General features: G+C 46.4%; 1 protein-coding gene across 1 annotated transcript; it reads right to left on the bottom strand.

Annotated features, from left to right (window-relative positions):
* Positions 1-25,473: 25,473 nt before the first annotated feature.
* On the bottom strand, positions 25,474-129,752 carry LOC132567557 (opsin-5-like). Its single transcript, XM_060233237.1, has 6 exons — positions 129,525-129,752; positions 62,275-62,362; positions 52,747-52,909; positions 49,060-49,187; positions 29,365-29,693; positions 25,474-26,276 (listed from the first exon to the last, which is right to left on the bottom strand). The coding sequence occupies exons 2-6, from the start codon at positions 62,360-62,362 to the stop codon at positions 25,689-25,691; spliced, it is 1,296 nt and encodes a 431-aa protein (XP_060089220.1). The 5' UTR covers positions 129,525-129,752; the 3' UTR covers positions 25,474-25,688.
* Positions 129,753-144,179: the final 14,427 nt, after the last annotated feature.

Below are 144,179 nucleotides of genomic sequence, written 5' to 3'. Positions count from 1 at the left end.
GCCAATGTGCAATGGCTGCATCCAATTTGTGCATCAGACAAAAATGGGCTATGGCTCAGGAAAGTTTATGTCAAAACTTTCTTAAACTATGAGGGACTGATTCACCAGTCAGAATGTGGTGGACACATGGACTGTCAACACTGTTGACTTATCATAGTGTGAAACTTATCACTGTCAACAGATGTGCTCAGGGTTCTGTACTGGAATGTAATTCCAAGACATGCAGGTCCCATTCAGAGCAAAACTGTAGCATATGAGGAGACAGGGGGCGGGAAGGTTGTAGGCATGGGTATGGGGGGCTGCAACACTGGCCGCAATGCTATGTCACTTCCAAGTTTGTACTGCAAATAGCATAGCACTGCATGTGATGCCACTAATTAAGAAAAATTTGTTGCTGCCATTCAGAGCAGTGGCAGGTAAGAGGAGCTGGGAGGGGGTGGTTGGGGATGGGTTCCAGCACTTCTGGTTCTTTTTAGCCTTCCAGCCACTGTATACCATACAGAGCTTAAATAGATAATCAGAAAATTAGCATTCCCACACAGCTTGGTGTTTTTGTTTTGGACTAATTTAAGGAGTATACTCAGGGCTTTTTTTGTAGCAGAAACTCTTTGCATATTAGGCCACATCCCTCTGATGTGGCCAATCCTCCCGGAGCTTACAGTAGACCCTGTACTAGCAGCACTGTAAGCTCTTGGAGGATTGGCTACATCAGGGGTGTGAGGCCTAATATGCAAAGGAGTTCCTGCTACAAAAAAACTCCTGAGTACACTTAAGACGATTTAGGCATGCATGTAAAAATGTACACTCAGAGCAGAACCATCATATATTTTCAAACATGGGTGTTATATACCGGTAAGTGCTTGTCAGCAATGTTCCCTCTAAGCTGCGGAGTCTTGTGAGTTAAAATTCTACTTAGTGAGCTACTGGCATTAAAGCTGTGAGCTACTGCATACATTAGTTTGCTCTGGTGCAATTTTTTCTGAGCTAAGAGAGAAATATGTGAGCCAGAGGCTAAAAAACTGTGAGCTAACTCACTCTAACTTAGCTTAGAGGGAACACTGCTTGTCAATGATATATTCTGCGACTGGCTACAGATTTTCGTTGAGTTTGCCTTTGTATAATGGATGAACATGGCTGTTTGGGAGGGCCGAGAATACTCCTTGCTACACTTGAATTTTTTGTTTTTGCTTATGTGTGTGTGGGGGGGGGGAGGGGGGGGTTAAAATTCTGAATCAATGGCTCAAGACACTCTGGAGAGGAATTCTTGGCCGCATACCTCTCTGCCAACCTCAAGTCCAGAGCAGACTGAACAACTGCCAAGTAACAATTTCTGAGTCAAATAAGTGTCCAAGCAGTCAGGGTTATAAATTTCTGCAGCAGTTTTACAAGAGTTAGATCTTCTCCCCACCCCCAAAAGCTATAAGCTACTTGAATCAGAAGTTAAAAGGACCCCATCTCATGTGCCATACCTGACAGGCTGAGTCACTGATGGACCCATTAAAGGCTCCAAACCTGATTGGCTTGTTGATCATAAATGAGCTCCTTTAATACACTCAGGCGATTTACTGCTTCTCTGTCTCCTGGTCCAGGAACATGACTTCCCAGAACTTAGTTTACCTTGATGTGAGACAGCTGGAAGACCAGATCAATTGCTTCCTCCACCGTGGAAATCTTGCCCTGTAGACTAATACAATCCAAAGTGACAATGCATTTGGGGAGATGAGCTTTTGTGACTGGTGCTTGGGGGCGGGCGGAGTGCAGGGTGAGTGAGACACAGATAATCGAAATGGGAAAGCCAGACAAAGAACTGTGCGCAAAGACTGCTAATGCCATCCAAGAGCACCCAGGTGCAAAGTTATCACATTTATTCTGGAACTGAAGTTTTGCCAGGGACAGCCTCCACCAGTGGACATGAGGGACAGCTGCCCTGGGCCCTGTACTGCAGGGGTCCCTTATCACACACGGACCCCCTCTCTACGGAAGGGAGGAAAACAGAGCCGGGTTAACAATTAGGCCAAGTAGGCACTGGCCTAAGGGACCCCCTATCTTTAGGGGTTCCCAGGCTGGCTTTTCCTCTTGTTTCTCACCTGCTTGCAGCCCTCCCAGCTTGCACGAGCAACCAACAACTGAGCTGCTCTTTGCCTGACTTGCCTGTGGCTGCTGCTGGTGTCGCCAAGTTTGCCTCTCTCTGCCTCTCCCCTGCAGCTTAGCAAAAGGGGCTTTTAAGAAGGTGCCTGCAGGTTGCAGCGGGGGCTGTGGTGGGTGGGGCAGGCACTCAGACTCTGACATGATTTGTGAGGGTGCCCCCGAGATTTCAACTGCCTAGAGGCTTCCTCAGGGTTCAATCTGGCACTGGAGGAAAAGGAAAAGAGTAGGCTCCCACCACCATCATTCACACCCATCCAGTCTGGAACTCAGTGTTCCCACTCACAGTGATAGCTACTTACAGGGCTGTGGGGGTGGGGGGACAGGGAGCTCCAGCCACTTTTGATTTTGCCAACTTACACGTGGAACTCAGACAGCTGGCTCAGCTGCTCAGTGGCTGCTTGTATGTACCTAGGATTGCCGAGTCCAATTCAAGAAATATCTGGGAACTTTGGGGGTGGAGCCAGGAGACACTGGGGTGGAGCCAGAAGCAAGGTTGTGACAAGCATAATTGAACTCCAAAGGGAGTTCTGGCTATAACATTTTAAGAGACAGCACACCATTTAAATGCCTTCCCACCACTGGAAATAATGAAGGATAGGAACACCTTCTTTGGGGGCTCATAGAATTGAATGCCCTGGTCCAATCCTTCTGAAACTTGGAAGGTGTTTTGAGGAGAGGTGCCAGATGCTATGCTGTAAATGTAGTGCATCTACCTTAAAAACAGCCCCCCCCCCCCCCGAGCCTCACAAACCCACAGATCAATTCATTATTCCCTATGGGAATCAGTCTGCATAGGGAACAATGGAGTGCCCAACAGACATTCCCGCCTGCCCCCCGCTTTCTGATGACCCTGAAGCGGGGGGAGAGCCTCCAAACCAGGGGATCTCCTGCCCCCACCTGGGGATTGGCAGCCCTGTATGTACCACATCAATGGTTCAGGCAGCTGGTTTCTGTCTATGGCTCTCACCTGCCTCACACGGGGGGTGGGCTGCTCTTCCTTGGTCTTGGCAGGGAGGCTCGGGGGGGGGGGTGTGTGGCAGTAGGATTGCCAGCTCTGTTTTGGGAAATACCTGGAAATTTGGGGGGGGGGGTGGAGCTTGGGAACTGAAGGGTTTGGGGAGGGGAGGGATCTCAGTAAGGTATAACACCATGCAGTCTACCTTCCAAAGCAGCCATTTTCTTCTGGAGAACTGATCTTGGTCACCTGGAGAGCAATGGTAATAGCGGGGGGTCTCCAGGGGCTACCTGGAGGTTGCAACCCCTAGGTGGCAGCGATTCTGGGGCCAATAGCAAAACCAACCATGAATGACCTGTGAATTATAAACGTGTGCTATTGAATAGCCCTCAATATGTGGATGATGTATTAAGTTCATTCTGTGACTGTATATGATTCGGCGAGTCCAACACTGGTATATTTCAGCTTACTAGAATTGTATTGTAGAAACTAGAGAACTGGCTGAAAGGTAAAAAAAAAAAAAGAATTTATGCAGTAAGGCATTGCCACTGTTAAGCATATTGGCACGGTTGTTTTCGCTACTGGTTGGACTTTTGTCCAAGGCCTTAGTATCACTAAGACCACTCCTGAGTCTTGTGCTGTTACCTCTTGTATATAGCAGGCGGCAATGTTGTATCCTCTGGCTATGCACCAGCCTTTCACATGTTAAGACTTCTGAATTTTGGGTGGAAGGAGCAATCTCTGATAAGTCAAGGGCTCAGTCACCATGTCAGGGGACACCCCAAAGAAAGAGTAAATGTAATATTTAGAGCAATACTCTGTCCTGCTGCTTCCCATCATGCTTCTGAAAAAGGTCATCTGTCAACCTGACCGAGCAGGTATGTTCTTAGGTTTTGAAAGGTTGAAAGTTTTAATTAATTGACTTGTCACAAACAATCTCTAATTCATATTGTTGTTAAAATAGTATTGATTGAAGGGTTTGCTACTTGTTAATTAGCATGTTACCAATTTATTATTCATTCACCAATCAAATTGCTGTTAATTATTGAACAGAAAAAAGAATATATAAAGTTTACTTAGCTAATGGTGCAACTTGACGGCCAGTTTGGTGTAGTGGTTAAGAGCATAGACTCTAGTCTGGGAGAACTGGGTTTGATTCCCCACTCCTCCACAAGCAGCTCCTGGGTGACCTTGGGTCAGTCACAATTTCTCTCAGAGCTCTCAAAGAGCACTTCTTGAAAGAGCTCTCTCAGCCTACCTCACAGGCAGTGCCGACCCTAGACTGTCCTAGGCAAGGCTAAATTCTGCCCCCACCGCACTGATAGCATCACTGAATCACATGGGGGGCACCCAATCACCCCCTGAAGGCCAACACCCTAGGCAATCACCTAGTTTGGCTACTGGCAGGGCCAACCCTGCTCACAGGGTGTCTGTGTGGGAAGGAGAAGGGAAAGGAGATTGGAAGCCATTTTGAGACTCCTTTGGGTAGTGAAGGGTGGGGTATAAATCCAATCTTCTCCTCCTCCTCCTCTCCATCATCAACCAAAGGGAAATGGCAACTAAGAAATCAGAAGGAGACTGAGACTAGAAAGAGAAGCTAAGGAAGATTCTTAGGATATGTTGCTGGAGTGGTGACCAAAATCCAAGTAATTCATACCAAAGTATTCTCCATTATTGTGCATGGATATGAAAGTGGGACAATGACAAAAAATGACAGGAAGAAAGTTGATTCCTTTGAAATGTGGTGTTGGTGGAGAGTTTTACAAGTACTGTGGACTGTCTAAAAGATAAACCAGAGGTTCTGGATCTAATCAAGCCGGAACTCTCCCTAGAAGCTAAAATGATTAAACTAGGGCTATCATACTTTGATCACATGATGAGAGAACAAGAGTCACGGGAAAAGCCAATAATGCTAGGAAAAGTTGAAGGCAGCAGGAAAAGAGGAAGACCCAACACGAGACTGATTGACTGGAGGAAATGGCAGCTTGGAGATGGCATCTGAAAGAGCCAGTTTGGTGCAGTGGTTAAGAGCAGTGGGTTCTAATGTGGGGAACGAGGTTTGATTCCCCATTCCTCCATAAGCAGCCAGCTGGGTGGCTTTGGATCAGTCACAGTTCTCTCAGAGCTGTTCTCTCAAGAGCAGTTCTCTCAGAACTCTCTTAGCCTTGCCTACCTCACAGGGTGTCTGTTGTGGGGAGAGGAAGGGAAAGAGATTGTAAGCTGCTCTGAGTGACGAGTGGGGTATAAATCCAGCCCTTCTTCTTAGCCCCCTCCCCTCCCCAAATTTTACCCACTCTTGGTGTCACTCCGAAATTTCCAGGAATATCCCAAACTGGAGGTGGCAGCCCTAGTACTGGAGCCCTGCCCAATTTTATGCACATACTGAAATGCCATCAAGTTGCAACCAGCAAGGGGCTTTCAAAGCAAATGAGAAGCAGAGGTGGTTTGCCACTGCCTTCTTCTGCAGAGTCTTCCTTGGTGGTCTCCCATCCAAGTACCAGCCCTGCTTTAGCTTCTGAGATCTGACAGGACTGGGCTATGCCGTGATGCCTTCCTTTCCCTGCCCCGCTTCACAGCCTCTCTTTTCCAAAGACTTACTAACTGGTGGGATAAGGAAATTGAATCCATGTATGTGGTTGAGTGGATTAATAAAACAGGACATAGAACTGCTCTTTCAGAGTGTGAGGGAAAAGATTGTCCTCGGGCCCTTTGTTAATCACTCCTCGATTATGGACACAGAGCTAGTTGAAGTATGGTCTGTGATAAATGGCTCAGAGAATTTCCCTTAAAGTGCAGATTGGTGATTTTAACCCAGATTAATGGCACTGTGATAGGACGTGGGCATGGTATTTTTAAAAAGTAATTAATGTTGAATAAAAATATTTGGAACAGAGATGACCAACCTTTCAACAGTATTTATGGTTTCTTGTACCTTTAACATTGTGTTCCTGAGGGCACTATTGCCAGTAATGGCTTTCAGACCCCTAATAGGATATTTACTCAATAAAAATGGGTAGCCACCCCTGCTCTGAAGCTCATGTGCCATGGTTACAGAAATGTTAAACTGCAGAAATTACATATATTCATTTTTAAGACTGTAGTCATTTCTGAGTAGGACGTGTACAATGAATATGCTTGAACAAACCCAGACTTGTTCTGCTGTATATCCTAAACAAGGGAACCTTCCAAAATTAGCCATTCTTCACAGCAGTTTTCTATTCAATCTTATAATAAATACAGAGTCCAAGTATCACTTCTTTTCTTCTGATATGACTTGTCACACAGTCCCCTCCATGCAACCACTGTCCCATCCCCAAAACATACAAGCTTATGATTTATGAGAGAAAAAGATCTTCTATTTCTGAAATCAGCTTGCAGGAGGGTTAGTGAGGGTGGCTTTTCATGCCCTAATGTGGATGGCAGGTAGGTAACTACATCCTGCTCAATCCCTATTGAAGGGACAGGGCATGTATCTCCAGGCCTGTTAGCTAGGGTTGCCAACTCCAGTTTAGGAAATTCCTAGAGATTTTGGGGGTGAGGAGGGAAGGGCAGAGATTGGGGAGGGGCAGAGGCAATAGCCCAATAGTTAAAGGGGAGCTAGTTGAAGCTGAATCCATCTGAAGGACTGAGACTCTAGTGCAGGGCCAATCCCAAGACTTGATACTGTGCAGTCAGCAGCTGCAGACTCTGAAAAAGTCTCAGGGTGTGGTTGGATTCTGTTTTATCATTGGATAAACAAGTGTCTCTGGTAGCATGGTCAGCACTTTTCCCCCTATGCCAGACTTGCCAGCTGGCTTCTTATTTGTCTGGGTCAGCAGGGCCAGATTAACAATTAGGCCAAGTAGGCACTGACCTATGGGCCCCCATGCCATCTAGGAACCTCTTGCAGGTGTCTGGGCCCAGGATGCCTCAATTAGCTGTCACCAAGGGAAGGGCCTTCTCAGTTGTGGCTACTACCTTGTGGACATTCATGCCCAGCCAGGTTTGTTTAGTGTCTACTGGTTAGGCAAGGCTGAATTGTTTAGGCTGACCTTTGGAAGGTAACCATACATTTGGGCTGTTTTAATAGTGGTATGGTGATGGTTACATATTTTAATAATTTAATATGTTAATGTTATTATTTTATATTTGTCATTTGTTCTTATGTGTTTTTTACCTTATTGGTTTTAATGTTGTAAATTGGCATAAGACCCCTTGGGTGAGGGGCAACCTATTAGGTGAGGTGTCTACTTGCACCATCCTTATGTCACTTTCTGGTGGCTGTGTCCCTTCCCACCTCCTTCCTGCTTGTTGCATCAGCACAGGAATGCCTAGCGGAAATGAATCTTGCCAGGCATACCTGTAACCCCACCTCTGTAGCCCTGCAAGCTGGCAATCCTCCTTAGTTGATAAAAAGCCCTGTTAAAAAGCTGGGTGTGAGGCTGAACCTCACTGTCACCATTTTGAAAGTGGCCTGGAGTTCCACTCCCCTCCACAGATTGGTTGCAGGAAGAACTTTCACATGGAGTTTCTCCCTGCAGCTACCATGCTGTTTCCTTTTGCTGTCAAGACACAGCTGATTTATTTATGGCAACCAAACAGGCAATGCAAGAGATGTTCAGAGGTGGTTTACCATTGCCTGCCTCTGCGTCATAACCCTGATATTCCTTGGCAGTCTCTCATCTAAACAGTGACCAGGGATGACCCTGCTTAGCTTCCAAAATCTGATGAGATTGGGCAAGTCTTGTCAGGGCATTTCCTCTTCGAGTCGGAGCAAAGGAAGGTCTTTTTTGCTCCTGCTTAAAGCAAGCTTCAGGAGGCACAAAGTCTTGTGGGAGCAATCTAGGGTTGCCAACATCCAGGTGGTGCCTGTGATCTCTTGGTATGACAATTAATCTCCAGATAGGGTTGCCAATCCCCAGGCAGGGGATTCCCTGGTTTGGAAGCCCACTCCCCACTTCAGGGTCATCAGAAAGCGGGGGGGGGGAGGGAAAAGTCTTCTGGGCACTCCATTATTCCCTATGAAGACCAATTCCCATAGGGTATAATGGAGAATTGATCTATGAGTATCTGAGGCTCTGGGGAGGCCTATGTTTTGAGGTAGATGCACCAAATTTGTAGCATAGCATCCAATGCCTTTCCTCAAAACTCCCTCCAAGTTGTAAAAGGATTAGACCAGGGGGTCTAATTTTATGAGCCTGAAAAGAAGGTGCCCCTATCCTTCATTATTTCTAATGAAGGAAAGGCATTTAAAAGGTTTGCAATCTCTTTAAATGTGATTAGAAAAAATCCCTTTGGAGTTCAATTGTGCTTGTCACAATCTTACTCCTGGCTCCACCCCCAAATCTCCTGGCTCCACCACCAAAGTCCCCAGATATTTCTAGAATTGGACATGGCAACCCTATCTCCAGATGACAGAGATCTGTGCCTTTGGAGAAATGGCTGCTTTGGAGAGTGGTCTCTATGGCCACTGAGGTCCACTCCCTTCCCAAGCCCTGTCCTCTCACAGGCTTTATTCCAAAGCTCCAGGAATTTCCAAGCCAGAGTTGGCAACCTGAAAGCCATCCTGAAAAGCTGGGCTATCCTGTTTTCTACCTGGGATGGTGGTGTCATCTTGCATGCTTCACCTGCCCATTTTCAAACAGTAAGCTTCTTTTAAATGGACAGGACATTTTTCTCTAAGCCTGATGGAATCCCTCTCTGTAAAAAGCCTCAGTGTCTCAATGGCACAGATTTCAGCACAATTTAGTGTGTGTGTGTCTGAGAGAAAAGGTTGCCAGACTTGAGTTTTATACCTCACAGGTTCAGGTTCAAACAATAATTCCCACTTGATTCCCCCTCCCCACAATGTTTGGGAAAGTGAACGTTTGGTGACACACAGACGTGCGCCGGAGTCTTCCAAAACCTGGCCAAGTGTGCAGCACGGCACTGGCTCCAGGGGCAAGAGCAGCAGATGATCTCCTATTAAGGTCTGTCAGACCAGATGGCCTGTTCTGCTGACTGATTCTAGAGAAAATCAGGAGACGCTTGTGTGTCTTGCCCCAAAGCAAACATGAGTTGTCAGCTCAGGAGTTTGCTCCCCTGCCTGATATTCAAGTGGGTTCATTTTATCACGGCTCATTGACTAAGGGTAATTATGATGGCCCGGCAGCTGCAGAAGGGTCCATGGTCTCAGGCTTGGAGCTGTTAAGGAAGCCCAAAGTACAGACAGTGACGGCAGAGGGGGGGAAACAAACCCGTGCATCTCTCATGTTTTAGTCTGTGAACAAAGCAAGGATTTCATGCAACTGTTTTGATATGCTGGTGGGGTGGGAAAGCCAGCTGCTGTGCAAAATCTTACCAAGGCATTTTGGAAAATCTGATAAGGATTGCCCTAAAAGTCATGCTAAGTGGAGAGGCGTGATTTTGACAGAAGCCAGACTATTCATAAAGCTGGTCAGCATGCCAAAAAAGCCATCTTGCAATAAAACAGGCATGAAAATCAGCTATGGTGACCAGCTGCAAAGGAAGGTAGGTTGGTACCTTTTAAAGCCATACTGGCCAAGGAATTGTGGCAGGCACAGCCTGTCAATGTATCTTTTTCTACACAGCCAGTCATCCCTGAATCGGTATTTACAGATGCCCCAATAAACACTTAAATGTACAGCTAAACAACTGATTCTGTGTCTTCTCTAGAAAATGGTAATGGAGTGGTGCACACTCCATGGGTCTGCATGTGTCAAGGCACACTGCATGTGTCAAGGCACACTGCATGTGTCAAGGTCTGCATATGTCAAGGCTGGATGTCAGAAATATCCCCCTTATCCAGATGGGGAGGTCTATATCAGTGGTGGGAATGGTGCAAGCTCTTGGAATGTGCTGGGAATCACTTTGTAAACATAGAACTTTGCACCTGAGACCAAGGATTCCATGTCTGAATACATATCCTTACCTTTCCAGATTAGGGTTGCCAGCCCTGGGATGCCGTCACACGTCACATTAAAAGCGGATGTGTAGCGCTCAAATTTGAACTGCTGAATATTGATTCGATGCAGGGTTGTTCAGACGAGCATCCAAGAATGCGACTCATTCTGTTGTTGAGCAATCAGACATCCAATACTATCACGCTCTTTTCTTGGAGCATGCGTGATCAGATGGTGATTTCTGGGAGGGGGGGGGTCCATTGAACATGCACCCAACTGTTTGGAGGTGAGAAATCAAACATTGCTTCAGAGGCAGGGGGGAAGGGGGAAAGTTTCCGGAATTAATGTTGCCGATTCAAACCAAGGAACTGCCAGGAATTACTTTCCTAGAAATTGGCAGTGACAATGATATCCGGAAATCCTCCACATTGAAAAAAAAAAAGATTTTTTTCCTGTTCTGAATAGTGGGATAACGCCCCCCCCCCCGATCCTGTGTTGATTGGAGAAGCAGAAGCGTCACCTCAGATTCCCGGATGATCTGAAATGCGCATGTCTGCTGAGGCTTTTTTTTTTTTAAAGGTGGGAGGGGCGGTAAACATTCCAAGGGGCAGTGAGCTGTCCAAACAGGAAAAAGCCAATCTTGTGCTGCTTTTTTGAAAAAGGGCCGGACTTTCTGCGCTGTCAAATTCATGTGGCACTGATCCACAGCAAGTCGGAATGACCCTGGATGACGCTTGATTGCCAGATGTGGATGTCTGGACGAACATATTTAATCCGTCAGCGAGACGGAGCTGTGTCGCCACTAATGCTACATGTGACCGCACCCCTGTACTGGCAAATAAAGTCCAGAAGTGACTGCAGTTAGAGAATAAGACAAAAATCAACTGTGCCAGAAAAAAACAAAAACCAAGTCTTTAGAAAATTTTACAAATTTATCAGAAGTTCTCAATTCATGCGATAAAAATCCATTACAAAGGAAACCCCACACATATACAGTCCACAAAAATCTATTCTGATATGTCGACTCTTGAAGAAATTTGCAACTCCCAATGGGTCAAAAAACCTCTTTCTCCCTTACAACACACAAAGAGTCCAACCAATGACGTCATTTGTAATGGATTTTTATCGCATGAATTGAGAACTTCTGATAAATTTGTAAATTTTTCTAAAGACTTGGTTTTTGTTTTTTTCTGGCACAGCTGATTTTTGTCTTATACTGTACTGGCAAATGGAAAGAGATTTTTGGAGTGATGTTTGGGAAGGGTGGAGTTTCAGGGGTTGTGATGTCTCCTGTGATGCACTGGAAATTTCCCCAGTCTCTATGGTAAAGACGATAGAGATCGGGAAAATTCCTAGAGTGCAACAAAGGATGTGACATCACTTTTGGGTGAAGGTTTGGAGAATGCAGCATCACTTCCTATGGATGTTCTAGGAATTTCCCCAATCTCTCTGGTAAAAACCATAAAGAAATTCTTAGAGTGCCACAAAGGATGTGACATCACTTCGGGGTGAAGGTTTGGAGAATGTGACATCATTTTCAAGGAATCTTTACAGTTTCTATGGTCCATCACATAGGCTGGGGATATTTCTGCTTTGGTGCTCTTTCCCTATCACCTTTTCTCCTGCTTCTTAGATCATTGAGGGTGTGGGATTGGGGCAAAGGGCAGGAGTTTGGTACCCACAGGTGGGCAAATGACAAGTCTATTTCAAATGCTTGTATGTATGCAGCATCCTGTGAATAATCTGATGCTCAAATGTGCATGGCATTGCTGAGTAGGCTGCTCCTGTTAACAGAGGGTTTATGCAGAAATCCAAAGGCAAAGCTTTGTACATCAGGGACCTTAACCTGTTGACTGATGCAGATAAAACTACTCTTATAGAGACAGTGGAAGGTTCCAAAGCTGGAATCCCAAATTGAGTTTCCTGATAACAGCAGTATTCACTCAGAAAGCTCAAATTTCTAACATTTTTGGACACAGGAAAAGAGCTGGAAAATGTGGGTGGGATCTATTGATGACTCAGAGTATGAACAGCCTGCTGAAATTCCCTCTCCTGTACCTCCATTAAAGGAACAATAGCAATGTCCTCCTTTGCATCCGGTCACCCTAGCTCTGAATTGATTATGCACATTAAATTATGCAAATTCAAAAGCAAATTAATTAATTGAATAAATTACTGAGAGGCAGAAATAAGTATACAATGACAGTTGCCAAAGGTGCGAAGAGAGCCAGTGTTTGTACTGGCTTGAGCATCGAACTAGGATCTGGGAAGCCCAGGTTCGAATCCCTGTTCTGCCATGGAAACTGGCGGGGTGACCTTGGATGGGTTGCAGACACTCTCAGCCTGACCACAGGGTTGCTGTAAGGATAAAGCGGAGGAGAGGACAACGATTTCAGCCACTTTGGGTCTCTGCTGGGGAGAAAGGAAGAATCTAAATGAAAGAAATAAATGCACAATAAAAAGGCCACCATGGTGCATGGGAGACCTTGGCTAAAATCTCCACTCTGCTATGGAGGCTGCACGGGTGATCTTAGAACAAATTACAGCCTAACCTACCTCACAGGGTTGTTGTGAGGATAAAATGGAGGAGGAGAATGATTTTAAGCCACTTGGAGTCCCCACTGAGGAGAAAAGGGGTATATACAAAATAAATAAACAAAGGGGAAAGGTACCAAGATGGGTGGCACTATTGAAAGCACACCCTGCTCGCCACACAGTATGCAAATGTGTTTGAACAGCTTTGTGGCAGATAAGATCATAGTGAGATGGGTTTCATAAGGAACATTGTCAGAACAAGGAAACAATGGAAGGAAGACGAATGGAGGATGATGTCCTCTGGAAGCTGCCTGCCATCTGAGGAACCTCCATGTGGAATCAAGGTAAATTTCATCCCTTGGGTTTTTTCCTTGACCTCGTTCACTCATGATATGATAGGGACACAGGATCTGGTGACAAGAAATTATCTGATCAGAGAAGCTACATGAATCTGAAATGTCTTCAAACATTACGTCAAAGCAGGGCTTTTTTTTTTTTTTTGAGCAAGAACACACAGGAACACAGTTCCAGCTGGCTTGGCATCTGGGGGTGTGGCCTAATATGCAAATGAGCTCATGTTGGACTTTTGCTACAAAAAAAGCCCTGCTTCAAAGTGTATATGGCAGAGTGGGGTCACATGCACCATTCATGTTCCATGTTCTGAATGCATTGATTTGAAAGTCTGGACAGAGCACACATGTAGAACTATTTGCATGTGAAGACCTCTGCATATGAGCCATATATGGAAAATAGTGTCCTGAGCATGTGGTCAGCCCCATAATCAGGGCCATAGCCAGCAGTGGGGACACAGGGGTGGTGCTCCCATAGAATCTGCAGCCCCCCCCCTCAATGTTCCCCAATCTTCCACCCTGCAAATTCTATAGGGGGTACAGTGCCAGATTAAACCCTGTGGAGGCCTCTAAGCAGTCAAAAGGCCATGGAATTTATACAGGGTGGTCAGGAACAGGGATAGCCTGCACAACCCTCTCCCCACACTGGAATAACTCACTAAAAAAGCTTTATATGTTCATGGAGTAGGTTCTGTCCCAGTTAGGGCTGCCACCTTCTTTCACTGGCCCCCGTTTACTGGCCTTTGGAAACATCCCACCACCAAGAAATGTAGCAAGCAAAGCCTTCCCCTCTTGCTTATTTTCATGCCTGCCAGGCTTCATCTGCCACATTTCTGGAGGTCTGGGTGCTGTTGAAAGCATGGGAGGGAAGCCAGTGGGGAATGGGCAGACCCTGCAATCCAAGATGAGCCATTCTCACGTTTACCAGCCTCTTTCCCCCTAGGAGTAATCTCAAGCATTCAGCGCCTGTTAAGCCCCCTCCCATAGAGCAGAGAACACCCCCAGGCCCATTTTGAGTTAGAAAAACAGCATTGTGAACCCAATCTGAATTGGGCCCCTGTGGCCCTTCTGAATTCAATCCCCAGAGGATGCTCACAGCTGCTGTAGGGCTGCAAATCCCCATGGCAACCACATGCTGGGTGTAAGGTGTTGCTTGAAGCTTGACCTTACTACCCCGCTGCACTTTCAGAATAAAAATACTCAGGGCTTTTTAATCAGGAACGCATAGGAATGCAGTTCCAGCTGGCTTGGCATCAGGGGGTGTGGCCCAGGGCTCATTTTGTAGCAGGAACTCATTTGCATATTAGGCCACACCTTCCTGATGCAGCCAATTCTTCAAGAGCTTACAGGGCTCTTCTTACTGGGCCTACTGTCAGCTCCAGGAGGATTGACTCTATCAGGGGTGTGTGGCCTAATGTGCAAAGGAGTTCCTGCTACAAAAAAGCTCTGGTTTAGCCTAATATGCAAACGAATTCCTGCCACTTTTTCTACAAAAAAAGCCCTGAGGATACTAACCTATCATACAGGGCTGTGAGAAGGACAAAAGTCATGGCTGTGAAGTGCTCCTTTAAACATCTGAAAGAGCCACACAAATGCCAAGTGCTGTTATTTCCTTCCCTCCCCACCCCTTTCCTCTTGTTCAGTATGCACCCCTTCTTAGATTTTAAACCTGAAAATCTGTTCAGTCAGCAGGACTCAATCTATTCAGTCAGCAGAGCACTTGTGCCCCAGACTGGGATTAGCTGGTATCTCCATTTGGTCAGGAGTATATAACTTGCTGAGTGCTAGCTAGCTGCCTGGATACTGGATAACCCTTGCAATCTCCCATGCAAAGCTTCAAATAAGACAGCAGCTGCTGCCCCCTCCCAGCCCCTCTTGTTTCCAGGTTAAAAGGTAGCAAACCTATTGCGAGATCCAAAGAAGGTTGCCAGCTGATCAGAGGAACAAAACTGCTTGGCTCACTCCTGTGTCTTTTGCAGCAGACTGGTATGCAGCAGTCAGAAGCCTGGAGATAAAACAGTGCTGCTTGCTAATGGCCACATTTCAAGCAACAGTTAAAGGCCCAGAGACAGTGGCAGGTTGACAGCTTTAGAGCCAAGCTTCATTGGCCATTTGTTTGTATTTAAAGATGCAGGAATGATCCCCATATCAGCTGAAATGGAAATTGGACTGGTATCACAGAGGGGAGGGGGCCACTGGTTGAGGCAGCACATTTCTTTCCCAGTTTCAAGCATGGTCCCCGAGCCACTGACAAATGAGCTGTCCTCCCCTTTCCTTGATATGGTGTCATTAACGGAGGAGATTGAAACCTTTCCATATTCTTGTGCCCTGAAGGGACTCACATTAGCACCTATATTAGTTCAGCAGAAGGTGAAGCGCAGTGAACAGACTCACACTTAATTGAACCAGTGCTTTAATAGGAGTTTTGCATGAGCAAATTTATTTGGGGGGGGGGGAAGGACCATTTCTGCACAACGACGGAGTTCTTAAGCAGAGAAATAGTAGGGTTTGGTATTGTTATGTGGCAGGGGTGGTGCTGTGGGAGTCACAGCTGTAGCCCTTGGTAGTTCATTGGCAGCCACTGGGTAGTCTGGAGTGAGGTATTCAGGTTTGGGGTGGGATTTCCAGCTTTTTAAGGGTATAGAAAACGCTTGTTCTTGTTCGCTACCCTGATCGAAGAGGTTGTCTTTGCATAGCACCAATAAGAATGGAAGCCCAGAATGTCATGTCTAACCTGGCCTCCTATAGGCAGGAATCTCATAGACGTTGTGAGTGGTTAGATGTCTAAGGCCCAAGTTGTGCAAAGATTTGAGTGTCTGCATAAAAATGGACCCGGCAAAGGAAAATCACGGTCCTAAGCTCAACCATAATATGAAGTACCCCATCTTTTTTTTCCCTACCTGCCCACCCATTTCCTCATTTGAGGAGGAAACAGCCACCCTGGTCCCACCCTGGAGAGATTTAAAGAACCAGGGAGAAAATTCGCATATGCTGCAGATAGGGTTACCAGACTGCAATCCAGAGACTGCCTGTACATCTCTTAATTTGTCACAGAATTAAAAAATGTGCCACCTTCTATATATTTCCCTTTCCTTTCGGTCCTTTGGTCTGTTTTCCTTGACCTGCATTGTAGCACTCCAGGAATCTGACCTGGCTGTAGCAAGCAGAGCAAGGGGACAACCAAAAGATCGGGGAGGAAATTGGGTGGAAAATAGCACAGCTGTTCTAGTCTCTTGATCCAGCAATAGATCGACCCCCACAAGGTAAAGATCTTTGGGTTGCAGCCTGCCAACCCATTCCATACAGAGTAGGGTTGCTACCTATTTGGCCCTGTTTCAGCCTGACACACACAAATAGGAGGTAAAGCTGTTTTCTCCAGCAATCTTTGTGCCAGGAAAAACTGTTGTGTCAGGCTACCTTTCAAGCAAACAGGAAGCACAGCCTTTCTAGAAAGGGAAGTGGCATTCATACAGAGGCACTTTCGGGTGATGATGCCACTGTAATGGGCTTCCTTTGTGCCAGGTCTCTGTTCTATGGCATAGTAAGGCTAATGGTTACTACAGCCTTGAATATGACTGTGGACCCCAATAAGACACATCATGGTAGTTCAGTTGGCAAGGTGCATGTCACTTTGCAAAATCTGGGCTCAGTTAACCATGTGCGTGTGCTCCTGCTTTTGTCTGGGTGCTTTCATTTGCATTGTAGTTCTGGAAATCTGGGACGCATTGGAAGTCCCATCCCATTCTTGTTCACTGTCCCACTCACATCATAGACAGTTAAGCTTGTTACAGCAGCTTCGCTGAGACCACCAAGGCATCTGCCACATATTGCATGACTCATGCTTTGCCATGCTAGCTAGAGCTACTACCAGTATTGTCTTGGCTTAACGCGTATACATATAGAAAGCTCCTTCCATCTTGATGGATCCCAAAGTGCTTTACAAGCCTCTGAGCGACTGGCTGTTAAGAAAAGCCATAGCGATCGCTTTATGAACACTGCGGAAGTGCAGTCACTCCTGCAGCGACTGTCCAACAACCCACAACAATGCTACATGCTAGTTTTAAGGACAGCAAGCGAGGGAGAAGAACACTTTACCCAATGGAGACTGCGAGAGGGGTTTCGGGTACAAAGCATCTACACGGGAGCTTGGAATTCAATGAAGACGCCAGCACAAATACACAAAGTGTCTGCATTGTTGGTCTTTCTCTTTCAGTTTAGAACGATACTAAAGCTCTTGAGAGATACTATGTGAAGAATAGCTCAGAAGGGAGAGATACCAAGCAACTATCGCTAGGCAGCTTTTCTGCTCTCTGATTCCATTTCCTTCTGGGGTGGACAAGTTTCATGTCCTCCCTGGAGATTGGCTTTCATAGGCCACAAGGGGCAAAGGTCTATGGGTCTTCAAACTGGGGACACTGGCTGGGTTGCCAGTTGCCCTGAGGCAAGGGCCTGCCTTGCCCTTGTGTCTTCAACAGCACCTTCACCTGTAGAAGTCAGCAGATAAAACTCTCCAAGGAACAGGAGAGAAACATTTTCATCTGCTAGTAGGGGCAGACTAGGATGTTACAATAGCCCTGGAACAAGCTGAGCCAAGTGGCCTTGCAGGTACCACTCAGATCTGGCCTGGACCTTGAATACAGATGGATGCAAGTCTACATCATGGCTGTGGTCTGGGCCAAGTTGAGAGGCCCCTGCAGAGGCACTTACCAGGGCTTTTTTTGTAGCAGGATCTTCTTTGCATATTAGGCCACATCCCCGACGTAGCCAATCCTCCTGGAGCTTACAGTAGGCCCTGTAAGAAGAGCCCTGTAAGCTCTTGGAGGATTGGCTACATCAGGGTTGTGTGGCCTAATATGCAAAGGAATTCCTGCTACAAAAAAGCCCTGCACTTAGCTCAGCTTGCTCCTAGTTGCCAGCAGCCTTCCAAGGCAGTAACCCACTAGTAAATTTCCCAGCCCGTTAAAAGCCAGTCCACCCATGTCTTCTCATATCTGTTCTACAAGGTGCAGTTGCAGACACAAAAGAAGTGTCTGATTGGAAACCTGGCAACCCAAGCCACTAACCTTATTTTAATCAGACCTGAAGACCCCAGCTCGCTTAGATTGCAACTGCGCATGCAAATCCTGTTTGCACTCAACAATGCAGCCCTTCACCCAACCCCCCTGGTTGATAGGGTTGCCAGGTCTGTGTTGGAAAATACCTGGAGACTTTTGGAGGGTGAATCTGGGGGAGGGCGGGGTTTGGAGAGGGGAGGGGCCTCGGCAGGGTACAATGCCCCAGTCCACCCTTCAAGGCAGGTATTTTCTCCAGGGGAGCTGATCTCTGCCAGCTGGAGATCAGTTGTAAAAGCAGGAGATCTCTAGGCCCCACATAGAGATCGGCAACCCTACTTGGTTGATATTGAGGCTGCAACCAACTTCACAGTTGCCGCTTAAGGGGCTGCAATCCATGGGCCAACTGGAGTTGGTCTTTCATTTCCAACCCTATGTTGCAGCCAGCCAGGGGGAACTGAGAACACCACATACAGAAAACCAGAACAAGATCTGGGTTTGCAGTGCAGTGTGAGCAAGCTCAGAGAGAAGGGCTCTCCGTTGCCCATGTGGTATTAAGCAGAGCTGCATCTGACTTAAAGTGCATGAAAGCTCACTCCAGATCATTTCCAGGGTCCAAAGCCCTGAGTCTGAAACTTTCCTTCCTAGTCAAGAGCATCTAGTTGATGCCTCAGTAACGACATCATTCTGTTTTTTTGTTTCCTTTTGCATACACCAGCTGTGTGTTTGCATACTACCTTTGCAAAGAGGGTGCAAGTGGGCAAGTTAGCCTAGCTAAGAACTGAAGCAGTTAGCGAAACGCTCAATTAATATATTGCACGAGGCTGGCCCTCAGTTGGCCCTCCTTTGAAACGTGGGTAGCATTGAGGAACAGGAACCCCCCAGTGTGGTCTTCCTCTGAACTATGACCCTCTGCTACAGAGGGCAAAAGAGAAGGCTCCTGTCTGCGTCTTCATAGGTGTACCCATGTCGCTTTGTCTGATAGACGCATTCCCAATAGCAAAAGCCATTGGGGGTTTTTGTGTGTGTGTGTGCGTGTGCGTGTTTCCTTTGTATCCCTTCATCTTGTCTTCCTTGGATGTAGCGATTCCTCTGACATTATCTCCCCTGTGTAAAGAAAGGCTTCGGTGAAGCAGAGGAGATTACTTGCCAGCAATGACGTGCTTACAGATTTCTTGCTCTGTGCCCCAGTTAAACAAGAGGAAAGCATTTCAGGTCTTGTCTGGGTTTTCTTTTGCAGGTTTTATTTTTTTTCCTCTGGCCCAACTCCCACGGAATAGTTTTTTTGCTTTGTTTTTAAAACTTGGCTTTCTCTTCTTAGCCTTACTCATCACCGAATAAACACAATGAATGTGATCAAGTGGAAGCAAAGGTAGGTAGTTTTGAGGGCTCAGAGCTCAATGGTAGAGCACATGCTTTGCATGCAGAAGTTCCCAGGTTCAATTCTGGGCATTTCCAGCTCAAAGAATCTCAGGGCTAGGGAAGATCTTTTCCTGAGACCTTGCGGAGCTACTGCTGCTGCCCGGTGAAGAGGACAGTACTGGGTTGGTTGGACCGATGGTCTAACTCAGTAGAAGACAGCTTCTTCATATGTACACCATGACATCCCAAGTCGGTAGGCTGCCTGGCTTCTCTTTGGGCTCCTCTGCCCACAGTTTAGCACAAAATCGTTGTGCGAGTTGTTGTCTCTGCTGCCCCAGTGTCAAAAGGGGCACACAGGTGATGTCCTCCTCCAAAGTGTCCAGAGTAGAGGGCAAAGCAATCTTCAGAGTACCCTCCAAGATTCTGTTGGGTGGCCTGCAAGAAGATAACTATTCCGCCTCCCCCCTACAGGAAATCACATTCAGAATAACAATGCCTGCAACTGGAGAGAAAGCATCCAGGAGAAGGAGATGAGAATCAGATTACAGGATACAGGGAGAGACAAGTCATTTATCCTACGTTGTGGAAAGAATATAGAGCAAGGCAGCAGCGGAGCAGACGGTGGCCGATCTTCTGTTCTTCTGATGGCTCGCTAGAGAGCAAATAGTTCAGCCGTTCCTTCATCAAGCACTTAATGTGTTTCTTTCACACTCTTCTCCGGGGCTCTTGGGTGAGCTGCACATTCTGGGGTGGAGCAGCATGACTGCTAATGATACTGAACGGCTGACAGACTGTACGGTGGCAATGAGCATCTCATTAAACATTATGAGGGTAGGGTAGGGGGGAGGCGAGCATTGTCTAAGCACTGCTGGCTCTGGATTGCCATTCCACCCTCCAGCTTAGCTCCCAGCTTCCTTTGCAGTGACAACTGAGCGAGTGGCTTGATCGCCTGGCCATTTCAGCTGGCCTGCCTTGCCAAAATAGGTGGGATAATGGCTCCCCTCCCTTGCGGGCAATGATGTCGGAACAAGGTGATGGGTGGATGACCGGGAAAGTGATTTTGAGAGGATCCTAAGAGTGAAATGGGAAGTGAAGGATCTGCAGAGGGGACTTGTTACAACTATAATGATACTAGCAGTAGGAAGATGAAAAAGTTCATTAACAACATTAGGAGCTGCTAATCCCAAAGCATTAGGAGCTGCTCTCAGACACTTCAACCGGGATCTAAACCATGCTCAACTGGGATCTAAACTGGGATCTAAGCAGTTAATTTCCTTGGGAGGTGGTGGGGTCTCCTTCCCTGGAGGTTTTTAAAACAGAGGCTAAATGACCATCTGACAGCAATGAGGATCCTGTGAATTTAGGGGGAGGTGTTTGTGAGTTTCCTGCATTGTGCAGGGGGTTGGACTAGATGACCCTGGAGGTCCCTTCCAACTCTATGATTCTAAATCCACTGGTCACTCTGATACTATGATGGAATCCTCCTTCACCATGAAGGTATTGGTTCTGGGCTATTACATAATGAACCAATGCTTTGTATTTTGGTGTTGGCCTTCAAAAGTCCAACTATATATCATTTTTTAAGGTGACCATCTATTTCAGAATCCAGAAATACCCATGAACCAAAGCATCAGTCCATATATTCTTGTCAGTCCATAGCTCAAAAGGACCACATAGTCTGTACAATTGCATCTAACCAATCCTGGAGTCCCATGTATGCTGTCTCCAGTTCCATGACAGAAGAAAGGCAAACTATACATGTAATAAGCAAATATTTTAGATGGAAAAATCACAACACATTTAAAAGATTTAAATGAAATTACTACAGTAGAAAAGAGTAAGAATCCAGTAGCACCTTAGAGGCTAACAAAATTTGTGGTAGGGTGTGAGTTTTTGTGCTCACTTCTTCAGATACTGCTAGGATGTGAGTCCATCTGATCCAATCCTAATCCAATCACACCTGGTATTGTCATTTGCCTGCTAATGTCATTCAGCATCTGAAATCACTCCACTTTCCTATATATAGGATAGATGGACTCACACTCTAGCTGTATCTGAAGAAGTGAGAAGTGACTCATGAAAGCTCATAGCCTGCCACACCAATTTTGTTAGTCTCTAAGGGGGACTCTTTTCTGCTGCTACAGACAGATTAATATGGCTACCCATTCTGATCTGTCTCCATGAAATTACTGATATAAATTGATAAGGAGACTGGAACCACGCCGGGCTCATGGGATTTCATTTCACAGACTCCCTAGGGATCAGTCAGCTAGCATGTTGTCACAATATAGTAGTCCATTCCTTTTGCTGTGGAAAAACTGAGGCCTAATCTCGACATGAAGCAGAATGAGGTGGTAATATTCAGAGATGTTCGTACAACTTCAGATTGTATGTGGCAAGAGCCATATTTTTAAAACTCCCTGCAAATTAAGAAAACAAGCAGCACATCAGAATGAAAGGTACTACCCTAATGCTTTGCATCCTACCCTAGTTTTCAGCTTACAGAAAATAATTTATGTATGAAAACTCTAAAAACTCTAAAATTTATGCATGAAAACTCTAAAAAAATAGCCTGAAGTGGTACAGTCCATCCTTGCTCCCCCCCTCCCGCCCCAGCTTTTGACCTCCTCATGACCACCTCATTCTGCTGCGGGTTTAGACCAAGCCCATGTTTCCTCCAGCAAAAGGAGATGCCATGGCCTGTTGGAGTAAACAATGGCCATCTCAGCTGAATATCATATATAGCCATAAAGATTTGCTAGGTTACTTGGGCAACTCCTAGAGGAAATATTGATGGACCACTTCACAGGATTATTATGGGGATGTAGGGATAGGCATGAATCAGCTAATGGACTAAAGTTCAGTGCAAATTTTAGCCAGTTCATGGAACAATGTTCACAAACTGAAGAACCACCAGAAACTTTTTAAAATTTTGATGCAGTTCATGGCAGTTTGTGAAAACTGTTCAGCTGTTCGGTTTAAATGGCTCAGAGCCATTTAAACCCCTGCTTTCTGCTCATTGCAAAAAGCAGTGGGGAGCAGAAAGTAGGGGTTTAAACTTTAAATGGCTCACTAAACTACATGAACCAAATCAGTCTGAGAACCAACCTCCCCATTTATATGGTTCATGGTTCAGTCACAAACTGAACTGCAAGAATATGGTTTGTGCCCATCCCTAGTAGTAATTGAGCATACAGTCCAACAACAATTCTCCTGCATAAGCCCCATGGAAATGAGCTAGGCCAAGCATACACCAGTGCTTTTCTTCCGCAAGTCCTGTTCACTTCATTGAGACTCACGCAGAAGAAATCTCTGCTGGATTTCCCCAAGATTTTGAACACAGGGTGGCATCCTTTCTGGTCCTTTAGCTAACTCCTCATGTACAGAATCATTCTCTGAGGCAAGTGTCTTTACAGCTGGCTCTTGGGTCGGAGGACATGAGGAAGATGTTGCCGTGAGTGGAGTGGTATATGAGGCACAGCAAATCTTTTGCTATGTTAAGGGATGCCCTGGCCTGGCTAGCCCAATCTTGTCAGATCTCCGAAACTAAGTAGGCTTGGCCTTCTTCATACTTTGATAGGAAAAAGAAGACTGCAGATTTATACCCCTCCCTTCTCTCTGAATCAGATTCAGAGCAGCTTACAATCTCCTATATCTTCTCCCTCCACAACAGACACCCTATGAGGTGGGTGGGGCTGAGAGGGCTCTAACAGCAGCTGCCCTTTCAAGGACAGTTTCTGTGATAGCTATGGCTAACCCAAGGCCATTCCAGCAGCTGCGAGTGGGGAATCAAACCGGTTCTCCCAGATTAGAGTCTGCACACTTAACCACTACACCAACTGGCTCTCAAAGGAAACCACTAAGGAAGACCAGGGTTGCAGAGGCAGGCAATGGCAAACCACCTCTGAATGTTTCTTGCCTTGAAAACCCAATGGGGGTCACCATATGATGGCCATGACTTGACAACACTTTCCGCCACCATATATTAAGGGATACCTTTTTAATTTCTAAATGATCTTCTATGAAAGTCCTCAAGCGGTTTTGCCATTCTAATCACGGTGACAGCATTTTCTATTTTAAGAGTTCTGTGTGTGATCTCTCTCTGTAGGAGAACATGGCTAAGCTTGATGGCTCATTTTCCAAACTGGGGAGCTGAGCTGCAGGGCAATCAGTGTTCCTTACCCCCAGTTGCATGCTAAAATGAAGACAAAGTCAGGAAAATGATTCCTAAGCAGAGGTTCCTAGACCCACAATCACCATGCAAGACAGAAGATCTGAAGAACATTCACCTTGAGTTTTAGTTCTGTTTCTCTAGCATTTTCAACTCAGTCACGTCTTCTCACTCCTTGTGCACTGTGCCTTTCGACTCAGCCATAATGCGGGTGTTCCATTCATTTAGGTAGCCTGCAGTTTTCTTGCTATTGTTCCATATACTGTTCCAATTTTTCTGGAGGGCACTGAATTCAATTTCTTTTTTGGACCCCCCATTTGGATCACATAATTCCAATTGCCAACTGAATGGCTAAGTGCATGCCATACTCCCCTATTTCTCTTCCAATTTATTGCAGAAAGTGAACATTCTTTTCCAAACTGTCTCCCCTGTAGTCTGAAAACCTGTATTTTATCTCCTCATATATGCATAATCTTTGAAGATCATTCTGTGTGTGTGTGTGTGTACACACACACATACACACACTCAAATGATATATCTTTTTCAACAACATTGTCAATTCAGGCAAAGTTGTAATGAAATTTATCTCCTGGATGTTCTAGCCAGCTTAGAGTAGCTATTCCGTGGTGATACGGTTCTTCTTTGAGAACAGAGTTGTTCATTAGAATGCTAGTGAAATCTCATTGGCTTCAGGGCCCTTGTAATCCATCTCTTCAATAAATTCTCTGTTGTCTTCCAGCACTGGCCCCTTTGTATTAGGGAATGTCTTGCCTTCTGTTAATGTGAAAATGATGACAAAATACTGAGTGAGCTGGTAGTATAAGAACCAGATGTATATAACTACACTCCAACTGTAAACGATGCTGTGCCTTGGAGTCTAGTATCTTCTGTGCCTTTGGGTGGCAATAAAATACATTCTGGTGTAGAGTGACCTTTGGCTGTCACTCCTCCCTCTAGAACTGTGGGTTCTAGGCCATGGATTGTTGGTTTCCAAAGTGCTGATGGATGCAGTAATGCTGAAGACCATGAAACCTCCAAGTGCTCTAGACATTAAGGTGTTCTGCCTCCATGAGCCTATTGTGTGAGGTAGACTGGTGACATTATCCCCAGGTATAGATGGGGAACCTGTATGATTTCAATATTGTGACACAACTGTTGGAGGCTGGTTAGTTTAGCACCTTGGTTTAGCACCTTGGTTGGTTTTAGCACCATGATTAGCACCATGATTTCTGTTACGTATTAACAAAAAAGAGAACATGGGGGATTTCTGTTAAGTATTAACAAAAAGAGAACATGGAGGGAACCAACAAGTAGTTCAAAGAACATAAACTGTGTCTGTACCTGTCAGAGCTGGCACAGGAGGGAACTATACGGTGTCATTTTCAAGGATGATGGGGCAAAGGAGAATCCACCAGTGACACAGCTTCAGACACCAGTACAATGACTGCATGAGCAATTGTACCCACCTGCTGTGCTGATTGCATGGGCTGACCCAACAGTGGTTGTAGTGCAGTTCAGTTGTACTCACCTGATAAGCCACCATGTGCACTATTGCTCACACAGTCTGACTGAATTCAGAACATAGCCCTGTGAGCAATGGCACCTTGCAACTGCCATGTGTTGCCTGCCCATTAGTTGTGCAACCAACACAAAAGCAAGGCAGTCTGCATAGGACAGCAGGGCATCAGTGGTGAGGAACCAATCTCACCAGGGCTTTTTTGTATCAAGAACTCCTTTGCATATTAGGCCACACACCCCTGATGTAGGCAGTCTTCCTGGAGCTTACACTAGGCCCTGTACTAAGAGCCCTGTAAGCTCCAAAAGAATTGGCTACATCAGGGGCGTGGCCTAATATGCAAAGGAGTTCCTGCTACCAAAAAAGCCCTGAATCTCACCATTTGTGCCATGCAATCTGATTAGCCACTGGGAGACTGACTGCAATAACTGGGGGTAGGGGAAAGCTGACAATCCAGAATTGTTTTTACTCTAATATTCTTAAAAAAAAAAAACAGGTGTGAAATTGTTGGTGCAAAATGACAACTGTTTTTTTTTTAAAGAAATAGTCTGATAAATGCTGGTGTCAGATTTGCAGTATCCTATAACCTGCAAAGCACACTTTGGGAGCCACCATACATATGGGGAAAAGATGGATTTTGATGCTGTAGTCAAACATTCCCATTGGACTAGGCAGATAGGGGTCAACCCCTGCCTTGAAACCCTTGCCTCTCGCCATGCTTACATAAGGTCTTTCACAATATTGGCAGGCAGAACATCCCCTGCCACATTCACAGTCCCCATCCCCGACTTCTTCCGTGTCACAAGCACCATGACCTGCATGGTTCTCTTCAGACTCGGCCTGCAAGCTCTTCCGTTGGACAGAATTGCCAGGGGGCTAGTCTTGGATGTCGTGTCGGCCTTTGGAGGCAGCCTGTAGCACCGAGGATAGTTACGGAAACATTCAAAGGTGTCAGAGCAGTTCCTGCAGGACCCACGGTGTTCAGCAAAAGGAGTTGAGAGCCTCATGGAAGCCCTGCCATCTTGGGTATGGAAGGAACGCAGGGTGATGACCCTCGGCCTGCTGCAGCAGAAGACTGTGCAGATGGCGTGCAACAGTGACAGGTCTTTGGAAATGAACTTCTGGAAGTTGGGCTTGAACAGCAGATACACCAGAGGGTTGTAGGTTGCCGAGGACTTGGCAAAGATGGAGGAGAGGGCGAACGCCAAGACTGGCACCTGGTGGATATCTCCAAAGGTTGCCCACATGGCAACAATGGCATAAGGGGTCCAAGCAGCCAGAAACCCAATGCAGACAGAAATGCTGAGCTGGAAGACAAAGAGCGAGGGGAGAAAACAAGCAGCATGAAAATGGTAGTTCCTGCCAGCCTTGCAGCCCGTGCCAACTCTTCAAAAGCAAGCACTATCAATTTGGACTCCCATTAGATGCTTGGCTCATCTTACCCGCCATTTGCAGCATATGTATAAAGTCTGGAAGCAGGCTCAGGTTGTTGGCACATCTTTGCAGCACTCTGGAAACAGAGCCGATGAGCTCTGCAGTGCGTGTCAGGGGAACAGCTACACTACAGATAACTGGTTTTCACCCACTGTAGCCGTTAAGGCTTCCTCCAGAGAATCCTGGGAATTTCAATTTGGTGAGGTCGCTGCAGAGGAATCTTTTTTAGATCCACAGCCTGCCTAACTAAGCCAAAGTTTCTGGTTTCTGGGTATGACTAGGAAAGCAGTAGGAAACCAGGTTGTGCACACATGCCCCCAAATGTGCTGGCACTACGCTAATCTGCCGCAGTTCATAGTAGAGAAGGGGACCTGCTCAGTACCAGCATTGTTGTTTTTATTCTGATGGCTATAAGAAGAAAAGACTGTCCCTACTAAGGTTGCCAGTCCTCAATTGGAGGTAGGGGATCCCCTGCTTTGGAGCCCTCCCCTCTTCAGGGTTAGCAGAAAGTGGGGGGAGGTGTAGAGGACTGGTCCCCAAAGGGTATAATGGAGAATTGATCTGTGGGTATCTGGGGCTCTGGGGGGCTGTTTTTTGAGGTAGAGGTAGAGGCACTGGGTTTTCAGCATAGCATCTGGTGCCTCTCATCAAAAAAACCCAAGATTCAAAAAGATTGGGCAAGGGGGCCCAATTCTATGAGCCCCATCCTCCATTATTTCCAATGAAGGGAAGGCATTTAGAAGGAATGTGATCCTTTCAAATGTGGTGGCCAGTACTCCCTTTGGAGTTCAATTGTGCTTGTCACAACCTTGCGCCTGACTCCACCCCAAAGTCCCCAGATATTTCCTGAGTCGGACCTGGCAACCCTAGTCCCTTCCAGTATGTTTTTCTGTGCATTCCAATTTGCAGTGCAGTGTGGGAGAGCTATTGAAGTGGCCTCATATCAAAAGAAATGCATCTAATGTGGAAAACAACTCCCTTGCATGCCATGAGCCTATAGGTCCTATGTGTGGGAAATGGCTTGCTTTTACATAGTCTGTCCCTAAAGCCAGCAAGCCATCTTTCTTAAGTCCCCAGGAAATAGCTTCACCATGGCATTATTACAGACATTATGTTGGTATACATGCAGAGAGGAAACTTGTCAGCTCTGGGTTACATTAGAGCAATTCATACAATCGCCTTATTGTGTGAATAGAGCCTTGTGTCAGTTTTCCATTAATGAAAAGCTGCACCCACAAGGAAAATCCACACATGGCCCTATTCAGATGATACAGTGATCATGCACCCTGTGCTACTGTAACATGATTAAAATGTGGAATTTGCTGCCAAATAATGTAGTGATAGCCACAAACACAGACAGTTTTAAAAGATCAGATAGATTCACGGAGGGGAGGTCTATCAGTGACTACTAGCCATGGTGACTAAAGGCAAGCTCCATGTTCAGAGATAGTCAGTCTCTGAATTCTAGTGTCAGAAGGCAACATCAGGAGAATGCCTCTACACCTTGTTGTTGGGCAACCAGAGGAACTGGTTGGCCATTGTGTGAGACAGGATGCTGGACTAGATGGACCATTGGCCCGATCCAGCAGGACTCTTCTTATGTTCTTATGTGGTTACCAAGCTCCTGATCTGCGTGAAGGGAATGCCAGCGTAATATCTGCAGAGGACTATAGTTGAGAAATCTAGATACCAACCCCCTCTTCCATCCTCACTTTGGAAGGTTATATACACAGCTCAAATTGCATTTCGTCTGCATGCGCATTAATGGCACTAGTCTTTAATTAATGCTAATTGTTTGACCTTATGAACTGGTAAGTGCACCCAGTTGGATGGCAAAAAAAACCTATGCAGCTCCTCTTGCCTTTAGATAAGCAATTCTAAAGTACTAAAGATAAAATTCTCAAGAATCTGGAGGGGGAGAGGAATGCACAGTTAAATTAAGTTGTCAAATCATGACAGACAGCGGTGCAACATGAGTGAGCAAACCATCTTGGTGTGCTGATTATATTTTACCTTTGCCTGCTTCAATGCATGTATCATATTATTATTTTTCCCTCTACATGGCACATAGAAACTTGTGTGACAGAAGCATTTTTTTAAAAAATAATCTGTAGTAGGGGCTTTTTTTGTACTTTGTTCCCTAGGAGTTCTGAAGGAACAAAATAGAAAAATATTTTAGGGTCAGGGGATACTGTTGTATTTCCCACAGGCAGAGGGGAAGACTTACTGGTGTGTGTATAAAGGTCTAACTATAGAGTTTTGGGTGAATGCTAGAGCATTTCCACTATGTGGTGATGTCACTTCCTGGTTGCACCAGAAGTGACACCATCATATCGCTGATGATTGCCCAATATGTGCCCCCTGCCAACCCACCAAAATGGGTAAAAGGGCTGCTGGGCAGAGGTCTCCTGTTAGTCTGGGAGATCTGGTAGCATAATATGAGCATAGTGCTGGAAACAGCCACTCCTTGGTAGCTGTAACATTGAGAATACCTTACCAGCAAGAGGATGGCCCCTGTCACATGTGTTATCTCATTTACATTCTCATGCGGAAGTCAGGGCCAGCGCGTGGGGATCAGTGGGGTAGGCAGCTGCCTGGGGCCGCCACAGGTGCCCCCTTACCCACATAGAGTGCTCCTCCGAGCCTGCCTTGAAGGCAGACTGAGCAAGTTAAGCCAGCTCCAGACTGAACAAATTAAGCCACCTTTGCTTGAGGTTACTCCTTTAAACATGTTGCCATGTTTACAATCATAGTAGCTGGAAGAGAATTTGGTTTGTTGTACCTGAAACCTTTTCCCATTCTACACTCTCCATCTCCCCTTGTGCCATCTTTAAATGTCACATTTTTAAAGCCTGTTTTTAAAAGATAGTGGTTTGAAGCAGTGCTCAGTTTGGGGAGGTACACCCACTGGCCCAGCCCTAGGTACAATCCTAGTGACCACTTGTATAACTATTCCCTTACCTTGACAATCAGACTGTGGACAGTGTTGGTCTTGCTCCGAGGTGACATGTGCTGCTTTACTGCTCTTCTGGACACTTTGACAGTCCAAAGGATGAGTGAGTAGGAGATGATGATCAGGACACAAGGGATGATATAGCAGAAGACAAAGAGAGCCATGATGTAGAACTTTGCCTCTCTGGTTGACACTTTCCACTTGATGCAGCAAGCGGTCCCATAGGGCTCCGGTCCATAACTGCCCCAGTCAGCTAAAGGAGCCACTGCAAAGATGAGAGCATAAGCCCAGACACATGCTAGCAGTGCCCTGGCATAAGCGGAAGAGAATTTATTACCTGTGAGAGGGAGGGAGTGGGGGGGGGAGAGAGAGATTATGTTCTATTTATTTTTTTTTAAACCTGACTTACAAAAATGATGTTATCGCTTGGTTTAAGCATCATACAAGACCATGGTTTCATTAAATTCACCTACAAAAAATGTGCAGCAGCACAAAAGGAGGTGAAACTACCTACTGCCAATGGAAAATATATAAAAGAGCTATTCTGAAAAAAAAATGTATAAAATTACATAGAAAAATATGTATGGTTACACAGAAAAGTGTATACCTTGGAAACAGAAAAATCCAGTAGCTACTCGCAAGCAAACATGAATAAGAAAGTTGCACAAGAGCTGAGTAATAGCATTGTACAGTCAGCTGCAAATCAAAAAGCTGAAAGCTTCATGAATAATATATACATATACAAACATAAATAGGACTCACTTTTTCCTTATCTTAATTAAACTCACTACAGATTGTATAATCGAACCAAACAGGAGCCACTCCAATATTTTTTTTTAATTTGGAAAATTATTGAGGCAGCTCACCAAGTAAAAACAAGACAATAGCATAACAAAAACAACCATCAAAATGGTCAATATTAAAACAAGCCATAAAAACAAGCCAACAGCCTGTCAAATGCATAACAACAGCATGAAAACAACATTAATCAGCCTAATGATCTCCATTTGATGTAGTGGTTAAGTGTGTGGACTCTTATCTGGGAGAACTGGGTTTGATTCCTCACTGCTCCACTTGCAGCTGCTGAAATGGCCTTGGGTTAGCCATAGCTCTCGCAGAGTTGTCCTTGAAAGGGCAGCTTCTGGGAGAGCTCTCTCAGCCCCACCCACCTCACAGGGTGTCTGTTGTAGGGGAGGAAGATAAAGGAGATTGTGAGACTCTGAGATTCAGAGTAGAGGGTGGGATATGAATCCAATATCATCATCATCATCACACCTTCACGTTACTAGCAGAGCGTCAAAAAACCAGAACCCTTCATCTAAAAGTCTGGGCAAAGAGAAATGATATGTTTGGGTATGTCAAATCATATTGTAAAATTATGAGTTGAAGATAATTTAGTTTGTGTTAACTATAGTTTCACTCTGGATTAAATTTCAATTTGTTTTCCTTTGATGCCCTTGCAGCAATGCATTCTGGGATCCCAACCAGGTCTCTCCAGAGGAAAGACGAAAACAGCGTTTGTCAAGGCAAACTAAGACCAGATCGTCTATAAAGCAAATTCTGGTTTCACACTCCAGCTGTAGTTAAATCATCCATGAGTCTAAGACTATGGAGTACAGAAGAAGGGAAATCAGAGCTCTCAGTCTAAAACGATGGACAACCTATCAGCATAGGATATTTAGATCTTCAACACATATCTAGCCTGATCCTTAAGGGTGTTTACTGAGAAGCAGAGCGAATAAAAATTAATGATATTTATCATTGAGAATCTGCAATATAAAGTACTACCATATGTAGGGTTCCCAAATCCAAGTTGGGAAACTCCTGGCCATTTGAGGATGGAGCCTGAAGAGGACAGGGACCTCAGTAGGCTATAACACCATAGAGGTCCACCTTCCAAATCATCCATTTTTCTCCGGGGGAACTGATCTCTGTACTGTGGAGATGAGTTGTAATTCCAGGGGATTCCCAGGTCCCAATTGGAGTTTGACACCCCTATGCCAACAAACAGAATCAAGATTTTTTAATATCCTTAAAAGCGTTGGCAGAGTGCCTATGCAGCCCATAGGCCACTGAACAGGTTAACAGTAAAGAAAGTGTTATTTAGGAACTAATAAACTGGATAGAAGAGAGGAGAGATAAACTTTGCTGTCGTGCTGAGAGAGAGAGAGAGAGAGAGAGACTGTTCTAAGAAAAGCCTAAAATAGTAAAATAGCATTCTGCAGATGGACAAGAAGAAGCCCTTTTAGAAAGAAGGTACTCCCCCTAGGGTCTTGCCTAACTTGAGGCTGCTGCCCTCTGCTGACCCCTTTGTACATAAAGACAATAAGTTCTGATGAATGGGTTCGGATATGGTCTCAGTCACCTCTAAGATTAATTTCAGCAGCTCTGACTTCAGTGGTGCCCTACACCTCATAGGCTATTCTATATACTGAAAAACATGCAGTTATGCTGTAGGTTTCAAGCTCCTGTGTAGGGTGGCCATAATGTCTGAAGGCCAGCCAGGGACACCTTGGGGGGGGGGAAGGCAGGAGTGCGCGCGCGCGAAGCGCGCGCGCCGCCGGAAACAGGAAGTGACGTCACTTCCGGCGACGTCACTTCCGGCGACGTCATACCACCGCCGGAAACAGGAAGTGACATCACTTCCTGTGACATCATTTCCCCCGCGCCACCTGCCGGAAACGGGAAGTGACATCACTTCCTGTGACATCATTTCCCCCGCGCCACCTGCCGGAAGCAGGAAGTGACATCACTTCCTGTGACATCATTTCCCCCAAATGGCATCATTTCCCCCAAATGCCACTGCCGGAAACAGGAAGTGACTTCACAGCACTTCCTGTGACGTCCCCAAAAATCCCCCAAATATCACCGCCGGAAACAATTTTGTTCTCAAATCCTGTATATACTTCATCAGTATATGGGATAAGGCACTTTCTCAACTGTGCTGCATAATGCAGCCTATTTATTTTGTCCTGTTGGCTCTGTTGGCTCTATCTGCGCCACCTTCATCACTTTCGGGGTGTGGATCCCCCAGTGGGGTGGGCTCCCGACTCCCTCCGCCGGCTGTTTCTGATAGCCCTGCGCCCCCTCTTTCATTTGATATGTGTCCCGTGCGGGTGCCACCCTCCTGCCGGGAGATGCCGCAAAATGAGCCCCCTTGAGGCTTATGGCGGCAGGGCTCGGGGGAAGCAAGCTAGACTGCTGTTCTTTTGAGGGGTTATAGAGTGTTTCGAGCCCCTCCCTGTGGCATTGGTCCCATCGTCGTGGGACCCAGGGGGCCGGCGCAGCAGCCTGCCGAAGCAGCCTGTCACTAATAACACAGGTCGAGATGCGGAAGTGACTGACAGGCTGCTTCAGCGGGCCGCTGCGCCGGCCCCCTGGGTCCCACAACGATGGGACCGATGCCACAGGGAGGGGCTCGAAACACTCTATAACCCCTCAAAAGAACAGCAGTCTAGCTTGCTTCCCCCGAGCCCTGCCGCCATAAGCCTCAAGGGGGCTCATTTTGCGGCATCTCCCGGCAGGAGGGTGGCACCCGCACGGGACACATATCAAATGAAAGAGGGGGCGCAGGGCTATCAGAAACAGCCGGCAGAGGGAGTCGGGAGCCCACCCCACTGGGGGATCCACACCCCGAAAGTGATGAAGGTGGCGCAGATAGAGCCAACAGAGCCAACAGGACAAAATAAATAGGCTGCATTATGCAGCACAGTTGAGAAAGTGCCTTATCCCATATACTGATGAAGTAAATACAGGATCTGAGAACAAAATTGCACCAGAAGACACAAACACAAAGCTCCCTTACACTGAATCAGTGCTTGGGTCCACCAAAGTCAGTATTGTCCACTCCAGTCACAAACACAAAGCTCCCTTACACTGAATCAGTGCTTGGGTCCACCAAAGTCAGTATTGTCACATAAGAACATAAGAGAAGCCCTGTTGGATCAGGCCAGTGGCCCATCCAGTCCAACACTCTGCGTCACATAAGAACATAAGAGAAGCCCTGTTGGATCAGGCCAGTGGCCCATCCAGTCCAACACTCTGCGTCACATAAGAACATAAGAGAAGCCCTGTTGGATCAGGCCAGTGGCCCATCCAGTCCAACACTCTGCGTCACATAAGAACATAACAGAAGCCCTGTTGGATCAGGCCAGTGGCCCATCCAGTCCAACACTCTGCGTCACATAAGAACATAACAGAAGCCCTGTTGGATCAGGCCAGTGGCCCATCCAGTCCAACACTCTGCGTCACATAAGAACATAAGAGAAGCCCTGTTGGATCAGGCCAGTGGCCCATCCAGTCCAACACTCTGCGTCACATAAGAACATAACAGAAGCCCTGTTGGATCAGGCCAGTGGCCCATCCAGTCCAACACTCTGCGTCACATAAGAACATAACAGAAGACCTGTTGGATCAGGCCAGTCCAACACTCTGCGCCCATCCAGTCCAACACTCTGCGTCACATAAGAACATAACAGAAGCCCTGTTGGATCAGGCCAGTGGCCCATCCAGTCCAACACTCTGTGTCACATAAGAGAAGCCCTGTTGCATCAGGCCAGTGGCCCCTCCAGTCCAACACTCTGCGCCACATAAGAACATAAGGAGGGAAGGAAGGGAGGAGGGAAGGGGAGGAGGGAAGGGAAGGGAAGGGAGAAGGGAAGGGAAGGGAAGGGAAGGGAAGGGAAGGGAAGGGAAGGAAGGAAGGAAGGAAGGAAGGAAGGAAGGAAGGAAGGAAGGAAGGAAGGAAGGAAGGAAGGAAGGAAGGAAGGTAGGAAGGAAGGAAGGGAAGGGAGGGAAGGAAGAAAGAAAGGAAGGGAGGGAGGAGGGGAGGGGAGGAGGGAGGGAAGGAAGGGAGGAGGGAAGGGAGGAGGGAAGGGAGGAGGGAAGGGAGGAGGGAAGGGAAGGGAAGGGAGGAAGGAAGGAAGGAAGGAAGGAAGGAAGGAAGGAAGGAAGGAAGGGAGGGAGGGAAGGAAGAAAGAAAGGAAGGAAGGGAGGAGGGAGGGAGGGAAGGAAGGAAGGGAAGGGAGGGAGGGAAGGAAGGGAGGGAAGGAAGGGAGGAAGAAAGGAAAGAAGGGAAGAGGGAGGGAAGAAAGGAAGGCCGCCCCCCCCCCCCGCTTTCGGCCCCCTTACCTGCGGTGGCGGTCGGCGGCGAGTCGGGCGGCGGCGGCGGGTCGGGCGGCGGCGGCGGGTCCGGCGGCGGCGAGTCCAGCGGCGGGGGCGGGGGCGGCGGCAGAGGCCAGGGAGGCGTCGGAGAGGCCTTCCTTGGCCGGCGCTGGCCCGGGAAGGCCTTCCAGAGCCTCTGGAAGGCCTTCCCGGACCAGCGCCGGGTGCTCCGCGGCCTCCCCGCGGCCTCCGCTGGTCGCTGGGGGCCTTCCAGACACTCTGGAAGGCCCCCAGCGACCAGCGGAGGCCGCGGGGAGGCCTTCGCTGGCCGGCGCTGGCCCGGGAAGGCCTTCCAGAGGCTCTGGAAGGCCTTCCCGGACCAGCGCCGGGTGCTCCGCGGCCTCCCCGCGGCCTCCGCTGGTCGCTGGGGGCCTTCCAGACACTCTGGAAGGCCCCCAGCGACCAGCGGAGGCCGCGGGGAGGCCTTCGCTGGCCGGCGCTGGCCCGGGAAGGCCTTCCAGAGGCTCTGGAAGGCCTTCCCGGACCAGCGCCGGGTGCTCCGCGGCCTCCCCGCGGCCTCCGCTGGTCGCTGGGGGCCTTCCAGACACTCTGGAAGGCCCCCAGCGACCAGCGGAGGCCGCGGGGAGGCCTTCGCTGGCCGGCGCTGGTCCGGGAAGGCCTTCCAGAGGCTCTGGAAGGCCTTCCCGGACCAGCGCCGGGTGCTCCGCGGCCTCCCCGCGGCCTCCGCTGGTCGCTGGGGGCCTTCCAGACACTCTGGAAGGCCCCCAGCGACCAGCGGAGGCCGCGGGGAGGCCTTCGCTGGCCGGCGCTGGTCCGGGACGGCCTTCCAGAGGCTCTGGAAGGCCTTCCCGGACCAGCGCCGGGTGCTCCGCGGCCTCCCCGCGGCCTCCGCTGGTCGCTGGGGGCCTTCCAGACACTCTGGAAGGCCCCCAGCGACCAGCGGAGGCCGCGGGGAGGCCTTCGCTGGCCGGCGCTGGCCCGGGAAGGCCTTCCAGAGGCTCTGGAAGGCCTTCCCGGACCAGCGCCGGGTGCTCCGCGGCCTCCCCGCGGCCTCCGCTGGTCGCTGGGGGCCTTCCAGACACTCTGGAAGGCCCCCAGCGACCAGCGGAGGCCGCGGGGAGGCCTTCGCTGGCCGGCGCTGGCCCGGGAAGGCCTTCCAGAGGCTCTGGAAGGCCTTCCCGGACCAGCGCCGGGTGCTCCGCGGCCTCCCCGCGGCCTCCGCTGGTCGCTGGGGGCCTTCCAGACACTCTGGAAGGCCCCCAGCGACCAGCGGAGGCCGCGGGGGAGGCCTTCGCTGGCCGGCGCTGGCCCGGGAAGGCCTTCCAGAGGCTCTGGAAGGCCTTCCCGGACCAGCGCCGGGTGCTCCGCGGCCTCCCCGCGGCCTCCGCTGGTCGCTGGGGGCCTTCCAGACACTCTGGAAGGCCCCCAGCGACCAGCGGAGGCCGCGGGGAGGCCTTCGCTGGCCGGCGCTGGTCCGGGAAGGCCTTCCAGAGCCTCTGGAAGGCCTTCCCGGACCAGCGCCGGGTGCTCCGCGGCCTCCCCGCGGCCTCCGCTGGTCGCTGGGGGCCTTCCAGACACTCTGGAAGGCCCCCAGCGACCAGCGGAGGCCGCGGGGAGGCCTTCGCTGGCCGGCGCTGGTCCGGGAAGGCCTTCCAGAGGCTCTGGAAGGCCTTCCCGGACCAGCGCCGGGTGCTCCGCGGCCTCCCCGCGGCCTCCGCTGGTCGCTGGGGGCCTTCCAGACACTCTGGAAGGCCCCCAGCGACCAGCGGAGGCCGCGGGGAGGCCTTCGCTGGCCGGCGCTGGCCCGGGAAGGCCTTCCAGAGGCTCTGGAAGGCCTTCCCGGACCAGCGCCGGGTGCTCCGCGGCCTCCCCGCGGCCTCCGCTGGTCGCTGGGGGCCTTCCAGACACTCTGGAAGGCCCCCAGCGACCAGCGGAGGCCGCGGGGAGGCCTTCGCTGGCCGGCGCTGGCCCGGGAAGGCCTTCCAGAGGCTCTGGAAGGCCTTCCCGGACCAGCGCCGGGTGCTCCGCGGCCTCCCCGCGGCCTCCGCTGGTCGCTGGGGGCCTTCCAGACACTCTGGAAGGCCCCCAGCGACCAGCGGAGGCCGCGGAGAGGCCTCCCCCACCGCTGCCGGCCCCGCGCGCGGGCGGGGAAGGCGGGGAGTGAGGGAGGGAGCGTCCCTGCGCGTGCGCAGGGGCCCTGCGCAGGCGCAGGGACGCTCCCTCCCTCACTCCCCGCCTTCCCCGCCCGCGCCCGCGGCCCACCGGCTCCTGGGCTGCCTAAACCGGGACCTTTAATGGTCCCGGTATAGGGAGCCCGGGATCCGGGATTGGGTGGCCAGATCCGGGAATGTCCCGGGAGACCGGGACGGTCTGGCCACCCTACTCCTGTGATAAGCATATTGTATATTTTCTGGACTTGTGCCAAACTAAACTTTTTTTGGATTCAAGTACTGACAATACCACCCTAAACGGGTCTATTCAGAACCCTACTCAAAATGGGACTTTCTCCCAGGAAAGTGGGTTTAGGATGGCACTATTAATGTACTGAATAAAATTCAGGGAAAAATAACAACAAAAATCCCTTGTAATTCTATTTTCATTTTGCATGCTTTCTAAGGTGGATAGTGAAACAAGTGTATCTGGAACTAGCTCTGATTCTGTTAATTGCTCCTAGAATGTCTAGAAAGAAACAAGTTTGTTTGACTGGCTTAACTAAAAATGGGAAATGCGTTTTTTTAACCAAGTAAAAATATTTCCATAGAAGTCAAAGTAACTCAGAGAGCCCTGTGGCGCAGAGTGTTAAAGCTGCAGTACTGCAGTCCTAAGCTCTGCTCATGACCTGAGTTCGATCCCCAGTGGAAGCTGGGTTTTCAGGTAGCCAGCTCGAGGTTGACTCAGCCTTCCATCCTTCCGAGGTTGGTAAAAGGAGTACCCAGCTTGCTGGGGGGAAAGCTTAGATGACTGGGGAAAGCAATGGCAAACCACCCCGTAAAAAGTCTGCCGTGATTCGTGAAAATGTGAAAGCAATGTCACCCCAGAGTCGGAAACGACTGGTGCTTGCACATGGGACCTTTCCTTTCCTTCCAAAGTAACTCAGATGAGTCTGTAGACAAATTTGTTTAAAGGTCAAAACCACCAGAGTGGTAAAGCTGCAGTACTGCAGTCCTAAGCTCTGCTCACGACCTGAGTTCGATCCTGGCGGAAGCTGGTTTCAGGAAGCTGGATCCAGGTTGACTCAGCCTTCCATCCTTCCAAGGTCGGTAAAATGAGTACCCAGCTTGCTGGGGGGAAAGTGTAGACAACTGGGGATGGCAATGGCAAACCACCCCATAAAAAGTCTGCCGTGAAAACGTTGTGAAAGCAACGTCACCCCAGAGTCGGAAACGACTGGTGCTTGCACAGGGAACTACCTTTACCTTTTTTTTATTTACATACTTGGAGTGAAAAAATAACACCTTATATCTATATGTATTCTATTATACATTGCAATATAACATCTTTAATACATGACTTTTCATGAAAGTTTTTTTTAAAAAAAAAGGATTTTCAAAATTTAAATCTCATCTTATTTTTTAAGTTTGGCTATAATAACCTGGTTTAAAAAGAAGTCTAAACTTAACCCAAGCACATATATCTCTTAAAACTGAATGTATGATCCTCTTAAGGCTGCTTTTTCTTCATTAAGGAAAAACCAGTTTTGTCGGTCATCATATAGCCCAAGAATACAAGGACTTGGTGAGAGAGCAGACTTGCAAGCCCTGCCTTGTGTCTTCTGGTTGACCCCCAAGTGGTTGGGAAAAGCCACTGTGTCTGTCCCAAGTCTCTGCCTAGCAATGCTACCCCTGCCCCCCATGCCCAGGAAATGCCAAAAACAAACTGAGTAAAGACCTGCTGCCACCAAGGACTCTGACAGTATCTCTCCTGCCAGAAGAGTCATACTCTGTCTCTGCTGTTTAAAGGCTCTGACTATTTGCTGCTTTCATAGATTAGAACAGGGGTGGCGAAACTGTGGCTCGGGGGCCACATCTGGCTCTTTCATACATATTGTGTGGCTCTCAAAGCCCCCACTGCCCTGTCAGCCAGCTTGGAAAATACATTTGTTTCTTTAAACCACTTCTCCAGTCCAAGCTAGATGGTGGCTGGGAGAATGCATTTAAAGTCGCTCTCTTTCCACCTTTCTCTCTCCCATCTATTTGCCTGTCTTCCTTCCTTCCTGCAACTCTCAAACATCTGAGGTTTATTTTATGTGGCTCTTATATTAAGCAAGTTGGCCACCCCTGGGCTAGAATCTATTTTGTCAGTGATTGTGGTTGTTGTTCCTCACTGGGATTTGTTTGTGCATGCCTACATTTTGCAGATCTGATCCTCTTAGGAGCTGTTTCCACCCTCTCATTCTCAGTCAGTGTCATTATCCAGAATAACTACTATTTTCAGTTTTCGTTTCTTAGAAAATTGATCTTAGGCAGCAATAACTAACACGCTGTTGTGGGTAAAGATTTACATTTTAAGTCTACAGATTTATGTTGTCTACAAATGACCTTTTTTTCCAAAGAGTGGCTGGGAAAAGCACTATTTGCATGCATGGCCTCCTTCCTCACCTTTTGTGGAAAGCTGCTGCAAACACCCTGACAAATAGCCCTTTGAGCACGAAACTGCATATTTACCCGCGCCCACCAAGCAGCACTGGCAAATATTTTCAGAAGCCTTTTCAACACATTACCTTTAATGTCAGGTCTGATAGAAAGCTTCAGATGTGAGGCTTGCATTATCCTCTCAGTATGCAAGAGTAACTCCCGTTTGCTTTGGGAGGAGGGACTGCACGGAGGTCTTGCAAAGCAGCGTATTGGAGCTGCTTGTAACAGAAGGACTGTTGCCTCCTTTCTGCCTGGCTCTTATCAGGACAATGATCAGAAGCAGTAATTGGAGCACTTGGAGTCAGACAGCACGGAGAGTGGTTTCTATACCTTGGTCAAATTCTCCTTTGGTTTCCTCATGGGGATTTTTCTCACATGGACAGCAGGAAGCCCCTGATTTCAAGGGAAATAGTTGTCAGTCCTGGGCTTTTTTTGTGGCAGGAATTCCTTTGCATATTAGGCCGCACCCCTCTTATGTAGCCAATCCTCCAAGAGCTTACAGGGCTTTTAGTACAGGGCCTACTGTAAGCTCCAGGAGGACTGGGTATATCAGGGGTGTGTGGCCTAATATGCAAAGGAGTTCCTGCTACAAAAAAAGCCCTGGTTGTCACTATTGTCACATGTCATTGCGCTCATTCTGAGCATGACTAGGGTTGCCAAGTCTAACTCAGATGATATCTGGGGACTTTGGGAGTGGAGCCAGGAGACTTTCCCTAAAGTAAATAAATAAAAACACAGCGGTGCAGTTCCCCTGAATACAGTCGTAATTTCCTCACCTAAGCAGCTGCAAATCATCTCTCTCTCTCATTCACACACACACACACACACACACACACACACACAAGCAAAAATAAAACAGTTTGCAATCCCTCACTGCGGCAATTTACTCATGAGTTGCTGAACTTCCAATAACACAGGAAAACCAAAGGTTCAAGTCTACCTTTACTATGCAAACGACCTCTGAAAAGCTTGGACAACAAATGGAGGGTCTGGGCTGCTTTCACAGCTACTGGGAGCAGCCACATTGTCTGCCTGCTCAGCCCACCCCCATTCAACCTTAAAGACACAGACACACCATCCAAAAAGTAAGCCTTTGCAAGCTTTCTCCTAGCGTTCTGAAGGGGAAACACCAGGGCTTTTTCTGTAGAAAAAGCTCAGCAGGAACTCATTTGCATATCAAGCCACATCCCCTGACATCACCATTGTTTCACATAGGGCTTCTCTGTAGAAAAAAAACAACAGGAACTTATTTGCATATTAGGTCACAATTCCTGACGCCAAGCCAACCGGAACTGTGTTCCTGCTCAAAAAAGACCTGGGAAAGGCATATGGTAGCTGTGGGGCCTGAGCTTCCCCCTGCCGGCCAGCTGACTGGGGGCAGGAAGGTGCCTGGAAAGTGGGAGAGCCCCTGCTGGAACCTGGGGATTGGCAAGCCTAAGCATGACTCATGGTGTTCTTGGGGCCTTCTCCTTTAGGAGGAAAACAAAATCTGTTTTTCTCTGGTTTAAAGGGGGGGGGACTGGGAGGTGATTACAGGCGGAGCATCCATCTGCAATCACTAAATTCTGCTTTCAAAAAGCTATAGAGTTGTGACCCACCTCTCTCCCCCTTTTAGCCCTCTAAAGAGCTTTCTTCTTCTTTCTCTGATGATCATGAGCTGCACTGTGGGGCTGCATAAGGAGGGGTTCTGGAGCCCAGAGATTCTGGTCAAACCACCACTGAATCTGCACATTTGTGCAGGAGGGGTGGAGAAAAGAGGGAAGGACAGAAGCGCAAGGGTAGGGGTAGCAGCAGCTGCAAATAGTGCAAGACCAGGAGTGGGTCTTGCATGCTCCTATGTTGCTTGCTGTGGTGTGGGACACAGTTTTGCACCTCCATGAGGAAACAGCCTGATACTAAAACAGTAGCAGTATGTCTTTAATAAAGGAGGCTGCTTCGGTAAGGAATCTCTTCCAGTTTAAGAGTTGGTGTTTCACAGTGTATTAGTTATCATGCCATTAGATGGCATGGGACTCTACAGAGTACAGGGCTCCTGTCCCAAGAAGCTTGTAACCTAAAATGCAGGCCAGCAGGAACTCATTTGCATGTTAGGCCACCCCCCCGGATGTCACTATTTTTTGACACTGGGCTTTTTTGTAGAAAAAGCCCAGCAGGAACTTATTTGCATATTAGGCCACACCTCCTGACACTGGTGCAGCTGGAACTGCGTTTCTATGTGTTCTTGCTCAAAAAAAGCCCTGCTAAAATGTAATTGGGGAAAGACAAGGGTAGATGAGAGAGATGGTGCTTCCATCCCTCTTCCAAGTACAAAGATTCCATGTAGCTGTGTAGTGGCCCAAGGCTAAATCTGAAAACAAAAGCCATGGAAAATTTATCCTCACAAACAGCATAGTTTTTTTTTTAACTTTAAAGAAAATCTGCTTCAATAAAACACCCTCTCTGTTTGCAATTTTCTTTTAGTTGCTTTATTTTCACCCTAATCAATTAATTCCTGCTTTGTGTCATTTGGTTCTGTCCCTGTAAACAATCCTTGTTTCCTGGGAGTAGGGCATTGCATGGCTGCTTTTCATGTTGTAGCATGCCAAAGTCACTATTCATTTTTAAAATATATATGTAGTTGTATGATTATAATAGTGTGACTGCAAATAGAAAAAAAATCGCTCTCCTCCTTCAGAAGGGGGAAACTCCCCCCCCCCTGGCAATTTAGAATTGATTCATGAATGGCCTGAGTTAACCAGCTGAAGACACCTGGCTTGGGAGAGCAGGAAGCAATTAGTTGAAAGAGAGAGATTTTTAAAGGGACAACAGTTCTTGGAAGCCTCAATAGTGCTTTCAATAGTATTCAAAGGAGAGTATGGTGCTGCAGCTGTGTTTTGAATGTTTACAGATCACCCCACATCTGATCTGAAAAATGCCTAGAAAGCACTGGGATACAACAGGTTAATTATGACTGGATTATCCCTAACAAGCACGCACCGAGGCAATTCCAGAGTAAGACTCTAGTGAAGAAGCAAAGATGCTAAAGATAATGAAGGAATTCATTGAAAATGTTATTGTAGCCAGGGGACCTGCAGCTGGACTAGCAGCTTCTTTTTCATTATTCAATCATGTTTGGTCCTTGAAGACTTTTGATTGGCATTTAGCATCTATTTACAAGGGCTGGTAACTTCTTTTTAAAATAAGGGAGGAGATAACTGTATAAAAAAATGTACAGTGGCAGAAGAGCTGACCTTTTATGCAAACTGAAATCCAATTTTTTTTATTAAAACCAGAGAATATTCCATGTGTGCCATGCAAGTGTGAGTTTCTTTGTGTCCCACTCCTCCCCTGCTTAACTCCTAAAGACTGTCATCTTCTAAAAGCTTAATTTAAAAAAACACCCTAAGTCTTCAGACGTCTGTAGGGATAACATTTCTTTGAAACTAAAGCAATTAAAGATATGCTGAGATTATTTGTGTGCTAGCAGAGAAAATGCACAAGTGCATTGCTGAAAAGATAAGGTAGCGAGCGGGTGTTTCGCAGTCACTGGGGAAACAGAGACTAAAATGGTAAGAGAAGGAGAGACGGCTTTCCAAAAGATGTTTAAAGTGGAACGATGAAGGGGGGAACACGATGGAGAACTATTTCAGGGCCTTGTGTTGGTATACGACAATAAATTCAGTGGTCCAAGGATGCTTTATGGCACCTCCTTTGAAAACACACAGATCCTGGGCTCAACAGAATTCCTTGTGTTGACTCTTTGGGAAAGGGTGCTCAGGGTACCTGTTTCCTAGCTCATGTTCCCATCATAGTAACATTCCAAGGTACATTGGAAAAGTCCGTCTTTCCCCTTTTTGCTCCTTCTGAATTGGTTCTGATCCTTGTCCAAGCCACATTTTGCAACCCAGCCATGAGTCTTCTCGGGGACTTATTTTACAAGTGTACCAAGGCAGTTGCTTGTCACTTGGATCGGATTCTCTATAATGAACACAATATCATCTGCAAATGCTTTATATTTGTAAGAGAATCCTCTAATTTTTAATCCTTCTATTTCTTTATCATTTTGTACTTGTTGTAATAAAATTTCAAGCGTCATTATAAACAACAATGGTGAAAGCGGGCATCCTTGTCTTGTACTTTTGCTCACCTTCAACTCTTTTGTAAGATCTGCATTTACACACAGTTTTGCATGTTGTTCCGTGTATATTGCTTTCATCATTCTTACAAAATGTTCCCCTAAATTTATTTTTTCCATTACTGCAAACATGAAGTCCCAGTTCAAATTATCAAAGGCTTTTTCTGCATCCACAAAAAATAAAGCCGCTTCTTTTTCTGGATGTTTCTCATAATATTCCACAGTATTAATAACAGCTCTTACATTGTCTCTTATTTGCCTTTTAGGAAGAAATCCAGCTTGATCTTCTTTTATAAAATTAATCAGATATTGCTTCAGTCGTTCTGCCAAAATTCTTGTATAAATCTTATAATCATTATTTAGTAGTGAAATTGGTCTATAATTCTTTACATTTGTGACGTCTTTATCTTCTTTAGGAATCAATGAAATTACAGCCTCCTTCCAAGTATTTGGAATTTTCCCTTTTTTTCTTATCGTGTTCAACAATTTTTGCAGTTTGGGTACTATCTTATCTTTAAGGATTTTATAAAATTTAGTTGTAAACCCATCTGGCCCAGGAGCTTTACCTTCTTTCATTGCTTTTATAGCTGCTTCAATTTCAATTTTTTCTATTGGATCATTTAAAGTCTTTTTCATGTATTCTGTCAGGGGTGCTATTTGAATATTTCGTAGATACTCTTCCATTTTGTCTTTTCTGGTTTTCACACCTTTGAATAAATTTGCATAATATTTAAAAAATTCTCTTTTAATTCCATCTTGATCAACTATCTCTTTTTGATTTACCATGATTTTGTTAATCTATTTTCTTTCTTTTTCTTCAATTGCCAGGCTAGATACTTCCCAGGTTTATTCGTGCCTTCAAACGATTTTTGTTGCAAACTTTTTAAATTCCATCAAGGCAGTTCCTTGTAAGCCAGTCTATAAAAGCTTTTTTCAGAATATAAGCCCAATCACATCTGCAGAACAAGAGATCAAATGAATGAATGTAACATCATGTTGCAATTCACTCGTGGCAACCCCAACTATGGGGCATGAGACAAGCAGGGGTGTGTTCCCATTGACTTCCTCTGCCTAGCAACCTCAGTCTTTCTTGGCCATCTCTCATCCAAGTACTAACCATGGCTGACTCTGCTTAGCTTCCCAGCTCTGAAGAGCTCACACTTAGTTGAACTATTCAGGCTGCTACAAAAGACATAAAACTCAGCCAAGGATATTTGCTAGGTTTTTTCATCCTTGTAATTCACAGGTCGCTGCTGGGTTGTGCCTCTGGACCTCAGTGATCTGATCCCATCCACTGTGGTCTTCATGGGGTGACACTTGAGACAGAAAAGTCTGTAAAGGATTTTCCTCACCCATTGCTCCACACTGTGGTTGATCTCCCTCTGGATCACACAAGTTCCATTTTTTTTCTCCTGCGTTTTCTGGTACATTGTGCCTATTGGATGAAAAGGGCTACAAGTTCCATTTCCATGTGGGGTTGCCAGCCTCCAAGTGGGGCCAAGAGATCTCCCACTTTTACAACTGATCTCCAGCTGGCAGGGATCAGCTCCTCTGGAGAAAATGGCTGCTTTGAAGGGTGGACTCCATGGCATTCCACAATGCTGAGACCCCTCCCCTCCCCTCCCCAAACCCTTTCCCAGATCCATCCCAAAAGTCTCCAGGTATTTCCCCACACAGACCTGGCTACCATATCGCCCAGTCTGGGCATGCACAAAACATCAGTTGCAGTGTGCTGCACTGTTATGACAGAATACAGTGAAACAACCTGCTGAACAGCTATGAACGAGTTAGCAAACAGTTAAAATGATCGTAAAAAAACCCAAACAGCTCTTTGTTTACAAGCAACCAAGATATGAGCCAAGTGCTGAGTGTTCCAGTACCACTACTGCTGACGGGCTGGACAGATGAGGTCTCTTCTTTCTCAGCTACTGACTAGAGCAAAGAGGCACTCATCCAAGTGAGCAATTTCATTTGTTCATTCACTCACTCACTCACTCACTCACTCACTCACTCACTCACTCACTCACTCACGCATTCATCAAAACTGCAGGGAGGGTGTGCCCCAAAACACTTCACCTTCAGTCATTTTACAGCAGTCTCTTACTCTCCCTTACAAGACCAAAATTATTTGTTTCTCCACACACACTTAGAATTTAAAAAAAAACCCATGAAACTCCTTGACCTGTATAGCCCAAGCAAGCCAGATCTTCTCAGATCTTGGAAGCTAAAGTACTTGGAAGGGAGACCTCCAAGAAATACCAAGACTGGGACACAGAGCCAAAAAATATCAAGCCACCTCTCTGAAATGTCCTAGCCCCACTAAGGGTCACTGGAAGTGACTTCCAGGCATGCAAGTCCCCCAAAATATATATGGATGGATGGATGGATGGATGGATGGATGGATGGATGGATGGATGGATGGATGGATGGACGGACGGATGGACAGACAGACAGACAGACAGATAGATAGAGGGACGGTGGCTCAGTGGTAGAGCATCTGCTTGGTAAGCAGAAGGTCCCAGGTTCAATCCCTGGCATCTCCCAAAAAGGGTCCAGGCAAATAGGTGTGAAAAGCCTCAGCTTGAGACCCTGGAGAGCTGCTGCCAGTCTGAGAAGACAATACTGACTTTGATGGACCAAGGGTCTGATTCAGTATAAGGCAGCTTCATATGTTCATATGTTCATAGATAGATGATGGATGGAAGGAAGGAAGGAAGGAAGGAAGGAAGGAAGGAAGGAAGGAAGGAAGGAAGGAAGGAAGGAAGGAAGGAAGGAAGGAAGGAAGGAAGCTGCTTTATACTGAGTCAGAATATTGGTCTATCAGTGTCAGTATTGTCTACTCAGACTGGCAGCTGCTCTCTAGGGCCTTGGTGTCAAGAGTCACTCCATCTTTGTTCCTCTTACCATATGTATCCAATTAGACTAACAATGATACAATGCTAACGCTGTACTTACTATGCTGGCTATTGCTTTGAAGCATCCCCACTGCTTATCTAGAGGAAGGGTAGCATGTCTGGGAACTCATATATTACTATGCAACCAAGGTCAAGGGAGCTGGTGGAGAAGTAGTCGAAGGGGTAGATAACAGACACCCGGGGTGATGAGAGTAGGAGGGAACCCACGCAAAATCCCCGCTAGAGCTTGACGTGCTTTACTTGAATTGTAATGGTCAAGGCAAGGAGTTATAAGACCTGGGAACTGGCGGAAGAGCCAGTTCCGACAATGCCTGTATCTGCCTATGATGCTGGAATAAAGATCTTGAACTTCACTTGTCTATTCCTTGCCTCTGAGTCTGACACTTGGCAGAGCTCTTTCACTTAATCTAATACTTTATCTTTTTCACTGAAGGGGCTGGGGCCGTCTGCATTCCAAGCAGGTACTCTGTCATGGAGCCTTCCCTGGCCATGGCCTTTCCTCAACCTATATTCATACCTCTTTCATACAACCTATATTCATACAACCTATATTCATACCCTGTGGGATCCCTTTCTTTAATAATTTCAGAGGAGTAACCACAGTAGCACATTGTAGATAAATGTACATTCATGTTGTAGCACATTAATGAAGGACACATTTTTATTCTAGCACAGGACTCCCCAAGACTTGTTTAGCCTATGGATATTTTTGGAATTTTGAGAAAGGGTTGTGTGACCAGTACCACAAAACGGGTGCCATGGGAATTGTGGCCCACCACAAAATGGCTGGTGGGGGAATTACAAAAGGTTGAGAGGTTCTAAACCATGCATCCTGTGATAACATCTTCCTGTGATATCAGCCAGCTTCGTCTGAATGAGTGCTTCCCCACAGATCCAAAGCGATGCCTCCTGGATTCTTTTGAAGTGCCTTCTGCTCCAAAGACGTGGAAGAAAACCAGGAATGGCTGTTTACATTGCAGATTAAATGTCTAGGAGAGGCAGCAAACCAGCACTAGAAAATACAACAGTGGGCACCGCAGGCTTCATGTTGGGGATCACCACTATAGCAGCATTTCACATTTAAGGAGGCCATCTTCTAACAAACGGTTCCGACTGATGTTATTAGTTAATGAACTAGGATTCATTTTGTCAAGGGCCTTGACTTCCTCTGAGCATCACATTCAGCAAAGCCATCATGATACATCCATTCAGAATAAAAGCCATTTCACTCCACCACTACGCTTCATCCAGCATCTTCCACGATGTGTATGTTTTTGCCTCCCAGGAGACACATTGGAGAAGTCACTTTACTCTTACTCAATTTGGTGATGATTCATAGGAAGGAACATCATCTTTTCAATTTAAACTCTCTCTGAAGAACATGCAGCCTCTTTCGTTGCCTGTCACTGTGGTGTCTTGCAGTCAGGCCAAGCTTCCCATCGCAGGTACCATGCCTCTAAAATGCATTGTTATACGTTACTGGGGATAAACAAGCAGTGAATCATACTTAGCGCTCAAGATGGATGCCGACAGACTAGAACTCGTATATTTAGGATTGATGCTATTCATTCTGGCTTGATGCAGAAGAAATTTATTGGATAACATAACAAGCAGAGTTTTGTCTGCAAATGAAGTCAGTTTGCTTTATTTTTATTTCAATCATTGTTTGAGGAGAAGATATATGTTGATAAGTTTTACTGACCTAAAGGAGACTATGCAAGTTACATCTTGCAGAAGCTTTGTAGGGACATATTTGGAACACCATTCTTTTCATGGGTGCCACATATATAATTCTACTAAAATGCTTCACTATTATTTGACTTACTTCATCAGCCAACTAACCAGTCTTGTGGTGTGTGTGTATTTTTTGAAGAGTTGCATGATGATAGGGCTGTCAAGCCCCCAGTCTGGGCAGGGATTCTCCTGCTCGGGAGGTTCCCAATCCGCAGGCCCACCACCAGACATCGCTGGTGTGATGACGTCACAACAGGTACCATAGAGTTTTTCCCTCCCAAAATGTTAGATCGTCCAGGAAAACCAGAGTTTTCCCAGAAATGCCTAGAGCAGCCGGCACGCAGCATTGCTGGTGCGATCATGTCACTCGTGGGACATAAGTGAGAGCAGGGGTTTTTGTGTAGCAGGAACTCCTTTGCATATTAGGCTACACCCCCTTGATGTAGCCAATACTCTAAGAGCTTACAGTAGGCCCTGTAAGAAGAACCCTGTAAGCTCTTGGAGGATTGGCTACATCAGGGTGTGTGTGTAGCCTAATATGCAAAGAAATTTCTGCTAACCCCCCCCCCCCCCCCGAGTGAGAGCTCTTAAACCATGCTGGATGCTTCAGGGGCCAGTTTGGTCCTAGGGACTGCGTTGCTGCCAGTCCATATACATCCTGCAAAGGGGAAGAAAAAGGATGACTTTTCAAGGTGGCTTCTTTATGTTCTCAGATTGTGCAGCACTTTCATCAACATGCTTAATGTGCATAAGGTGTTTTGCATTTTTCCTCTCTGCATTTCCGTCCCTCTTTTAATGATGTCAGCAAAGATCCCATATTGTTTCAGTGTTGGAAAGGGGGGGGGGGATAGTCTGGTGACTGGTGATATTGAAAAGTAAGTTGTCCTCTCTTGCCCACCCCCTCACACCCAGCAGCAGACAGGCTGATGATTAATCTGCATATGCAAATGAAAAGGGAAAATGGGTAGATGCTGTATTATTTTTTTGTGCTAATTACTGCAATTTCAAGCATTTGATGAATAGGCTCCCTAATGGAAAGTCCTCCTAGGAGAGATGTTGCTAAGAGATTCATGACTTGTCTAACCCTGTGAAAGGGGGTGGTGGTAGAAAGACAGGAGTCGACGGAGATATTGAGGACAAGGAAGAGGACAGGATATTGAAGTGATGCTTCCCAGCACCTACCATATGCTGGATAACAGACCTTCATGCAGCAAACGGTGCTCAGCGCTGTCAGGCTGGTGAGACTGCACAGGCCAAAGAGAACTCCGCAAAAGGCATAGAAGGTGCACATGGCATGGTTGAACAGCCACCTGGAAGGGAAAGATAAGTAAGCAAAATAAATGACTTTCTCTTAAGGCATTTTTGGCTCGGCTATGGCAGCTCTAAAGAGATCCTTTAGCCACATGGATTCAGTTCACATACACTTTGCTGCTAAAATAGCTTCCAGGACTGCCTGTGCTCAATATATATGCATGCATTTTTTAAAAAAATGTTAACCCATAGATATTGTTTTTAAATGTATTGTTCTTTATTAGCTTTCATACACTATTTAAAACAAACAAACAAACAAACAAACAAACCCCAAGCAACGAGTTGAAGCCTACAGTCTGTATGCAACCAGAAGTGATTTCCTCTGATAAAAGGACTCTTCTTCCTTGGAGGTTTTTAAACAGAGGCTAGATGGCCATCTGACAGCAATGAAGATCCTGTGAATTTAGGGGGAGGTATTTGTGAGTTTCCTGCATTGTGCAGAGGTTCGATGACCCTGGAGGTCCCTTCCAACTCTATGATTCTATGATTCTCATGAAGCAAGAGGCTGTTCCGCTGCTGCTGGGGGGGGGGGGGCAGACACCTCTGCTAGCGTGACAGATCCTCAGGATTCAGTCCAGTGAACAGCCATCATCATTACATTTTTCCAAGAGGAAGACCTGTATATGTCGTGCAAAATTTTGTAGCCAGGAATGTTTGGATCTTCTCTGGGCTTTTTTTTTGTAGCAGGAACTCCTTTGCATATTAGGCCACACACCCCTGATGCAGCCAATCCTCCTGGAGCTTACAGTAGGTCCTGTACTAAGAGCCCTGTAAGCTCTTGGAGGATTGGCTACATCAGGAGGGTGTAGCCTAATATGCAAAGGAGTTCCTGCTACAAAAAAAGCCCTGGTTCTTCTGCAACTTGTTATAAAACATGAAAATTAAGCCGATTTTTAAATTTATTTGGGTATCTCTACACCACCCCTTCAGAGTCCTGCTTGAAGCAGCTTGCAATTCAAAAGACATCATAATATAAAAACAAGCCATTGGCCATAAACTGATGGCCATAAAAACTATCCACAAAACAGAAGCAGACTGTTAAGAAGGTAGTAGGTTAAAACTCCTGTGTAAAATATGTATGTATGTATTTATTTATTTATATTTCGACTTATATCCCGCCCTTCCCACCGAAGCGGCTCAGGGCGGCTCACAACACACAAACTTACATAAGTTTATCTTAAAAACATTTACATAATAAGGATTAAAACAGTAAATTAATAAAACATAAAAAACATAAAAACCAGCGGTCTGTTAAATGCATTCTAATTCCATCCAGAAATTCTCAGTGCCAGTTAGTTGTTGTAGGCCAGCCGGAAGAGGACTGTCTTACAGGCCCTGCGGAACTGCCCTAGGTCCTGCAGGGCCCTCACCTCTTCCGGCAGCTGGTTCCACCAGTAAGGCGCCGTTACCGAGAAGGCCCGATCCCTGGTGGATTTCAGACGGGCCTCCTTTGGCCCGGGGATTACTAGCAGATTTTGTGAGCCTGATCATAGTACTCTCTGGGGAACTTGTGGGGAGAGACGGTCCCTAAGGTAGGCAGGTCCTAGGCCATATAGGGCTTTAAAGGTAATGACCAACACCTTGTACCGGACTCGGAATGTTATTGGCAGCCAGTGCAGATCCCGAAGCCCCGACCGAATGTGCTCCCATCTTGGGAGCCCTAGTAGCAGCCGGGCAGCGGCAGCAGTTTCCGGGTTCGGCACAGGGGTAGCCCCATGTAGAGGGCATTACAGTAGTCCAACCTCGAGGTGACCATGGCATGAATCACCGTTGCTAGGTCGTCGTGCTCCAGGAAGGGGGCCAACTGCCTCGCCCGCCTAAGATGAAAAAATGCAGACTTGGCAGTGGCTGCTATCTGAGCCTCCATTGTCAATGAAGGCTCCAATAGTACCCCCAGACTTTTGACCCTGTGCGCCGCTGTCAACGGCGCCCCGTCAAAAACTGGCAGGGAGATTTCCCTTCCTGGGCCACAACAACCCAAGCAAAGGACCTCTGTCTTCGCCGGATTCAGCTTCAGCCTGCTCAGCCTAAGCCACCTAGTCACTGCCTGTAACGCCCGGTCCAGATTTTCTGGGGCGCAGGCAGGCCGGCCGTCCATAAGTAGATAGAGCTGGGTGTCATCAACATACTGATGACAATCCAACCCATACCTTCGGGCAATCTGGGCAAGGGGGCGCATATAGATGTTAAATAACATCGGGGAGAGTACCGCCCCTTGAGGCACTCCGCAATCAAGCGTGTGTCTCTGGGACAGTTCATCCCCAATCGCCACCCTTTGTCCCCGACCGTCGAGGAAAGCCATTGCAAGGCCAGCCCCTGAATCCCCGCATCGGCAAGACGGCAGGCCAGCAACCGATGGTCGACCGTATCGAACGCTGCCGATAGGTCTAACAGCATCAGCACCGCCGAGCCGCCTTGATCCAGATGCCGCTGAAGGTCACCCACCAGGTTACTGGTTATGCCTGGTTACTAAAAAAAAAAGTGAAATAGGCACCAGGTGAACCTCAAGGGAGATGGCCTTCCAGTCACCACCTACCTCACTGCTGAAGGTGGGGGCACAGAGATCAGGTAGAGTTACCAGCTTGTGGCTGGCCACTGGCGAGAGGCTGCAAGGAGTGAGAACATGGAAGGTGCAATTGGGCAATGGCAAAAATCTGAAAGTGACATCATGCCCCTCTAGGAATCACTGGAACCAATGGTAAAACTACAGATGTTCAGTTGAGTCCTAGACAGGTGTGATGTCACTTTGGGAGAGTTGCTTTCACTATTGAGTTTTTGCAATTTCTATAGGCGTCATGTCACTTCCAGGTTTTTTTCACTGAAGTGATGTAACATCACCTAATGGTGATTTACATTTTTTTTGTCCTGCTGGCTGATGAAGTTCTAGCAAGCAACAGGAACTGCGAGTGGGACATCTCTCACCCCTAGCAGACATATGACAACCCTGACAGCAGGGCTTGGCAGGCAGATCTTTTAGCTGGCACACTGGACAGTGCTGAAGGAGACAGTCTTTCAGGTACCCTGGTCCCAAGGCATTTAGAACCTTTAAAGGTAAGAACCAGCATTTTGAATCATGCCCTGAAATAGATGGGCAGCCAGTGCTGATCTTTCTTATTATTTTGCTTTTGATAGCAATTCCAATCACTCATCCTCTTTTCCTCTCCCTTTACTGCTTCTCAGCTGAGCCCCAGAATTAAGCTACATGGTAGCTCAGCTACAAGAAAGAGGGAAAAGCCCATTAAGGGCTGATAGGGGAGAAATAAAATTTGGAGCTGGTCTCCACCCCCCCCCCGCCCCTCTCCAAATTGGCTTCAGGCACCGTGTCTACTCTACAGCATGCCAGCCTGCAATTTCCCTGAGGATGTGGACTTAAGGAGGTCTTTAGTTAATGTGATTTATTGGAAGAAAATACAGGAGGCTAATTGGGTATACAATCATATTATGTGGAAGCTCCAAAATAGAGTGGGGGCTTTTGCGTGGAAGTCTTTCCGAGCTCCTTAGAGGAAGATTGGCTACAATCATATAATTGATTAATAAGGAATGAGGGAAAGAAGCTACCTGTGTGCAAAGAAAGATGGTGTGGCCAAGGGGAAAAGGATCACAGTCATGCCCACATCGCTGATGGCAAGATTTACAATGAAGAATTCAGCAGGTTTCAAGATGGCTCTCTTCCGATAGGCTACCAGGAGGAGTAGAGAGTTTCCAAAGAGAGACACGACACCTGAGGAAAAATCAGAGGCAATACCCACAGTGAAAAGGCACATCATCCTATATTCAGTCAACGAGTGACTTGAAGAAGGCATAGTATCTCCTGGACAATGGCATTTCATGTTTATCTGTCATACACAGATGGTGTAAATTGGTATCATTTCTATCTTTTAAAATCCCCCACTTCCACACTTGCATCAGTTTTACAACTCAGGGGGGAACATGAGAGAAGTTTATATAATTGTGTATGGGCTGGGAGGAGACTGGGAAAACCTTTTATCTCCCAAAATATCAGAACTGGGAGACTCACAGTGAGGCTGATAGGCAGTGGACTCAGGAAAGAAAATACTTCTTTGCATAGTGCAGTACTTGGAGAATCTATTGCTACAAACTAGAGATGGCCGCTAGATTCGAAGGCTTTAAAAGATGATTACACACATTCACTGGACAACATATTGATGGGCAAGTTCCATTTCCAGAAGATCTAATTCGATACTTTCTGTCCCACAAATGATTTCAAAAAGTGCAGTAGCCTTTTTCAGGTAATACTTCTGAAGCTCCTGTTTTATGTACTGGAGCAGCATACCATGCACTGGGTTCACTGGATGACTCTTGGTAAATACAGTAGTCATTTTGTGTGAAAGGGGTGGAATGTGTATTTTGAACACATATCCTTGAAAATGTGTCTTTGGGGTAGCACAAACCATTATTAGATAATATACGTATTGTCTTTTTTCACATAAAACAGCTAACCTATCACCCATGGCAAGAAGATCATACTGAGCATGCTTTCCCCATATGTGAGATAGGGGCACCAGAAATGCAGTGCCTGAAAAGAGCGAGCATGAAATCATCCCATAGATGAGGGAAGCAACTTGGAATGCAAATGCAGTTTCTTCTAGAAAATGTTTTACTGATCTCTTAGAAGCATTTAGAGCCATACAGACAAACTGGACTGCAAAGCCTGATTTTCAATATTTGCAAGCAAAATTTGTCCTCCCAGTGATAACCTAGTCTTTTTTTTCCCTGGGGGTGGGGGGAGGCAGGGAGGGCATTCTTTCCCATGAGGATAGGCGACATACAATAATATACTGTGTGCACCGAAGAAATGCGAGAAGGAACATCCTGGATTATGGCAAATCCAACTGAAGCTGCTCTTTTGTTTGAACTTAGTTGAGACAACAGTAGTAATTAAAATGTAATGCCGAGGATTTTCCTTTTTCTATTAAGTCATGCTAATTTCATTTAAAAAGAGTTTTTCCTATGTGATTGCAAAGGAGGACCTGAATGCAACTGGAGCACATGAGGGAGAGTTGGATCGGTTTCCTAATAGATTAGTTGGCAAATTAAATATTATGATAACAGTAACATGCCCAAAATATATAATGCTTGATATAGCCTCTTCTCCACCAAAGCTGCAGCAGAACCTGCTCATTCTTCAACATTTAAGAGCTGATATATGTCAAATTCCAAGGAAAGAATTGGAACCCAACGTCCTTGTTTTCACTGTGATTTTTACTGCAAAGCATAATTTGGTCTCCTTTGCTTATGGCTTCATTAACCATATCCATTAGGTTTATTATTGTATTGGCTGATTATTTTCAGTGCGTGGAGACTGCTGAGTCGGACTGTCTCAGTTGCCTGAGGGTAGCCAAAAAAGGAAGGGTTTTGGAAGCTGTTTTGGCTCGAAAGATGCACCATAACAGCCACTGCTTCCTTTCTTGGGGTGGGAGGCAAAGATTTACAGGCACTAACTTACCTCTTGATGGTGCTGTGCAAGTAATCCCAAGCACAATTAAAACCTTCCTGCACCTGTATTTGTTCACAGTGTTCCTTCTCAGTTTTGTGGCTCACTTTCTTGCCCTGTTCTATAATTTTTGCCTTGCCTTGACTGACTGACTGATTGAATTTTTGACTGCCCTTCCAGATAGCTGGGTTTAGGGCAATTAACAACAAAACTGTAATTTACAATAGAATAAAACCGGAATAATTAAGACCATCAAACATTACAGTTCCCCAAAAAGATGTTGTCTGAATCCTGGTGGTGCTGCTATTTCACAGGGTGGGGATGAAAGTGGGAGTGCCAAGATGAAACCCTGGCTGCCCTCTGCCAAATGCCTGGTGGAATATATCTGCCTTACTTGCCCTATGGAATGGTAATATGTCCTGCAGGACCCAGATGGAATTTGGCGGAGACTTCCACCAGGTTGGGCCCTGGCCCTGGTCAAGGACAGACGGATGTCTCTTGGGCCAGGGACCACCAGCAGATGGTGGTCACCAGAGAACAAGGCTCTCTTGGGGGTATACCTGATTCCTGTTGTCTTATCTTCCGTGTCTTAGGCTGAAAATATATCTTACAGGACATAGGTAGATATTGTTAAGGTTTCCTTCTGAATTCTCATAATGTGTAATAGCCAGGGCTTTTTTTTTCTTGGGGGAATGCAGTGGAACAGAGATGTGGAACCTTTTCATGGAAACAAAATTCTAAGAAAAAGTTTAAAAGTTCATGAGGGGCACCCATGTGCTTCTCCATTTCCTTCTTGAGAGTTCTGGCACCTCTTTTTCAAAAAGAAAAGCCTGTCAAGAGGATCTCTTACCATTGTTTATTGTATTCCCCAACACCCTGTAGTAACCTTAGGCCTGGCTTTCGCTTGCACTCCTTCTGCCCACTATCTCTTTTCAGTACCAAGCGCAAATATCATTCTGCCTAGACTTCGAAGGAGCCAAGGTCAGTGTCTGGTTCCCAGGGATTATGTCTGCACCTGCTTTGAGAACATGGGAATGTGACTGTGGGGGGAGGGATGGGCAGCTTGGCGCCTTTTGCTTTGAAATGTAATAGTTAACCTAAGGTATCTGAAGGGATGCATTCCCGCCATTGTCAGTTTTCACAAGGAGCCTCTTGCCCTGAGGTTTCGGTATCTCAATAAAAACTCTTAAATGATCCTTGAGTGCGTGTGAGCTAAAAGTCCAGGGACTTGACAACGCCCTGATAATAGCTATGATGGGAGAGACCATGGCTCACTGGTAGAGCATCTGCCACACGTGCACAAGGTCCCAGGATCAATTCTTGGTATCGCCAGCTAATAGAATCAAGAAGACTGAGTCGGGAGAGCTAGTCAGGGCAGACTGACAGAGACATTGTCTGACTCAGTCCAAAGCAGCTTCATGTGTTTAATGTGAGAATTATTGTGGTGAAATTGGGAAAGTGTTGGACAAAGAATAGGGAGACCTGGATACTAATCCCCCCCTCTGCCACGAAGCTCATTCAATATACTTGGGCCAGTCACTCTCAGCCTAGTTTCCATCACAGGTTTATCATGGAGACAGAATGGAGTAGGGAAATCCAGGCATGGCTGACCTCATCTCCTTGGAGAAGGGTTGGATAAATACATATGGACAGAAATCTGAGCTGATTAATTGCATGAATCTGTTGGTATATATAAAAGATACTCTGGAACGTATCTAGAGATCTGGGTTTAATTCCCCCAGTCCTCCACATGAAGCTGCTGGGTGACCTCTGGTCAGTTACTGTTCTCTCAAGAACAGTTCTTTCAGCCCCACCTACCTCACAGTGTGTCTGTCATGGGGAGAGGAAGGGAAAGAGACTGTAAGCTGCTCTGAGACTCTGAGTGAAGGGCGGGATATAAATCCTCCTCCTCTTCCCGCTCCTCTTCCCACTCCTTCTCCTCCTCCTTCTCCATGCTTGTGGTGCCCTATTCAGACTATAACTGTTGTACATGTGCCTCCACACCATTTTTCTATCCTGAAATGGCCCTTAGGGAGTACTATCAGCCCTACACCGGGGTGTTTCCCCAATGAGACAAATAGCGGCGAGGCTCTTGAGGTCAGACTTCTGTACAATTAGGATTTCCAAGTCAAGACTGTCCATTCCTCTTTGCCGTAACCTAGAGAAGGCAGAGTAAAACACCTGCTTTCTGTTGGACGAGGCTCCTGGGAGGATGCCTGCCTTTTGTTAAGACTGACTTCAGAACAAATTGTCACAAAAAAGCAACCCAGGGATTACACCAGGAAGGCTATTGCCAGTCTGACTCAGAACATCAGGATGATTGCTAAGGTCTGTTTGGGTGGTCAAGGACAATGCAACAATTTAGGTCAGCGATAGCACTGGGAATGCAGGAGAGGGAGCTCACGCAGCCTGCGGTGACTTTTCAAGAAACTTTTTGGCATGAGATCGTGACTGCTATTTCCATTCTTATTCTAATGTGGCATCAGCAGTAATGCAGGAATGGATGCTGAGCTATTCTTGGCGGATGGGTGATAGCTATTTAGAGCACATCTCCCTGGTGCTTTTGAAAGCCTTTTAGGCAGTAATATCTATTGCACTTTGGGATCCTCTGGCACCAGTTCTTAGAGGTGCTGATGCTGTGCTGACCACCCACAAGGCCTCAGTCCTGGAATTAACCTATTTGGTCTTGATATAACCAAATTAACCTGTTCAGTCTTAATATAAATATACTTTTTATGATTAATGGTCTTTGACTGCAAATAAAACGTGCATTCATTCACCCACAAGGCTCCACTCCAAAGAAGAGCCAGGCTGGTATTCCCGGTGGCTATGAATTCTGTTGCCATTTATGGATGCGCAGCTAGCTCAACTTTTTATTTGTGTGCACCATTCTTTTTTCTCCAGAGTTTTTCCTGTGTATTTATTCTCCAGCTGCAACCCAAACCCTGAGTTAATTGGGGTGGGAACATCACTCATGATGTGCGGGGGATGGTGTCCATTTTTAAAAAATGATGCAATTGTCTTTTTTACAGCTGCTTAGTAGCATCCAGCAAGCATCTTCCATTTAAATCCTTGTGGTTCAGTTTTTGCACATGCATTTTAGCATTAGCAGGCACATGAGGAAAGCCCACTGTTGAAATTGACCAGACCTTTTTTGCAACTGACAAGCAGCTGTGAATTCCCATTTTCCATATTGCCCTGCACTATGGAATTCTTTGCTGTGATATCTGCCACTGTGAAAAATGGAACTATGAAAGAGTCACAGGATCTCCTAATATGGGGGAACATGATGAGTGCACGGAACCCACTGACACTTGGCAATTGCAAGTTGTGAGAGGGCAGCCAAGCCAGGCTCATCTGGAAGTAGCTGCACATCTGGAAGGGTATAGACATCTAAGCCCGCTCCACTTGCAACACTGCCACCCTTTTCTCCCCATCAGGTTGCTTTCTCTTCCCAAGCTCTGGGAGTGATTTTGGGGTGGGGGGAGAGCTATCTGGCCTTCTTCCTGCTTCCGGACGGGTTTGTCATGGGAGGTGGTGGGTCTTCACCCCTCCATTCCCCCTCCCCTCCAATTGCTGTGGTCATTTGCCTTTCTGAATTGTAAACAAATTCTTGCATGTTGAAGAAAAAAATCTGCTGTCCACCCCTGGACCAAAGGAGGACAGGTTGCGTTTGACACAAGCCAGGGCCTTCTCAGTGGCAGCACCAGAGTTATGGAATGCTCTCCCGGAGGCCATAAGGGCCCTGCGGGACCTTCCTACATTCCGCAGCGCCTGTAAGACCAAATTGTTTTGACAGGCCTTCGATGCTTAAACTGAGAGAGAGCTGCCACCTGACATCAGCTAGAGTTCCCGGCGACCAACTGTCTGAAAAGCAGAACCGCCAACATAGTAATGGTACAGCACCATGGAATAGTTTTTAAATTTTAATTGTATTAATGTTTTATAGATTTTATTGATTTATTGTTTTAAATTGTGTAAACGACTGCTGTAAGCCGCCCTGAGTCTGCTTGCGGAGAGGGCGGGATAAAAGTCTAATGTAAATAAATGTAAATAAATAAATAAATGTAAGAAGCCAAAGTCTCAATCTGCTGTTTTGCTCCTCCCTCCCCTGTTCCAAGCCAGTTCTCAAACAGGATGTGTTGAGCTGTCTCAGATGTGTATAAGAACTTCCATGGCTCTGTCTTAAGGAGGAAATACATTACAAAGCAAACAGCCCACCTTCCTTGGATGGTCTCCTCCACTGTCCTGGCTGGCCCAAACAGCGGGGAGGAAAGGTGGCACCCGCCTGGCCTGAGAGGCAACTTGGGAGCAAGTGGAGGAGGCGGCAACAGCAGTGGTGAGGCTGCACTCAAGACACCACCACTGATGAAGGCGGCAGCAGCAGCAGGAAGCAGAGGATAGTCTGGGGCTGCTGGTGGAACTCAAGCAGGTCCAGTACCCCAGCTGCACAGCCAGATCCAGTAGAAGCACCCTCCATGGCACCCTGCCTGCCCACCCCCTGCTGCTGCATCCAGTTAGTATTCCTGTGCCAGCTGGGAACAAATTCTACCCCAGCCATACTAGTGGGATTTTTTTGCTAGACTCAGATCTCTTGTAAAAAAAAGAATTTAAATGTAAAACAGAGGCTATAGAGTGAGCAGAACAATGTGGGTTTGGGAGTGGCCTCTGAGGTGCTGGGGGAAAAGACAGGGAGGGAAAATCTGTGGGAATCTGTATGCTTTTGGATTACCTTCGGCTTGGAAGCAAAGCAAGAGGGGAAACCGCCACAAAACCACTTTCAGAAAATTTGGGGAAATAGCAAACAGAAAGCAAACTGAGAGCTGAAGGGACAAAAATAAATGCAGAATGAAAAAGAAAACCCGATGGACATGCAAGGTGAAAGGGGGGAGAGAAATGCAGAACAAAAAAAGAAAACATGATGGAGAAGCACAGTGAAAACAAGAGAAGGCAGAAAAGGAAAAGGCCCTTCTTTTGGGGCTATCTCCAAGACCCATCACATGCAATGAAAGAATGAGTGAAGCATGTAGGCGTGCCTTTTACAACCCATGTATGTGTTTGTATGTGTAACAGAAAAGGGAAGGTGGACTGATAGTTTTGTGGAAGCCCCACTGGCAATAACTGGAAATCTTATTTAAACATAATTCTGTGGTTACAGCTGGTATTGCTTACCCCACAAACTCTTCGGCTATAACAGCAACATATGCAACCTAAATGTCGTCAAGTCGCAACTGATTTATGGTGATCCCAGCTAGGGGCTTTTCAAGGCAAGTAAGAAAAGTAAGTAAGTGGTTTGCCTTTGCCTTCCCCTGCAGAGTCTTCCGTGGTGGTCTCCCATCCAATTACCAACCCTGCTTCGATTGGGCAATATATGCCACCTTCCCTCCTGCTATAAGAGCTGAGGAATCATTTTTCTTTTTAAAATTAAAGCTGAGATCCCACCAGCTCAATTGGGTATGTGTGCATAACTTGACATAATTTATTTTTTTGAAAAAGGATGCAGGTTTGTCCATTTTGCATGATGTATGCCGAATCTGGATTGTTTAGGTGTGCCGAATCTGGTTCATTGCCTCTCCAAAGGCCCGGAGCACATGCCTGATCAGACACCCAGGTTGATCCCTTCATTCTTGCGAGTTATTTTTGCTAGGGGACCATCAATCCCTTTTCTCCCTGACAGTGGTGATCCCTTTTTCAGTGCATCATTAAGCATCTCCAGGAGGCTGGCAGGACTGACACTGATTAATTTCCTCTGCTGCCTCTGGAAGTCTGAAATAGACAAATTCCCGAGAAGGCAGATGGCTGGGATCATGTGTATCGAGTTTCTGTTCTCGTGCTAGGCTGTGAGTACAGTGCTGAATGGCCACTGTGGCGGCAATCCATAACATAACACGGAGCTTCTCAAGAGCCTTGCTCAAGGGTTCAGAGTTCTTCATGCACATGGTTTTGCTTAGGGCCTCCTAGTGGTTTCACAGCAGAGACAAAGTTCCAATCAAGGGCTTCTTGACTGGTAGTGTAGTCTCTTAGTCACTATTAGCAGGTGGTGGCGTAGTGGTAGAATGCCTATTTCGCATGCAGAAGGTCCTAGTTCATTGTATGGTATTTCCAATAGCAGTAGGTGATGTGGAAGACCTCCACCTAAGACACAGACAATACTCGACCTTGATATGGTCTGGAGCAGTATAAGGCAGCTTCACAGGTGCTATACCCACTCTCTGTTTTGGCTGTTTTAATACTGTGACTTCTGGCTCCAAGAATACTCTTCAGAAGCAGTGTCTAAAGATCAGTTTATAGGATCTACCAACGCAAATGTTAATGCTTTTTCTAGATGGTAGCAGTTGAATGGAGAATTTCAAGGTTGTGTTTTCTGGTGCAAAGTTGTCCATCCTTTGAGGTCATTGTAAGAAGTCCTTCTCCAGATGACTCAGGGGCCTACTTGAGAGAAGAACTCTTTGTTGTTGTGACACATTTATGAGGAGAGGAGAAGGAAACTGGATTTATACCCTGCCCTTCCCTTGGAGTCTCAGAGCAGCTTACAATCTCCTTTCCCTTCCTCTCCCCACAACAGACACCCTGTGAGGTAGGTGAGGCTCTCAGAGCTCTTTTGAGAACTACTCTTAACAGCTCTGAGAGAATTATGACTGACCCAAGGTCATACCAGCAGCTGCATGCGGAGAAGTGAGGAGTCAACCCTGGTTCTTCCAGATTAGAGTCCACACACTTAACCACTACACCAGCCTGGGTGTTCCAAGTGATTCTTGCTGGAACCATCTTTGTTTCAGCCTCCTTCTCCTCCTTAGTTTGCTGCTGTTTGAACAATGCTGTCGCCATGTTGACATGATTGATGGATTTTATTGTTATTTAATTATGTGGGTTTTGGGGGTAAACTTTAAAAAAAAATTGCTACCCATCTTGAATATTCATAAAGAAAGGAAGGGTGTCTACAAGTCTTTTACACAAACAAGTAAAATTGAAATGTGCACAATGGAATACTCCCCTCCCCAAACAAAGAGTTTTCTAAAAAGAAAACATGTCAATAAGAAGGTTAAAAACCTTGTAGGACATGCTAGATTTCCATGTACAAAGAAATATTCTAGATAAAATTGTTTAATTTTGTGGAGTAGATATAACACTACAGGAGGTTTTTAAAAAGTCCAGTACAAAGTCCTGTACAAAGTAAAGTCCAGTACAAAGTAAAGCTCTCCCTAATTCCTATGGGAATTACTGCTCTTATGGTGCAATCCCAAACATAGCTACACCCTTCTAAACCCACTGATTTCATTAGGAGGGTGTAACCCTGTTTAGGATAGCACCATTTATCCTTCGTGTATAGCTCAGAAGACTGAGACAGAGATGTTTGAGGTTTGTATCCAAACCAAGTTTTGTTCAAGAATTTCAATTCCCCAGAAATATCAGGCGCCTAGTGACATTTTTCTAACAAAAAATTCAGAACTCTTCCAACTGTACTGAAGGAGCCCAGACGAAAAAAACAAAACCAAACCACCCACCTTTATTATAAATCAATTGCGTAAACAAACACCAAGGTCTTCAGAACCTGCTCATGCTAGATCTGCTGGCAGCTTATCTGACTTGCTGAAAAACTCTTTGTTTTGTGTTTTGCTTTTTCTCCTTACCAAAAAGTGAATACAGTGTTCCAAAAATCAGGTCTTCTCCTTCAGATAAGGTGGAATGGAACGCTGAAGAACTGGAGGCATTTTCCATCTGCAACAACAATAACAACAACAAAGGACATTAAATGCAAGTCGGGAGGGATTTTGGTTCACCGCAGAACATTCAGCGCGCCTTTCCCCCGGGAAACAGTCCGGCTGTCGTATTTTTTGCCCAGGTGCCTTTTTGCCATCTGTGGCTAAAGGGAAGTCAACTGGCGGTGCTGCAAGTACATTGCTGTGAATAAAGGAACTGACGGTTCATAGAGATGGTGGCACCGAGATTCAGGCTGTGTGGTGGGTTGATAATAGGATCAGGCTTGGTCCTGGTAATTCCGCTTGATTATAGCCTGGTGCATTTAATTACAGATTATGCTGATTAGCTACAGGGTAATACTTCTTTTTAAAAAGTTTTGACTTAGGTACTTTATGGGCAAAAAAGGCCACTTAGCAGTTCCCGCTGTTGTGCTTCTCTCAATACGCCTTGATGAGGCTGCCACGAGTTTTGAAGCTTTGGGCTCTCAGGGGGCCTGTCTGTTCTAGCCCTCACACTAATTACAGTGGGCTTTAGCAGCTTAATCAAACCGTGAGCAGTCAAAGATAATGTTTCCAGCCAGGATCTAGGCTGCCTCTGCATCAGTACCCAATTCAATGACATAAACACAAAGACAAACAGAGAAGTTGCCAGCCTCCCAACGAACTTTCTGCTGGTTAGTCATTGATGTCACCAGGTCTTTTTTTTGTAGCAGGAACTCCTTTGCATATTAGGCCACACCCCCTGATGTAGCCAATCCTCCTGGAGCTTACAGTAGGCCCTGTAAGAAGAGCCCTGTAAGCTCTTGGAGTATGGGCTACATCAGGGTGTGTGGCCTAATATGCAAAGGAGTTCCTGCTACAAAAAAAGCCCTGGATGTCATCTTGACAGCCTGAAAGAAGAGCCTGAAAGAGGGGGGGGGGGAACAACCTCAGAGGAATTGGTCTGTAGTCTGGGGATGCTCTTTGAACCAGGCCGACAGCTGGATAAACAGGTGGGAGCTGGAGCTGTGGCCAGATGTGTCTTTTACCAGCTCAATGAGTTTGCTACCTGTAACCTTTCCTGGACAGACAAGATGTGGACACTATAGGGTCACCAGCCCAGGCTTACCAACTGGAGGAGGAATGGGGAGGGTGCACAGAATCACCCATGACATGACATTGCTTCCATTGGGTTACTCTTAAACCCTCTCCCCAGTGAAACACCATTGTGGATCTCAGCTTATGACAACCTCATAGGGTTTTCAAGGCAAGGGATGAACAGATAAGGCAACCCTGAACTTCCTTGGTGGTCTCCCACCCAAGAAAGAACCAGAGCTGACCGTACTTCCAACAAGATCAGGCTAGGCTGTGCCATTTGGTCAGAGCACTTTTAAAAGGCAACTACACAGATCTAATAGAGATAAGGTCTACCAGGGATTATTGGCAATGATAATTAAGTGGAACCTCCATGTTCAGAGGCAGTAGTCCCCTGAGTACGAGGTGCCTAAGGCAAACAAGGGGAGACCATGGTCTTCCTGACATTGTCTTTGAGCTATGCTGACTATTGAGGGAGCTATCAGGCCAATGCTGGAAAGAGGACTAGAAGAAGAAGAAGAAGAAGAAGAAGATATTGGATTTATATCCCGCCCTCCACTCCGAAGAGTCTCAGAGCGGCTCACAATCTCCTTTATCTTTTCCCCCCACAACAGACACCCTGTGAGGTGGGTGGAGCTGGAGAGGGCTCTCACAGCAGCTGCCCTTTCAAGGACAACCTCTGCCAGAGCTATGGCTGACCCAAGGCCATGCCAGCAGGTGCAAGTGGAGGAGTGGGGAATCAAACCCGGTTCTCCCAGATAAGAGTCCGCACACTTAACCACTATACCAAACTGGCTCTCCAGAAGGGCCTTTTGCATGGTCCAGCAGGACTCTTCTTCTGTTCTTAAACCCAACTGTACACAATGAAACTTCTGAGCAAACAAACATAGAAGTTAGCACTGTGGGACACTGGAATAATAATCTATTAAATAAATAAGAAGGCAGGATGGATGCTTTTGAGAGTGGATTCTATGGCACTGTATCTCACTGTATCCCACTGAGTTCTCCCCAGTCTTCCCCCTCAAGCCTCCAGGAACTTCCCAATCTGGATCTGGCAACCCAACCATCCCAACCCCCACTGATAGCCAAGGGTTGCTAGATCCAAGTTAGGAAACTTCTGGGGATTTGATGATTTAGTCTAGGAAGGACAAGGACCTAAGTGGATACAATTCCACAGAGTCCACCCTCCAAAGCATCCATTTTTTCCCAGGGGCCAGATCTCTGGAGGCTGGAGATGAGTTCTAATTCCAGGGGGTCCTCTGATTCCACCTGGAGGCTGGCCTCCCTTTTTGGCTGCCTTGTGTGGCTGCAAAAGTCACTGTAAAGGAAGCAAACTGCAGAGTCTGATTGTCCCCTTCTCACGGGCAACTTGCCAGACAAAGGGAGAGTGCCCTGCTGCTGCCCGTGGTAGAAGCCCTACAGCCTCCATAGAAGCAACAGGTGAACAGATCGGCCCTTGCTTGTTTGCTTTCTGAACTGGAGGAGGCCTTTTGGGGAACATTTTCAGGGTCACCATAGCCAGAAATAAAGTCTAAGATTTGGAAGGCGCCTCAAGAGCTCATCAAGTCCAACCCCTAACTCTAGAGTGGCCAACCTCCAGATGAGGCCTGGAGATCTCCTGGAATTACAACTTCTTCCCAGATGACAGAGATCAGTCCCGCTGGAGGAAAATGGCTCCTTGTATTCAGGACATCACATCCCTTGTAGAGCTTCCTCCCCTCTCCTAAACTTGCCCTCCCCAGGTTCCGCTTCCAGTTCTCCAGGAATTTTCCAACCTGGAATTGACAACCCTCATTTCCCCCTAACCTTTTGGTGCTCCCCCTAGAGCTCTTACAGACTTCAGGCCAGGTCCTGAATCCCACAAACACAGCAGGGTATCAAAGAGCACAAAGAGGAATGCTATACTGAGCACAGAGAACACCCCCACCGAAAGGAGCCGTCCTTGCCCCCCTCCTCAAGTTCCATTCACTCTTTTGGCTTTCGTTTGGGCTCCAAACCTCCCTCCCCCTTTCCATTTTTTGACTGCAAAGTAATGACTCATTACAGAAGCTGGCAGAAAGGATAGCAAGAAACTACACTCGCTAATGTGCACAAATAAAAAACCCGATAAAGTGGAAGTTCGAAAGTTATGTTCACTTTCTCCAAGTGCTTGACAAAAAAAAAAAAAATCATCATGGTTTATTGCCCTAATTAGCTTCCTTGGTATTATTTCATGCAAAGGTTCCAGGGTGCTTAGGAAGTTAATAGGGGGTAGTAGAGTGGAACGCATGGAGTTTCTCCAAACTGCTTCTTTCCCCAGCTGATAACAAGGTGTTGGGGGTGGGGAGAGAGAATATTGTGTTTGTTTTACAATGAAAGTTTAGAGAGTGTAGGGGAAAAATGGCACCGTCACATGACTGAACGCTTGCTAGCTGGCTGGCAACCGTCCAAGTTAATGCTGCATTAATCCTTTCCCACACCTGAATCTGGGTCCAAGACAGAAACCCCTCCTTTAAAAAATCCCTCCACAATTGCTGTAGAATATAAAAACTGCAAGCCTCGCAAACAGGACAGAACTGAACACGTCCCCATAGTCTAGTCATACCCCTCAAGGGCCTCTTTTTGTTAGGGATGTGCGGAGCCTGCTCAACATTCATCTTGCAAGGTCTCTGATTCGAACCACAGCAAAAAAAGAGTAAACTTGCATCAGAGAGAAAAAGCACAGCCATGGATAGCCCTGAGATGAGTGGGGGAAACACTGAAGACAAAGTCCTCTTTCACTGTTTGCATGAGGAATACTACCTGATCACTGGTACCTGTTATTCGATGGTTCTCTTGTTAAACAGGTTGGTTTTGGAACCTGCAGTTTCCCCTTATGGAGCTACACTAATTAGAATGTGTGAGTCCAGTTCTTTGTTCAGTCTTGAATAACCTCAAGAGTATTCATTCCAAGGCCACCTGGAACTGCTATGTTTTTAAATTATGTTCTAAGGCCTACAGAGAGTGTGCAAATCACACCTCCTGGGGACAGAGTCCCACAGTTATGGGGTAGCAGCTGAGAAGGTTGCTGCCCGTTGGTCCCTTCATAAGAACATAAGAGAAGCCATGTTGGATCAGGCCAATGGCTCATCCAGTCCAACACTCTGTGTCACACAGTGGCCAAATAAACCAGGTGCCATCAGGGGTTCCATCAGTGGGGCCAGGACACTAGAAGCTCTCCCACTGTTGTCCCCCCAAGCATCAAGAATACGGAGCATCACTTGCCCCAGATGGTGAGTTCCAGCAATACCCAGAGAGTGAGATTTCCTTGTAAAAGCAGTGCTACATATTGAGTTGCCAAAATCCTGGAGAAGAAAACTAACCTGTCCATTTAATTAAGGCTTAAATATGGGGAAACGGGCAACTGAAGTTTTTCAGGGCCTGGAATATTTTGATAGCCCTCCTTTCTCTGTGAGATTCAAATAGGGACACCAGCCTCTCAGTGGGACCGGGGGGGGGGGGGGTGGTCTCCAGAATTACAGCTCAGCTCCAGACTACAGAGATCAGTTCCTCTGGAGAAGATGGAAAGCAGACACAGATGGATTCGTACCCCACTGAGGTCCCTGTTCTCCCCATGCTCTATCCCCAAATCTCCAGGAGTTTCCCAGCCCTACCCATCACTGTCCCCTGCTTGGCCTGGAAGGACCTGGCCACCCTAGGCTCAAGGAAGATTCCAACATCACTTGGAAAATAACATCCTATTAAGCTTATGTTAAAGGGACAAGATATATATTTTTTCCTCCAAACTACCCTACCTACTTATTATGATTGCTTGCCACAGCAAAGCAGTCAGGAGTTCCAGAGGTAAAGATAGGAAATAGGGCTTTTTTTGAGCAGGAATGCACAAAAACACAGTTTATTACTTTATTTATTACTTTATTTTTCTATCCCGCCCTCTCCACAAGCTTAGCATCTGGGGGTGTGGCCTAATATGCAAAGGAGTCCCTGCTGCGCTTTTTCTACCTGCTGCGCTTTTTCTTCTGTGAAACAATGGTGATGTCGGGGGTGTGGCCTAATAAGCACATGAGTTCCTGCTGGGCTTTTTCTACACCCCCCCCGATATGAAACATATGCAAATATATACATATTTTCAAACTTTACTCAGTTGGTGTGGAAAGCTCTTAAGTTACACCAGTTTCTCACAGCAATGCACAGCAGCTGTCCTAAGTCCATCTTGATACTCCACAGACTATTTGGGTGAGCAGAAAGCATTTCTGGGCACTTATGAGTACTCGTGTGCATGGTTCCTTAATGAAGCTAGATGTATGAAAGCAAGACTAATTTGTCTCCTCGACTTTGATTTATTCAGTATAAGTCTACGAGGTCAGGGGGAAAGAAAGTAGCAGCTGGAATGAGAAAAGAAAACATGGGATAGGAATGAGTTGAAAGATCTTTTTCGAAAGTGAGCAGCCCAGAGGTATGAGCATCTCTCAATGGATCAGGTTAAGACATGGAAAAAGAAATAGGGTTGCCAGGTCAGGGTTGGGAAATATCTGGAGCTTTTGAAGGTATATCCTGAGGAAGATGGGGCTTGGGGAGGGAAGAAACTTCAATGGAGTATAATGCCATAGTCCAAAGTGGCCATTTTCTCCAGGTGAACTGATCTCTGTCACTTGGAGATCAGTTGTAATAGAGGAAGATCTTCTGCCATCTCCCGGAGGTTGGCAACCCTAAAAGAGCTGGGGCCTAGGGTTTGGCTTCTGTGATGCAGCAGCAGGAGGTCAGAGGGCAGCAGATCTTTTCCATGTTCCCCTTTCCCTTGCAGTTCTTTCTGGCCCCAGGAAACTTCACTCCCAGGGTTGCAGGACTCATGTAGAGTAGCAGCTATGCAGGTTTGGAGGCTGCAAGATGGAGAAGGAAGAGGACAAAACTGAAATCATCCATCCTGCTTTTTCTGTGCAGCTCCAAGACTGGACAGTTTCTGCTCCCCACTGAAGTTTTCTGACCCATGTGGTGAATAATACCATGTGGCTCCCATAGCCCTGGCAATAAAGTTTTCAAGGGTGAAAATGTCTGCTGAGGAAGAAGATAACAACAACATGGGAAAGATCTGCAGTCCTTGCATCTGTAAACTGCCAGATCCAGCGCTTGATCTGCTACTCCATGCAATTCTCAAAACCACCATCTGGCAAAACCAAGCCCTGTGACTTGCTGTTGCAAAATGAGATTACTTAAATGTATCAGTTTTTTTCAAGGGGAGGAATACTCGTGAGCAATTTCTCCAGAGGGGTAATTCCTTTTACAAAATCATGTGCGGGGTAGAGAAGATAGAGAAAGAAGTAGTACTTTTCTCCCTTTCTCACAATACAGGAACTCGTGGGCACTCAACGAAATTAATGAGCAGTGGGCTTAGAATCGATAAAAGGAAGTACTTCTTCACCCAAAGAGTAATTAACATGTGGAATTCACTGCTGCAGGATGTGGTGGCAGCTACAAGCATAGACAGCTTCAAGAGGTGATTGGTTAAACATATGGAGCAGAGGTCCATCAGTGGCCATTAGCCACAAGGTATAGACAGAACATGTCTGGGGCAGTGATGCTCTGTATTCTTGGTGCTTGGGGAAGGAGGGTGAACAACAGTGGGAGGGCTTCTGGAGTTCTGTCCCTTCTAGTGGACCTCCTGATGACACCTGGTTTGGGGCCACTGTGTGACACAGAGCAAAGGACTGGATAGGGCCATTTGCTTGGCTTCTCTTACATTCCTATATACTCACTCATGTAATTCCTCTGTTATCGTTTGCACGCATGAACTATCAACATACCAAAGATAGCACAGGATTTATCAGGACAAAGAGAGAAACAAAAAGTTCAGCTGGCACAGACATACTGCCATTCCCCCTCCCCAAAGAGGGCTGCCAGTCCTCCAAAGGCAACTGGTGGGAGCGGGGAGGCACAGAGGCTGACAGAAGTGGCATTGTATGACACCACTCAACACTCTAGGAATTTCCCCCATCTCTATGGTTTTTATCCCAGAGACTGGGCAAAATCCTAAACCATCAAAAGATGTAACACTGGCATTTCCATGGATTTCCCCGGAAGTGACATTGCAGCATTGCACAACATTGTCCCCCCCCCCCCCACATGCACTTTTTTTACACCCACTGGCAGGTTACTGGAGGACTGAGCTAAAGGTTGGACATCAAACTGGGCAGTCTGGCATCCCCACCTTAAAGTCTATCCCCTTCTTGCCTTTCCCAGCAGAATTTTGGATTGGATTATTTATAGACTTATATTGCTCTCCTCTCCTCCATTTTATCCTTGCAACCACCCTGGGGAATAGGTTAGTAGGGATCTGAACCTGGATCTCCCAAATCCTAATCTGACACTCTAAACACTACACTAACTGGTTTAGGTATTATATGACACTTCAAGGCTTTTTTGTAGCAGGAACTCCTTTGCATATTAGGCCACATACCCCTGATGTAGCCAATCCCCTGGAGCTTACAGTAGGCCCTGTATTAAGAGCCCTGTAAACTCTTGGAGGATTGGCTACATCAGGGTGTGTGGCCTAATATGCACAGGAGTTCCTGCTACAAAAAAAGCCCTGCTTCAGGTCAATTGATTCTTACCAGGTAACAATCCTTGTATGTTTGCATGAAGTCTTTCGGGAAATTCAAGACTGGCCATCTTCTATGTGACTTCAGCAGGTAGTTTAGAGATATCAGATTCCGACAGTACAACGTTTCTCCAGCCTAAATCCACTGAAATCAATGGGTTTAGACTGGAGTAACTCTGTTTAGGATCACACTGTTCATAGCCTAATTCTTTTGTTTACTTAGAACAAATTGCATAAATTCAGCGGGCTCACTCCCAAATGAATGTGCTCAAGATTATGGTAAACTTCATGCAACACTGGAGATCCTTGACTAGGTCTCTTGAGATCAGGGAGAGGGCTTTGGATTAACGCTGTGGCACTGGAAAGGAGGGGAGGGTAACTCTTTCCTCTCCTCAAGGAGAAAATATCCCCCTGGGTATCTATTGTAGCTGGTTGGGGGGGTGGGGAGACAGGTACAATATGGATTCTAGGTGTGCGTGCGTGCACACACTTTCCCACACACATTCATCACTGATGTAAAAAGCTATCCTGTCCCAATTCTGTGATCCTGATCCAATTTCTTCTACCCCAGCTGCTTTTTGAGTTTATATTATATTATATGCAGGTCTGGAGCTTCAGTCTTGAAGTCTTGACTCCATTTGAGGTTGCCCCTGAATGAGATAACTCACTGGCCATCTGGTATTCTGACCAGGGATTCTCAAATACCTGCCAGCTGGGCTTGTATCCTGTTTGCCGACTGTAAACAGAGATCTGATTTCTCAATGAGGTGTTTGATAGTTCATTGATCTGTTTGTCAGTGTTCAGCAGGTTGCTCCATTTATTTATTTATCAGATCTATATCCCGCCCTCCCCTGACAGGCTCAGGGCGGCTAACAACAGTTTAAAAACATTAGGAAACGTATTAAAATTAGATTTATAAAAACATTTCCATATATATTAAAAACCCGAGATGGCAAGCTTCTGTTTCCCATTATATTAATTCAGTGAGATTGTTGATGCTGAAAGTAATAGCTACCTCCCCCTAACCATTAAAGGCAAGTTTGAAAAGTTTGGTCTTACAGGCCCTGCGGAACTGTGGCAGGTCCTGCAGGGCCCTGATGTTTTCGGGGAGGGCATTCCACAAAGTGGGGGCTGTTACCGAGAACGCTCTGGCTCTAGTGCTGGTCAATTGAGCTTTTTTCGGTCCAGGGATCTTAAGGAGACTTTTAGACCCTGAACGTAGTGCTCTCTGGGATACATATGGGGAAAGGTGGTCCTGAAGGCAGACAGGTCCCAAGCCATATAGGGCTTTAAAGGTTATAACCAGCACCTTGAAGCGAATCCGGAATGCCACAGGCAACCAATGTAACGCTTTCAGCACAGGTTGAATGTGCTCCCATACAGGTAGCTCCATTAACAACCTGGCTGCTGCGTTTTGCACCAGTTGCAGCCCCCGAAGTTGAGTCAAGGGCCGCCTCATGTAGAGGGCGTTAGAGTAGTCTGTTCTTGAGGTGACCGTTGCATGGATCACTGTTGCCAAGTCGTCGCGCTGCAGATATGGAACCAACTGCCTTATCCACCTAAGATGGTAGAATGCGGATTTGGCAGTGGCTGCTACCTGGGCCTCCATTGTCAGCGAAGGCTTCAGGAGCACCCCCAAGCTCTTGACCTTCGACGCTAGTGCTAATAGCGTCCCATCAAAGGCTGGCAAGGAGATTTCCCTACCCAGGCCACTGTGACTCAGGCACAGGACCTCTGTCTTTGCTGGGTTCAATGCTGCCTCAGCCATTTCACTATGGCTTGCAATGCCATTTCCAAATCTTCCAGGGCGCAGCTGGACTGGCCCCCCAACAATAGATAGAGCTGGGTGTCATCCGCATACTGGTGACAACCCAGCCCGTATGTCCAGACAATCTGGGCAAGGGGGCACATGTAGATGTTAAACAACATCGGGGAGAGGTCTGCCCCCTGAGGGACCCCAGATACAAGAGGATGCGTCTGGGACAACTGCTCCCCTATAGCCACCCTTTGTCCCTGGCCTTGGAGAAATGAGGTAAGCCATTGAAGGACGAGGTGGCGGGACAGAAGCTGGTGGTCGATTGTGTCAAACGCAGCTGACAGATCTAACAACAACAGCACTGCCAAGCCGCCCCGATCCAGATGTCTCAAGAGATCATCCATGAGGGCGACCAGTACTGTCTCCGTCCCATGGCCTGGCCAGAAGCTGGACTGAAATAGGTCTAAGACAGAAGCATCATCCAAGAATCCCTGTAACTGTACTGCCACTGCCCTCTCAATGACTTTGCCCAGAAAGGGCAAATTTGACACCAACCGGTAGTTTGCCAATACGGCCGGGTCCGAAGATGGCTTTTTGAGGTGAGGGCGTACCACCAACTCCTTAAGGGGCATGGGAAAGGTTCCTTCTATCAGGGACCTGTTGATAATCACCTGCAATGAGGCTTGCACTTCCGTCTGGCAAGCACATATCAACCAGGACGGACACGGGTCCAGATCGCAGGTAGTGGGACGTACAGTACAAAGGACCTTGTCAACTTCCTCCAAGCTGAGTGGAGTGAAATGGTCCAGGATCAAGCCAGAAGACGCACTTGGGGCCTCGAGTTCACTCACTGTGTCAAGATTGGTGGGGAGATCACGGCGGAGCAGCAGGACCTTATCTGCGAAAAAATCTGCAAAAGCCTCACAGCCGATTTCCAATTCCTTATCTTTTGGTCTGCTCTGTGGCAAGTTTGTAAGTGTCCGAATTGTTCTAAATCATTCACAGATGCAATCTGGGTTGCAAAGTAAGCTCCAGCCTTAACTGCCATCTCATAGGACAGCCTATAAGATATTCTTGTTGCTTCGTCGTGGGCGCGCCGCCATCGCCTCTCTAGCCGCCTTAGTTACCATTTCATCAGCTGCAACTCTGGGGTATGAACGGCAATGAAGAGGGTGCCAGGGAGTGATCTTGTCAGTGACTGCAGAGAGTTGTTGATGCCACATCTCTGCTAGTTCATCCAGCTTGTCACCAGGAGACCAAGGATCCTGCAGAGCCATTTGAACCCACATAGGGTCCATCTGGCTTTGCGGGCGAGCCAAAATATGCTCACCTCCTAAACAGGGTTGTGGCGACACAGCCATACGGGCCTTCAGGGCATAGTGGTCTGACCATGGCACTGCCTCGGCAGTAATCTGGTCCACCGAAACTTCCGCCGCAAAGATCAAATCCAGCGTGTGCCCGGCCTGATGGGTGGTAGTTGTTACATATTGGGAGAGTCCCAGTGTCGCCATGGATGACACCAGGTCCGTCACCTGTAAGGAGTTTGCGTCATTGGCATGGACATTGAAGTCACCCAGGACTAAAAGTCATGGGTACTCCAATGCCCATCCGCTCTGGCCTCTATTAGGGACGGTAAGGCACTGGCTGGTGCAGTAGGCGAATGGTACACTAGCCAGATAGCCAACTTCTCCCCCACATCCCATACCAGGCCGGCACACTCTATGCCAGTAATCATTGGGGATGGGAGTGCCCAGAAGGAGTAAGCCTCCCGTATAAGTAGTGCCACCCCTCCCCCCTGCCCACTAGTCCGTGACTGGTGAAGGACTGAGTACCCAGGTAGAGCCATTTGAGGGAGAGCTACCATCTCTCCATCTCGCACCCAAGTCTTGGTCACGCAAGCCAGGTCCGTTGCCTGCTCCTGCAGGAAGTCTCATAGGACTGCGGTCTTATTATTAATGGACCTGGCATTGCACAACACCAGGGACAGAGGTGGGTAATTTCTCTTGGCCCCACTACTTGCTACCATTGGGATGGGATATAGGCTGGAAGGAGAGTGAGCATTCCCATATCTCAGTCTCCTTTCCTTTAGTTTTTGCCTATTCCCACCGCTATACTTTCCCCGCCGCAGGAGCACTGGGATCCCCTGACCGGACATCAGCGTTAGATGGTCTTTGCCTCAGCCACAGACCAATAACGCTGTGATAATGTCCTCTTACACCTATCCTGTGCTTTCTATTCTTATATTTATACCTTGTATCTACTCCTAACCTACTATCTAGCCTAATTCATATTCTATACTAACCATGCCAGTTTGGTGTAGTGTTAAGAGTGATGGACTCTAATCTGGAGAACTGGGTGTCACGGCTGGGGCCAAGTCAGGCAAAGTCCAGGGGCAGTCCGAAGTCTGTAGCCAGTAAGCAGGAGGGTCCAAGGCACCAAATCCAAATCACTGTACAAGTATTGCAGGTCCGAGGTCCAGAAGCCGAGGTCAGGGAGTCCAGAAGTCACAAGCCAAAGTCAGGGAGTCCAGAAACCAAAGTCAAGCCGGAGTGGATGCTAGAACGTCAGGGAGATGACTAGTTGCTTCCACAAAGCCTCCTCCCAAAGCCTATAGCTATATAGCCCTCTGCTGGCTGTTGCCCATTTGGGCTAATTGCTGGCTCAGAGAGGCAGCCAGGATCCTGTTGCAACTCAAGCATCCTCACTCCAGAAGGGCCAGAATCCTCTTAAAACTCAGGGCTCAGGGAGCGTCTTGCTTGTGAGCGTGCCGCCCTCCTCCGATCCCTGAGGTCCTGACAGAGGCGGTCACGCACACGCGCCACCCGAGAGGGCGAGGCAGGGGGGCTGGGATCTTCTCCAGCAGGAGGCAGGGGCACTGGTGCAGGTGGCAGGGGCACAGTTTCTTCTGCAGGCTCAACTTCCTCTGCAGGGTCCCCAGCACCCATGACACTGGGTTTGATTCCCTGCTCCTCCACATGAAACCAACTGGATGATCTTGGGCCAGTCACAGTTTTCTCAGAGCTGTTCTCTCAAGAGCAGTTATCTCAGAGCTCTCTCAGCCTCACCTACCTCATGAAGGAAGGGGAAAGTAGTGAAGGGTGGGGTATAAAACCAAATCCTCCTCCTCATTACCATACAACTGGCTCTTCACCCAGGTGCGTTCTCACATAACCTAGTTGAGTTCTACTACTCCCCCATCATTTCTCCATAAATGCTCTGTTTGCAAATCATATAAACCAGCCATCAATGAATGCTATGTTTCAATAAAATCCTACCCTTTCATCTACAGTAGGGTCCCCAACCTTTTTGTGCCTGTGGGCACCTCTGGAATTTTGACACAGGTGATGGGCAGAACTACAAAATGGCAGCTGGAGAAGGGGGAGTGAACCACAAAATGGCTGCTGGGGACAGGACTCACCATGCATACAAAGCTCCAGCACAGGGGGGGGGAAATTTTAAAAATATACTGGAAAAGATGAGTGAGAGAGGAAAACGAACACTATGGTGGAAGCAACAACTTACTAAAACAATATTATTTTAATCTGCACATATCTGCAGTGGCCAATCAAAAACCCTATTGGCACAGCCCCACCCACACTTGATGGGCACCAGAAAAGGTATCAGCAGCCACTATGATGCCCACAGACACCACGTTGAGAACTCCTAATCAATGTAGTCCATAGTGGAGCTAACGATCAGTTTGAATTGGCAGCATCTTCACGTGTGCTGTTTTGGGTAAACCCGATGCAAACTGGCTTGGCAGGCATCTGCAACTGCTCAGCACGAACTGAACAGACGGAGTGACTGATCTGATCCACCTTTGAACACGGTAAGTTCAACAGCTGGACATGTTTGTGGCAAAATCTGCAGCATTGCTAATTCTGACTCAACAAGGCTCCCTAGCAATGTAATCCAATGGCTCCTGCTGTGCTCTCTGATCCCCAATATATCGGGGCTACACTGTGGTGCTGAGCATTCTCTGGTTCACCTGGATCTGTTTCAAAACTGTTGTAAAAATCGATCTAAACATCCTGCTGAAAACCTGGAAGGACAAGAGTACAACCAGCCCCACCAGTTGCTCCAGAGCTCATTCTGACATCATTCGAGTGAACAGAAATCTACCTCTGAGGCTGCATGAGGCTACATTTTTCTTTCTTGTATGGGAGCTGAATCCCATGTCCTTTTCTGGCCAGAAACACTGTGGGTGGGTGGGGGGGGGGAGAGAATTCAGTTAAGAGAAGTCAATGTCCAGTTGGGATTGAACTTGACAAATTCCCAATTCTTGGACTGGCACTGAGCTCTCTAGACCGTAGTACTAATTATAGCCTTTGATGGAATTTCTAATAGACTACCTAGAGAATTTTCTAAAGTGTTCCTTTTCATGAGGTGCTGATGACATTGGAGCTCTCAAACAAAGCAACCCCAAATTGTTATCTTGACTGGTGCTTTTTCTCTTTTCTTTTTCAAAGCCAAGCTTTACATCCAGCACTCCACTCAGACAGATGGAGCTAATTACTTCAAGTGGCAAGTAAATTGGCTCAGAGGGTAAGTGTATTTTAACGTGCTAATTGGTGTTAAACTGCCAATATATCCTGCCAATAGATTTTAGTTCCCTCTGTAACTGGACCTGGCGTGTTCTGGAGCTGATTAGCCTGGCCAGAGACTTGGCTGGTGCCACAATGTGTTGGCATAGCGTTTGCCTCTGAAGCAGCGAGCATTTCGAGTGTGGGCATCTTTTTGCTGCTTGATGAACCGCCGGCAGGAACTAGATGAGAGCATCTCTGCAGATTCCTGTTTTGTTCTTTTTTAGGTGGAAAAGGAGTCTGAATCAGGAGAGAGTTGAGAACTGTTGGTGGAGTTTGACAATGTCATTTGCAAAAGCAACGTGAGCCAAGGATTCAAATCCCCTCTTGCAAAATGAAGGGCACAAGCCAGATAAATACTTGGGAGTTCTTGTTGCTTTCAGCAGAGAAAGAGATGAAGCCATGTGATGGGGGTCTGATCTGGATGGTCTAGGCTAGCCTGATTTCATCAGATTTTGGAAGCTAAGCAGACTCAGCCCCAGTTAGTACTTGAATGAGAGGCTACCAAGGAAGTCCAGGGTTGCTACACAGAGGCAGGCAATGGCAAAACACTTCTGACTTTTTCTGGCCTTGAAAACCCCTTGAGGGGTCACCACAAATTGGCTGTGACATGATGGCTCTGTCCAACACTACTACACAATAAGAACATACGAGAAGCCATGTTGGATCAGGCCAATGGCCCATCAGTTCCAATACTCTGTGTCACACAGTGGCTAAAAACAAGTGCCATAAAGAGGTCCACCAGTGGGGCTAGAAGCCCTTCCACTTTGCCCCCACCCCAAGCACAAGAATACAGAGCATCACTGCCCCAGACAGAGAGTTCCGTGGCTAATAGCCACTGATGGACCTCTGCTCCATATGCTTATCCATTCCCCTCTTGAAGCTCTCTATGCTTGCAGCCACCACCACCTCCTGTGGCAGTGAATTCCACGTGTTAATCACCCTTTGAGTGAAGAAGTACTCCCTTTTATTAGTTCTAACCCACTGCTCAGCAATGGAAGCCAGTCAACTCTGGGTGACCCACGCTCCAATCCCACTCTGACACGAAGTTCACTGGGTGACCCAGGTGGGTAGCCCTATTGGTCTGAAGCAACAGAACAAAGTTTGAGTGCAGTGGTGACTTTAAGACCAACCAAGTTTTATTCTGGGTATAAACTTTCATGTGTATGCACACTTCCTCAGATTGTATCTGAAGAAGTGTGCAAACAGACAAAAGCTTAGACCCAGAATTAAACTCAGGTGATCTTGGGTAAGTCACTTTCCCATAGCCTCACTCCCTGTACCGGATGTACCATAAATCGATGGTGCGGTCTCATTTGGAGTACTGTGTGCAGTTCTGGTCGCCGCACCTCAAAAAGGATATTATAGCATTGGAGAAAGTCCAGAGAAGGGCAACTAGAATGATTAAAGGGCTGGAGCACTTTCCCTATGAAGAAAGGTTGAAACCCTTGGGACTCTTTAGCTTGGAGAAACGTCGACTGTGGGGTGACATGATAGAGGTTTACAAGATAATGCATGGGATGGAGAAAGTAGAGAAAGAAGTACTTTTCTCCCTTTCTCACAATACAAAAACTCGTGGGCATTCGATGAAATTGCTGAGCAGACAGGTTAAAACGGATAAAAGGAAGTTCTCCTTCACCCAAAGGGTGATTAACATGTGGGATTTCCTGCCACAGGAGGTGGTGGCGGCCACAAGCATAGCCACCTTCAAGAGGGGTTTAGATAAAAATATTGAGCAGAGGTCCATCAGTGGCTATTAGCCACAGTGTGTGTGTGTATAATTTTTTTTGCCACTGTGTGACACAGAGTGTTGGACTGGATGGGCCATTGGCCTGATCTAACATGGCTTCTCTTATGTTCTTATGATGAAACAGGAATCCAAAGGCACTTTAAAGACTAATACAATTTATTCTAGTTTAAGCGTTCCTGAGTCAGATTCCACTTCATCACATGCATGGAGTGTCCATCCAAAGGAGCTAAATATATACTTAGAGTTTAACAGGGCTTTTTTATTTCTTTGATTTATTTCTTTGATTTTGTAGCAGGAACTCCTTTGCATATTAGGCCACACACACCTGACGTAGCCAATCCTCCAAGAGCTTACAGGGCTCTTAATACAAGGCCTACTGTAAGCTCCAGGAGGATTGGCTACATCAGGGGTGTGTGGCCTAATATGCAAAGGCGTTCCTGCTACAAAAAAAGCCCTGGAGTTTGAACATCAGAAAAGGGTTGAGAGGAGTTACAAGCAGCCACCAAAGTAAAACAAAAACCAGTCACTCAAACACTGGCTTCTTCTTGTAACTTCAGTCCATTGCCTCCCCATCTTGCCTGCCTTTCTGTTGCTTAAACTATACTAATTTAGCCACTTTGGATCAACACACTTCATCAAATGCATAGAGATCTGACTCATGCTGGAACCAATTGGGTGAATCTTTAAGGTGCTCCTGAATTCCTGTTTAATTTTTGCTGCAACAGATAGCTCTGGCTTCCCCTTTGGAATTCTGCTTTTTTACAGGCTTTCAGTGAGGACAAAATGGAGAGGGGAGAGCCATTTACCCCACACTGAGCTCCTTAGAGAAAGGGACACAAAAAAGTTATAGGTATTGCTTGTAAGCAGCATAAAGAAGTACAGGAATGGGGAAAATGGATATATAAAAGGCAGTCCTGTATACACAGCGCCTGCTGTTTACATAGGTTTCTATAAGAACATAAGAATAGCCATGTTGGATCAGCGTATTGATGGAAATCTCTGTCTGGGGCAATGATGCTCTGTATTCTTGGTGCTTGGGGGAGCACAGTGGGAGGGCTTCTAGTGTCCTGGCCCCACTGATGGGCCTCCTGATGGCACCTGGGTTTTTTTTGCCACTGTGTGACACAGAGTGTTGGACTGGATGGGCCACTGGCCTGATCCAAAATGGCTTCTATTATGTTCTTATGTAGTCCAGTGGCCCATTCAGTCCAACACCATGTTACACAGCGGCCAAAAAAACCCAGGTGCCATCAGGAGGTCCACCAATGGGGCCAGGACCAGTGTTCCCTCTAAGCTGAGTTAGCGTGAGCTAGCTCACATCTTTTTAGCCTCCAGCTCACACATTTTTGTCCTAGCTCAGGAAGGATTACCCTAGAACACAATAATTTATGCAGTAGCTCACAACTTTAATGCCAGTAGAATTTTTGCTCACAAGACTTTGCAGCTTAGAGGAAACATTGGCCAGGACACTAGGAGCCCTTCCACTGCTGCCCCCCCCACCTAGGCACCAACAATAAAGAACATCATATTCCCCAGACAGAAAGTTCCATCTATACCCTGTGGCTAATAGCCACTGATGGACCTCTGCTCCATATGTTTATTCAATCCCCTCTTGAAGCTGTCTATAAGACACTGTCTATTATCCATTCTGTTGCGTGGTATACTACATACACATGTAGCCCCCTCCGCTTCCATGCCTTGGCTTTTCCTCTAGACTACTGAGCTGGGAAGCAAGCAGCAATGCATTGTGGGCTACAGTTTTGGCTTCCTTCCGCTCTTGTGCCTTTTCAACCTACAGCCCTCAGCTGATTTCTATGCAAACTTGCCATGCTGATTTAGAGAAATCCACCAGCTGTTAAAGGCACACAAGGAGACAAAACCTCCTCCCCCCGCCCTTGATCCTAGGCTACCCTAGCAGGCCAGCCAGGAAGGTGTTTAAGCTTCATCAGGTCCAAGGGCTCATCCTGAATGCTTGGGACTCTTTAGCTTGGAGAAACGTCGACTGCGGGGTGACATGATAGAGGTTTACAAGATAATGCATGGGATGGAGAAAGAGAAAGAAGTACTTTTCTCCCTTTCTCACAATACAAGAACTCATGGGCATTCAATGAAATTGCTGAGCAGACAGGTTAAAACGGATAAAAGGAAGTACTTCTTCACCCAACGGGTGATTGATGTGGAATTCACTGCCACAGGAGGTGGTGGCGGCCACAAGCATAGCCACCTTCAAGAGGGGGTTAGATAAAAATATGGAGCAGAGGTCCATCAGTGGCTATTAGCCACAGTATGTGTGTGTGTGTGTGTGTGTGTGTGTGTGTGTGTGTGTGTATATATATATATATATATATATATATATATATATATATATATATATATATATATATATATATATATATATATAATTTTTTTGCCACTGTGTGACACAGAGTGTTGGACTGGATGGGCCATTGGCCTGATCTAACATGGCTTCTCTTATGTTCTTATCCTGTTTGGTCAGGGGAAGTCATAGTGATTGTGGGGCCCGGGGCCCTCCCCGCCCAGAGTCATTGCACACACATCACACACAGACATATCTGAGCCACCCCAGACTCAAGCAAGGGGGGTGCATGTTGTTGGCACCAAGATGGCTGGCTGCTGCAATCTGAGCCCTGGAGGAGCCTGTCAGATCCGCATCCAGGGTGGACACCAAACCAGTTGGCTGGTCCCAAGCCCTGGAAAGACAGCCAATTCTTATTTTCTCTATTGTGAGTAGAGCTATGTAGTGGTCAGAGCTATTGTAGGGTTGCCAACCTCCAGGTTGCACCTGGATACCTCTTCCTATTACAATTGATCTCCAGGTTACCAAGGTCAGCTCCCCTGGAGAAAACAGCTGCTTTGGAGAGGGGACTTAATGGCATTATACCCTGCCAAGGTCCCCTTTCCCCAAACCCCACCCTGCTCAGATTCCACTCCCCTAAATCTCCAGCTATTTTCCAACCCAGAGCTGGCAACTCTAGGGCCATGGATAGCTAGAGATCCCAGCCCAGAACCCAGGACAGCTCCCCCAGATTCCCTGTGGTGAAGACTACCTCTGCTGCTAGCAGGGCTTGTTTTTTGTAGCAGGAACTTCTTTGCATATTAGGCCACACACCCCTGATGTAGCCAATCCTCCAGGAGCTTACAGTAGGCCCTGTACTAAGAGCCCTGTAAGCTCTTGGAGGATTGGCTACATCAGGAAGGTGTGGCCTAATATGCAAATGAGTTCCTGCTAGAAGAAGAAGAAGTAGAAACAGCTGGATTTATATCCTGACCTCCACTCTGAATTTCAGAATCTCAGAGCGGCTCACAATCGCCTTAATTTTCCTCCCCCACAACAGACACCCTGTGAGGTGGGTGGGGCTGAGAGGGCTCTCACAGCAGCTGCCCTTTCAAGGACAACTCCCACGAGAGCTATGGCTGATCCAAGGCCATCCCAGCACATGCATGTGGAGGAGTGGGTAATCAAACCCGGGTCTTCCAGATAAGTGTCTGCACACTTAACCATTATACCAAACTGGCTGCTGGTCCATCAGCATGCCATCATCTTCTGCTGTTTGGGCCACACTAGAGTTTGACCACCAACTTGTTGTACACACTGTTCCCTTTAATGCCACAAGGAATGTCATCAGGCAGCCTTAGGAATGTGCACAATCAACCTTTTGCACCTCTAATAAATATGCATCGGTCTCCCCCTCCTCCACCAACCTCCCCTTTGCTTTCCCCAGATAGGCAATTCAAGTACGAATGTGATCTTAAATGAAGTCACAGCCTTTTGCCGTTCATCCCAAGGAGTCTGAAGAGCCTCTTAAAAGCCTGCCAGGCTCACTTTCCTTCATTCTCTCTTTCCTGCTCTTTACGTGATCCCGAGAAAGGAAGAAATCTCTCCATGCCACTTAGAAAAGGCTCCTCTTCCAGAAAAGGAGCTGAGCGGAATAATGTATTGGGCTACGTAGGCATACAATGGGGAGAGAAAACCCCTTAATTATTATCTGCAAATGTTTGATCAGACTTCAAAGCACACACATGTGCACACACACGAAAGCTGCTGATTGAAGCGTTTCCATTCCAAACTGCATTCGGATATTATGCTGTCCTGTGATATGCAAACCATGGCTTGATTCCACTCTGCTTTACTCTGATGTCTCAATATTGACCATCCCATTCATTTTAATCTATGGAAGAAGAAGAAGAAGAAGATATTGGATTTATATCGCACCCCCCACTCTGAATCTCAGAGCGGCTCACAATCTCCTTTAACTTCTTCCCCAAAACAGACACTCTGTGAGGTGTGTGAAGCTGAGAGGACTCTCACAGAAGCGGCTCTTTCAAGGACAACCTCTGCCAGAGCTATGGCTGACCCAAGGCCATTCCAGCAGGTGCAAGTGGAGGAGTGGGGAATCAAACCCGGTTCTCCCAGATAAGAGTCCGCACACTTAACCACTACACCAAACTGGAAGGGCCTTAATCTGGGATTCTAAAGCACAGTTTGCCTGTTGTCTGTGGATCAAGGTTTGTACCAACTGGGTTTTGTTGTGCATCCAAATGCAGCATCTCAGCTGCATCCCTGTGATATATTTATTGTATACACTTGGAATGGTCTGCTTCCCGTCTGATATTTGTGTGGCCTGGTTTAGTCTTGTGGGCTGGAGATTCTGCACTAGACCTTTTCTGTACAAAAAGCCCAGCAGGAACTCATTTGCATATTAGGTCACACCCCCTGACATCACCATTGTTTTGGACAGGGCTTTTTATAGAACCCCCCCCCGGTATGAACTCATTTGCATATTAGGCCACACGCCCCCTGACATCATGTCAGCTTGAAGTGCGTTCCTGTACATTCCTGCTAAAAAAAACCCTGCCTTTAATTCTCATTCAGCCCTGTCGCCAAACTGATTTTCTACACTAGAATCATAGACTCATAGAGTTGGTTTCTATGATTCTATAATTCTAGTGTAGAATGTCAGCTTGGGGACAGGGCTGAACCAGGATTAAAGGTCTAGTGCAGAATACCTGCTTTTAGTTCTGATTACTTGGGAAGAAGAAGAAGAAGAAGAAGAAGAAGAAGAAGAAGAAGAAGAAGAAGAAGAAGAAGAAGAAGAAGAAGAAGAAGAAGAAGAAGAAGAAGAAGAAGAAGATATTGGATTTATATCCCTCCCTCCACTCTGAATCTCAGAGCCTCAAAGCAGCTCACAATCTCCTTTATCTTCCTTCCCCACAACAGACACCCTGTGAGGTGGGTGGGGCTGAGCCAGCTCTCACAGAAGCTGCCCTTTCAAAGACAACCTCTGCCAGAGCTATGGCTGACCCAAGGCCATTCCAGCAGGTGCAAGTGGAGGAGTGAGGAATCAAACCCGGTTCTCCCAGATAAGAGTCTGCACACTTATCCACTACACCAAATTGGCTCTACACCAAACTGGCTTGAACTGCCTTGTTCTCAACCCAGCTTGTGTCCTTGTATCTCCTTGTTAATAAAGGATGTTGTTTTAGAGTTGCCAGCTCCAGGTTGGGAGATTTCTGTAGATATTGGGGTGTGTGTGAAGTCTGGTGAGGGTGGGGTATGGGCCGCAGCCAGATATAATGCCATAGAGTCTACAGCCATTTTCTCCAGGGAGACAGATCTCTGTTATCTGGACATCAGTCAAAATTCCAGGAGATTTCTAGGTCACATTGAGAGGTTGACAAACCTTCAGTGCACCCATCTCTGCTGTGGGAATCTACGAGCAGGAACTTGAGCTGGGTACCTTAAATAAGCAAAAAGATAACGTGATACCGATTCTCCCTACAAACATCATTTTATGAATATTATAGGACTTGTGGGGGTAGGGTTTCTGTTTTGCCATTGGAAAATTTAGTCTGGGTCGAACCCTATGTGTATTTCTGTTCCTCTGCCTCCCCTTTGGAGGTAGTGGAGAAGAATTAGAGGGAGAAACAGAGAAAGGGGATCATATGCAGGGGGTGCCCCCAAGGCTGGTTCTCTTTCATTCACTCTGTTATGAAATAGGGAATGCTGCCCTGGAAGAGTGATGATGATGATGATGATGTTGGATTTATATCATGCCCTATACTCTGAATCTCAGGCTGGGATCACGCACACTGAATAATGCACTTTCAATCCACTTTCAATGCACTTTACAACTGGATTTTACTGTGTGAACTTGCAAAATCCAGTTAGAAAGTGCATTGAAAATGTATTAAAAGTGCATTATTCAGTGTGTGTGATCACAGACTCTGAGTCTCAGAGTGGTCACAATCTCCTTTACCTCCCCGCTCCACGACGCCCTGTGAGGTAGGTCGGGCTGAGAGAGCTCTTACAGCAACTGCCCTTTCAAGGACAACTCCTGCAAGTACTATGGCTCACAGAAGCTGCCCTTTCAAGGACAACCTCTGCCAGAGCTATGGCTGACCCAAGGCCATACCAGCAGCTGCAAGTGGAGGAGGGGGGGAATCAAACCCAATTCTTCCAGATAAGAATCCATGCACTTAACCACTACATCAAACTGGCTGCTTTGCCTTCCCTTGTGCCCTAGTGAAGTAGATCTGACAGAAATGTATTGTTTCCATTGCTCTTCACCACAAGGACCCACCCCAGGTGAATGCTGCGCTTGGAAACTGCCAGCAGTCAGAAAAGCAGAGAGCACTGTACAGGGATGAACTCTGAATGGTGACCATGGAGATCACAGTGCTTCCTCTTAAAACTTGCACCTGACAAAGTATGCATGTTCCCCATCTGGACTTTGTACAGATGTGTTCTAGGAGTTCCCAGGTGATGACTTATCTCCAAGGTGCACGTGTGCCCACTTCAAATCAAGATTGTGACACCCAAGGAGAAGGAGCTTCAACGTCTTCCTGCCAGCAGTTTTCCTGACCTAGAACAGCCCATAGGAGCTGATATTTGCCTGCTGGGGAATTGCACATGTACTGATGACTACTTATATATTTCCCCAGTGGGGCAAATGGCTTATCTCCTTCTGTGCCCTTGTCCTTATCTGAATCAGATCCATGCTTGCCTGGAAATTGAGTTCATAGAATCATAGAATAGAATCATAGAGTTGGAAGGGACCTCCAGGGTTATCTAGTCCAACCCCCTGCACAATGCAGGAAACTCACAAATACCTCCCCTTAAATTCACAGGATCTTCATTGCTGTCAGATGACCATCTAGCCTCTGTTTAAAAACCTCCAAGGAAGGAGAGCCCACCACCTCCCGAGGAAGCCTGTTCCACTGAGGAATCGCTTTAACTGTCAGGAAGTTCTTCCTAATGTTGAGCTGGAAACTCTTTTGATTTAATTTCAACCCACTGGTTCTGGTCCTACCTTCTGGGGCATCAGAAAACAATTTCACACTATCCTCTATATGACAGCCCTTCAAGTACTTGAAGATGGTGATCATATCACCTCTCAGCCATCTCCTCTCCAGGCTAAACATCCCCAGCTCCTTCAGCCTTTCCTCATAGGACTTGGTCTAAGCACAGAGCTCCCAGTATGATCCAAAAACTTCATGGTGGTTAAAGCACCATTGCATTAACGTCGTAGCTTGGGAATCAACCAGCAGAGATTTCACTGGCTCCTGCAGAAGCATGGTGCCCCAGTGCTTCTGGTTCTGGGTACTGCAAAATGTATCAGTCATCGTGCACACCAAGTCCTATAATTATATAAAGCCTCAATAAAATGGCAGTGTAGATATGAGAAGGAAAGAAATCCATAGTCTGCCTGTGTCTCAACGGGACAACGGAATGAGTTGCAACTCAAAGAGTAATTGATTCTGCTCAGATCTGCTTCTGAATTAATACATACTTGACAGTTAATGTACAAGTAGCCAATATCTTCTCATGTTGCCCAGTCTTATGGCTGCTGTTCTGTTTGTTCAGCTGTGGTTATTTTGGCTTTCGATTTCTCTCTAGTAAATAATCTGTCCCATTGCAATAACCTGGAATGTGTTCATTCGTGGGATGGCGGGTTTAGCTGTACAGATTTTGACAATGATATTAATTCTCAAGCCTTCGCTAAACTCTTTCCTACTGTGTTTCTTTACCCTTTATTTTGTTTTAATTGCTTTTAATGCAATGGAAAATGTCCATATTCACAAGAGGGTATTTTCTTCATTTCAGAATTCAAAAGTCTAAATATGTGGGTTTATATATCTTTCTTATCCAAGCCCATGCAATCATTATCTAATCAGCTGCAATTTGTACACAACCATCCTATGTTTCCTTAAGAGTTAGGCATACTTTTTTCAGTGGGATTTATTCCCACGTAGGGGTGCCAACATCATATGGAACCTGGAGTTCTCCCAGACACTACAGAGAGAATTCATTTGGAGGAGATGACAGGTTCAGAGGATGAATTGTTTGGCAACTTCACCCAAAGGGTGATTAACACATGGAATTCACTGCCACAGGAGGTGGCGGCAGCTACAAACATAGATGGCTTCAAGAGGGGATTGGATAAACATATGGAGCAGAGGTCCTTCAGTGGCTTTTAGCCACAGGATGTAGATAGAACTATCAGTTTGGAACACGTGATGCTCTGTGTTCTTGGTGCTTGGGAGACAGCAGTGGGAGGGAGTCTAGTGTCCTGACCCCACTGTTGGACCTCCTGATGGCACCTGGTTGAAGCTAAGCAGGGTCAGCACTTGAAAGGGAGACCACCAAGGAAGGCTCTGCAGACGAAGGTAATGGCAAACCAGCTCCACTTCTCACTTGCCTTGAAAGCAAAGCACCCACATGCCTGCTTGACTTTGGGCATAGCTCCTCCAATGTCCTTCAATGGAAAACAACCACTAGTTCCGCAATTAACAGAGAGCACAATATACAAATCTTGGGGCCATTATGAACCTTGGGGGAGCAAATGGGGGGAATTACAAATTTTTGGCAGGCCCTTCTTTCCACAGGCAACAGCTTCTGACAGACAGCAGAAAAAACTTGTTTACATTACCTACTGATTTAAAATTCTAAATTTCTGTCCCAGTAGGGTTGCCAGGAAATAGCAGGAAATGGGAGGCAGGAACTTGTGATTGTCATCCGGTGCAATGATGCAACTTTCAGCATGACCTGGATATGATGTCACTGTTCTAGGGGTGATTCTCTAGCACTTGCCCCAAACTGTATGCAAACCATGGAGTTTGGGGGTTAATGCTAGAGCACTGCCCCCTGTGTGATGATGTCATTTTTTTATTGTTTTATATTGTTAAATTTAAAGGTTATATTGTTTTATATTGTTAAATTTAAAGGTTTTATTATACTGTATGTTATTGAGAAATGTTGTTAGCCGCCCTGAGCCTGCCGAGGCGGGGAGGGCGGGATACAAATAAAATTTTATTATTATTATTATTATTATTATTATTATTATTATTATTATTATTATTATTATTATTATTATTATTATTATTATTATTATTATTATTATTATTTCTGAGTTGCACTGGAACTTGAATCATCATGCAAGGACAACATTTGATCCCCTCTCACTGGCTGGCCAGTTTCTTCCTGCTTACTCAGCTGAGTGGTGGCAGAGGCAGGGCTTTTTTATTAGCAAGAACTCCTTTGCCTATTAGACTACACCCCCCTGATGTAGCCAATCCTCCAAGACCTTGCAAAAGGCCCTGTAAGAAAACCCCTGTAATCTCCTGGAAGTCTGACTACATCAGGGGGGGTGTAGCCTAATATGCAAAGGAGTTCCTGCTACAAAGAAAGCCCAGGGCAGAGGTAGGCAGTGAGAGATCTCCCACCATAAGTGGGCAAATGGGAACTCTGTGCCTGAGGCTTTAAAAAAAACCTGTCACACAGCAAATGGGACTCAAACCTAACATTAAGGAGTTGACTGAGCAGTATCTGGCAAAAAGGTATCACTGAATGCATGCCTGAGATGTCTATGTCATATAAATATACCTATACAAATAAATTTGCCTTCTCTGGAGAGCTAGTTTTTTATGTCTCAGTGTTGTACTTGTTGCTTGGGGGGGGCGCATTCAATGATAATGTTGCATATTGGGTGGACCAGTAGTGAATGAATGGTTAAGGACCACTGAAACAGCTGCTCCTGAAAGCAAGGTCTACCTTGATGACTCATGCTGATACAGTTGCTGTACAAGACGCTGCAGGAAAATGCAGGAAGATGCATCCCTTCCAATGTTACAGAACTCATTTGGACATAAAGAAAAATTCTGTTTCGCAAGTCTGCAAATGGATCTGTAGCTTTCCCAAAGCAAACAAAGAAAAGGAAAAGGCCATATCCACAGCGACATTGTCTCCACCGTTTCTCCAATGAAAGCAGGGGCTCTTGTGAGATCCACAGCAATTGTGGGCATAGCATCCTCCGCCCCTCTGCTATCACACAGAACAGGGTAGCTCTACCCATATTCATTTATTCTGCAATAACCTGTCCTCAACTGATAAAAGCCAAGTCTGTGTGTATTCTCTCGGTAAAAGACAACAGAAAAACATAGCAGTCCAACAAGTTGTTATTAACTGTTCAAAATGTACTCCACACCTGTGGTGCATGCAGTGTCATATTGTGTCATCCATGGAGGAGGAGGAGGAGGAGGAGGAGGAGGAGGAGGAGGAGAAGAAGAAGAAGAAGAAGAAGAAGAAGAAGAAGGAGAAGGAGAAGGAGAAGAAGAAGAAGAAGAAGAAGAAGAAGAAGAAGAAGAAGAAGAAGACTCATTCTAGCTGCACAAGAGCAGGCCCTCAAAATGAAAAGTATGAAAGCCAAGATTCAAAAGACCAGTGAGGTTAGCAAATGTCGACTTCAATTGACCTCATGGTCAGTTCCTTCAGTAAAATTGTTCAAACTGACTCTAAAGAACATCACAACAGAGCTGCAGCTACCGTAAGTTTCCCTGGAATCCTTGCAAGAGTATGGCTTAGCATCAACCAGAAATTCATGGGAGCACAAACCAAACAAGATCACGGAGAATGATGAAACAAAGATTCTTTGGGACTTCCAATTACAAACAGATAAACAACTGGAGCATAACACCCCTGATACCACAATTGTAGAAAAAGTGAGAAACAAGGGTTGGATCATTGATGTTGCAATCCCAGAAGACAACAGAATAGAAAAGAAAGAAGAGCAGAAGAGCAGAAAATACCAAAACCTACAAGTAGAGTTAGAGCACCTGGGAGAATAAGGTTACCATGGTGCCAGTTGTTACTGGAGCCTTTGCAGGAGTGCCTAGAAGTCTCAAGAAAATCCTGAACACTCTGGGCACTGAGCAAATAGCACCAGCTCAGCTGCAGAAGACAGTGTTGCTTGGAACAGCAAGAATCCCGAGTAGATACCTCTGCAATCCCCAATAACTTGGCTAGATCTCAAATTGCAAACACCACCTACCAGTCAAATATCTGACTAACAGGAAGAAGAAGAAGAAGAAGAAGAAGAAGAAGAAGAAGAAGAAGAAGAAGAAGAAGAAGAAGAAGAAGAAGAAGAATGTAAAGCCCTCTTCTCTCACTGAGAGTCAAGGTGGCTTGCAAAATATGGAAAAGTGATTCAATCAGACAGCAAAGATCTTCAATAAACAATGTAGTAGGAACAGGACTGCAGAAGTTGGAACACAATAAGTGTGTGTGTGTGTGTGTGAGAGAGAGAGAGAGAGAGAGAGCTGATATATACACTAAACTTAGTAATAGTTTGCAACACTACTTTGTTTTGGAAAAGAAAAGAGGAGCCACTACTCATGTTGTTTGCTACTTTTGAGACCATATTTGGTATTTTCATATTAGTGCTGTCATATTTCCAGAAGGGGCCTCAAAGAAATGAATGGAATGACCAGCAGCATCTTGAAACTGCAGGCCCTGTTCATCAGAAACATCAGTCCAGAGGCTGGTAGAGAAGATAACAGGCGGCCTGGCCAAGCTGGCAGGTGATTGGAGAATGCAGGCCAGTGGAGAAAGCCAGGCTGGCACACAGGCAGAGAAAGCAGGGCAGGTGGACTGGGGGAAAAGTCAGCAGACGGGGCAGGGGGAAGTCTCCAGGCAGTGTTCCCTCAAAACTGCGTTAGTGTGAGCTAGCTCACAGTTTTTTAGCCTCCAGCTCACACAGTTTTGTGTTACCTCAGGAAGGATGGCCCCAGACCAAACTCATTGATGCAGCAGCCAAATTGCTTGCTCACAACTTTAATGCCAGTAGCTCTTTGATGTGGAATTTTTGCTCCCAAGACTCCACAGCTGAGCGGAAGCACTGGTGCTAGGGCAGCCAGTGTACACTGTTGCATCTGCTGATGTCATCAGTGGGCGCAACCTCAGCTGTGATGCAGGCCAAGCCAAGGCTTCTCAAGCACCCTGGCTTGGCCGCAGCACAGATAGCTCAAGCCCCACCAGCTTAGAGAGATGTTGGTATGCAGTACCAGCACACACTAGCACAAAAAAGCCCACTCTGCAATACTGTCCCCTATAGAAGAAGAAGAAGGCCGTAGATTTACACTCTGTCCTTCTCTCTGAATCAGAGTCTCAGAGTGGCTTACAATCTCCTTTATCTTCTTCTCGCACAACAGACACCCTGTGAAGTGGGTGAGACTGAGAGGACTTTCACAGCAGCTGCCCTTTCAAGGACAACTCTTGCAAGAGCTATGGCTGACTCAAGGCCATCTCAGCGGCTGCAGGTGGAGGAGTGGGGAATCACACTTAACCACTACACCAAGCTGGCTCCTGTGCTGTGACTTTATATTGCCATGCTGGCTCTTTTGTAAAAAATGCCTTCCTGAACATTTCTTTCCAATGGGTTCCCAAAACACCTTACATCATTCTCCTCTTCTCCATTTTATCCTCACAACCACCCTGGGAGGTAGGTTAGGCTGACTGTACGTGACTGACCCAAGGCTTCCTAGTGAGCTTCTGTGCCAGACTGGGGATTCGAACTTAGGTCTTCCAGAACAGGAAGAAGGAGACAGATCCTGGAGACTGACAATTCTGGCATCAGGCGCTAAAGGAAACTGTAAAAGGGCATTCTCCCAAACAGATTTAACAGGCACAGACAGCAAGATAGAGAGACTGTCTCGGGTAAACACAGATGGTTGGAGTATATGCAGCTATATCAGGCACTCCAATGTTACCCTTGAACCTGAGGATATTTTCATAAGTGATTCTTGGGCCACTATCCAAGAAAGAATTAGGCAGTTATCCAATAAATAAAATAACAAAGATCTGTTGCCTGCACCCTTCACTGACAGACTTCCGAGGCTGTTTACAAGCATTCACTTCTCATAACAACAATAAGAGACCACAAAGCTATAAATATCAAAGTCATTAATTCATGGCAAAAAAAGCAGCAATCGCTAGAAAACTAATGAGCCAAGAGCATAATCATTTCGAAACTCATTTGCAGCCCAATATAAAAAACAGCATGCATTACAGAATTTTTTTTAAAGCACCATAATTTAAAAGCTCCATCCCTTATAGCATAAAAAGCAATACGAAGCAGAATCTGCTCCAAAGCGAAAAACTGAATGTGAGGCCCATCAATGGACTGATAATAGCCCAGGCAAGCCCAATCTCATCAGATCTCAAAATCTAAGCAGGGTCAGCCTTGGTTAGTACTTGGATGGGAGACTTCATTGAAATACCCAGTTGAGAGGACAGGGGCAGGCTCTATTCAGCCACCTATCTCAATATTTTCCAGGCCCTCATGGGTCAGTCACCAGAGGTCAACATGACTTCCTGGTCCACACTCACATACACACAATATGTAGATACTAACTCAGGGAATAGCCCAACGTGGTGCTCATGGCCACCACGGCTGCTACTGGCACCTTTTCTGTGCCCAAGTATTTTTAGGAAGTTGGCAGAGTCAACGAGATCTTTTGCACAGACAAGCTTCTGGTTGACTACTGGAGATTTGATTGGCTGTGAAGATTTTTTTTTTTACAATGTTTCTTAGAAAGCAGCTGCCTCCACAGCACAATAATTTGTTTTGTGTTGCTGAAGATAAGCTGCAGCAATCATTTTGTGGCTGACTCCATTTCCTGCAGCAGTCATTTTGTGGCAGCCATTTTGTTGCTGGGCCCACCATAGCATGCTGTAATTCCAAATGAGCCTGTAGGATCAAAATGGTTGGGGATTCCTGGCCTACGTTTAAAAAAAGAATATCTTTCCATGGTGCTGAAAACTCAGCCAATTCAACACAACTTGGATGGCTAGAAGAAGAAGTCTCAGAGTGGTTTACAATCTCCTTTAGTTCCACTCCCCCCCCCCACAACAGACACCCTGTGAGGTATGTGGGGCTGAGAGAGCTCTCACAGAAGCTGCCCTTTCAAGGACAACCTCTGCCAGAGCTATGGCTGACCCAAGGCCATTCCAGCAGCTGCAAGTGGAGGAGTGAGGAATCAAACCTGATTCTCCCAGATAAGAGTCTGTGCACTTAACCACTACACTAAACTGGCTCTACACCAAACTGGCTATAGATTCGTTGTGGCACCACAGCAGAAAAGACCCCGCCTCTGGAGACACAAAATATATGGCCTTTCTCAGTATGGTGCTGGTGTGCTGAAGCATTTACAATTCAGGCTTAAGAACAGGGAGACCTGGGTTCAAATCCCAACAAAGTTCAAAGGGCAACCTTAGTTCAATCAAATTAAACAAACGTTCAATGGCATCTTAAAGACTTAGAACATATTCCATCATAAGTGTTTGTGAATCAGCGTTCACTTCTTCAGACAGTCCTCTGTCAGCTTAACCTACCTCATAGAGCTGTGGTGAGGATAAATTGGAAGGAGAATCACATTTGCTCCATGCAGGAAACATAGGATATGCAAACTCACAAGAAAAATTACTGTAATAGCACTCAATAATTCAATTCATATATATTAAATTCATATATTAATTCATATATTAAAACAATTACAAAAAATCATAGAATAATATATGTAAAAGACATAGCTATTCAAAATCCAACTCTACGTGATGTGTACATATATAATGACTATGCTACATGCTGCATTAATCCACAAGTCAAAGTGCATACAATGAAAATTCACAACAAGATGTAGCCTTCATAATTTGCATATGTCAGAAGAATCAAGACAAAGATTCTGGAGGGTCAGTTCTCCTCAAATGTACAGTTCACCTTTAGTTCACATGAGAAATCATGGGTACAAGTCTCGTTCCAATAACCTTCATCAGTGAACACAGGAAAAAACCAATTTATTTTCTCTCATCACAACCTCAGAGTTTGGCTAAAGCACAATTTCCAGCATGGTATAGCTATACACATAGTTATTGGTACACATCACATAGAGTTAGATTTGCACATATTATCCTATTAAGTTTTTGTAATTTTTTAATATATGGATTGAATTATTGACTGCTATTACAGTAATTTTTCTTGTGAGCTTGTACATTCTGTAGACCGTAATCCTCGCAAACATAGGATAAGCATACAAGGGAGAAAGAACTTGGGGGCACCCAAGGAAGTTGATGGGCAATTAATTCAAGGCAGTCAGAAGGAAATACTTTTTTTTTTTTTTTCAGGGAGTATTCACTGCCAGCAGACATAGTGATGGCCGTCAGCATAGATGCCTTGGAAAGGTGATTTAGACAAATTCAGAGTTCCGCTACTACATGTTAGCCATGATGAGTAAAGGGATCTTTCATGGCAGAGGCAGCAGGCCTCTGAATGCAACTTCTAGGAGGGAACATCAAGGGATGTCCTTGGCCTCCCCTCCCCTCATCTGTTGGACCTGCAGGACAAACAGGGCTTTTTTTGTAGCAGGAACTCCTTTGCATATTAGGCCACACACCCCTGATGTAGCCAATCCTCCAGGAGCTTACAGGGCTTTTATGACAGGGCCTACTGTAAGCTCCAAGAGGATTGGCTACATCAGGGGTGTGTGGCCTATTATGCAAAGGAATTCCTGCTACAAAAAAAGAAACCCTGAGGACAAATGCTGGACTAGATGGGCCACTGGTCTGATCTCCTGCTACAAAATCTACCTGAGACTACTGCCTTCCATTGGGTCACCACAGAACCATCCCTGCTTCGGTTATTGTTGATGCAGAAAGCCACTTTGGGTGGAGCAGGGAGATAACATGTGTTTTCCAATCAGCCCCATTTGCTCATTGGACTTAAAGGCGTGAGAAATGCAAAAACCGATGTCTACTTCATTTGAGAAAACAGCCTCACTTTGCCAGCAACTGACCCAAAGAGGGATCCAGTCTTTCTAGCAGCTGGGCTGGCCGGAAGGGCAACAGCAATTATGGCTTTTCTCATCACTACAGATGCAGCTATTAAAAGCACTGATGATGTATCCTTCCAGACCAAACGCTAGCAACTTTGTTCCATTCAGATCAATGTGCACGGTTTGTTAAGACTTCATGTCCTCTGTTGAAGCACTGGATACTTTAGTCTCTATTGCAGGAAATATATAATTTTTCTGATTTCCCAGGCAGGCTAGTTGGTCAGCAGCAATCGGTTCTTTAAAAGCCTGCTTTTTCCTCCTCACAAAGGCTGCAGTGGCTTCCACACCAGGTGTTTGTCTCAGCTTGGATGCTAAGAAGGAAGGTTTCTTCCCGCTTCCACACAGAACATGGGAATCTGTTGCCCCTTCTGGTTTTTCTGCGATTTTCTGAAAGTTGCTTTGTTATGTTCTTTCACCATGTTTTTTTTTGTAGCAGGAACTCCTTTGAATATTGGCCACACACCCCGGATGTAGCCAATCCTGCTGGAGCTTACAGGGCTCTTAGTACAGGGCCTACTGTAAGCTCCAGGAGGATTGGCTACATCAAGGGTGTGTGGCCTAATATGCAAAGGTTTTCCTGCTACAAAACAAGCCCTGCTTTTCACAAAGATCACCATAAAATGGGATGGTCTGCCCTGTGGGATCTCTTCTGGTCTTACTCACAACAGTGCTATTTCCCCTGTCCCACTCCCTACATGACAGCCATACCCTGACCCTATACACACACACCAACAGAGGGTTTTTCTGGATCTTTCCCCATGCTTTCTCAAATTAGATCAAAAGTCCATGATTCTAAATGAAGATATTAATCTCTCCATCCAATCTCTGAGTTAGAAACACTGCAGCAAAGTATATACCTACATAAAATTCCTGATGGGGCTGTAGTAAAGTAAAACCTTTCTGGAACAAAATTTTAACTCAGATTGAATGCAGAATAAGGTATCCTGTGCCCAACAGTTCTGAAGTACTACTACTGAATTTATGAGATGACAAAAATATCCTGGATACAAGGAAAGATTTAATTTTTTCTTTTGAAGCAGCTGCCAAGATCCTAATAGCAGCAAAATGGGAAAATAAAGAACTTTCATCAGTCCATCAATGGTATAAACAAATCTGGGATTTCTTCATAATGGAGAAAATATCTGACTAGTTACTGAGCTTAGAAAATCCATTTTATCACTCAAGATTTTTAGAAACATGGCTCCCTTTCCTGGATTTTATGCCTGATAATAATGACCCAGACTCAGCCATTCCATCTTCACACAGCTTTCTTGCCACTCTTCTAGTTTTATCGTAACTTCAAAAGATGTGATTTAAACAAGGTAATGCCTGTCATTGTTTTATTGTCTATATGATATATCTTGTAATCCCTGTCCTACTCATTGATTTTCTAATGTTGACTGTTCATGTCAATCTTATTTGCTTTGTTTGTAACATTGTGAAAAATTAAAATAAAAAGGTTTTTTTTAAAAAAAAAAAAAGTGGCTGAGCATCTGCTTGGCATGCAAAAGATCCCAGGTTCAATCCCAGGCCTCTCCAGTTTAAAAAAGAATCTGGCAGTCGGTGATATGAAAGATCTCTGCCAGTCTGACTAGGCAGTGTTGCCTGGGATCGACCAAGGGTCTGATTCAGTATAAGGCAGCTTCATGTGTTCAAAGCATGAAGAAACTACAAGAAACCACAGAAAGCCTGGAGAAAAAACACTGCCCTTCAGGATCGAAAATACAGGAAGAGCTTTTTCTGAAAGAAGCCTGGGACAGAGAGCAGGCCTAAGACCACTTTTGCGGCACAGCAAGATTTGAATCCAGAGCCCTCAAGATTGCAGTCCAGTCTCTTGACCACTATGCTACACCAGCTGTCATTTTTTGGACCAGCCTGATGCTATGGATAGCGTTTAAAGGATGGGATAGATACTTAATACAGGGTATTTGACATTTTGTTTGTTGCACTTACGAATGAGTACATCCCACCCTCTGCCCCCCCCCCTCACAACAACACAGCTAAACAGTTTAATAGCTGGCGCTTGTTGAGCCAAGAACGGCCCATTTTTCTTCCCGCTTACCCACATTTGTCTTCCACGGAAGTGAATGAAATTGTTCCTGAGCAACAACAGGTGCAAATGTTTCCATTGTACTTAACCCAGACTTCTGCCTCTGTTGTTTTTAAAAATGAAATTTCATTTTGACACAGACAAGCTATTGACTTTGAGACGTGAGCCCACTGCCAACGCGGCAGCTGCTTTCAGCAACAGTATCCCTGCGAAACAATTGGACTCTGTTTCCCTCTGCTCAGTGCTCCATTTTGATTGAAACCTTGAGGATAGTTTCCCCCTTTTCTCAGCATCCTGACCCTAACAGCCAAAGCTGCTTGAAGGAGGAAAGTGGAGCTAGAACTGTGCCTTTCCCAAAGGGGAAAAGGACTGGAACTTCTTCTAGCTGTCTTATACTTGGCAGGGTAACAGCTCAGGAATCGGCTGCCCTTACAGATCCTATAAACTGCAGCATTTTGGTAAGTGCAGCTCCATGAAAAGCATTACCTACTGATTTCTACAAAGTGCCATTTCCTTCCAGAGCCAGTTTGGTGTAGTGGTTAAGTGTGGGGACTCCTATCTGGGAGAACCGGGTTTGATTCCCCACTCCTCCACTTGCACCTGCTGGAATGGCCTTGGGTCAGCCATAGCTCTGGCAGAGGTTGTCCTTGAAAGGGTGATCTCTCTCAGCTCCACCCACCTCACAGGGTGTCTGTTGTGAGGGAGAAAGATAAAGGAGATTGTGAGCTGCTCTGAGACTCTGAAATTCGGAGTGGAGGGTGGGATATAAATCCAATATCATCATCATCTTCTTGTTCTTCTTCTTCCTCTAAAGATCTCAGGGTAGGTTATATACCAGGGATGGCCAAGCTGTGGCTTGGAAGCCACATGTGGCTCTTTCACACATATTGTGTGGCTCTCAAAACCCACCTCCCCCCGCTCTGTCAGCTGGCTTGGAGAAGGCATTTGTCTCTTTAAATCACTTCTCCAAGTCAAGCCAGCCAGTGGCTTGGAGTATGCATTTAAAGTTGCTTTCTATTGACTTCTCCCTCCCTCCTCCCTCCCCCACTTATTTGTCTGCCTTTGGCTCTTGAACATCTAATGTTCATGTCTTGCGGCTCTCAGATATCTGACATTTATTCTGTGTGGCTCTTACATTAAGCAAGTTTGGTCACTCCAGCTATATAGCTATCCCCCCTTTTATCCTCACAACAACCCTGCGAGGCAGGCTAATCTGAGCGATAATAACTGGCCCAAGGACATCACTGGCTTTGTGGAGATTTGAACCTGGGCTCCTGACATGTTAATAGTTACCTCTGAATATCACCCTTCTGTGGAAGGCAGCTGAAGAAACCTTGGCTAGTTCTTTTCTAGCTTGTCAATATAATATAGTAAAAAAAAAAAAAAAACAGGGCTCCCCACCCCCCGGGGAAAAAGAGGTGCTGGAATTCTCAGAGGGAAATGAAGGTCATAGTGACTGAGGGGAACCTCCACATTCAGACAGTCTACCTCTGAATCCCACAGCCAGGAGGCAGCATCAGAGGAAGGCCACAGCCTCTGTGCCAGGGGTGTCAAACATGCGGCCTGAGGGTCGAATCAGGCCCCCAGAGGGCTCCAGTCAGGCCCCCGAGCAACTGGCTGTCATCTGTCTCCTTCTCCCTTTCTATCTCTTGATTCCTTCTGCATAACAACTTGCTTTGCAAGGCTTGCTCAATCACACAGGAGCTACAGAGCAAAAACTCTATTTTCTCCACTGGCTGAGGCTCCTCCCTTGGGGAGGGAGGGGGGAAGGCAGAGCTTGTTTTTCCAGGCTCTCTCAATTGCACAGCAGAGCTACTCAGCCAAGCTCCTCCCACTCCTGGTCCTCTGGGGAAGGAAGGAAAGAGCCAGAGCTTCCTTCGCCCAATTCCCTGAATCCCATGAGAGATTTACAAAGAAAGCACCTTTAAGACCGAGTGCTAACATTTTAAGCATGTTTTAAGGCTTTAAAAAAAATAATAATTGTGTTTGTCTGTGTTCTTTATAAAGTTTACATCTCTGCTACCTAATCTTAAATAGGTATACACATGACCTGGCCTGACATGGCCTGGCCCAACAAGGTCTCATTTATGTCAGAACTGGCCCTCATAACAAATGAGTTTGACACCCCTGCTCTATGCCATTGTTGGCCCTCTGGAGGAACTGGTTGGTCACTGTGTGAGTCACTGAACTAGGTGGACCACTGGTTTGACCCAGCAGGGCTCTTCTGTTGTTCTTATTTACCAGGTGAGGTTTCTGACCTCTATTCCATGGAAGGCTTCAGCTGCCAATTTACATATATTGAATCTCGATTAAAGAGATAGAATCCCTCCTCAGCCTTATTGGTAACCCTATCAGATGCTCTGAAGCAAGCACAAAGGCCATGCAGCACTACAGCAAAGCTGCTCTGTTCTCATCCAGGCTGTGTGCAGTACCCCTAACTGCCACAAGGGAGCAAGCGGGCTTGGTGGTGTCACAATTAAGAGCTGAATCCAAGTCTCCACTTGTGCCATGGAAGCTCGCTGGTTGCCCTTGGGTCAGTCACACACTCTCAGCCTAACTTTTCTCAGAGGGTTGTTGAGAGGATAAAATGGAGGCGAGAAGAATGTTTTTCACATTGGAGCATCAGCATCGGCTCTCTCTTTCTCCTGTTTGCTTCAGCAAGCAGGATTCTCACTGTGCTCCACAGCAGGCAAGAAAAAGCAAGGGGACAAAACCAACAGAGCACAGAGGCAAGGAAAGTAACCTCTTTTTTCTCTCCCCAGAGCCCTCCAAACTTAAAAGGGAACTGTGATATCTCTGGCTTTCAGCTTGGTAACTCTGTATTGAGAAATGCTTGCCTCAGCACATCTGGCCACAGGATCAGGCCAAACTAGTAGATAATATATACCATTTCATCATACCTGCATATATTTTATGCTTCCACCCTGAGAACAGCCAGGGATGTTCTGAATGGGTGCTGGGAACCTGCAGAGATAAAGTTTCAGGGACCTCTGCTGTCTCAGGAGAAGAAAAGCCAGAGCTAAGCTGTTTCACAAAGGCTTCCTTCCCCAACAACGGGAAAGCAATTAATCTTGGAGTGCTGCTTGAAAATGAAATGAATATAAGCTTCAGCTTTAAACAGTCTTTAAAAAAAAAAAAACAACCAAAACTATCCAAATAAATTTGAAACAAATAAACAGGCTCCCCCCTTTTTTTTGCAGACTGAGGATATTTACTTTTTCCAAATTCTTGATTAATTTATGAGTACCTACTTTGATCATATACAAATATCAACACAGCTCATTTCTGCCCCCCTCCTTCTTTCCTCAGTTGTGTTGTTGACCAAATTGTGATAGGGTAGCACAGGACCCGATTGTGTGCTAGGCATGGTGTCTGATGGTTCTATAGCCCTGATCCAGCTCTAGCCTTGCCAATAGCTACTGGGCCCAGAATTAGGGTTGCCAACCTCTGGGGGCACCTGGAGATCTTCCACTATTACAGTTGAACTCCAGACAACAGAGATCAGTTTCCCTGAAGAAAATGGCTGCTTTGGAAGTTGGATTCCATACTGACATCCCTCTTCTGCCAAAACCCCACCGTCCACCTTCCAAATCTCTGCCCTGAAATCTCCAGTCATTTCCCAATCTGGAGCTGACAACTACAGCCCAGATGGAGATGCAAACCCCTTATTAAAGATACATTCAGATACTTGGGGGAGGTGCATGCGGCTTCTGGAGCCAATGGCAAGGAGAGTGTCCAAATATATAGCTGTATCTACAACAGCCATATTGGTAAGAAGGTTGTTTCCAATCCACACACAGGTTTTTCTTTCTAGATTTAGGGATGCCCACCTCCAGGTGGGGCCTGGCGTTCTCCCAGATTTATATCAGATCTCCAGACTGCAGAGATCACTAACCCTGGAGAAAATAGAGAAGAAGAAGAAGAGAAGGAGGAGTTGGATATATACCCTGCCTTTCACTCAGCAACTCAAAGCAGCTTACAATTGCCTTCCCTTCCTCACCCCACAACAGATAGCCTGTGAGGGAGGTGGAGCTGAGAGAGCTCTGAGAGAACTATGACTAGCCCAAGCTCACCCAGCTGGTTGCAGGTGGAGGACCAGGGGAATCAAACCTGGTTCTCAGAGTCTGCCATTCTTAACCATCACACCACACTGGCTGTCTTTGGAGGGTGCGCTCTGTGGCATTATATCCCACTGAGATCCCTCCCCTCCCCAAACCTCCTCCTCCTCCTCAGGCTCTGCTCCCAGGTCTCCAGGAATTTCCCAATCTGGAATAGTCAGCCCGAGGATTCATAGAGATCAGGAATGCCTACAGTTAAGTTCAGATTTATCATTGTTTCCCCTTAGCCTAGCCAGCAACTTCTCTTGATAACGGCTATATACTGATGCCATAAGAGCACATGTAGCATCTCTGCACGCAGTGTTTAGAGCAGTGGTTCCCAACCATTTTGAGGCTGAGGGTAGCTTTCGAATTTTAAGGCTGAGTGGCAGGATTCATCACAAAATGGCTGCCACAGCACCTGCAGCCAAGGACAAAATGGCAGCAAAAGGAAGCAGAACAAAGCATAAACAAGGATGCCAGCCCCCAAGTGGGACCCGGGAATCCCCTGGAATTACACCTCATCTTTGGACTTCAAGATCAGTTTCCATGGAGAAAATGGATGCTTTGGGGGGTAAGCTCTCTGGCTTTGTACCCCACTGAGGTCCCTGCCCTCCCCAATTCCCACTCTCTCCAGGCTCTGCTGTCCAAATATTTCCCCAGTCAGATTGGGTAGGCAAAGTGAAGGCCAAGAAAGAATAAAGCACTAATGTTACTTTCCCACACACATTGAATGATGCACTTTCAATCCTCTTTGAATGCACTTTGCAACTGGATTTTACTGTGTGAATTGGCCAAATCCACTTGCAAATGATTGCTAAAGTGCATTGATAGTTTAACACACGCATACAAAACCAAGGGGAGAAAAGGAAGGAGAAAACAATCAAAATTGTTTTGCCTTCACGGAGGCCCCACCTACTTTCCTGAAGCACATGGCAGGCTCCTAGGGAAGTGCCTCTGAGTGCCATGGCGCTTGAATAGAATAGTCCAGCCAACAATGGGCAACCCTACATAGCCCCCATGGCCCTCATATTCAGGACCCCCTTCTTAGAATGCTGGATGAGACCTGCAGTCAAACTACGCCCAGTCACAATGCTTCTTTGGTGCTAAGGTTGCTAACCTCCAGGTGAGACCTGGAGATCTCCCCCTACAGCAAGATCAGATTTTCTGGAGATAATGGCTGCTTTGGAGAGTGGAGCCTGTGGCAGGACACCCTGCTGAGATCCCTCTCCTCTCTAAACCCTCCCCCTTCTCCAGGCTCCACCCCCAATGCTCCAGATATTTCTCAACCCAGAGCTGGTAACCCTATTGGGTGCCTTTGGGGGCCTGTCATTCTGTCTTAACCCAAACCTACCTCACAAGGTGGTTTTAAGGAAGATCGGGAGGAATGGCCACATTCGCTGCCCTGGACCCCCTCAAAAGGTAGTTGATTTTGTCTCTTTGACCAACAATCCCAAATCAAAGGTTGTTCCCTTTATTGCACCCTCTTGTTCAGGAGAGTTAAAAACCAGGGAAGGATCTGTTATTTCATCTACCAGATTTGCACCCCACACTTTCTCCATGGAATACAGTGCATACGGGCAGTGTTCCCTCTAAGTTGAGTTAGCACGAGCTAGTTCACAGTTTTTGAGCCTCCAGCTCACACATTTCTGTCTTAGCTCAGGTAGGATGACCCCAGAGCACACTAATTGATGCAGCAGCTCAGAACTTTAATGCCAGTAGCTCACAAAGTAGAATTTTTTGCTCGCAAGACTCTGCAGCTTAGAGGGAACATTGCACACAGGTGTGCTCCCATTTTATCTTCATAGCAGCCCTGTGAGGCAGGCTAGGCAGAAAGAATGACTGGCCTATGACCATCTAGGGAACTTTCTGGCTAAACAGCAATTCCAAACTAGACTGCATCCACTCAGAACTGTGTGGATGGGCCACAGAAGCAGCAAGCGATGTTGGAACAGTATGCCGCACCTCACCCCAGACTCCACTCCTCCCCTATTTTCTGTTGAACCTGCACAAAAGTGCAGAAACAATGAAGATGTTGCCAGGACTCCCCTTGGCCCAGAACCCCTCCTCTCGCTTCCCTTTCCTTTCCCCTACCAAGCTACTCTGCAGCACTACAGTGCCACACCAACAAAAGAGGGCAAGCCCCTTCAAAGTCTGAAGGGGAAGCAGAACGTCTCCCATATTGAAGGCAGAGATTAGCTCCACTCCCCCTCCTAGCCTCCAGGTGAGACGTGGGGGTCCCTGAGATTACAGTTTATTTCCAGACTGCAGTTCCCTGGGAGAAAAAATGGATGATTTGGAGCAGGGGTGTCAAATGTGCTGCCTGGGGCCCGAATCAGGCCCTCGGAGGGCTCCTATCAGGCCCACAAGCAACTGGCCATCATTTGTTTCTTTCTCCCTCTCTCTTGCTTCCTTCTGCATCATAGTTTGCTTTGCCGCGCTTGCTCAATCACTCTGGAGCTACAGAGCAAAACCTCTATTTTCTCTATTGACTGAAGCGCCTCCCTTGGGGATGAAGAGCTTGCTTTGCCAGGCTCTCTCAATTACACAGCAGAGCTACCGAGCCAAGCCTCTCTTCCTTCTATTGGCTGAGGCTCCTCCCCCTCCTGGTCCCCTGGGGAAGGAAGGAAAGAGCCAGAGCTTTCTTTGCCCCGTTCCCTGAATCCCATGGGGAAAATGCAAAGAAAGCACCTTTTAAGACCAACGAGTTCTAATGTTTTAAAGGTAAGGGAAGCACCAGTCGTTTTTGACTCTGGGGTAACGTTGCTTTCACAACGTTTTCATGGCAGACTTTTTACGGGGTGGTTTGCCATTGCCTCCCCCAGTCATCTACACTCCCCCCCCCCAGCAAGCTGGGTACTCATTTTACTGACCTCAGAAGGATGAAAGGCTAAGTCAACCTAGAGCTGGCTACCTGAACCAGCTTTCGCTGGGATCGAACTCAGGTCGTGAGCAGAAGGCTCCGACTGCAGTACTGCAGCTTTACCACTCTGCACCACAGGGCTCTGCTAATGTTTTAAACATGTTTTATTTTTATTTTATTTTTTTTAAAAAAAATCTTTAACTGTGTTTGTCTGTGTCCTTTATAAAGCTTCTATCTCTGTTACCTAATCTTAAATAGGTACACACATGGCCCAGCCTGACATGGCCCGGCCCGACAAGGTCTTATTTATGTCAGATCCGGCCCTCATAACAAATGAATTTGACACCCCTGCTTTGGAGGGTGGACTCTGTGGCATTGTACCCCACTGAGGTTCCTGTCCTCCCCAGGCTGCATCCCCAAATCTCCAGGGGTTTCCCAACCTGGATCTGGCAAACCTGCCTCCCCGTCCCCCACCAGAGGGGACCTGGCAACTCTGCCCCCTCTCTGTGGCTGTGGAGACCTGTGCAAGGTAGACCCTCCTCCGCCAGCCATCCTGCGGTTTGCTTTTTACTTTGGGGGGAGGGAAGCAATCTTCAGAGTAAAGAGAGAGAAACAGGAGCCAGACCAGCTGTGCACACATTGGGCAAAGCATTGTCTAGAGATGCTCCTCTCTGCTGCGTCGGGCTTCCTGCTGTCTCTTTGTGGAAGCGGCATTAACGCTCTCTGGCCAACACTTTATCTTTTCCGCCACACAAATGTGAGCTCCGACAATCACTTTCCAGGGAGCCGCGATAATGAGGCTGAGGAGCTGGACAGTGAATACTTTCCTAGGGAACTTCCCAGGCAGACAGAACTTGCCCCCATCTCAAGGGAAATGGCGGTGAGGGAAATGATGCTAATGACTCTGTCTTATAATTCTTAGCTAGCCGAAGCCCGTTGGAGTATAAACGTCTTAAGAAGGGGGCCAGCCACAAGACCCTTACATCAGCAGTGGCAAGATGGATGGCTGAAAGGCCCATCTGGCGCCACTCCTGTTCTGCCTTGACATCGGCTGCCCCCAATTGTGTTAATGCTGCTGGAGCACATGGGTGAGGGCACTGCCAGTGAAGCCAGGCAAAAGCTGGGTGTTGTCATCTGCCTCCAGGAACATTTCCCCAGATTCCAAGGAACAAAGAACAAAGGAAATCCAGTGAGCAGCACAGGAACCCTGTTTGTCAGGGTGTCTTGCTGTCACGGTCTGGCAGCTGAGCCTCAACAATCACATTAGGCAAACTTTTTGAGATGTTCCTAAAACCCTGGGGTCATGTGAGAGGGGTGGGTGGGCAACAGATCATAGGGAAGCTTCCCCTGGCACATTTTTTTTCCCTCCATGAACAAAGCAGTAGACAAGTGCACCTTTAAGACCAACTAAGTTTTATTCAGAGTATAAGCTTTCGTATGCTCTTAAGTTAGTGTTAGATTCGGAGCAGGGCTGTTAGTGTTGTTAGAGCAACACTAAAAAACTAACAACTAACAAACACAGATTCCTATTTGTGATTCTTTCAATCTGCTAAAAACATTCCCGTGATTCTATGTACCAACTCACTCATATTAGGAATTGCTGCTTGCCATTCCCATTTTGTCTGATGAAGTCTGCTTAAGAGCATACAAAAGCATACATTCTGAATAAAACTTAGTTGGTCTTAAAGGTGCATTTGTCTACAGCTTTGTTCTATTGCTTCAGACCAACATGGCTGCCTACTGGGATCTTTCCCTCCATGAGTTTGAGCAAGATGGTTTCGCCCTGCATTCCATTTTCCTACTTTTACAACAGCAACAAAAAAAGTGCCATAAAGCTAATCTATCCTGCATATTTCATATCTCCTAGAGCAGGGGGGAGGCTAAACTTGTTTAAAAGCTACAAAGAATAAACGTCAGATGTTTGAGAGCCATATGACACGAATGGCCAATGTTTGAGAGCTGCCAGGAAGGAAGGAAGGAAGGAAGGAAGGAAGGAAGGAAGAAAGAAAGAAAGAAAGAAAGAAAGAAAGAAAGAAAGAAAGAAAGAAAGAAAGAAAGAAAGAAAGAAAGAAAGAAAGAAAGAAAGAAAGAAAGAAAGAAAGAAAATAGATGGAGGGATAGAGAAGTAGGAAAAAGCAACTTTAAATTTAAATGCATTCTCCAAACTGCTGGCTGGCTTGACTTGGAGAAGTGATTTAAAGAGACAAATGCCTTCTCCAAGCTGGCTGACGAGGTGGTGGCTTTGAGAGCCACACAATATGTGTGAAAGAGCCACATCTGGCTCTCGAGCTGCAGTTTGGCCACCCCTGTCCTTGAGGGTATCTGACCTGATGGCCCAGGCTAGCCTGATCTGGTCAGATCTCAGAACCTAAGCAGGGTCAGCCCTGGTTAGTATTTGGAGACTACCAAGGAAGTCCAGGGTCACTATGCAGAGGTGGGCAATGGCAAACCACCTCTGATTGTCTCTTGCCTTGAAAACCCTATGGGGTTACCAAAAGCCAAATGTGACTTGATGGCACTTTCCTCCACCATCACCTCCACCTAGAGCATAAAGAGTATGCTCAATTCCCTTCAGGCTTTTAGAAAGGGCAACGAGGTGTGTGTGTGTGTATGTGCACGTGCACTCTTTTTTACTTTATTAAGCAATATCTTTCTGTATACTAGGAAGTCCCTCAAATAGGAGAAGATGTGTACTTTGTCATTGGGTTGTCCCACTTTTCTGTTGTTAGCTGTTGAGTTTGCAGGTAAAAGGGATGATGACCATTCTTCAGTATTAAACATTCATCAGCCAGACACTTTGGGGGCCATGGCTCAGTGGTAAAGCATCAGCTTGGCATGCAGAAAGCCATGGGTTCAATCCCTGGCATTTCCAGTTAAAAGGCTCAAGTGACATGAAAGAGCTCTTTGGGAGACCTCCTGCCAGTCAAAATAGACGATACTGACTAGGGCTTTTTTTGTAGAAAAAGCCCAGCAGGAACTCATTTGCATATTTGGTCACACCTCCTGTCTCCAAGCCAGCTGGAACTGCATTCCTGTGCGTTGCTGCTAAAAAAAAAACAGGACCTTGATGGACCAAAGGTGTATGTATGTTCATACATTATATTATACGGTGAATCCTTTGAGCCCCTGCCTGTTAGCAATGAGATTACTTAGGAGGGTCTAAAAGTTAAACTGCTGCTGAATGCTGAAAGTATCCACACCTGGCTTTCCCTTATCATTTCCCCCATCCAGTTGCCTCCTCCTAAGTCTGCTAATTGCCTGATCTGAGTGTCTTCCATCCCTTAACTAGCGGTTTGAAATGTAGAAATCAACAAACCTTCATGGCATGGAGCAGGTGATTCAGATTTTGGCCTCCTTTTGGCCTCCTGGTTGCCTGCTGCAGTGAGGGATCCAGGTGTGCTGTACAGCAGGAGGGGAGGACACAGACATAGAAGTCAGACTGACCCATCTTCCCAAGTCTGCATTGCCTGGCAATGTGCCGTCTGCTTTGGAACTGGAGACACTAGGGATTGAAGCTGGAACCTTCTGCATGAGAAGCCGATGCTTTGCCACTGGAGACACTAGGGATTGAACCTGGAACCTTCTGCATGAGAAGCCGATGCTTTGCCACTGAGCTATGGCCCCTAGATGGTCTGGCTAGTTGACATTTTATACTGAAGAATGGCCATTGCTTCTTCTGCCTGCAAACATGGGATTCTGTCCCTTTCATGGCAGTCTGTTCTGCAAAGAGGCTAGTGATCTCCATTAGACCCATGCTGCGGAAACCTTCATTTACTAATTTCTGGACTTACTGGCTTTATTTACAGCTTGCCTTTCTTGCTGAGACGCAAGGTGGAGGAGCCAGCTGGCAGGGCTAGGAAGAATAGCTAAAAGGGGAGTTTCTGAGCTTCAGCCTGGCACTTCTATCTGAGATCTTGTTTTCTTCCCAGAGATAAAAACAAACAAGATGTCCTTTTCCTGGCTCCAAAGACTGGACTTCAACTTAGTGTCAAGCTATTGATTAAATCAAGCTGTTTGAAGCAGATTAAATCTACTACATCAAGACTGCCAGGCTGGAGGGGTAAAACTTGACTGTGAATATTTTAATCAACTGTATTTTCTATGGTTTCTTTCCTCCATTTTTTCTGTTCTTTGACCACCCTGCACAAGAAATACCACTGCCTCAGCAATTGAAAACATTGTCTGCAGGCATTTCAATCTTTGTTCTGAATTGTTTAAGCCAGTCACTAAAGTCTACCATCTGAAACTACCATTTCTCCCAGGAGAATTCACCTCTTCAGGTTTTTAAGGGTCAAATGGCAGGCTCCCATTTGGGTGTTGGTGGAGGGTGTTTAACCCTTCCAGCTGAGTTGGGAAATTCCTGGAGATTTGGGGTGGAGCCTGTGGAGGGTGGGGTTTGAGGAGGGGAGGGACCTCGTATTGCCATATTGCTGTAGACTCCGCCCACCAAAACAGCAATTTCCTCTAGGGGAACAGATCTCTCTACAGAGAAGTTGTAATTCTGGGAGAACTGCAGGCCCCATACGGATGTTGGTAACCCACTTCCAACTTTATTTTTTAATTTTATTAAAATTTATTGAAATATAACAGCAATGAACAAAGTACAATCTTTATCATGCAGTGACAGATAACCATATCATTAAGTACATTGCTATGCTGCATCGCCCAGCCAGCAAAGGTGGTATAGCTTTTCCAGATTTATTAGGAGGCATCAATTTTATCTTTTATACTGAAATCGTATACTTCTGAGTAACAAGAGGATTGGGAAATTATAGAAGAAAGCTTGATGTACCCTCCAAATATCAAAAGTTTATTATGGTGTAAACCTAATGAGCATCCTAAAGAAATGCAAACTAATTAATTTTCCCAACCCTTTTTGGCTGCACCAATCAACTCTTTCTTCTCCTCTTAAGTTAACTGCCCTAGAATTTGTTACATACTTTGTTCATTGCTGTTATATTTCAAGTCTCTCACTAAGCCTATCACAAGTTGTTATTAGCTCTGGAAAGGTAAAACACAGGCAGCCTCTCTTTGCATGTATTCTCTTTTACCCTAGGACTAAAAGCCTAAGGAGTGTGGGTTACAATTGTGGAAACCACAAAGGAACAGAAGGGATAAACCCAGTGGTTTTTAAGCTTTAGCCTCCTAAGCCTCTCACCAACCAGGCAACATTGTGATTGAGTCCCAGCCCCCATCCACAAGTAAAAAATGAGGACATAAGAGACTGGCAACAAGGCAACTTTGTATAAGTGTATTTATAATATATGCATATGATTCAGAAATCTCAGGCATTCATTCCCAGAGACCCTTGTACCTGACAGCCATCTGGCCACACCTTAATTTTAGGTTTGATTCCTATTTGCTGCATTGCCCCTCCTTATAGAGCAATTCTAAAGTCCATTGGAGTCCACTGAAGTCAATGAATAGGCTTAAAAGGGTGTAACTCGTTTTAAGGCAGGGCTTTTTTTGTAGCAGGAACTCCTTTGCATATTAGACCACACACACCTGATGTAGCCCATCCTCCTGTAAGAAGAGCCCTGTAAGCTTCAGGAGGATTGACCACATTAGGAGTGTGTGACCTAATATGCAAAGGAGTTCCTGCTACAAAAAACAACAACAACCCTGGCTTGTACTATTAAGGCACTGGGTGAGAAATGCAGCACATGGGGATTTATCTGCACAATGAAGTGAGTGGTATAAAACCCCTCTCCTTAATTGACTGAAGAGTTGTTGTTTTTTTATATCCTGCTTTTCTCCACCTTAAGGGCTCTCAAAATGATATACCATTGGCTTTCCCTTCCTCTCCCCACAACAGACATTTTGCGAGGTAAGTGAGGCTGAGAGAGTTCTGAGTAAACTGTGACAGGCTCAATGTCACCCAGAAGGCTTCATGTGGAGGACGAGTGGGGAATCAAACCTGCTTTCCCAATTAGACTCCACCACTCTTAACCACTACACCATGCTGTCTCTCTTGTGAAAACCCTTTGCAAATGGAAAGAAGAGGCTGCCTAAAAATTGCAAAGATCTGTAGATCTCCTCCCTACCTGGCATCTGGATGGCCACTGTTAAGGATCACTACCTCTCCCTCCTTTGCCATGGCCTCATTTCCAAATGGGGACCTGTCCGCTGCAATTTGATTTGAACAACTCCGGCAAGATCTGTTGTCAGACCCCATCTAGTTGGGCCCAAGGAGCTAATGCGGCAAGGCATACCAAGTTCTCCCTTCTCATCCCATACGGAGGTAATCTTCATGGAGATATAGAGAAATACAAGTTGTCCTCCCTCAATACCAACCAGGGAAAGGAAGAAAGGTTCATGCAGGGCTGGGCCTAGACTGTCTGGCACCCTAGGCAAGGCTAACGTCTGGTGCTCCCCCCCCCCACACTGGTAACATCCCCGAGTCCCATGGGGGGTGCCCAATTTGGTGCCCCCAGAAGGCCAGCACCCTAGGCAATCACTTAGTTTGCCTAGTGGCAGAGCCGGCCCTGGGCGCGTGGGAGCATCATTCTCTTTGGATGTTTCCATAATTGTCAGAATGAAAAAGCTGCTTTGCAGTATTTAATTTTATAGCTAATGAAAAACCAATCTCACGCTGCTGTGTATGATGAATGTTTGGAGGCACTCACCTCTCACTTCTTCTTGTGTCTGAGCAATTTAAATGGATGCTAAGTTTAAACTTATGAGACCATCAGTGGGTCATTGGTGTACGGCGTGATAAGGCAGAGGCTAGGAACATGAGGCCCTTAGAGAAGAAAGAGAATCCTAGAGGGTGAGAATACTGGAAGTATGATCATTCCCACATACTCAGCTTGCAAGTCTCGATTCCTTGCCCTGCCTCCTCGAGTGAGGAGGTTCTTGAGTTCAAGTCCTGGAACTCTTGGCAGCTGTACAGTTGCCAACAGGATTGGAGGAAAACGCCTGGTCCCTTTAGTAGAAATTTAAGGCACGGAAATGGGCAGCTGAAGCTTTTTCATGGCATGGAGGTCAATAACGTCACCTGGTAAATAACATCCCATTAAATCTCTGTTGAAGGGACAGAAGCAATTGGCAACTGCCGGTAGTTTGGGGGGCATGGGGCCATAGCTCAGTAGTGGTACGTGCATGCTTTGTATGCACAGGGTACCAGGTTCAGTCTGCCGCATCTCTAGTTAAAATGATTGCAGAGCTCGGTTTAAAAAAAAAAAAATCTTTGCCTGAAAACCTTGGAAATCCATATCCTGTCAGAACTGATGGCACTAAGCTACAGGGTGTAGTGATGTAACTCGGTTAAGGCAGCTTCAATGAATCATATGTCAAGCCCCCATTAAAGTTCCCCTCCCTGCCAGCACACAAGGAAGAGAAACTCTCAACCCCTCGGGGGCACAATCATCAGACAAAATGATGTTCTGTTGTAATACAAAGCTCAAGGCCTCTGATGCATGCATGGAACTCCTCATGAGCAACAGGTGTGCTGTACTCTCCCATGTGCACATGATCATTTCTTGTCTCAGACAGTCGTTCAGCACAGAACAGAGTGGGGGCAGGCTCTGCTCATATGGAGCAGCACACATATTTCCAGGGCTTTTTTGTGGCAGGAACTTCTTTGCATATTAGGCCACACACTCCTGATGTAGCCAATCCTCTTGGAGCTTACAGTAGGCCCTGCACTAAGAGCCCTGTAATCTCTTGGAGGATTGGCTACATCAGGGGTGCGTGGCCTAATATGCAAAGGAGTTCCTGCTTCAAAAAAAGCCTGGCATATTTCAAAACATTTGTGCAGTCCATCCAGAACCACACACCAAATTACACCTTCAGGTTTCCATGGCTCCATTCTTCTGTTTTGTAATACCTATTTATATACATCTGTCTGCCTGTTTGCAAGGATGTAGGATAATATAGTATAATCCAATCTCATCATATTTCAGAAGCTAAGAAGAGTCAGTACTTAGATGGGAGACCACCAAAGAAGACGGCAGAGAAAGGCAATGGCAAACCACCTCTGCTTCTCTCTCTTGCCTTGAAAGTCCCTTGCTGGAGTTGCCATAAATCACTTGCAACTTGATGGCATGTACATACATAGATGCCAGTTAGCATTCTTGTATGGACTTTTATGTTTAGTCTATTGGTAGAATGGATTCCGCCCGAACTACAACTCTTGTCTGCAGGGCCGGCCCTCCACTAGACAAACTAGGCAACTGCCTAGGGCGCTGGCCTTCTGGGGGCACCAAATTGGATGCCCCTATGTGACTCAGTGACGTTATCAGTGCAGGGGTGGGGTGCCAGAAGTTAGCCTTGTCTAGGGTGCCAGACAGCCTAGGGTCAGCCCTGCTTGTCTGCAAATGGAGCAAACAGCAATAGGTCAAAGTTTTAATGGTTACGTACTTGTATATTCTTCCGGATATCCAATTCACAGCCTTCAAAGTCAGTTCTACCTTGGTTGGCAGGCTTTTCATAAGAATGTCTCATTTCTGATGGTCTGTTGGATATTTTTTTTTTCTCAGTAGTGATTTCCAAATGGTGAATGGGAATTTATTTGTGATTCAGGTGTCAGATTTCCTTGAGGGAGGTGGTCACCAAAGTGATTGATGTAAAATCAAAAGCTGCCACACCTGAGCATTTTCTGTTGTAATCCACACCCAGTGGAATGACTTGACCCACAAGGTCAGGAAGTCTCCCACACTTCCTTCATTCTGCAGAACGTGCAAAACAGAATTGTTCAGGGGGGCGTTTTGATAAAGAGAATAGGGCTGTGGCCTTAATGTCTGTAGAATACCAGTTTAGGTAATTTCCATTGCACTGCTTATTGTATCTAGCAAGCTATTTTTTTTTTTTGCATTGTTTTCTAAATTTGTAATCCATCTTCATTACATTGTGTATTCTACAGATTAGACTGTTTTTACTGCATTGTTCTCCAATGCTGTAATTTTGTTTCTATCGCACTGTTTGTTCTGTAGACTATATTGTCATTTGTATCGTCATTGAGAGGGAAGGTCAAGTTTATCAGGGCTAGGAAGCTAAGCAGGGTCAGTGGCTCAGTGGAAGAGCCTCTGCTTTGCATGTAGAAGGTCCCAGGTTCGATCCTTGGTGACTCCAGTGAAAAAAGACCAGGCACTGAGTGACATGAAAGACCTCAACCTGAGATGCTGGAGAGGTGCTGCCAGTCTGAGTAGACAATACTGTCCTTGATGGATCAATGGTCTGATTCACTATGACAGCTTCATGTATTCATGTATGTACCGTATGTGTGTATGTAAGGGAGACCACCAAGGAAAGACACTGCACGGGAAAGCAATGACCAACCACCTCTGCTCCTCACTTGCCTTGAAAGCCCCTTGCCGGGGTCACCATAAGTTGACTGACTTAGTGGCACTTTATACACATACACACACACATGCACACAGTCATTTTTGTGGTTTCCAATGTTGTAATCCAAGGTTAATGATATGTGCAATATTGGTTTTATTGCGTCTTTAAAAATTGTAATCTGCCTTGAGTCTCTAGAAAGTATATAAATGACATAAGTAAATAAATAATTTTCTACAACGGAGCAACAAGGACCTGGGGACATGGCTTCTGTCTACAATAGAGTTGAAGGGTGATCAGTAATTTTTTTCCCTCCAGTCTCTATCCTCATTTTTAAATGCAGCTTGATCTGCAGCCAGTGCTAGAAGACAATGCTGATTTCTGTGCCATGAAAGGTTTCAAAAGCTCTTTTTTCTGCCTATCGAGCAGCTGCTAATTTATATTGCAAAGCTATTTAACCTTAACAATCAACTGCAGGCTCTAACAACCAGCCTTCCCAAAGAGAATGACTTTAACCAACCTTCTACAAATAAGCCTCATAGGAAAGAGAAGCCCACAGCCTCTCTCATGTAGCCACCCACTGCACCATTGACTGTGGGAAGAGGAGCAGGGGTGAAGAATAGGGCCTCTCTGGCTGCTTACAGACGGGCAGTTTGGGGCTCATGGGAGGTGTCCCAAATCGGGCTGGCTCAGAAAGAAGCATCCTAAACTGTCCATACGCTCCCCTGCAAGCTGTTCCCATCTCGTCTGTGAGGCAACGTGGTGCAATCAGATGGCTGCTGTGCACCATCTCTGTAGCTTGGGTTGGGTTTCTTTTTTAAAATTCATTTATTGGTTATGCGCATGTGAGCTCACACGTGACTGATGAGTGGCTCAGAAATTTGCTCCCACTTCAAAAGTGGTAACTTTTTGAGCTGCTCTGAGGACACAGGAGAATGGGGTGAGCATGGGATGAGGGTGGGCGGTAGATGTGCTCATTTGGATGGGTTTTTCTAGTCAGTTTCTGAGGTGTCTCTGGGTCTCTTCAAACTGCCCATCTGAAAGCAGTCTCTGGGTCACTGAAGTGCATGACTAGGTTCATGTGGGGAAGGGGGAAGTGCCATGACTAGGTCAAAGCATGGGAGTGGATTGGGCTGGTTTTGTCTGGGTTAGCTGGCAACCATAACGGATGAGCCTATCAGATTATGCCACCTTCACATATGTAGGTATGTGTTGTAAGGCTGCCAAGCCCCCAGGCCAGGCAGGGGTTCCCCCGCCCTGGAGGTTCCCAAGCTACCGGCCCAAATTGGGCCGGTGGGGGGGAACCTCGCTCGACATCACCGGTGCAATGACATCACCTGGAAGTGACATCGTCATACTGGCAATGCCATGAGCCAGCTAATCTAGGCGTTTCTGGGAAAACTCTATGGTTTTCCCATTCGCTCTAGCAATTTGGGAGGGAAAACTCTATGATAGTATTTTTTACCTCCCAAACTGCTAGAGTATCCAGGAAAACCATAGAGTTTCCCCAGGAAATGCCTAGAGTGGCCAGCACATAGCGTCACCAGCGCAATGACATCACTTCCAGAAGCTGTGACGGACTTGGCAACCCTAATGTGCTGTCCTGATGCAACTGACTTGTAGTGACCCCAGCAAGATGCTTTTAAGGTAAGAGAGAGAAGCAGAGGAGGCTTGTCTTTCTTGGTGGCCCCCCATCCAAGTACTGCTGACCTGGCTTAGCTTCTGAGATCTAACAAGATCAGGCTGTGCTGTACCATCCCAGATGCAACTGCATATTTGCATGGGTCCCTTTAAATAAAAGTTTTATAAAGCAGGAGTTACTAGGGTGACCTGATCACAAGGGCAGGACTTCTGTGCATTTAATCAGTGTAGAGAAAACAGAATTTTATCAGACGTCTCTTGTGAAGCAGAGTAAAGGCATCTCCAGCCAAAATCTCCTCTTTTAGCTAGCTAAAGACACACATGAATGTATCATTTGGCTCACCAAGGCTCTTAGACACTTACCCCAAACCCACAACCTTATATATCTTAATTGGAGATATCAGTCAGAGCTTTTTTTCCCTTTTTTTGTTAGCAGGAACTCCTTTGCCTATTAGGCCACACACCCCTAATGTAGCCAATCCTCCAAGAGCTTACAGTTGGCCCTGTACTAAAAGCCCTGTAAGCTCTTAGAGAACTGGCTACATCAGGGGTATATGGCCTAATAGGTAAAGGAGTTCCTGCTACAAAAAAAGCCCTGGGACCATGTGCATGCACAATATGCATGTTACCGCTGTGCTAGAGCAGAAGGTATACTGGCTTCCTTTGCCCCTGGCACTCCAGTCTAGCAGACACCAAACTGGAAGAGGGAACATCATACTTCCAGTAAAGAGAGAACAGCCACAAATAGAGTTTTGGGGTCCAAGGGCTTAAGAAAAATACAGAGCGATTCATAAGAAAGCCTATTAGAACCATGAGGGTGTAATAGTTAAGGGTGTTGGACTAAGAGCCATAAGAACTAGGTTCAGATCCTTCCCTACCCTGCTATGGAAGCTCTCTGATTGACCTTGAGCCAGGCACATTGTCTCAGCCTGACAAACTTCACAGGGCTGTTGCAAGAGGTGGAGGGAAGAATGATGCTGGAAACTGCTTTAAGTCCACACTAGAGAGAAAAGCAGGATTTAAACCAATGTACAAAACATACTGAAAAGCATAGGCATTCAGTGAGAAAGATCACTTGCCTTCTTTCCCCCAGGATAAAAACTTCTTATATAGGAAGAGGTGCTTTATACCTCTCTACAGCATCATGCAAAGATCATGCATTCATATCCTGCTTTTCTTCAAGGCAGCCTACTGAGAGTTCCTAGCCAGTCTCCCCTTCCATTGCAGATCAGCCCCACTGGATGGTGCATTGCAGAATTCTGTGCCTTCAGACCATATTAGGGCCCAAATAGTGGGGAGGGGAGGGGGTATTGCCCTCTGAAGCTTTACAATCTATGCAGCAGCTCTCAGTGCAGTAAATATATAAAATATGTAGCCCCATTAGCCTAATTGGAGATAACTTTTATTTAGTTCTACTCTAGTAATTTCCCAGACTCTGATTATAGGGACTTGTGTGTTTGTTTTTCTCTGAAAAGGCTGGACAAGAGGTGAGCTGCAGGCATCCACAAATTCAGGAAACGTCAATAAATGCTGGCTAAATCGAGAGAGCCTTTTAAATGGGCAGGAGGAAAGCAGGGGACTCCTCAGGCAGCAAATCCAAATTGCACCTTACTCCCTACTAATTAACACATGTTGTGCTTTCCACCAACTAGTTCTCCCTGCAGAAGCGTGGCCAGTTGAGCCCTCGCTTTGCATGCAGAAGGTGCCCTGGTTTGATCCCTGATGGACAGCTGAAGGATTTCAGTCAGGACAGTTGGGAAAGACCAACAACCTGAGAGAAAAGCAGTGGGCAGCGCCACCACTCTGCACAACCTGCTTGTCTTTCCCCAGTGTTGCTGGTGTGTGTGTGTGTGTGCTGAGCAGATGGGAGAGAAGGGTACACAGGCAATGTGGCAGGGCAGGCAAGTGGGCAAAAGATCAGTGATGGTGGGCCCCTGAAGGAGCCCCGGCCTCTGGCAGCTGTCCCACCTCAGGACATTAAGGTTGTCAGACCAAGCCTGTAGCTAACCAGGGGCCCATGGGGCCCGTCCACCGAGCAGTTTTGGGGCACCCCTCCCCTCCTCTTGCATGATTTAAATCAGGGGTGGAATTCTAGCAGGAGCTCCTTTGCATATAAGGCCACACACCCTGATGTAGCCAATCCCCCAAGAGCTTACAAGGCTCTTTTTTGTAAGCTCTTGGAGGATTGGTTACATCAGGGGTATGTGGCCTAATATGCAAAGGAGCTCCTGCTAGAATTCCAGCCCTGATTTAAATCATTCAGGAGGGGCACCCAGGAGCAGCCACTGCCCCTCCTGCACCATTTAAAGGGCCCACCAATCAGCTGATTGAATTGTGAAGGAGGGGTGGCAGCTGCTCTTACATGCCCTTCCCACACAATTTAAATGGTGCAGGAGGGGGAAGGGAGAGGAGCAATCCCTGCCTCTCCAACTTCCTACTCTCAACCTCTGACCCCCTCCCTCGTGGTCCCCCATGGCCTCCTTCCCTCATGGCCCCTAGCTATGGGGCTGTGTCAGACCCAGTTTGGGAAACTCCTGGAGATCTGGCGATTTGGCCTACGGAGGACAGGGACCTCAGTGGGATACAGTGGGATAGAATCCACCCTCTAAGGTAGCCATTTTCTCCCGGGGAACTGATCTTTGTAGTCTAGAGATGAGCTGTAATTCTGGGAGGATTCCCAGGTCCCACCTGGAGGCTGGCATCCCTACGCCAACCCTGCTGAGCAACATCCAATTATTTCATGGTAGAGACAGCTTTGGGTCCCCTGCCCAGTAGTTGCTTTACCATGGAGGTCTTCTCAAGGCCAGACGAGAGGTAATTCTGGATGGAGCTCTGTGACTGGCCCTTTAAAAGCAGGACTGGTATGGATGGGGACCAGTGTTCCCTCTAAGCTGAGATAGTGTGAGCTAGCTCACCGTTTTTTTTAGCCTCTGGCTCACACCATTTAGTCTTCGCTCAGGAAAAAAGGACTCAGAGCAAACTAATTTATGCAGTAACTCACAACTTTAATACCATAGTAGAATTTTTGCTCACAAGTCTCCACAGCTTAAAGGGAGCGTTGATGGGCACCATGGTCTTGAGGAGGGGAAAGTTTGTTTGCTCATGTGCCCCATTGCCCTGATTTAAAAAAATCCCAACAGCACAACTGGTAATGGGGAAACCAACTGGCATAAAATGAGCAACTGGAACTGACTGGGGCATACAAGAACCCAGGTGGGCCATTTTTAATCAGGAAAATGGTGCAGTAAACCTAGGATTGCCTGCACACAGTCGGGAAATACTTGGAGATTTGGGGGGTGGAGTCTGGAGAGGACAGGGTTTGGAGATGGGGAGGGACCTCAGCATGGTACTATGCCATAGAATCTATCCTCCAAAGCAGCCATTTTCTCCAGGAGAACTGATCCCTGTAGTCTGAAGAATAGTTGGAAAAGCAGGCGATCTCCAGGCCCCACTTGGAGGTTGGCAGCCCTAAGTTAACCCCCTTTTCTTCACCTCATGGCTTCAGTCCAAACTAAATCCTCCCAAACCACATCAGGAGATCCAGTCCTGCAAATCCAGCACCTCATACCTCCTTGGCAAAGATTGTGAAATCTGACCATTTCTTCCTCCTCAGGGCGCTCCATTGCCATTCCATCCTTTGTTTCGAAGCAACAAGTGTGTCTTTGGTTTTGTGTGCACGTGCGTGCAGTGTTTGCTGTAAAACCAGCCTGGCCAAAATAAATATATAAATAAATCCCAGAGACGAAGTTTTATTTCTGATAGATTACGTCAGGCGAGTCCGTCTTTATGGTTATGCTGGAGTCGTTTGCAAGGCGTTCATCTATCACTCGGGCTATTACAGTGAAAGGCATGTCTGTATCGGAGTGATGGATGGGTGGCTATCATTAACAGTAAGGTACGCTTACTGCAAAGTAAGTTCTGGGGGAAACAAGGAGATTTGTCAGTTTTTGCCATTGAAAGGAGACAATAAAGCGGGTCCTTTGAATTCACCTTGCGCCGGACATCGCTGCAGCTGGGGAAGTTATATTAATATTGCCAGAGGAAAATGTTAAGTAAAAGCATCCCAGGATGAAATGCGCCCATTTTGCTGCCAGCTCTTTACAGCAGGGATTCTTTATTTTTAAAATATTTTTACAATAAGGAGCTGCAGCTGCAATTCTGAGCCTTGCTCCCTCCCCCCTTCTTGGTTTTTTTTAAAGGAGCATTGTCTGCCTCTTCCTAGTTACCCTGTAGATTGAGACCCCTTCAAAATCTGCCTAGAGAAATAAAAAGGGGGCACGGACCTTTGGAAAAATCTGACTTTGATGTTAGTGCAAAGGGGACAGAATTGGAGGGGATGGTTGTAAGGACTGGGGATAAGGTCCTCCAGAAGGTGTAGGGATCCTACCCTTTCTTCATCAAAGCAGACAGAGCTAAATGTCATTGGTTTACTTGGCTCCATAAATAGAATGGTGAACTTCTGCTACTAGCGACCGTAGAGCATCGACTGCCATCCAAGCACCTCACATGGAGAGATGGGTCCATCCTTCTAGATTGTGCAGAAATATCACATTTTTTGATGGTGTCCTTTTCTCACGTAAATCAGGGTAGTGTAAGGTGAGTCTTCCCACTTTTTGTTTTATCCTCAACAAAAACCCTGCAAGGAGATGAGGCTGAGACAAGAGCCTGAGATCATCTTGAGTGTGGGGTTTGGACCCCCAAGAGTGGCTTTCTCCAGGAGTAACAGGGGGCAGCTGCTTGGATCCCCATGCTGGGAGGGGCCCTGACCACCTATGGCCACTCCCCTAAAAAGAAGGGGGAGGAGGAAGAGGAGGAGGTAGCTCTTGCAGATGTTCAGTCCCACCCCATCTGAAGCTTGGGCAGCTGGCTTCCAGTGACAGCAGCAGCTCCTGACCACCTCATAGAAGAAGAAGAAGAAGACCATAGATTTATACCTCACCCTTCTCTCTGAATCAGAGTCTCAGAGCAGCTTACAATCTCCTTTATCTTCTTCCCCCACAACAGACACCCTGTGGGGTAGGTGGGACTGAGAGAGCTCACCCAGAAGCTGCTCTTTCAAGGTCAATTTCTGCAAGAGTTATGGTTGACTCAAGGTCATTCCAGTAGCTGCAAGTGGAGGAGTGGGGAATCAAACCTGGTTCTCCCAGATAAGAGATGCTGCACTTACCCACTACACCAAAGTGGTTCTTGCAAGAGGAGATCCCAGTGTGTGTGGGGGAAACAGTGATGAGTGGCAATGATCCCAGCACCCCACCCTGGAATTTTGCCCAGGGCCTCCAAAACAGTATGGCCACCCCTGTGTAGCCCAAGATCCCTCAGCATGCTTCCATGGTGGAGTGGAGATTCAAACCCTGGTCTCTCAGGTCTTAGTCTGATACTCTAGCCACTGCTGCATCACACTGGCTCTTATAGAAGCAGTGGGATTGAATTGGGCAGGTAGTTTCCTTAAGTTTTCATTATTTCAATGATCTTCACTGCAGCCTTTTAGAGAGGAAGTCAAACCTTGTCCCTTTTGGAGATTTTCACAATACTATTTTGCCTACCGTCACTAGGACATCTCTGAGGCAAGGTGCCATCCCAGAAAGAACCTTCAATGTTCTAAGTAAGGGTAAAATCATTTTGACCTTTCCTACCCAGCATAGAACAATTCCCATTTAAAACAAACAAACAAAAAATGGCCAGCCCATGTGCTCTGTAGATATGGAAATCTGTTGTGGGATTTGGTTTCTGCTCTGTTGCTGAAAGCAGCTCCAGAAAGAGATCCACAAAGTATTTCCATCTCCCCCCTCCATTTCAATTTTTAAAAGTCTTAAAATGGTAAGTTTTTCAAGCCGTCCAACCTGATATACCATCTCCTGTTAACTTCAGACAAAATGTATTCTTAAATACCTCTAAAATGGATGCAAGGGTTAGGTGGGTGGGTGGGGTCTCTAATAAATCTAGAATTCCATAATGCAGAATAACATCATACCTTCGCAAGGGGGGGATGATGACCAGACCCCAACTTATTATTCTTTTAATCTACTAAAAACATTTTCACTATTTTGCATACTAATTCACTGCCCACTCTCTCTCTCTCTCTATAGGACTGCTAATTCCATCCCATACTATTGTCTAATGAAGTGTGCTTTTAACACACAAAAGCTTACATTCTCAATAAAACTTGATTGGTCTTAAAGGTGCTACTGGACTCTAACTTTGTTCTCTTGCTTTAGACCAACACAGCTGTCCACCAGTGTCCCCTCTAAGCTGCAGAATCTTGTGAGCTACTGACATTAAAGTTGTGAGCTACTGCATAAATTAGTGTGCTCTGGGGTCATCCTTCCTGAGCTTAGACAACAATGCATGAGATGGAGGCTTAAAATCTGTGAACTAGCTCATGCTAACTCAGTTTAGAGGGAACACTGCTGTCCACTTGGATCTATCTCCATGCTGGACTGTTAACTCGGCACATGTAGAGTCTCAGGCTTAATTCAAAGCAGATCTAACTCTAAGGATCCCATGAACACACAGAACTGCCTTATGCTGGATCAGACCATTGGTCCTTCCAGCTCAGTATTGCCCACTCAAACTGGCAGCAGTTCTCCAGGGGTTCAAACTGAGGTCTTCCAAATCACCCCCTACCTGATCCTTCTAGCTGGAGATGCTGGGGATTGAATCTGCAACCTTTGGCATGCCAAGTAGTTTAGCCATCACCCCTCCCCGGACCAGACAGGGTCTTTAAGAGCAGGGGGAATTGGCTTTTTCCCTCCTTGGTTGTTTTGTTTTTTTTTTAAATTTATGACATCTTGCCTTGTGAAGATTTCTGACGAGCTCAGAAGTTGGCACAATGTTCTCTGTCATTTTGGTCAGCCCTGAGCAAAGGTATTACAAGGATTTTGTTTCTTATTCTGGTTTTTGCGTGGGCCTATAGAGATGCTGACAATCTTTAGCAGTGAGACTGCCATCGGCAACCTTGGAAATCCCAGCTAGCTGGAGCAGGCGACCCTCCCTTGAGCTTAATGAACAATCGCCTGGCTTAATATAAGGCTCTTCCATAAAAAACAGAGAATCTGAATTCTGACACCGCTACACAAAGACAGACAATAGATCAGATAAGGCTACCCTGGACGCCTCCCGTATATTCACCTGTTAAGTCAATCCTCTGGGATGTTTTCTCCCAAATAAAGTGTGTCTGCAACAGATTCTGCATCTGTGAATGACAAGTGCACAAGAGCTATTCGGTTGTTACCATGTTGGAGCCCCAAGTGTGCACAGTGGGAGAGAACTCTACCTGTGATCCTGCAGTTGCCATTTTGTGTAACTAAAGCAAGACACAAATTTTCCAGCTCTAGGGAGCACAGACACATACCCTCCGAAACTTGAGTTTTTGATACCAAGCACTGAAGATGACAAATATGTACACTTTGTGTAGTGTTATGGGAATAGCAACCTCAAAAAAGGACTTTCAGGGCAAGGGAAAAGCAGAAGTATCTTGCCATTGCCTTCCTCTACAGAATCTTCCTGGCTGGTCTCCCATTCAAGTTCTGACCCTACGTGAGAGCCAGCATGGTGCAATAGGAAAGAGTGATGGATTCTAATGTGGAGAGCTGGATTCAATTCTGCACTCCTCTACATGAAGCCAGCTGGGTGACCTTGGGTCAGTCACAGTCCTGTTGGAACTCTCTCAGCCCAAAAACACAAGTCTAGCTCACCACCTAATGGTGAATAATGCTAAAAGAGCTATAATTCCAGGCTGCCAGACAATCTGAGGATCCTCTGGCTGAACTACACACAATGCCATACGACAATAATAATTTATTAATTATTATTAATTCATTAGGGTTTGTAGAATCTTTCGGGATCAAGTGCCGTGTTCTACTGGAGAAAGTTTTCCTTCCAGACGTTTCGTTCTCAGCTGCGGAGAACATCCTCAGTGGCGTTGCAGCCGGAGCAGGCGCTCAGACCTTCTTGGCTGCTGTGCATTGAGTGGTGCCATCCCAGAAAGGTGGGAACACGGCACTTGATCCCGAAAGATTCTACAAACCCTAATGATGTTACCAGCCGTGAAAACCTGAAATCTTTGATATTATTAATTCTTCCGACCTTACTTAACTGATGAGATCTGACACGGCTATACCATACCATTCCACATTCTTATGCGTCCCACACTCACACATGTTCATGACAGTGGGTGTCTAGAGGTTCATACAAAGCACAGTCTTCCCTTACTTATGGTTGAAGACAGTCACAAGAACATAAGCTGGTTTTAAAGAATTCATTGAATTGCTGTAAGAAGGTCAGGCTAGTTCAAGGCAGAACGGAGACAATGTTAAGCTTGCAATCACAATTTGTTGTGTTATCGTCATGAGGGATTTGTGATTTTTAAAAGTTACTGTTGTGTTTCCCTTCAAGGGGGCAGTGTGGTATGCATGGGGAGAAATCCCATTGTACCTTGTGAGAAAAATGACCAACCCAGAGAGGTTCATAGCTTAGTGAGAATTTGAACTCTCCAAGGTACAAGTGGACACCTTCTCCACTAAATCTTCATTCAATTAAACCTGGGAGGCAGTTTAATCAATGATGGGAAATGGTAATAAGCTGTGTTGATTGGCTCCTCTCTCTGTTGTTTTTTTAATTTTATTTTAAGGCTCTGGTGAAACAAAATAGAAATGGAAAAGCAAGTATGAAAGATGTTTCTTCCTTCTAGCAAAGAGCACCAGCTTTTATTCATTAAAATTGCAAGTTGTCTCACTTTCCTTTTGATATCTCCAAAAAAGCTCCCATACTGAAGCTTTGGCGGTATGCAGGTTTAATGAAATGTAATCAATCCATGGGTGGAAGACAGATGAATAACCAGCCTAAATTCTTCACACATTTCACAGCTTTAAGGGGGAAAAAATTACACTATACAGATCTGGGATGATTGCAACACAAACATGGTGTATAAAGTACTTGAACTCTGCCTGTTGCTGTGTATATGGGATAGGGCATGGATGTTGAAAGCTGAAAACCTAGCTACATGACATTGTCTTTGCATCCTTTTTGAGTCCACATGATCAGAAATGCCTTGTGAGATTTGAATGAGAACTTGATTCCTAGGCATGCCTGGACCAATTTGGATCTGGGGTCATGGGACACAGGTTGAACATATGAAGCTGCCTTATACTGAATCAAACCCTCGGTCCCTCAAAGTCAGTATTGTCTACTCAGACTGGCAGCAGCTCTCCAAGGCCTCAAGCTGAGGTTTTCATGCCTATTTGCCTGAACTCTTTTTTTTTTTTTAGTTGGAGATGCCGGGGATTGAACCTGGGACCTTCTGCTTACCAAGCAGATGTTCTACCACTGAGCCACCATCTGTCCCCTAGGTTAAGCCCTCCTCCTGATGTTTTCCTAAACTAAAATTGCTACAGGGAACCACTCTTTGTCCCTTTGGGATAACTATGGGATACTGATCAACGACACACATATTTCCGCAACAGAGCAAGCAGCAGCTCCCAGCCCTGACCTGGCAAGCCCAGTCTTATCAGATATCAAAAGCTAAGCAGGGTCAACTTTGGCATGGGAGACCTCCTTGGAAAACCAGCAGTTGGGAGGGGGGGGGCAGGAGTTATTCAGCCACCTCTTTAAATACCCTCCATGCCATCAGTAGGAGTAAGTCACCAGAGGTTGCCATGATTTCCAGGTGCACACACATACTCATATGGATGTGCGCACGCACACACTCACAAAAGTATCCCCCCACCATAAGAGCATGCAGCAGTTCCCGGGACCATATCAGGTCAAAAAAGTGGTTCATGGGTGATTCTTTTGCCCTGCCTCCCTCCTCACCATGGTCAGAATTGGACCCACACATCACTGGGAATCAAGTTCCCAGCATGGAACTCACCAGTGCATATGTGTTCATGCACCAACAGGCTGGGGAACACATGAGAGACACATAACATTTTGGTAGGCTGTAAGAGGAGCATTCCTAACTCTATGTAAAAGGCAGCTGGCTTAGAACCATAGAATCATAGAGTTGGAAGGGATCTCCAGGGTCATCTAGTCCAACCCCCTGCACAAGGCAGGAACTTCACAAATACCTCCCCCCACCACATACATTCCCAGTGACCCCTGCTCCATGCCCAGAAGATGGCAAAAACCTCCAGGATCCCTTGCCAAGCTGACCTGGAGAAAAACTGCTGACTGACCCCAAAGTGGCAATCACCACTTCCCTGGACGTGCAAGAAAGGGTCACAAGAACCAGTCTGTTCATCCACTTTTGAATCTGCCCTCTGGCCCAAAGATTCCTCCTCCATGGGTAGAAAAGCCATCTTCACTGGAGAAAGGTTTCACGGGCCAGTGGGAGGCTTCCAGTTTGGCTAAGCAGAGTGGAAGGGTACAAGCCACTTCTTTCCCAGTTGTCACTGGATTAGACCCCAAATTCCCTACATCTATCCCATCAATTTGCCCTGGTCCCATACTTGCCTAATCCTGCTTGGAAGCTGAGCAGGATTAGCCCTGGTTAGTATTTGGATGGGAGACAACTAGGGCAGGGGTGGCCAACAGTAGCTCTCCAGATGTTTTTTGCCTACAACTCCCATCAGCCCCAGCCATTGGCCATGCTGGGAGTTGTAGGCAAAAAAAAGATCTGGAGAGCTACTGCTGGCCACCCCTGCACTAGGGAAATCCAGGGTTGCTATGTAGAGGCAGGCAATGGCAAGCCACCTCTGGACGTCTCTCGCTTTGAAAACTGTGTGGAGTTGCTGTAAGTGGGTTGTGACTTGATAGCAAAACAAAAACAAAACCCATCAATTTATCTCTGGTAATACACCCTCTCCTGGGTAGCCCAGGCTAGCTAGTAGTGTCAGATCTCAGAAGTTAAACAGGGTCAGCCCTGGCTAGTATTTGGATGGGAGACCTCCAAGAAATACCAGGGCTGTAATGTGGAGGTAGGCAATGGCAAACCACCTATGAACGTATCTTGCCTTGATGGCAACAGCAACAACAAAATACCCATTGGAAGGCCTTTTTCTTACACATCCACATGGCCTTGTAAGAATCAGACCCCTCTGTTTAGTGGATGCATCCCCCCCCCTTCACCCTACCCCATGACTGAATATTGCAGAATGGTAGAACTCTGTCATGTCAGAATGAAGAATCTGCCCCGATTTTACAGGAAAGAGCAGAAAGCAGACAATTCCTGCAGAGTCCATGTAGATTTTTCATTTCTGCAGTGACTTTTTTTTACAAATCTCTTCCTCCAAAAACATTACGTCAGAAATGGCCCTGAGTGATCCTGTGTTGGAGGAGAGAAACGCACGAGGAAATAAGAGTTTCCTTCTCACAGAGCCTTTGTTCCTGGGGGACGGAGACGTCACTCTCAAGAATGTACACACACGCTCAAGCACCTGTGTGCACACCCCACATCACACACATACCACCCACACAACCCATACACAGAGATCGCTCTCACAGAAAGTTCCTTCTCTGAATGGAAATATCACCCATATAACACTGTTCTGAATTGTTTCTGTTTCACATATGAAAACTCAAGTTTTATTTGGGATGTGTGAATTCTACTTCATATACTTCTTATGTATCCAGGAACAGATATTGTACTCCTTGAAATGTATCCTGGGAGGCTGACATGTTCTTCCACTGGTTTCTGAATACTACCCCCCCCTTTTTTGCATTTTTTTATGTGTGTGTGTGTGAGAGAGAGAGAGAGAGAGAGAGAGAGAGAGACTATACATGTGTATCTGCACCTGGAAGTCATGGCAATCTCTGGTGACTGACCCCTACTGGGGGCACAGAAGATATTCAGAGAGGTGGCTGAATAAAGCCTGCCTCTGCCTCCAGCTCTGGTGTTCCAAGGAGGTCTCCCATCCAAGTATTTTCCAGAGTTGACCCTGCTTAGTTGCTGAGCTCTGATGAGAGCTTGGACTATCCAGATCAGTGCTCTGAATACCATCTTTTATAATGATTACTTAGTGTCTGTTTTGCATTGTGAACCTGTTTGTCCTATGAAGAGAGCAGAAGGGCATTGATGGCACAGGATGGCAGAGACTGCATTGTGAAGCTCTCCTATGAAGACAGTAGAAGGACACTGATGACAGATGACAGTAGGTACTGCACAGGACAGTGAGCAAGTAGATGTGTCCAAGACGGCACAGCTGATGTTAGATCCTGGAATAGTATTGCTGGTATGTGGAATGGTATAGTCTAGCCCAATCTCATTAGATCTTGAAATCTAAGCAGGATCGGTACTTGGATAGGAGACTATTGAGGAACTTCTTGGTTATTGCCTTAAGTACTCCTTGAAATGACTCCCCCACTCAAAGCACATTTCTAAGGAGGTTCTGCTCTCTCTCATGCTCCTAATCGTTGCTGTGGATTGGCAGAGGGACTGAAGCCAGACTCTGTACCTGTCAAAGGCTTTAGCTATAGGTACAGGAGAGACAGCCGTTTTTCCATTGTCTTCTCCTGTCTGAAGATGTACTGGATGGAGGAATCTGTCTCCATAGGAAAGTCGGGATGTTTCCTTTAAACTTCATGTAGGAAGCCTGATCTGTGGCTACATCCAAATATTTGTGCTTTCCACAACACCTTCCATTTGCGCTGAAGCTCGTCAGAAATATATTAATACCATTTTGTTGTTGCTGTTTTGTAGTCAAGTCACGGCTGTCTTATGGCGACCCTTTAGGGTCTTCAAGGCAATAAATGTTCAGAGGTAGTTTGCCTTTGCCTGCCTCTGCATCATGACTCTGGTGTTCCTTAAAGCTCTCCCATCTAAATACTAGCCAGGGCTGGCCCTGCTTAGCTTCTGAGATCTGATGAAATCAGGCTAGACTGGGCTATCCAGGTCAAATATCCATACCATTGATACCACTTAATTTGGCTCTATAGTTGCTGTAATGAGGCTCATTCGCGTTCAGCCCCCTTCTCTGACTGGCAGCAGAAACCTATACAGCAGGGGTGGACAAACTGTGGCTCAGGAGCCACATGTGGCTCTTTCACACATATTGTGTGGCTCTTGAAGCCCCCACCGCCCCATTGGCCAGCTTGGCGAAGGCATTTTTCTCTTTAAATCACCATTTAAAAAACCATTTGAAGTTAAAGTTGCTTTCCTTCCACCTCTCCCCCTCTATTTTCCTTCCTTCCTTCCTTCCTTCCTTCCTTCCTTCCTTCCTTCCTTCCTTCCTTCCTTCCTTCCTTCCTTCCTTCCTTCCTTCCTTCCTTCCTTCCTTCCTTCCTTCCCTTGCAGCTCTCGAACATCTGACATTCATGTCTTGCAGCTCTCAAAGTTCTGAAGTTTATTCTATGTGTCTCTTACATTAAGCAAATGTGGCCACCCCTGCTATACAGGTTGTTTTGAAGTCAATTGAAGCCAATGGGCTTTATGGGTATAACTCTGCTTAACACTGCCCTGTCAATGTCCCATGTCCTTTGCTCACATTCTCCCTTATCTCTCCCATTCTTCCAGGGCACATGGAGGGGTACATGGTGCTCTTCCCATGTTTACTACAGCCCCGTGAGGTAGGTTCAGCTGAGAGCGGCTGGCCCAAAGTCACCCAGTGAGCTTCAGGACTTAGTGATGGTTTGAAATTGAGTTATCCTAGATCAGAACTCTGATGCTCTAACTACTATACCAGCACTAGTGCTAAGCCCTTGTCCTGAAACTTATCTCCTTGTCTTCCGATTCTGATGCAAGAAATGTCACACTGAAATTTTTATTCTGAAGACAAACACACAATTCTTCCTTGAGGAAGCATAACTTTAGTCTTGGGATGAGGGGATGAGGGAATTGCTGTGATGTGTGTGTTGGGAAGGTCTCTTAGTTTAGAAGGACATGCACACATTAGTTTAGAAGGATGGTCATCGTCTCACCCCTGCACTCTTTCTTCTCTAAAGAAATCTCTTTCGCAAAAGAGTCTTGCTGGGGGGGAACTGTTTTGCTCAGCTATAGATGGTATGTGTGGGGGCAGATAGCTTGGGGAGGGGGAATCCCATAACATCAAGCCTAGCTGGTCTTCCCCATTGCCGATCTCTCAATTCAGCTCTTTGGGTGAGAAACTTAAATCCCCCCCTCCAAGTACTGCATGGCTAAATTGCAGCCAGCAGCTTCTGCCGGGGAGGGGGGGGAGAGAGACTGCATCATACTGGAGAAGAAGGTAACACTGGTGGTGTTGGGGAGACTGCACAGAACCCCTGGTTTTCTCTAGGGTATCCTGTAGTGCATTATGTACTTCTTCTGTGGTGCGTTGGAAAGTCTCCAGGCGCACGAATCTTCTGGCGGAAAGCTCAGCACCAGCTGTGGAGGTTTTCACCCTCCCTGCATCCACTCATGGGCACTTCTACACACAACTTATAATCATGCCACAGGCTTCTCCTCCACTCTCATACAGTGCCCTTTCGCTGCATTTCCCCCCATATACACAACTCCTTTTGGAGCAAGATAGGGCTTCACTCATAAGTAGTTGGAATTCTAGCTTCTCTAAATATCCCCCTCCCCTCAAGGAGATCAGTGTGGCATGGATCATCCGGCCATCCCCCTGTTTTTGTCCTCACAACAACGCTGTGAGGTAGGTCAAGGTGAATAAGAGTGACTGGCCCAAGATCATCCAGTGAGATTCCTAAGCTGACTGGAGAGACTTGAACCCAGGTCTCCGAGGTTCTAGTCTGACATGCTAGCTCCTGCTCTGCAGGATCCAGGCTCTCCTGCCCCACTGCTTGAGCAATACATTCAAACTGCCTCGTGCGTGGATGCTGCTGCCTAGAGGCACAGCAGAGAGCTGGAATGTTCTGCGTCGTGCCACCTGCAAAGGAAAGGTGTCCACCCCCTTCCCCTTCGCGTTCACTCACCTGGAATAACTGCTCCTAACGCTGCTTCAGCCAGACCGCAAGACTCCCTCCCCAGTCAATCCTTTGAAACCGCCCACACCCCTCAATTCAAAGTTGGAAGACGTCCCCTTTGCCCCCTCTTTGCCACAACGAGCCAGCAAGGTGATTGATGGGTAACAAAGGGCTAAGGGACTCAAGGTGCAATCCTATGAAGAGCGAACTGCAGTCTTGAGTTGAAGCTTGGACGGCTAACTCCGTGTAGGATTGGGGTTTTTGAAACGCTACGGAGCCAGCACTTTGGGACTCTCTCTCGGAGGGGGGTGGGGAGTGGAGATCACACACCTGCTCCCTCAGTGGGGTCTCTCTCTGTCTCTGTCTTCACGTGCCCAGTTGTTTTGGCGCGCCTTTGGTCCCTCCGCGCCTCTTTACCACCCACCCACTCGCCGCGGCAGTCCCGAAGCCGACGAGACAGCGCGTCCCCCCCCCCCCTCCGCCTTCCCCCGCCGCTTCCACCCCTTTACCTTCTCCGTGCGGAGAGGCGGGAGACTTCGGGAGGTTCCCTCTTTCAGCTGGGCTCGGTCCTGGGCACCGGGAAACTTTGGCGGGCGGCGTCGGCGGCGCCCATGGCAGCGGGCTCCCCGGGCTGCCCTCCTTTTACCCCGCGGCGGGCAAGGAGAGCGGCAGGCGCGCCGCCTCGGGGCGTTTCAGCACCGCGAGGGGGCGGACAGCGCTCCGCGGCAGGCTAATGCTGCTGCCGCCGCCGCCGCCGCCACCACTGCGGCGCCGGACTGTGTGTCGGCGGAGGGAGCGAGGCGCACGCAGTCCTCCCCCTCTGCCTGCCTGCCTGCCTGCCTGCCACCCACGGAGAGCGGCGGCGGGTGAGTGTCGGGACCACGCGAGGGAGGGAGAAGGAGGGAGGGACGAGGCGCAGAGGGGTGGAGAGAGAGGCGCGGACAGGACAGCCCGCGACGGGGCGGGCAGCGGCAGGAAAGGGGTCGGCCGGGGGAAAGAGACGGGCGCGGGGGGGGGGGGGCGTCGAGGGCTGTCCTGCGACTTTGCACTGGGGAGGCGGGGACACTTCTGGAGCTCCGTCGTATTGGGAATCAATACACAGGAGTTTGGAAAGGGGGAACTTGACCTGCACAGCACCCCACCCCACCCCCAAAGAAAGCTCCAACCATTCAGCGTTTGTGAAAATAGCGGCGCTTTAAAAAGTATATGTCTTAAAACATTGGCTGAGTGATGAACTGGGAGCACCTTTGTAATATATTGCAAAAGGGGTTGAATGGGTTAATCTTGCTGATTAATCGAATACAGTTGCAGTCCTAGACACGCTTAAATCCCAGGGTTTAAGCATGTCTAGGGTTACAGGGACCAATGGAAGCGAAATACTTGTGCTGCAACTGACACACAGCTTCTCATCTTTAATATCTGGAGCCCAAGTGTTTTAAGTCGTTTTTACCAACTATTAATTTTAATATTTAAAAACATTGTAATGCTTCATGGTTATTCTAATAGCAGTGTAACAAATCTTGTTACAATTAATTTTCGTCTTTGGCATCTGCGGTTGAATTCCTTGCAAAATATCTCAGTCTCAGTCGCCTCCTTGCAGAAATTAACCAATGGAGCCTGTTTTGGGATTTGATTATGGATTTCTTTCTTTAAATGAAATCAGTTTAAGGACAGTAGAGCAAATTCCATCATTGACGTTTCGATTTAGACATTGTTTCAGATATTGTTTTGGCTTGCAGCATTTATCTATAACGTGTTCACAAGTATCGTGCTAGCGATATGCCACAGTCCCACTAAGGGTATCGAAGGACTGTAAAGATTAATACATTTGTCATGGCAGAGAATTTTTTGAGCTAGATCCCACTTTATCATGAAGCATTATACTTACCAGGCAGAAGGACAGGGAAAATATCACACCAGATGGCCTGACATCCTTTTATCTTGAGAAGAGAGTGCTGTTGAGCATGTGCAGAGTTTGTTACACCAATGAATAACTACTACCAACCACAACCACAACATTCCAAGACATTACATAACATTCCAAAGTCCAAATGGGGGTTAAAAAGATCCATCAGAACTAAGTGATGCAATTAGAATGGGTATGGACCATTCTCTGCTATGGATAAAGTGGCAATGGGAGAAACAGCAGTACATAAACCTGTAGGAAGGAACAATTTTTCTCTGCAAAAACCCCCATCATCTTCCAGGCTTTGTTGAACCCATGCTTGCTACCAACTTGTGTCAAATCTGTCTATGAATTCCAGCTCAGCAACTTCGCTATTCTGCAATATGTCTCTAAAAACCATAAATTGTATTTAATGCCAAAATTCAGCTCCAGGAGTGGTGAAATCATAAGAAAGAAGAGAGTGCCTTTGAGCACGCACAGAGTGTTTCACTTTTTTAGTTTAGTAGTTAAAACACTCCCTCCCCTGCCACGTACAATCCTATACATGTCTATTCAGCAGTAAGTCCAATTACGTTCAACAGACTTGTTCCTAGGTAAGTAAGCATCAGATCACAGCCTCACAGTGTAATTCTAAACAGAGTTCAGTCGGCTTCAAAGGGCGTAACTCTGCTTAGGATTGCATTGTACAATTAGTAAAAAGGTCTTTGGACTGAAGGAAGCAAACTGCTTCCACTGCCTTTGAGGTAGGTTAGGCCGAGAATAGTTAGCGAGCCAAAATCACCTTGTGATCGTCACAGCTAAATGAGCATTCAAATCCAAGCCCCTCAATGTCATATCCAGCACTCTGTCCATTTCACTACACTGCCTTTCCTATATTACATCAGTTCACATTCATAGAGTCCTCAGAGCACTACCATGGAATAGGAAAATGTAATGATTTTGAAAAGAGAACATTGGCAAATGTAAACCGCAACAAGGAAGTACAGGCTACTGACAAAACATTTCCTTTACAGTAATCAGTAAGATAGATTCAGGTGGGCAGCCGTGTTGGTCTGAAGCAGCAGAACAAAGTTTGAGTCCAGGGGCACCTTTAAGACCAACGAAGTTTTATTCAAGGGATAAGCTTTTGTGCGCATCTGAAGGAATGTGCATGCATACAGCAACTTATACCTTGAATAAAACTTTGTTGGTCTTTAAGATTACCACTGGACTCAAACTTTGTTCCAATAATCAGTAAGCTTGGTATAACAATATGGAACTTGCATTTTTTAAAAAAAGCCTACTGGAAAGAGTGCTGTTGAGCATGTCCCAAGTACTTGCCATTTGCACTGATGAATAGCCACAACAAACCAACCCCTTCATATGAAACTACCTAATAATGGATCAGACCTTTAGTCCATCAAGGTCAGTAAAGTCTACTCAGACTGGCAGTGGCTCTCCAGGGTCTCAGGAAGAGGTCTTTCACATTATCTTCTACCTGATCCTGTTAACTGGAGATGCCAGGGATTGAACCTGGGACCTTCTGAATACAAAGCAGATACTCTACCAGAAAAGATACCTTCCACTCCCAACACACACTTCTGGGTTAAGGAATACAGAGCAAAGGGTATGATTTTCAAGTAGAGCTAAACTCTATGTCCATTTTAGTACCTCTAGAGTTCATGGTAAGAGCAGAGAGCCTGCTCAGTCTTTCTTGGGCCGATTTGTGGAGGCTTTTTCTAAACAAGTAAACCATCAGGTTGGAGCCTATAGCCCCTGATTACAAGTCCATTTGCTGATGTAAATCTTTCCCACCTCTCCTTTCCCTAGCAGTCCCTAAGACTTCCAAAAAGATGCTGCTGTATACTAAATCAAACCATCCATTCATCAAGGTCAGTAACAATAATGTCTACTTAGGCTGGCAGCAGCTGTCCAGGATCTTGGGTCTTTCACATCATCTTACTGTCTGATCTTTTAAATTGGAGATGTCAGGGATTGAATTGGGGACCTTCTGCATGGTGGTGAAAGTTGTGGGAGTGAAATAACATTTTATTGGGAGCAAACAAACATCACAAATTGGTGAGCAAACTTCCCTAGAATATTTCTTTGGCCCGGATGAAGCAAGAAGCAAAAGCGGAAACCCCAAGTCTGCAAATTGTAACATGCTTTAGAAGGAATGGAGGAGACATATCATCTAGACAGCGTAGATACAAAGTACAGCATGTACAAAGGAATCCTCAGGTTATACAAACTCTTCTGGGACAAGAACAACTTTCCTTGGAAAATATAGGTGCCGGCAATGATTCAGATTGGTTTCTGGCACCAATAAGATTATGGGTTCTTTGCTAGGAAGGAGAAGGAAAGGGAAATGTGGGATTGCTCTGGCAACAGATCCAAATAGAGATGGAAAAAAAGCAAATGGAGGGTAGCAAAAGAGCAGCAAGGGTTAATCCATCCCCCCCTTTACATTCTTCCCATCTCATCAGCAGCCTTCCAAAGCTGCTTCTCACTTTTTACAAAAAGTTGGAGTCCAGTAGCACCTTTAAGTGTTCAGAGATGATGACACATCTCTGCCATTAAAAACAACAACCTCCCCCCACCCCTGCATTTGATCTTGAATCTGGGACTTTATGCATGCTAGCCGTGGGCTCTGCTGCTTAGCTATTTATCCCTCCGCTCATACACCTGATGTATATCTTTTGATGTGTGGCTCACACATGAGACAGCTCCTATGTCGGCTATGGGAGTAAAACTATCAGCCAAGAGGTTGCTCTGACACAGCTCATGGCAGTGCTTATGCAGTCTGCTCTGTCCATATCCTTCCTATCAAGTCTGTGATGCTGCAGGCAGGCGATTCAGCTGTGTCTTCCTCTGACATCTCCCCACCCAAGACTTCCCACCTATCCCCTTTCTTTGTGGTGTTTATCTAAGTAACCGAGGCCACTTACACCTGGAACACTTGCTCTTTTTTATTTCTCACACTGTGCAATGATTCCACCATGTGTTTGAACATATTTTTAGACACATCGAAACGTGGGTCAAACAGATGTCAAGCTTGTGCTGCAAAAAAAGAGAGACAGAGAAACAACTGTTGTAAAAAAAAAAAAAAGTATACAGAAACTTTATTTCCCCACCCAGGCATTTTTCCAGTGGAGGAGAAGCCAGGCAGATGATGAGTGGGCTACAGTGTCCAAAATATCTAGAGATGACTTCTAACGTATGCCATGAAGACCCTACTTGTTCTCAAGGTGCCTGCTTGCCCTTTTAGTGAGATTAAATAGCCATGGTTTGAAGGGGTTCCCAGTTATATTTCCATAAAACATGCTTCCTACATTCCATGGACTACCTGGTTAGCCTAGGCTAGCCTGATCTCATTAGATCTCAGAAATTAAGCAGGATGGTGCTGGCTGGAATTTAGATGGGAGACCTTCAAGGAATACCAGGGGCATGATGCGGAGGTGAGGAAAAGGTAGTTCCCTATGCAAGCACCGAATCATTACCAGCCCATGGAGTGATGTCACATCATGATGTTTTCTTGGCAGGCTTTTTATGGAGTGGTTTGCCATTGCCTTCCCCAGACATCTACACTTTACCCCCAGCAAACTGGTGACTCATTTTATCGACCTCAGAAGGATGAAAGGCTGAGTCAACCTTGAGCCAGCTAGCTGAACCCAGCTTCCACCAGGATTGAACTCAGGTTGTGAGCAGAGCTTGGACTGCAGTACTGCAGCTTACCACTGTGCACTACGGGGCTCCCTCATGCGGAAGTAGGCAATGGTAAATCACCTCTGAACATCTCTTGCCTTGATAACGCTACAGGAGGGGTATCAAACATGTGGCCAGAGGGCTAAATCAGGCCCCTGGAGGGTTCCTATCAGACCCATGGGAAGCCCTGCTTTCTTCTTCCTCTCTCTTGCTTCCTTCTGTGTCACAGCTTGCTTTGCTAGGCTTGCTCAATCACACAGGAGCTACAGAGCAAAGCCTCAGTTTTCTCCATTGGCTGAGGCTCCTCCCTTGCGGAGGAAGGCGGGGGAGGGAGAGCTTGCTTTGCCAAGCTTTCTCAATCGCACAAAACAGCTACTGAGCCAAGCCTCTTTTCCTTCTATTGGCTGAGACTCCAACCCCTCCTCATCCCCTGTGGGGAGGGAAAGAGCAAGAGCTTCCTTTGCCCAGTTCCCTTGATCAAATGGGAGAGATACAAAATCTTTAATTGTGTTTGTCTGTGTCCTTTATAAAGTTTGTATCTCTGCTACCTAGCATTACATTTTATGACACACATGGCCCGACCCAACAAGGTCTCATTTATGTCAGATCTGGCCCTCATAATAAATGAGTTCGACACCCCTACCCTACAAGGTCAGCTGTGACTTGACAACACTGACCACCACCACCACCACATTCCATGAAGATAGTTTGGAGTACTGTGTGCAATTGTGGTCACTGCACCTCAAAAAGGATATTATAGAATTGGGGAAAGTCCAGAAAAGGGCAACTAGAGTGATTAAAGGTTTGGAACACTTTCCCTATGAAGAAAGGTTAAAATGCCTGGGGCTCTTTAGCTTGGAGAAACATCAACTGTGGGGTGATATGATAGAGGTTTACAAGATTATGCATGGGATAGAGAAGGTAGAAAAAGAAGTAACTTGTCTCCCTTTCTCACAATACAAGAACTCGTGGGCATTCAATGAAAATGCTGAGCAGTCGGGTTAGAATGGATAAAAGGAGGTACTTCTTCACCCAAAGGGTGATTAACATGTGGAATTCACTGCCACAGGAGGTGGTGGCGGCTGCAAGCATAGCCAGCTTCAAGAGGGAATTGGATAAAAATATGGAGCAGAGGTCCATCAGTGGCTATTAGCCACAGTGTGTGTGTGTGTGTATTGGCCACTGTGTGACACAGAGTGTTGGACTGGATGCGCCATTGGCCTGATCCAACATGGCTTCTCTTATGTTCTTATGTATTGGTCTCCAGTAGCAGCTGTATTGGTCTCCAGTAGAATCACTGGATTGGAGCCCAGGAGTACCTTAGTGACCAATAAGATTTTTGGGAGTATGAGTATTCAAGAGTCAAAGTTCATATCTGAAGAAGGTAGCTTTGACTCTCAATAACTCATATCCTCCTAAATGTTGTTTTCAAGGTGCCTGCATGCCCTTTTAGTGGGATTAAATAGCCTTGGTTTGAAGGGATTCCCATTTATATTTTCATAAAACATGCTTTCTACATCCATGGACAACCTGGTTAGCCCAGGCTAGCCTGATCTCATTAGATCTCAGAAGCTAAGCAGGGACGGTGGTGGTTAGAATTTTCTAGCTTCCTACATTGTATGCTGCTGCTCCTAGCATACTGTTGAGCATGCTCTGGTATGCCCAGTGACTCTAGAATAAAGCAGACTTAGAAAGGGACGCTATTACTTCCTGATTGGGTTCAGCCATGAGAGTCCACTTGGTTCCTTTTGTGAAACAGGCTGGGAGTCACTTAAATGATGCACTCAGACAATGTAGACGGCCACTGATAGTCTGCGCTGAAACTTGGCCCCATTTGTGTTTATGAAATCAAATCAGCTGTTGGCTCTGCAGGGTTTGGCAAGTGTCTTGTCACGACCGTTGCTTAGACATGCATTCGTTCATTCGCTTTGCAGGAAGAGGATTTTCTTTGGCTGCCAGTTAGAAATGGGAAGAGGGGCTTTTTAACTGTAAAGCTCTGTACAGGTTAAATAGACAAGGGAAAGGCATAGGGTCTGCGAAGAGGCACAGCCATGAATCAGAGTCTATTCACCAGAATGGATGAAGCTGCCGTATCCCAAACCAGATTGTTGGCCCATCAAGTTCAATACTGTCTTGCTCTGACCAGCAGCCGGTCTCCGGGGCCTGTTCCAAAATCTACTGCCTGAGATACTTTAAGTAGAGTTGCCAAAGACTGCTAAGTAGAGAATGCCAGAGATTGAATTTGGGATCTCCTACGTGCAAAGCATGTCCTCTACTGCTAAGCCATGGCCCCTCCCCAAACGCATACTGCCTTTAGCACAGTAATAGGGAACTGCCGTATAATGAGTCAGACCATTCATCTATCTAGCTCAGTATTGTTTATTCTGGCTGGTTTTATCAAACCTTTTGGATACTTTATATGGTCCTGGCTCTGCCCTAGACTTTTGGTACTCTGACTGGTAGCAGGACTCCAGTGTCTCAAGCGGAAGTTCTTTCTAACTCACTTCATCCTTATTCCAAGGAGGTTGTGGGGCTCTCCCCTCCTCGATTTTATCCTCATAAGTAGCCCTTCAGGGCTGTCCCAGAGGGATAGAGGCTCTTACCTGAATAAGTAAACTGGCTCAATCTCATCAGCTCTCAGAAGCTAAGCAGGGTCTCAGAAGCTAAGCAGGACTTGGATGGGAGACCACCAGGGAAGTCTGCTTAGTCCAGGGTTGCTATGCAGAGACAGGCAATGGCAAGCCACCTCTAAACATCCCTTGCCTGAAACCCTATGGAGTCATCATAAGTTAGCTGCAGCTTGACTGTGCTTTCCCCTGCCGACCTTTTAGGTAGGTGATATTGACAGGGAATCTTAGAATTGGAATGGGCCATACAGGCCATCTAGTCCAACCCTCTGCTCAATGCAGCATCAGCCTAGGGCAGGGGTGGCCAAACTGCATCTCAGGAACCATATGTGGCTCTTTCACAAATAGGAGGTGGTGGCAGCTACAAGCATAGACAGCTTCAAGAGGGGATTGGATAAGCATATGGAGCAGAGGTCCATCAGTGGCTATTAGCCACAGCGTATTGTTGGAACTGTCTCTCTGGGGCAGTGATGCTCTGTATTCTTGGTGCTTGGGAGGAGCAAGTGGGAGGGCTTCTAGTGTCCTGGCCCCACTGGTGGACCTTCTGATGGCACTTGGGTTTTTTGGCCACTGTGTGACATAGAGTGTTGGACTCGATGGGCCATTGGCCTGATCCAACATGGCTTCTCTTATGTTCTTATTATGCAGCTCTTGAAGCCTGATCTCCTCGTTGACTGGCTTGGAAAAGGCATTTGTCTCTTTAAATCACTTTTCCAAGCCAAGCCAGCTGGTGGCTTGGACAATGCATTTAAAGTTAAAGTTACTTTCCTTTCACCTCCACCTCCCCCCCCCCCATCTATTTTCCTTCCTTCCTTCTTTGCAGCTCTCAACCATCTGGCATTCATGTCTTGTGGCTCTCAAACATCTGACGTTTATTCTATGTGGCTCTGATTCTGAGTCACCGTTATTGTAGGAAAAAATTTAAGAAATACTGAAGCCATTGGAAGTGAAACAACAGCAAATGATGTTAGCACCAGATTGTTTTTAACTGTTGAATTTTTAAATTGATGTATTAATGCTGTGAAATTTTAATTGTTTGTTGTGATTTTATTGTTGTAAGCCACCCTGAGTCTGCTTCGGCAGGGAGGGTGGGATATAAATCAAATAAAGTGAAGTAAAGTAAGCAAGTTTGGCCAGCCCTGGCCTAGAGCATCCCTGACAAGTATTCATCCAACAGCTGCTTGAAGACTGCCAATGAGGGGGAGCTTATCACCACCCTAGGCAGCCAATCCTACTGTTGAACTAATGTTACTGCAACCCCCCCAACCCTGCCCCCCCTAATATCCAGCGGGCACCTTTTCACCTGTAATTTAAACCCATTACTGCCGAGTCCTTTCCTCTGCTGCCAACAGGAACAGCTCCCTGCCCTCCTCTCAGTGACAGCCCTTCAAATAGTTAAAGAGAGCAATCGTGTCCTCCCTCAACCTCCTCTTCTCCAGACTGAACGTTCCCAGGTCTTTCTGCCTTTCCTCACAGGGCTTGGTCTCCAGGGTTCCCTGGTTATCCTCATAGTTGACCCAAGGTCACCCGCTTCCTGACCAGAGGGGGGATTTGCACCAGGTGTCCTAAACCAATGCTCGACACCCTTCAGCAGGCAAGCAAATGACTACTTGACTTCCTGCACTGAGGGAAAGCCGCAGCTTGAACCTGGGGTCTTCTACATGCGAAGCAGGTATTCTGTCACTGAGCCACAGCCGTCTAGCTCAGAATTATCTCTTCCAACTGACAGGGGCTCTCCCGGGCTCTCAGGCTGGGAACGGTCTTTACCACCAGCTGCTCCTTGAGCTCTTTTAATATGGAAAGGGTAAGGAATGGCTCTTTCATTCTCTGCATGCAAAGCAGGTACGCTCCGTTCCCTCTGCCCATTCTGTTCATTTATATCCCACCTGTCCACAAACATGATCAAAGTGATCAAGAAACTCTTCAGCTGCCCTCCCATTCCCCCTGTGGCGCTTGTCCTTCCTGAATCCCATTTGCATCCTCTCCCTGCAGCTAAATAGCTAGCTATGCGAGAAAAGGGATCCCCACTAGATTAGAGGAACAGAATATTGACTCACTGCAGGGCGGGGCTTCAGCTTTATTCTTCTGCTAGTGGGGTTTCCATATGCATTCTATAAAGCCCCCTGTCAAATCAGAGACTTAGTAGCTGCATTTCCGCTGCCCATTCTTCCTTGGTCCTCTTATCCACAGCACCCCCAGGCTCTGCTAGGGGCAGGGCTGGTGCATGGGAGTAGGCTAAGTAAGCAGCTGCCTTGGGCGCCACCTGGCCTAGGGGGAACCACTGGGCACCCCCTTTTGTCCCCGACACATGATTCTGTCTCCTGACCACTGTCACCTTTTCTTCTCCCATCACCAAGCTGCCCTCAACAAAGCCATGCCACCCCCCTCTCTGTGATGTGTGACTTGGCCTCCCACCTCATCCTATCCTGCCATCCTCCTTCCTGACGTGGCCGGCAAGCACTTATTCTCACAATTTTTTAAATAACTTATCGCATTTTTTTTGAAAAATTAAAATTAAAAATCAGTAAATTAAAAATGTGAAAAGGTTCAAGTTTGGCACTTTTCATTTTCCCTATATTTTTTAATAATGGAGGGACGGTAGTAGGTGATTTGCCTAGGTCGCCAGAAGGCCTAGCTCCGACCCTGTCTAGGGGCACATCTGAAGTCCTTTTCTACAGTGCAGGGGAGGGCTGGAATATAGCAGGGATGGAGAGGGTGGAACCAGCCATGGTTGCTGTGTTTCTTTCTTCACTAGGAAATTTTAAGGTTTACACCTTGCATGTAGAGAGCCAGTTTGGTATCACGGTTAAGAGCAGCGGACTATAATCTGGACAACCAAGTTTGATTCCCCACTCCTTCACATGCAGCTGGGTGGGTGACTGTGGGTCAGAAACAGTTCTCTCAGAGCTCTCTCAGCCCCACCTACCTCACAGGGCATCTGTTGTGGGAAGAGGAATGTAAGCTGCTGCTCCAAGACTCCTTCAGATAGTAAAGGGTAAGGTATAAAACCAACTCCTACTCCTCCTCTCTTCTTCTTCTTCTTCCGTTATTAGCAACTCAGAAGCCTACATTTCTACAGTTGCTTCCACAGGTCAAAGATTCTCCATTTTGCATTCATTGCCACTGTGGATCCCAAGGCATTTACTTTGTCAGCAGCTTCTAGACAGAAGTATTCTGCACACTTTCCTTTACCAGCCCCTTATGGCTACTGGGGTGTTTTGACAACTCTGTTCCCTTAATCCAGGCCAGTGTTTTAGATGGCTCCACTCCAGGATAGGTTTGTCAGGCCCCCAGCAGAGACTGTGATCTTCAGAGCCTCTCCCCCTACCACTACTAGCCTGAGCTACTCCTCAAAAACACTCTGGTTGACTCTGGGTATAGTACACAAGGAAATACTATTTGAGAAGAGATTTTAAGCTTTTTACTAAAGCGTAGCTATTGTGTTCTTAAAATGGACTAAATCCACAGAACATCATACCATCCATCCATCGTTGTTGAATAGGTAACTAAAGGAGAGTAATTACATGAGTCCATAAAAGTTTCTTATCCCCAAAGTAAGCAGGTCACAGCCAAGAAACCCCTTCTGCAAAGATGCTCTCGATCAATACAACTTCCCATCCTTACAGAATTTTAAAATCATCTCCTAACAATAGTTAGCTGTCCCACTTGCTAAGGGTGCACATTCCTGGCTAACTCATTATCTTATAACTTTGAACGCCGTGCAAAGTTATCAAAACTTGAAACATCCTCTTAAAATATATAAAAACTGTTAGTTCATTCTTGTTATTTTTTAAAAATCTTAATCTGTTCAAAAATAATGATTACAAGTTTCTCATACATAAGAATATCCTTTGGCCCTCAATCAACACTCTCATCTTAAAACTACATCTTCGCTTCTGTGAAGCCGGACAGTCATGTGATTCGCAGATGCAGGCAACCAATTGTGTCTATTGATAATGGGTTAGACAGCTTCTAATCTACACAAGGCCATCTAATTGTGTTACAACTGCTTCCTACTGCTCTTAAAGGCTATTCTATTCTGGGCCTCTAGACTCCCTTCTTGGCAGGTTTCCCTGAGAGGCCAGGTTTGTTCTGTTTATGGGAGCAGTAACATCCTCTACGATCTTAAATCCAGCAATTGTTCCCCTACATTTCTGGTCCAGTGTGGATCTTCCCACATAACCCTGACTCCCTGCAAACAGTTTATATTACAAGTGGGAACCCATGATACTCAAGATGGTGGCAGGGACTCCCTTCTCCCTCTTAGCTGCAGCTCCCCACTCTTCCCCCCCCCCCCAATTGCTTGTGTTCCCAGGAAATCTTTCAGCTCCCACCCGTCCCCATCACCTCCACTTCTGATAAACCTGGTGCAGCTCCCTGTCTCCTGGGCCTGTCACCTCTCCAGCTTTGTTGGGGTTAGCTGATATAAAGCTTCTAACGCAGGAGTGCATCCAACCAGGGTAACAAAGCACAGAGTGCCACAAAGGTACATGGAGCCACGTTTTCAGTTGTGAAGAGAAACGTGTCTTTATTTTAGAACTGCACTTTAGATAGAAAAGAGGAGGGATAGGATAGAGCACTAAACTTATTAGCTAAGGATGGCAAGAGGGCCATCTGTGTCATGGTGCCAAGAGAGGACAGTGTGTTGTCCCTCTTGGTGTGTTCAGGGAAAGAGGGGGTTCTGAGAGAGAGTGAATGGAAAGAAGGAAGTTGTCCCTGAGAATACAACCTACATTTCAAAGGGAACAGCAGCAGGAGAATAAACAAAGGAATAAAACAGGGTTTGCCTCTCTGGCTCTCTTGCCATGAAGTCTAGAGGCTGAGGCAGAAGACAGCGCTTTCATTTCCAACAAGCTCCCCCCCCACCACCATTTCTTCCAGTGTTTGCAAGACCAGCAGTGCTTCAGCTCCCCCAGTGAGCCTGGCACAGATTCCAGCCTCCTCTGCTAAGCCCACCACATCTCCCAACACTCCCCACACCCCATTGCCAGCAAACCCTGCAGTGTCCAGCTTCTGTAGCCTGGCCTGCTGCAGCTGCTGCCAACCCCACCATTGGAGTCACCACAGGAGGAGACAGGTTAGTTGTCTGTGCAGGTAGGGCCAGCCCTGCCACTAGGCAAACTAGGCGATTGCCTAGGGTGCTAGACATTTGGAGGTGCTGAATTGGGTGCTCCCGATGTGACTCAGTGCCAGAAGTTAGCCTTGCCTAGGGTGCCAGACAGTCTAGGGCCAGCCCTGTGTGTATGTACAGTCAATGAAAGCGTTTTGGAGAGATTTAACCCCCCCCCTTGTATTTTTTACAAAGTTTTCAGATTTTTCTGGATACCTGGGGAGTCCCCCCAATTTTGCAGAACTATCTGTTTTGGATAAGTAAGGCCCCAATCCACAGATTTAGATATCTGCAGATGGGACCACACTTCCCTTATTAGATACATAGATGCTACTGGGTGTACTATGCGATGGTATGACAGCCATCCTTACCACAAGAATCAGGCCCACAGGAGAAAGACATGATGACAGATAGGAGTAAGGAAGGCTGTGTGTGCACACACACTTTTGGTGTATCCATATGAGCAGCTACTATACTTCAGAAAAGCAGTAAAAAGTGATTCCACAGGTGACCTACCTGCATTTTGCCCATTTGAGTAATGGAATATGAGCATGTGTGAGATTCATATGCACATGGAACTTGTACAGCTCTGAGAATCTGTGGACCATTAAAACATGGGCGTCTAAGATCTTCACATTTACCTTTCGGTATACATCAGTGCCGCAACTGATAGCTTCTAATGACACCAAGTTCTTAAAGAAGGATGAATGTACAAAATAGAATGTGTAATACTTCTGGGGTACTGAAGGGAAAAAAGGGGAAGGGAAAAGTATCAATTCATCAATATTTAAAAAATATTATGAATAGTTACATACAACAAGTAAAATCAAGTCAACTGTTTTAGTAAAAGCACATATCTCACATGTGAAAGCCAATAGTAAAATGTCAATATTACTGTATTTTTGAGGTGAATTCTTTCTTTAAAGAATACACAAGAACTTTCTTAGTTATAATATTCTATTAACAAAAAAAGATTACCTCTTTTACACTACGACAACTTCTTGTATTAAATTTAAACCATCCTTAAAAACATATTGTCTTAATTATTTAATAATTTCAGTACTCTGGTTTCAGATCGCATTAATCTTTCGCCCTTTATTGCTCCCCATCTTTAAGCAGCATACAGTAGCATGCACTTCCCCTTGAAATCTGGGATATTACTGCAGATGAACATTTCATCTTTAACTTGTGAGCTGTCGCTTAAGTTCAGCACTGCAGATGTACAGCAGGAAAAACAAATGCCTGAACTTCCAAGCCAACATTTGTTTTAGATTTCATGTCTACCAACTTTCCCAAACTCATTCAAGCCATGATGTTTCCTTTCGGTTGTGTCTGGCAGAGAGATAGGGATCGTCTCCTTGGCTTACATGTTTAAAGGCTTCTTTAGGTTCTTAAGCAAAACAAAACAAGCAAAAAAAGCATTAGGGTAGCATTTCAGTTATAAATCCTAGAATGAATAATAGTCCTTTCACAGAAAACAATTGCTGCCTGTTGGAGATGTTACAAAGGTAACTGTGCATGGGGCCATACATTGGATTAAGTTGCTGCTTCACATCTGACCTCCGTAATGTAAACTGCCTAGGTGTTGCCAAGCAGGACAGTCTAAACCAAAGGACTCACAAAACAGGTTCCAGTTCATTCCTGTTATGAGCAACACACACACATAATTCCACACCCTCTCTGTATAAACATCACGTTCCCCTTTTAAATCACTGGGTGTGCTTTCAGACACTTAAGCAAAAGTGTAGGCAGAGTGAACAAAGTGTTGGATGTGAATTCTAGAGACCTGGGGCCAATTCTCACCTCAAACTAGTGTTGCCAACAAGCCTGAAGAAAA

The sequence above is a fragment of the Heteronotia binoei genome, chromosome 2 (genome assembly GCF_032191835.1).
Source record: "Heteronotia binoei isolate CCM8104 ecotype False Entrance Well chromosome 2, APGP_CSIRO_Hbin_v1, whole genome shotgun sequence".
Lineage (NCBI taxonomy): Eukaryota > Metazoa > Chordata > Lepidosauria > Squamata > Gekkonidae > Heteronotia > Heteronotia binoei.
The sequence above is the reverse complement of the archived record's forward strand: the minus strand, read 5'-3'. Positions and strand labels throughout refer to the sequence as shown.

Coding starts and splice junctions, on each gene's coding strand:
- LOC132567557 (XM_060233237.1), bottom strand. CDS start 62,362: ATGGAAAATGCCTCCAGTTCTTCAGCGTTCCATTCCACCTTATCTGAA. Junction 49,188..52,746: donor CCATCTTTCTTTGCACACAG/GTAGCTTCTTTC, acceptor TTTCCCTTCCAG/GTGGCTGTTCAACCATGCCA. Junction 29,694..49,059: donor GGTCTGTTATCCAGCATATG/GTAGGTGCTGGG, acceptor TCCCTCTCACAG/GTAATAAATTCTCTTCCGCT.